General features: G+C 31.2%; 1 protein-coding gene, 2 long non-coding RNA genes and 2 other non-coding genes across 9 annotated transcripts; 3 read left to right on the top strand and 2 right to left on the bottom strand.

Moving 5' to 3' along the window:
- Positions 1 to 12231: 12231 nt before the first annotated feature.
- Smash (smallish) lies at positions 12232 to 90757 on the bottom strand. Of its 5 annotated transcripts, none has more exons than XM_083092771.1 (17): positions 90313 to 90757; positions 33393 to 33544; positions 32322 to 32510; positions 31609 to 31896; positions 28415 to 29905; positions 27157 to 27456; positions 20271 to 20558; positions 19916 to 20137; positions 18711 to 19075; positions 18148 to 18547; positions 17109 to 17165; positions 16283 to 16608; positions 14967 to 15207; positions 14448 to 14647; positions 13804 to 13979; positions 13562 to 13726; positions 12232 to 13279 (listed from the first exon to the last, which is right to left on the bottom strand). In XM_083092771.1, exons 2-17 carry the CDS (start codon positions 33441 to 33443, stop codon positions 13257 to 13259), a joined length of 4782 nt encoding a protein of 1593 aa, XP_082948897.1. In that variant the 5' UTR covers positions 33444 to 33544; positions 90313 to 90757; the 3' UTR covers positions 12232 to 13256. The 5 variants fall into 5 exon arrangements, with proteins under 5 accessions (XP_082948897.1, XP_082948895.1, XP_082948894.1 ...); XM_083092769.1 differs by having other exon boundaries at positions 18711 to 19072; positions 27157 to 28068; XM_083092768.1 differs by having other exon boundaries at positions 27157 to 28068.
- Positions 37885 to 41816, top strand: LOC145969134 (uncharacterized). Its single transcript, XR_014437952.1, has 3 exons — positions 37885 to 38000; positions 41285 to 41399; positions 41693 to 41816. It is a non-coding gene; the product is annotated as an uncharacterized LOC145969134 (long non-coding RNA).
- Positions 90758 to 91026: 269 nt separating the features above from the next.
- LOC145968814 (uncharacterized) lies at positions 91027 to 99282 on the top strand. The gene is made up of 4 exons (XR_014437870.1): positions 91027 to 91131; positions 92269 to 92396; positions 93672 to 93846; positions 98898 to 99282. It is a non-coding gene; the product is annotated as an uncharacterized LOC145968814 (long non-coding RNA).
- Positions 99283 to 99660: 378 nt separating this feature from the next.
- Positions 99661 to 99732, bottom strand: Trnam-cau (transfer RNA methionine (anticodon CAU)). The gene has a single exon. It is a non-coding gene; the product is annotated as a tRNA-Met (tRNA).
- Positions 99733 to 99963: 231 nt separating this feature from the next.
- On the top strand, positions 99964 to 100035 carry Trnam-cau (transfer RNA methionine (anticodon CAU)). The gene has a single exon. It is a non-coding gene; the product is annotated as a tRNA-Met (tRNA).
- Positions 100036 to 123551: the final 23516 nt, after the last annotated feature.

A 123551-nucleotide genomic window follows, 5' to 3' on the forward strand; every position in this document is an offset into this window, starting at 1 on the left:
ATGACAATCTATCTATCTGTTTAGTACCTGGATTTGGGACAAATTGAGATTTTTGATTCTCGATTATTTCTGGCTATTTCCAAAATTATGGTGATCCATATGCGACATGCGATAATAAATTCGTGAATATAATTCCATTTCATTTGTTACTCATTTAATTAAACAACTTTTGCGCGCTCAAAATCTAAAAATTATTAATAAATTTAAAAAATCGCGTATATATTAACTGAAAATAAAAAGAAAATATAAGAAAAGGAAAGAATAAGATAACATTTTTTAATAATAAATAATAAATTTTATTAATAAAAGAATATTAAAACAATTAAAATAAATCTAATTTAATAATATATAGTAAAATAGAGCCGCAAGTATACTATGTGTATATGTATATTTCCGAAACATACATAACAAGAATATATAAGCATTTACTTGCAGCTACCTTATTAAATTATTAGAAACTATATTAAATAAATTAATATATTTAATTATATAAGAAATAAAAATCTATAGATGTATTTATGAAATTAGGAAAATTTATCATTGTAATCTATTATTTTAAATAAATTACAAATGTAATTTAAGTATTATTTACGTGATCAGGATTAAAGTTAATGTAAAAATAAGTCCTGCTTCGTTGAAATTTCTTTTGGCTACAGTGGTAGTAGAAAAACGTATTTAACTTTTAATCAATTATGTCAGATAATTTGTACATGTTTTCTATCATTTAATTCTATCATTCTTAATTCTTTCTATTCTATCATTTAATATTCTATCATTCATAAATTTCTATCATTTTAATGTAATGTGTTTACTGTTTATTTATTTTACCGTAAACTTTTTAAATCTGTTTTACCATAAATTACATTAATTTTTTCTATTTTATTTTTTATTATAAAGTTTATTATTTACTATTAAAAAAAATTATTTACTTATTTTTAATTTTAATTTATTAATAACACTTTTACACTTTAAATCAAAACTGTTGAAATAAATGAATAGCACATAAAATGCAACTTTATTCACAAACTTATTGTTGCGTTAAATATTGGATCGTCTTGACTTCGATTGCTGAGTAATAAATCTCTCTTATCCTCGCTCTATTTAACAAAGCTTAAAATTTAGGATCTCGCTTATTTTCGAGCTTGTATTCTCGATAATAGCGCTCTCGAAGAATATCGAGAATCCAATTTTGCTGACGAAAACAAATGGAAATGAGAACAAATTTGTTTGTCTCTATAATTACTCCTAAACAAGTTTGAATAAAATTTTGCGAGAATTTTAACTATTTAGCTTTTTGTTTATTGTTGCATTAGTATTCATGTCTTCTCCAATTTGTTTCCCATTTCTCAAAGTCCCGCATCTATCTTCATCGTCCGCCGTTTTGTAAAACATTGTTTATATGTAACTCAAATTTGGTTTTTTTGCTTTTTAAGAGAAATGTTCAAGCTTTAATTTGAGCTTTGTTTCATCTCAATACGATGTTTTTTGTCAATTTATTGCTCTTGAAAGATGTTAAAAAATTGTGCTAAAATTTAGTCGCCCGTTTTTTTGCGTGTGAATGTAGATATGTGGCTAACATGTATATATCTAGTGGATATCTTTGGTGGATATGGACATATAGATGATATGTACACATCTAGTAAATATCCCCGCTAGTTATTCGAGAGGTATAGATATTTTGTTCATCTATTAGATATCTACTAGTTATCTATAGAAGATATGAATCTCAAATAGACATTTAGATATTTATTAGATATCTATTAAATAATTTTTTCTGTGCGGGAAGATACTTAAGTTCAAGTCCCGTTACAGCATGAAATTATTTCTATGATACAGCCATTCTACGATATTCCTTTCCCTTTCCTTCCTCCTTCTTTACTCACTTTCTTTGGCTTGTACTTCGTTGATGTGAAAAATTCTACTATATTAATTGTTATATTACTGGAATGCTTAGTACTGTGTAAAGAAAACGAGGCAAAACATAGATAAGTACCTTTTATTTCTTTTTCTGTCTAATCCTTTCAAAGATTTTTTATTTTTTTTTCTATAAGTACAATAGTAGAAAAAGAACACAGATGATACTTGTGACCCTTTCACTCAGCTCATTTTTTCCCATTTGACTAAGCGTTCCAGTATAATATAGAATTTACTGGATTCGACAAATAAATTTTACTTATATAGCAAAGAGGTCACCTTCAAGGACTCGCACCGCAAAATTTATTCTTCTTGGAACTTTTCGAGATTCTGCCAAATCCTCATAAAGTTCCTGATAAAGTTTGTAACCAACTATGTATCGAGTTTTTTCAAAAACATAAAAGTCACATTCGCAATATGTTGAATATGTTATGTGTCCGAATATGATGCAATTGATGATGAAAGACAAATAAAGTCAGCAAAAGTTGAATAACGACGAAATTGCTGTGTAAGCATTCTTTTTATTTGGTGAGTATAGAGTTCACTGATCGAATCCTCTATAGAGTTGATCTTGATTCCGTAAACGCACATGACGATAATGTCGTTCGTATATTAAAGAAATCTTTCATGTGGACATCGCTTTTATCTGCTGGCAATGTTAACAGAGATTTAGCACAATTCATGGTATATTTTATGGCTGTAATCCATTAGCACAATTCATATTTCGACATGAATGTAAACATGATTTTCATGTTGTCGGACGTAAAGCAGAAACTCAACAAATTTCTCATATTCCGCCACTTTTCTCCATGGAGGGCAAATAGATTCTGCGCAATTAAAAATTCATTAGAATCGATAAAACTGGGACAACAGGAAAATGATTTAAAAACAGCTTACAAAGACAGCTTTTAACAAAAACAGCTTTAATGAGCTTCAAGTCGCGAAGCAAAATGATAGAATTTGTCACAGCGCAAAATCCGGAATATTTTGCGTCCGGATTAAAATTATACAGATAGAATCGACAAATGATATCTGACAAAATATGACCAACATTATGATGCCAAATATTGGAACTGGCGATATATAAATGACATCTCGTCTTTAAAAAAAAGTTGTCATTTCTGAATAACGCCAACAGTTTCGTTATCGACAACATTATCCATTCCATAGTATTCCATATTCTCTCAAATATTGTTTGAAAAACTTGTCTTGTTTGAAATTTACTCACGAAAATGAAATTTATAAACAAACGTGAAAAGTACGTTATATCACATATGATATTTTCAACTTGAAACGCTACGAGTTACTGTTTTTGCATGAACTCTATACATATATACTGGAATGAGAGTATTGGTAAGAGGTACAATTTTGAGAAAAAAACAGTCATATCATAGGGAAATATCTATCCTTGTGATTTTTTGATTGGCTAATATAAAAAATTCGCTTCGATAAAACTCTTCGCAAACATTGTTCAAAAAATATTTCGAGATAGTATTTCAAGAAAAAGTCTATAAATGATTGAACAATAGCTTATCATAATTATATTCCTGGTAAATGTTTGCTTTAGGTTACACAGCTCGAAAAATTTTTATTTTCACATATGTTGTAGAGGATACATTTCTAAGTAATACACTGTTTGAATTTTGCGGCGGTCTCTTTTCGTTTCTGAGATATGCACTTTTGAAGTTTCATACTTTTACGTCATCCTCTCGTTAAATCCTATTTATGTGTTTACATTTTTTTGTTTACATTTGCTTGTCACAGTTTCATGTTATAAAGTGTATATAACTTCCTTCATTTTGCAAAGTACATATGTGGACACCGTGGGTTCCGTCCCTCCTCCCTCCCCCTACGGGAGGACTCCATTTTCGGAAAATATAACTTAATCCAACCCGTGTCTGAAGTGTGGAATATACCTGGCTTCGCATAGAAAGTTGCAAACTTATATAAACTTATGAATCATATGAACTATGTGAAGAGAAATATGTAAAAGTATTTTCTACACTTCAGACACAGGTTAGATTAGGTTATATTTTCCACAAGTGGAGTCCCCGAAGGGGGGGGGGGCGGAACCCATGGTGTCCACGCATGTACTTTGCAAGACGGAGCAAAGTTTACAAATACATATATTCTATTAAATATATTTCTTCTTAACATACATGATGTGGTAAAATTATATTCTATTCATAAAACTTTTTTTGTTAATAACTATTTAATAAATAATAAAACCTTCTGAAAGTTATTCAGAAAGATGATCTCGGTGAATGTAAACATATTTAGAATATAACGAAAAGATGATACAAGTAAGTATAAAATTTCAAAATCGCATAATCTCAGGAACGAAGAGAGATTCAAACGCAACATTCAAATGGTGTATTACTTAAGAATGTATCCTCTACAACATATGTGAAAATAAAAATTTTTCGAGCTGTGTAACCTAAAGTAAACATTTACCATATTCTTGTACATAATCACTGTTAATAATACTTATTGTGCTGCGCAACACCAACAACACTGAAATTAATTGAGGCCAATATTTTTAATAAACGATAATATACATATTTAAAACGAGACAAGTATAACATGACCCAATGCTATTTGTGTCTTCTTCTCCAATTTATCCCCCACCATTTCTAAACAAAAGAATGACATTCGAATATGTATACCGAATTTTTTTACAGATATAGAACCGGTTTCATAGTCTATTTTTAGTCTATATTTTTTAAAATTCTCTTAAGTAATGTCTTAAGATGCTAATACGATTCTGTGTAATTGATTTATAACATCTTAAGAAAATTGTATTCATGGTCTTAACCAAATATAAAAATCTTAAATATAAATATAAAAATGGAATATAAATACCGGCCTAGATTAAATTTATGCAGGAGTATAGTGTTATATCTGGAACATTTATAGAAATGTGTAAACATTAATTTTATGCAAAAATTTATGTATGATTATATGATTATATATAGTTTAAAATATAAAATATTACTTAATATTAACAAAAGGATAAATAATCAATAAAAAATAATAAAATTTCTTCCATTGTTTATATAGTTTCTCTATACAGGGTGTCCCATTTTAATGTCCCACCCCAAATAACTTTCTTATTTTTAATTTTAGAAAAAGATGTTTCAGACAAAAGTTGTATGATTTCAAGGGGGACATAAGGTGGTGTCATTAGTTTGACCTTGAACAGTTGCTTCAAGGTCACGTAAAGGTCACCTTCAATTTTTTAAATGAAACCCCTTACTTTCTATTGCATATTCTTGTAGCTTATCTCGAGAGCTTTCCAAAACACTATAATTAAGTACCTTTTCGTTAAGTACTTTTTGAGTTATGAGGCTTGAAATAATTTCTTAATTTTACATAAACCGTAAAATATCTTGTAAAATATTCATTTTTCGATTATCTTACCTTAATACTTTTATGTACAAAATAATGAGAGGAATCAATTGGTGTAAAGAAATCACATAGTTGTTTTTAAGAAAAAATATGGAATTGTTAATTGCAAATTACATATTTTTTCTTCGGAACAACTATGTGTTTTCTTTACACCAATTGATTCCTCTCATTATTTTGTACATAAAAGTATTAAGGTAAGATAATCAAAAAATGAATATTTTACAAGATATTTTATGGTTTATGTAAAATTAAGAAATGATTTCAAGCCTCATAACTCGAGATGTACCTAACGAAAAAATTCTTATAGTGTTTTGGAAAGCACTTGAAATAAGCTATAAGAATATGCAATAAAAAATAGGTAGTTCCATTTAAGAAATTAAAGGTGTCCTTGACCTCACCTTAACGATGCCATCCAAGGTCAAACCAATGACACCATCTTATGTTCCCCTCAAAACCATACAATTTTTGTCGAAAACGTTTTTCTCTAAAATGCTTAGTTTTTGAAAGAAAAGGGGTGTACGGATGGTCTAGGACACCCTGTATGTCTTGTGTATATTTACATGGACTTGGACTTGGACTTGGACATGGACTTCTGAAATGTTTATCTCTAATGTGCAAACGATTATTAATGTGTAATATGTATGATAATTACTAAAGGTGATAAGATCAAACTAGTTTATATCAATAAAAAAGGTTATACAGGGTGTCCCATTTTAATGTCCCATCCCAAATAACTTTCTTATTTTTAATTTTAGAAAAAGATGTTTCAGACAAAAGTTGTATGATTTCAAGGGGGACATAAGGTGGTGTCATTAGTTTGATCTTAAACAGTTGCTTCAAGGTCACGTAAAGGTCACCTTCAATTTTTTAAATGAAACCCCTTACTTTCTATTGCATATTCTTGTAGCTTATCTCGAGAGCTTTCCAAAACACTATAATTAAGTACCTTTTCGTTAAGTACTTTTTGAGTTATGAGGCTTGAAATAATTTCTTAATTTTACATAAACCGTAAAATATCTTGTAAAATATTCATTTTTCGATTATCTTACCTTAATACTTTTATGTACAAAATAATGAGAGGAATCAATTGGTGTAAAGAAAACACATAGTTGTTTTTAAGAAAAAATATGGAATTGTTAATTGCAAATTACATATTTTTTCTTCGGAACAACTATGTGTTTTTTTTACACCAATTGATTCCTCTCATTATTTTGTACATAAAAGTATTAAGGTAAGATAATCGAAAAATGAACATTTTACTAGATATTTTATGTTTTATGTAAAATTAAGAAATGATTTCAAGCCTCATAACTCGAGATGTACCTAACGAAAAAATTCTTAATTATAGTGTTTTGGAAAGCACTTGAAATAAGCTATAAGAATATGCAATAAAAAATGGGAAATTCCATTAAAAAAAATCAACTTGACCTTCATATGACCTTGAGTACTTCATCCAAGATCAAATTCTTATCATCATTAGGTACATTTTATTTAGTCCTACAACTTTGTTCCTTACATATTTTTCATTATAGTTGATCGTTTTCGAGATATTTTAACGTTCCAGAACTTTTTGAAGACCCTGTATATTTAATAAAATATATATATATATATATATATATATATATATTTATCATAAGATTTTTTTTAATATATGCATATATGCGCAAACACAGACATTCTTTCCAATACACATTACTTATTTATTAATATTAGTTTAATACTCCAAATTTACATATTATTTATATATTATAAGTTAGTTGATTTTTATTGGCTGATTGGTTTATAATTTGATTGAATCAGAGAGAGAGAGAGAGAGAGAGAGAGAGAGAGAGAGAGAGAGAGAGAGAGAGAGACAGAGAGAGAGAAATTTTTGAAATATATTTCTTAAGTAATGGTATCCATTTTCCATGTCTCATCATCTGACATACACAATATATTCGCATATTGTATAAATCCTTTTTTTAATTTTATAAAATTCATTTTGCAATTATATAAATATATTGAAATTAAACACATACAACCTTTATATTTTGTATTTAGTTATATTGTTTTTATTTATTTATATTATCCTGAAAGATCGAAATAACATTTATAACACTTATAACACTTATTTTGTGTAGAGCTGAGAAACTATATAAACAATAAAAGAAGCTATACAGGGTGTCCCATTTTAATGTCCCACCCCAAATAACTTTCTTATTTTTAATTTTAGAAAAAGATGTTTCAGACAAAAGTTGTATGATTTCAAGGGGGACATAAGGTGGTGTCATTAGTTTGACCTTAAACAGTTGCTTCAAGGTCACGTAAAGGTCACCTTCAATTTTTTAAATGAAACCCCTTACTTTTTATTGCATATTCTTGTAGCTTATCTCGAGAGCTTTCCAAAACACTATAATTAAGTACCTTTTCGTTAAGTACTTTTTGAGTTATGAGGCTTGAAATAATTTCTTAATTTTACATAAACCGTAAAATATCTTGTAAAATATTCATTTTTCGATTATCTCACCTTAATACTTTTATGTACAAAATAATGAGAGGAATCAATTGGTGTAAAGAAAACACATAGTTGTTTTTAAGAAAAAATATGGAATTGTTAATTGCAAATTACATTTTTTTTTTCGAAACAATTTTGTGTTTTCTTTACACCAATTGATTCCTCTCATTATTTTGTACATAAAAGTATTAAGGTAAGATAATCGAAAAATGAATATTTTACTAGATATTTTATGGTTTATGTAAAATTAAGAAATTATTTCAAGCCTTATAACTCGAAAAGTACTTGATGAAAAAATACTTTATTATAGTGTTTTGGAAAGCTCTCGACATAAGCTATAAGAATATGCAATAAAAAGTAGGTAGTTCCATTTAAGAAATTAAAGGTGTCCTTGACCTCACCTTAACGATGCCATCCAAGGTCAAACCAATGACACCATCTTATGTTCCCCTCAAAACCATACAATTTTTATCGAAAACGTTTTTCTCTAAAATGCTTAGTTTTTGAAAGAAAAGGAGTGTACGGATGGTCTAGGACACTCTGTATGTCTTGTGTATATTTACACAAGACATGGACTTCTGAAATGTTTATCTCTAATGTGCAAACGATTATTAATGTGTAATATGTACGATAATTACTAAAGGTGATAAGATCAAACTAGTTTATATCAATAAAAAAGGTTATATAAGATGATAGGAGGTAGAAGATGAATCGGATGAAATAGAAACAAAGTTGAAAGAAGTCAGATAAAATTGCCAATTATGTTGGAGGTGTAAAAGTTTTCTGCGCTGTTGCGTTAATCTAACTCTTATCATTGGTTCATTAATTTCCAATCTAACTAATATATAAATATTTTCTAAGTAGACTAAGTGCTTCAATATATGCATAAGAAGCCGTAGAGATTAGAAGGAAATAGTTTTATGCTAAAACGATCCTATTTTTGTAATTTAATTCTTATTATATTCTTAAGAAAGTTGCAAAAAAGGGAACATCATAGAATAAGATGATATACAGTATTAGCGACAACCAGAGTTGGGAAAGTTACTTTATAAAAGTAATTAGTTACAGTTACAGTTTTCTTAGTAAAAAATGTAATTAGTTACAGTTACAAGTTACCGATTCTGAAAAGTAACGCGTTACAGTTACAGTTATTTAAAAAGTAACTAGTCGTTACTTTGTAGTTACTTCCTTGGATTGGAAATAAAAATATTAAATCTGCACGCAGTAATAAAAATTTAATGACAATCTTATAAGATATTAATTTAATTCTTGCAAATTATAGGGGATTTTAGAATGGCATTCACTTTAAAGAGAGAAATATATATTTTATTTTAATTTAAAAACAGCTGAATAAAAACAAAAATTTTTATTTAATGTAAAAGAAAACTTATAAAAAATATAATTTTATTGCATCGCTCTTATAATTTCATTATTTCAAGATAGATAGTATATGTATATAATTAATCTTTACTTTTTTACTATATTTTTTATATATATGTATATATATACATCACGAATAATCCAAATTACAAATATTTATTACTATATTTTTTTAGTTAGTTTTTTTAATATTTATAACATACATGAAATACTCTACATATTATGATTAATACATATGTAACATATATCATGAAATACTAAGATATGTTAAATGATTCAATATGTTTAAAATTTTTATTAATAAAAAATGGGAGCATATGCATTGGATCATAAAGTATCGATAAAAGCGTTTATGCGCAAGTGCAAGGCGGTCCAATAGAATTTGCAAAGATTTAAAAAATATATATATATATATATATATATATATATATATATATATATATATATTTTAAATCTTTATATATTATATATTTTATATCTTTATAAATATATATATATATATATAAAGTAACTATTAAAGTAATTATTAAATTAGTTACTAGTTACCGAAAATATGTAACTGAGTTAAGTTACAGTTACAAATTGAAAAAAAGGAACGAGTTAAGTTAGAGTTATCGAAAAAAAGTAACTATAACTGTAACTTCGTTACAAGTAACGAGTTACTTCCCAACCCTGGCGACAACATACTTGACGATATCACAGAATGGAACACATGATAAAATATTTCGAGTCAATTAATTTTTGTATATGCATTAAGAGGTACTAATTGCTATCACATTTTTAAAATTAAATATGCCATATTGAACCGCATCACTTAAGCTAATATTACATTTGTCGTACGACAAATATTTTAAACATATTGGTTGGCTGCAGAATAGAAAGTTTCTAAAGACTCAAAAAATTACTATCCCGCTATACAGGGTGTCCCATTTTAATGTCCCACCCCAAATAACTTTCTTATTTTTAATTTTAGAAAAAGATGTTTCTGACAAAAGTTGTATGATTTCAAGGGGGACATAAGGTGGTGTCATTAGTTTGACCTTGAATAGTTACTTCAAGGTCACGTGAAGGTCACCGTCAATTTTTTAAATGGAACCTCCTATTTTTTATTGCATATTCTTGTAGCTTATCTCGAGGGCTTTCCAAAACACTATAATAAAATATTCTTCCCTCAAGTACTTTTTGAGTTATAAGGCTTGAAATCATTTCTTAATTTTACATAAACCGTAAAATATCTTGTAAAATATTCATTTTTCCATTATCTTACTTTAATACTTTTATGTACAACATAATGAGAGGAATCAATTGGTGTAAAGAAAACAGTTATTTTTAAGAAAAAATATGTAATTGTTAATTGCAAATTACATATTTTTTCTTCGAAACAGCTATAGAGCCGGCTATAGAGCCGGCGGCATTCGCGAACTAGTTTGTGGATAGTAGCACTTTTTGTAATCGTCGCGCAAATTATTTGACGGAAAAAATAAATCATATGATTCGAATCAGTTTTCTCGAAAACTCACGAACCGGAGTTTTTCTCGAGAACCGGAGTTTTCTCGAAAACATACTGTATTTATTCGTCTTCCATTTTTTGAATCAGTTTTGAGTATCATACAGCAATAGTCAGTTAACGAGAATATTAGAAACTTTAAAATAAAAAAGTTCGAATACGTCAAATTATTGTTATATATATGTTAATTTATATTACATAATATATATTAATTATGTTTTACTTAAAACAATTATTGTTTATGTAGAAATTATTAATATCTTGTTTTAAAGAAAAATCCCATTTCTTCCAAAAGCATGTTAAAGCGGCGTTGTTCAGGTAAGTCGTAAATCCGAACGCCAAAGACTGTCCACGCGCAATGTATACACTTTTGGCGCGGGGACTCGTTTAATGGCGGCACTACGGCGGAGCGAACCGCCGTAGTGAAAGGGTTAAGAATAAAAATATATACCGAACACGCACAGATTAATATTTATATGTTACTTGAAATATATATATATTTACCTAAATAAATATTAATAATTCAACAGATATTATATATAAATAAAATTTGTAAATTAAGTATTGAAATTTAAATGATAAATATGAAAATTATCATCTATAAAACAGTTAATTCTTACCCTAACAACACACATGTCCAAAAGATGTCCAAAGGTCATCGAGAGGACATCCAGAGGACATAAAATATCCTTTGGCTGTCCTCTAGATATTCTATGGACGTCTTTTGGATATGTGTGTTGTTAGAGTATTAATTTTGATATAAGAAAAAAGGATATAAAAATTTGAAACTCTTAACTCTCATATTTAAGATATAGCTTTTTTTAGAGAAATATTTAATTTTATATCAATGTTTGTGTTGATTGATATTATTACTGTAACAAAAAATACTTCAGAAATAGAATGCAAACGAAAAGAAAAACAAACGCTCAAGTGAATAGGCCGAAATATTTATATACTGGTTTTGACAAAAAACAATTTCACAACTTATCCTATTTATGATATTTTCAATATATTAATATAATACAATACAATATAAATAAAGACATACTAATACAATAAACAAAGATTTTGTATTATATTAAATTCTCTCGCAAGGCTTACGAAATTAAATATTTTGTTTTATTAAAAGAATGGACTATTATTTTTCGAAAAATCTAAAGATAAAAAAATATATCATATTTTTTCTTGTACGATTTGTTCTTTTACGATCGGTTTCTTTCGAAAACGGCTGAGCATTGGCCTCTAGTATTTTATCCGAGTACTCTTTAGGTAGAGTACTATATTGTATTAAAGTATGATTTAATTCGGCGTTCCAAAGGTCGCGCCCTCTCTTTGTTAGTTTTAGTTACAACTAGTTTTTATGCTTTTATGAAGAAAAAAAATTTATTTGTTTTGTATCAGTGTTATCGTGAATACCTCTTTAAACGTCGAATGCACTCATTGTAATACATTAGATGTCGCATATAATTGATGCATAAAAAAACCTTTAGATAAAACAGGTAAGAAACGTGTCGCTGACAGGGGGAAATATAATTTTACCTGTGCTTCATTTATTTTTTTCAATAATATAAAATTGCGTTAATACGAGATGCATATGTTACAATATTTCACAATGCAATGTTCGGCATGATTATGATAAACGATTGAGTTTGAGTTGCGTTGCTTTCATTTAAATACGCAATTTCGCATCGAAAATTGATCGTTCCGGAAGTATCTGTACGAATCGTGCTTTGGTTTCTAAACAGTGGCGGATTTTGCGGGAAACTTTAAAAAGATTTGTTTTATAAATATATAAAAAATATTTATTATGATATTATATATATTAGTGATATTTATGTAAGGAAAAAATATTTGTGTAAAAAACTACGTTATATAAAAAATTTGGTAAAAATGAATTATTATTTTCGATATTCGCAATAGTAAGCTTGAATTGTAATGTATTATAAATGGATCCGCATACGCCACTGTTTGCAATTATCGATATCTGTTAAATGCGTAGAATCAATTAGATTTTATTACCTCAGAAACTCAATTTCGTATCATTTGCTTCTGATTGAGATAATAATCGTGTACATTTTGTTATTCGAATATACGGTGTAAATTATCTGGTATAAATAGAGAATAGAAGAATTATATATTACAAAAATATACAGCGTCGCTAAATGAACGCCAATTACAGTGAATCGTCTTAATAACTACGATTTCTTACTTCTACACTAATTACATAAATACATCTTATATACATTCTTCACGTATGATTCATGTTAGTTGAAACGGTTGCATACATGTGTGAAAAGTCATTATCTTGAAACAAAAACACAAAAGATAATATATATATATATGTATCGCTCTAATCGGCAGACATAATGATATATTCTCCTATCTCAATTATCAAAAAATTACATTTATGCACATTTATTTATATATAGGTCGTTTGTATCCAGTGATGTTTTTAAATAGGGTAACTAAATGGTTGAAAAATTATACGGTTTAATCGAAAAGTATTATAATATCATTGAATTAATCAGCATAATTTCGTTAACCCCAAGGCTTCTATACACAACTGAACTTGACACCTGAAAATTTAACAGCGATATAAGTTGTGAAGTGAAGATATTCCTTCCGAGATGCTTTCACAATCGCGTTATAATAGCTTTTACATTTTTTTTTATCACAACCTTCATATTGATAAATATATATCTGGAATTATTAAAAATATAAGAATATCTTTAAAACGTGCTTTAATTATTTTTAAACCAAGAAAAAAGTATGCATTTCGTATCGTTCTCGGAATCAATATGCGCTCAATTGGATGATTACAAGTAATACAATGTATAAATAGAGTTAAATGTATGTACCGTCGTCACTGGAGTAGCAATTATGGCAGTGGAGTTTGTGATTTCGGACACGCACGTCTGTGCCCATCAATCCATCGCCGAGACGCACATGGCATACGCAACATTTGAAGCACTCCATATGATAAAACAGTCGTAGACTCTCGATTATCATTGCTGCACCACGACCTACGGATCATAAGGATATCAAGTTAATAAGTGTCTAATAATGACGAAGGAACGTTCAAGAGAATTCATTTGATTACCTAATTCTTCTCCACAATGAGAACACTTTTTCTTCCCGCTCACGCTCAGCATTTTTTCTTGATTCCCATTGTTGCTCGTGATTGAGGTATGTTGTGTCTTTTGAGACTGTAACGTATACTGTGGCGATTGATGTTGTACAGTCGTCAAATGTTCTTGAGTGTGAACTTGCTCTGATCTGAAATCATAAACAAATATTTTTTAAAGATTTTAACAGGAAAATATACAATACCAGTCAAAAGTACTGTATTATTTATAGAAACACAGAGGTCGTTATTTTAATGAACAAAGAAACATATTAATATTACTAAATTATATTTTATTGTTATTTTATGCTTTAATAATTTTATGAATTTGAGTAAAATTAGGAGAAAAAAGATAAAAAATTTTTATATTTACTTGTGTTTTCTGTATTTTTTGAAGGTGTTGCTTAATACTTAAAATACTTTTGATCAGTAATATAAATCATAAATAAGAGAATGCTATTCGTTATAATTAAAAAAATATTTAAATAACAAAGAATGACGTTTTTATATAAAACTAAATAAATTTTTCTAACTAAATTGAATCCTTTTGTAAATCGTTAAATATTAAATACAATAAATATACCCTTATAATTAGTAATACTTAATTATAATAAATATACCTTTTTCTTGTTGAAAGAGGTTTTTCTTGTGTTTTATTCTGCATTCTTTGTGTTAAAGTTTGTATGATAGAATCGGGTAGCGGTTTGCTATCTGTTCGAATTGGAGCGTTATACGGTACAGAGGTGCCAGTTACATGCGGTTGAGATTTCCGCGCCGGCGATCGTTGATTTCTCTCATTAATCCTCCTTTGTTCTGCCTCCTGTCGAGAGAAAGTATGCACACAGTTAGAATAGTAAATAACTAATCACTTATATTTATTTGTATCTCATTATATACTCTACACACTATTAGGTATGCATTTAATTTTCTCGGAAATTTAATGTAGAAAAAATTTGCTAATCAGATTTAGAAAAAAAATTGGAATTAAAAGAAAAAAAACAATTAGATCTTCAAAAAAATAAAATAAATTATTTCTTAATTTTCTTTGCGTTTGAAAATTAAGAATTATTGGAGTAACATAAAAAAAAATTGATGCTTATCTGCTTGCCAGTAAATTAATATAATTTTTTCATACGCACTTGAATGAGCCAATGTTGATAGTTTACATCGTGAGCGCCTCTCGGCACGTCACTTTTCCTCCGTTGAACCCATTGATCACCTTGGACAATTCGTGGTCGTGGTACTGCACTTAATGCCTGTAAGGTTTGTCTGGACATTTGCTGACCAGCATGACTCGCAAGCGTCGTTGCCAATGCATTTTCTCGAATAGAAGCATCTACTTGTTGGGGGATCGAGTCCGCGGACGGTATACGGCTGTTCCTGCATTCGCGAATAAAATGAAAAAAATTCAGTAATAAATTTCAATTATATTATTCCACTGCATTATGCGCACTGCAACAAGTGAGCGATTTGAGGGGAAATAATTCTTATTATATTAGATAAATGTTTAATTAATGTACTTTTATAGCTAATAATTGTTATTAAATATATAATTATTAGTTTTATAGCTAATATAATTGTTATTAAGTATATAATTATCTAGAGCTTCTATATTCTAATAAATGTATTTTAATATGCAGATTAATTTCTCCATTAATCGTAAATTAATAATCGTAAATAATATTCTATTCTACATAATCAACACATCTATAGACACCATTTTATTAAATCAATAACACTGTTGAAGTCTTGTTTAACACCTTAATGTAATTATTATAAATAATTTTTTGACTTCTAATATATAATTTTATCCATATACCATAATCATAAATATATATTGAATTTATAAAATGGAAAAGCTATCTGAAAGTACATTATAATTTGTAAAATAGTAAAAAATTTATTACTTAACATTACACATGCATATTTATTTTGCAAATTTTTTTGCATAATACATCAACTTTAATATGAGATAAGAAGAAATGTTATTCCACTACTATATATTTTACAATTATTATCCTTTATAATCTATTATTCTTATCTATTATTCTTATTTTTAAAGCTAGATTGCTTTTATTTGCCGATATTAAAGTTAAATTATATTTTCAGATATAATAATATCAATTTCGCAAAAAGTATTATTGAAATATAAGTAAACAAAAATTCTAATTCACGCAATAAAGTCTCGTGTGATTGATTTCTCAAAAAAGATACGTGTGGTATCTCTCAAAAAATTATTAATTATAATTTATTATAATATAAGAACTTAATTTAATTATTTAATCAAAGTAATCAGTTGTACTATTATTAAATAATAGTTAAAATTAAAATTAAATTAAATTAAAAATTTATCTAATAAAATAAGAATTATCTTTCTTCGGATCACTTACTTGTCACTATGGGATGTGATAAATCATAGAATAGTATGAAATATCTATACATTATTCATATTTACCTGATAGTAACATCTCTCTGTCTTTGATCTAATATACGTGGTTTAGTAAGCGGAATCGGTGGTGGTGGTGGTGGTCTCCTTCTTGGTAGGTCTTGAAACTGCAAATTCGGCATCGAAGATCTATAATTCACTGTAGGCGTATTATTATACTTGTATTGTGCATTCTTAATAGAATTCTGCGCAACATCTTGCAAGGATTTCCACTGTTCCTGTAATTGCTCCGCCAATCTAAGTTGCTTTTGCTCACGATAAGCGAGATTATTGCGTTGCCTCTTTAATTCTTCTTGCTCCAATTGCAGAAGTTCTCTTTCCACTCGTAGCACTTCCTAAAGGGTAATATATATTTTTCTATAAATTATACTTCCATCTTTACTTATCTATTTAATAGAATATTAGATATAAGAATTTTGAACTTTCACAATTTTAATTCTTTTTTTATTTTTTTTTTAATTGAAGCAACTGTTACTAAATATAACAAAAATTTAAGCAAATATAAGTATTTTTAAATTCGTAAATAAATACATGTTTTGTTTATTCTCACTTACTTTCGATTCTGTAGAAGTTTATAGAATACATATGTAACTCAATAAATATAATAGAAATAAAATATCTTGACATATATGATTAATCCATTTAACACAATATGTAATGCAAATAAGGAAATCGAATTAAGCTAGACTCAGATTAGTCAAGATGCTCGAGAGATACTTAGAAGAGATAGCGATAAGAGATAAATAGAATTTTGATACGGATATTTATATAAAAATTCAATGCGAACAAGAAAGGGAAAGAAAGAGCGATTAAAAAATTACAATTATTGCCTTACCCCGGAAGGGAATTCATCTTCGTTGTTGCGCAACCCAGCACCGACCAATGCTTTGTTCTGCGAATAATTAGCAACAATCCCTCCATCAATATTTACACTACGCTATATACTTAATTTGCACTGTCTACTATTCAACAATCGAATCTTTCGAGCAATGTTGAATAAGAAACTCTGTGCTGGATTTATTTCACAAGTAAAAGTGTTGATTAGAATAAAGATAACATTGTTCGAAGGATATGTGATAATAACATTTTTCAAGCTATCGGTTAAAAATGCGTGCCACATACTAAAGGAAATATAGGTGCAAAGTATCAAGTTTCTTGCAAACGAAAAAATTGACAGAAAAATGTCACAGAGAGAACATACAGTACCAGATCAAAAATATTGTACAATTTATAGAAATAGAGAAGTCGTTACTTTAATGAATAAGATATACATATTAATATTATCAAATTATATTTTCTTATATTGTGTTTTAATATTATAAAAATTAAAAATTATAACAAATAATAACAAAAATATTAAATTTCTGAGTCTTCAAAATAGCTTCCCTTTGCTTCCAATACTGCCACATATACTCTTGGCAATCTTGTTGACAATAGTTTTTTTTTAAGTTAACTGATATTTAATGCCAGTATGTTTGCACACAAATATATTTTATTTTTGATTAATAAATCTCATTTTTCAAAAACAAATCAAATTATTCCATTGGAGTTCTTCTATTGGATTAAGATCCTGTAATTGAGAAAAGCCAGAGAGGCTATTTTGAAAAGTTAAAAATTTAATATTTGTCAATTTTTAATTTTCTTATTATAAAGCATAAAATAACAATAATAAAATATAAGTTAATTATATTTCTATATATTTTTGTCCATTAAAGTAACGATTTCCATGTTTCTATAAATGATGCGATACTTTTGGCCAATACTCGGAGGAGTAGGGACCTCATTCTAAATTCACTATCTACTTTTTAACATCGTACTTTTTATTTTTTCGTTAACTCGTCGCTCGAAAAAAATCCCAAAGCGATTAACCTTACCTCTTGCTCGCGAATTTGACTTTCCATCGTTCGGATACGCAATTCTTCCTTGCGACACGCATCGGCGACCCTTCGTTCTTTCTCTTCAATCTCGTTCTGCATTCTCAGCTGTTCCGACTGCATCTTGAGCTCCCCGTCCTTTCGCTTGTCCCCGACGTACTTCGCTTCCTTTTCCTTCTCTTCCTCCTCCTTCGTTCGCGCTTGGGTCTCCTGCTGTTTCGCTGTCTCATCGTGTTGCTGTTGCTGTTGCTCATGCGAGGAAGCATCTTCCTGCTTGCGTGCATTGTCGTCCTTCTTGCGAAACGCGTCCTCGTTGCAACGCAGTATCGCCTCTCTCTCCAACTGCATCTTCTCTTCCTCGAGTTCGCGCAATTTGTGAGCCAGCCTTTCCCCTAAGTCACTGTAAGAATGTGATGATTTGCTGATATATTCCTTTTCAATTCGTATTAAGCGGTTTTTTTAACAAACGAAAGTCAGAAAATGAATTTGAAAAAATTCAATGTCCTTCTGATTAACATTTTCTTGACTCTCGAAGGATAAAAAAATCAATAAATTATTTGTACCTATTGTACTCGCGATTATCGCCATATCGCCACTGTTCCTCCTTCTCGAGAACCTCCATGATTTCCCGCTCTTTTTTCGTGATCTCGTCCTCTTCGGAGGAGGTCACACTGGCGCCGAAAGGCTCGCTGCTCTGTCTGCTGTGCTGCGACATATCGGGGCTGACAGGTTGCTTCGCCCAGTCCTCGACGTGGCCCAACTCGACTCCAGAGTCTCTCTCGTGACTCGAATCTTGCTCGTAGTTACTGTCAGTATCGTAAGAGCGACGATGAAGTTGCTCGATGCGCCTTTCCTCAGCGAGGATTGCTGCCATGTCAGGTGGCTTGGTCAACGTCAACTCAGATTCGAGATCATCGTCGTTGACCTGCTATTAACAAAACATACGATATATACAGGGTGTCCCAGACCACCCGTACACCCCTTTTAAAATGAAAATAAATGAAAATAAAAATGAAAATAAATGGCTTTTATCAAAAATCGCGAACAATTTTTAAGTAAATCGGGTACGCTCCATCAAATAGTGATATTTTCAACTTTTGATTCCGATCGGAAATACGCCATCCGGATCGGAAGTTGAATTTTTTTAGGGGAACATAGTACTTTTTATTACAGATTCGAATTGTACATAAAAAAAATAAGAAACTTGTATCAAATGTTTTTTCTGAAAGTGCCTCTGTCAATCTTAACATTTGAAGTTCATTATTTCATCACAGTTAATTTCAAGATCAATTTTAAGATTGACAGAGGCACTTTCAGAAAAAATGTTTCATACAAAAGTTTCTTATTTTTTCACCTACAATTTGAATCTGTAATAAAAAGTACCATGTTCCCCTAAAAAAATTCAACTTCCGATTCGGATGGCGTATTTCCGGTCGGAATCAAAGTTGAAAATATCACGATTTGATAGAGCGTACCTGATTTACTTAAAAATTGTTCGCGATTTTTGATAAAAGCCATTTATTTTCATTTTAAAAGGGGTGTACGGGTGGTCTAGGACACCCTGTATATCTTAAAATAACATATTCCTTCTATTAAAAGATACACATAAGATTTATGAAAATTTTAAAACAAATTTTAAAAACACGAAGATGAAAAAAAGAGAAAAAATATGATATTTTAGAAAAAAATAGAAAATTTTTAAAATCCTTATTGAAGAAATTAAAAATTTTCAAGATAAAAATAGCAAATTTTTTATTGTCGCACTTACCCCTTCAATACCGAGGAAATCCGAGCGTCTTGTTCGCAATTCTTTCTTTATTCTGCGAGTAGAGTTTAATCTTTTGAGCGGCTCCGGCGAAGGATTGTCATCGTCGTCCACCGGAGGTGGTGGTGGTTTTTCCTTTGGTGGCTCGACACTCGTCGGTGGATTCAGAAGGAAAGATTGATCGGCAATTATTTCCTCATCATTAGATAGAGTAAGTGGCAGAATCTACAAATTATATCAAAGATCAATTAAGAAGAATTCAAAAATTGACATCGACATATAATTTTCCTTTCTCGATTTCTCTCTTCTTTATCAAAAACATTCAATGATTAAGAAATTTGCTCAACGATCTACTAACTTGTTTGGAGATCGGCGAGGCCGGGATACGCAACGCGTCGACCAGACCAACTTCTTGTTTCACCAAACCCAGATTCGCCGGACGATCAGCTATCGACGTGATAGTTGTAGCAGTAGATAACGTATCGTGCACATCGCTATCGATGATGCGCTTTTTCGTGGTGTTGGCGGTGACGGGCATCTCGACATTCGTCTCCGTCGTTTCGTGCTGCTCGTGTTCGACTGCTAAAGCAACTAGGCGGTTCGCAGTTGCCTCCTCTTGGTCCGTTTTCTCGATAACGATCTGTTCCTGAGGAGAGGAAACGCAATGTACTCTGAGAAGAGCTGTACATAAGATGCGGACCGGGTCTCGCACGCAATTTTGCAACGCTACATTCTATGTAAATCGACGGATCGTTTAAAACAGTGTTTCTGGAAAAATCCACAAAAATTGTAGGCGAATAAATCTCGATCAAAAAACAGATTTTATCTGTCACAATGTATATTCTGATAATAAAAAAAGACTAATGTCTCAGGAATATATTTTACATTAAATTAAAATCATGATACGGAGAAGTGTGATATTCAAGTGACGAGTAAATTATGTCAGTGAAAAATATTGCATCTCAGTTTCACACAATTATCCTAATTATCTAAGAAATGTCAAAATATAAATTTTAAAAATACTTTAAAAAAAAGATATGAAAAAAATTCTTTAAAATTCTTGAAGATTATGCATCTATAATCTAAGTAATGAAAAAATCGTCATTATATAAATGACATAATATAATGCATCTACAATATTTAAACGTCACATCATTAATGTTCCAGGAATATATGTTACACAAATTAAAATCATGACACAGAATTTGAATGACGATTAAATTATGTCATCGAAAAATATTGCATCTTAGTTTCACACAATTATCCTAATTAATCCAAATATTTAAGAAATGCCAAAATATATGAAAAAAAATATTTTAAAAAATATTAAAATAAATATGTTAAATAAAAATATTAAAAAAATTTCTTTAAGATTCTTGAGGACACCCATAATCCGCGGATTTAATTAAATAATCGTTAAATGACATAATATAACGCATTTACTTGAATGTCACGACATATGTATTGTCGCAAGCGTCTTTTCTCAGAAGTAGAAGTTGCATGAAAAATGTTGGGAAAAGGTTTCGCGCGCACTAGATGTGCAATTCTTGCCGTGAGAATATGTGCATTTTACCAGGTCGATGCGCGTTGCGTAATGTTGCACGTCCGATGGATCTTGCAAATCCCTGCAATTATATGTGCTTTTCTCCGCGATTTGACACGCCTTTACAAAGGAGATATGCACACGATGCGATATTAAACATCGATAAATGCGGACTCGAGAAGCACTGATTTTCAATAATGATCCGAGCAACAATAGTTTACGATCCTTACATTTGTTGGAGTCATCATATTACGCAATTTTTCTACGTCACAGATTCTTTGAATTTTTGTCGAAAAAAGTCTTAGGCACATAATTTCTTAACTATTAAATGCAATTTAAATGCAATACATCGTTGCAAAATATGCGAACATCAGATATTGATAATTTTTTTTTGCAAAATATGTTAATATAAATACTACAAATTAATGTACACATGGTAATAGGTGATTAGTGAGATATTATTGGATAAAAGCCTTCTCAAAATTGTCTTGCATGCACTCTGTAATATTTTTTACAATAAAACTTATAAAGCATCAACAAGATTCTAAAATTATAAGCGACTGAAAGAAATGAATTTTTGCTAATAAAGCTTTAGAAATGCAAGTAAATACTAAAGAAATAAATTTAATTTTGTTATAAAAAAAAAACGTATCTAAAATAAATAATGGAATTATTTAATCAGCTGTTGAAATGCATTAAATATAATTAATAAATCAATTTAAAACTGATATATTGTATATTCTAAAGAGAACTTCTCAATTCTTTATAATTCTTGTCTCATTTCCACTCTATTTCTCAAGGCCTTTTCTTAAAAAAAAAAAAAGAAAAAATGCATTTCATGTAGAGATAATATATCATTAAGCTAGTAACTTACTTCGAATTTTTTTCTAAAGACAAATGCACGTAAGTAACGCCTGTCAAGAAAGGGCTACAGGTATCAATCAAAGCAACTAGATCACGTGATTCGCGTGACTTCAAATATTACAAATTAAAAAATCGCACTTCATTATAACACACCCCGTTCAGTTTAGTACCCCTTACCTCATACTCGCGACTCATACTCGCAAATTGCATGCAGGGACGAGAAATACACGCGGGGGAAGAGGAAACTACGTTTACTTTCTCAAGTTGCAAGCGATTTATCGTGCACACGCCTCGAAAATCGTACAGCCACTAGATCACCGTGATCTCAGGTGTTGTCGGACTGATTAAAAGGTTTTGCGAGCACATGACGCGATAAGGTCTTTCGACGATCGAGATAAGAGAGATACTTAGCCTACGCTATCGCGAGGCTCGAATTGTCCAATCAAGTGTGGGTGTGACGCGATACGTAATTTGTCAATCAAACATGGTAATTTAATTCTAAATGAGGTTGATAAAGAAGCAATTCGACCAGGGTCTATCTCACGTTTATAGCCACAAATTAAACGCGTGCTTAGAGCGATAAATGATACGAATATGATGAATATACAAATATGTAAAACAAGCACGTATCATCAGGGTGTCTACTCCGTGGAAAGAAATGGAAAACCTGGAATTTTTTATCTGAAAAACTCAGAATTCTCATGGAACTTTGAGAATTTAGAAAAATTCTCTCTTTGATAATTCTGTCTTCATATTGTAAATAGTTAGCAAACCATGTTAGGCTTGTTGTATTTAAAATACATTAAATATACAGGGTGTCCCAAACCACCCGTACAGCCCTTTTAAAATAAAAATAAATGGCTTTTATCAAAAATCGCGAACAATTTTTAAGTAAATCGGGTACGCTCCATCAAATGGTGATATTTTCAACTTTGATTCCGACCGGAAATACGCCATCCGAATCGGAAGTTGAATTTTTTTAGGGGAACATGGTACTTTTTATTACAGATTCAAATTGTACGTGAAAAAATAAGAAACTTTTGTATGAAACGTTTTTTCTGAAAGTGCCTCTGTCAATCTTAACATTTGAAATTCATTATTTCATCACAGTTACTTTCAAGGTCAATTTTAAGAAGACACCCTGTATATCTCTGTCTTTGTGTTTATATATTCAATGTCTCTCTTAACAAAATATTAAATATGCAGTCTTCATTGTAATTTTTAGTCATAAAAAAAATTAAATTTTTATGCAAGTGAAAAATGCTTATCTTACGAGGGTATTCAATTTTTTTCGATACATTTACAAGTCCAGCATAAAACTTAAGAGGTTCTGATTTTTTCTTCATATAAACATTTTTTTTCTTCAAATAAATCACATATAATAAAAAACTTATTTTATGTAAAGTTATACTAAAAATCTTTTCTTCATCTGTAATTTTGAATAAAAATATTTGTAAGATTAGGGAATTTTCAGAGAATCTTTTTACAAGATTAGGATAGACACCCTAAGTGATCCTGACACGTTATTTTGTATATCTTTATTTTAAATTATCAAACAAAATTATTTTTTATATATAATTTTAATAATGATATTTTTATTTATTAATAAAAAAGGAAGAATATATAAAATGCAGTATTTCTCCGAAGATAGGCCCTGAATTCGAAGAAGCTATCCGTACAGCCATGCGTGTCTCGTGAAATTTGTGCGATTCGTTTTGGGATCTACTAAAAAATAAAGCCGTTCGCCGACACGGTATCCTTCGGGGCTAACACACAGCTCAGGCAAATCGCTGCTTGCGCGATGCAATCAAAAATATATGACGTCTTACCTCTTCAATGTATCGAGAAGGACGAAAGATGTGGAAAGAAAGCGATCGCGAGGCTCGCGCGCCGACAAACGAATAATAATCGTTGATGGAAATGTCGTTGACGGTGACATGGATGCTTTTATCATCGGCACGTCAGCACGAACTCTTTATTAATAATTAAATGTCATTGTGATTGACCTCCGACTTGACTTACGCGCGTCACGAGAATGATGTATCCATCGTACTTTGAACGCGAATGTTATTAAAAGCGCATATTTGTGTGTCCTATTAACTTGAAGATAAACCGTCCTAAGCGTTTTTCGCACTGATAAATTCTAATCTCTGGACAAATGTCACGCTAATAATTCAATTCGCGATTCTGTATATTAGAAAATAAAAATTAAAATTAGCAGACGTACATCTTTGGCAAAGAATTAGATTTTCTCAAGTGATTAATATATCGAAAAAAAAAATACATTAATGTAAATCTTTTTAAAATAAAAATTATATAAATTGACGAAAAGCGAAAAAAATGAAATCTTCTAGAGTCAATTAAAATCCACATGAATGTGTGAGAAGAGAATACAACACGGCGAAATTCGTTGGCAAGTACTTTGTATCTCATGTATTTCATCGTTGTTCGTTTTCTTTCGCGGTACCGACCGCTACAATCCATGACAATTAATCATAATCGCGCGTCAAATGTCGGCGAGTTCTTTTAAAATCGCTACAAGACCGTTACAAGTAAAGCAAGTCTTACATTCATGTGTTTGCTCGAAGAAACCGTTTGTACCGCGATATCGCCTGTACAGTTTCTCGCGCGATTGATAATTCTAATCGCATGTACTCAACTAAATACGATTGATCGCATTCGGTAATTAAGATTGGAGGAGCGATTGAATGTTATCACAATGGCTTATTCCCTCGTACGATCGATTTCAGCAATCAATCTTTAATCTTAATTTAAAAGCAGAGTTAGACATTTATCTCTAAATTATAATAGTCCACGTGTAAACAATGTAAACTATGTTTAACGTATCATCTATGTCAATAATTACACAGGCCTGCGAGGTCAGTTACAAAAAGCAGAGTAGGTGAATCTGATAAATCTTTTAATGCTGAAAACGAATCTGACCGCAAAATTTCCCCAACACATCAGGTTTTTGAGTAATCTGTGGTTAAATAGTCCAAAAATGGCTATTTCGGCAAATTTCATGAATTTATTATGGGAGAAATTTATGTTAAGGAAAATTTACGTAGGCATTAATATGGCAGAGCCATGTCAGATCCGCCATCTTGAAATTTGAAAAGACTTACATCCTGTAAAAGTCCTGTAGAAATATATCCAATACAGTTGTTACACATTTTGAATTTTTTAAAATTTTATATCTTTTTATTGTGATTCTGTCCGCCAAATTGGATCCGCCATTTTTAATTAAAAAATAAACATAAAAAATGATAGGCGACGTTCAAAAATATATGTTTTTACCAAATTTTGATTCATGCTAAGACAGAGAAGAGGCACGGAATTGATTTGGAATTGCTTATTGGATCCCTATGCATGACCAGTTTTATTACTTATTTCTCAGCAAAAAAAATCATGCCGCGGTAATCGAAAGTGGATTTGAAAGGTGAAGACTAATACTATAGGATGCCATTGGCAGAAATATTTCAAAAAATTAGGTTCTCTCATAATAAATTCATGAAATTGCTCAAAATAGCCATTTTTAGATTATTTAACCGCAAATTACTCAAAAATCTGATAAGGAGAAATTCTGCGGATTCGTTTTGAACGTCAAAAAATCTATCAGATTCACCTACTTTGCTTTTTGTAACTAACAAAAACTAAATTTTCGCAGGCCTGTATTATTAATCTACGAAATTAAACCATATACATAAACGAAACATCTTTGATAACAATAATGACAAGAACAATCAACAAAGATTCAACGAGCTAAATTTTATATTGATAAAAAAAAATAGATATAATACATTATTATATATTCTATATAAATATTGTATATTACATATATATTAATATTAGCACTATTTTTATAATATAATTACTATTTTTTGTATTCATTTTTCATTTAATTTATGATAATTTACATAGTTTACACGTTTACATGCAAAAAAGTTTGCGTAAATATTGTGTAGACGATACATAAACAATTCATGTAAACATAATTTTGAAATCTACCGCAACTCTCTGTTCGAGAGTGCTCGTTTTTTCAATTGTATTTGAACTTTCTCAAATTATATGGTTTGCGCGCTGTAATCTGAGAAAGTTACAGTTAAACTACGATCGATCTACGTTGCCGAAATCGGTCGTCGATATCTTCTTTAAACGGCATATGCAATATCTGACAGCGCTTATAAACGCCTGCTGTTACGTCGCAGACATACCGCAAACATAAACTTGATTGCAAATCGTTATGCCGTTATAATGTATTATATAGAGTAACCGTTACAATGTACAAGCGCTTCTGTATATATAACCCGATTTAATTCTATAGATTATCTCGTACCCTCGGCACCTGCCTCGCGCCTATTTACACGACTAACTGACGGTATAGTTTAAGTTTAATTTTGCGATGCGTAATAAGACAGACGTGGTAATGACCTGTGCGTTATGCTATCCCTTAGTAATGATAATAATAATAGTAATAATCCACGAAAGATTCCAAGAACTAGCGGCAGAACTCGCGAGATCGGGTGACCTTTATAAAAATGTAAACGATTTGTTGATTCATTTCGGTAGACACGATTTAGCGAGTTACACCGGCTAAACCGTCCTCATTCGCTCAACATGTCGCATGTTGAAAACTTGAAGTTTCTCGCACTCCGAATCCGCATAGCATCCCCCTCCCTCTCCCCCAAAATGTAATCTATGTACAAGATCTAGCACGGCTTGTCTAGAGGCTGATCGAAAGCGGAGGACAGTACTGGTTTGCGAAACGAAAAAAAAGGATCCTCGCACTTTAAGATTTTTTCGAGGCGTTGCCGGCTTGCTGCTGATCGTTTCTAACCTCGGTCACAGAACCCTTGTCCGCGTTTGTCAGGCGGTTCACCGTGATGAACGGCGTCACTGGCGGCGTCGTAGGAGTCTTGCCCTGAGGTACCACCACCTTTTCGCACACTTCCACCACGGTTCGACGACGTTCCGCAGGTAGTAGCGTCTCTTCGTCTCGCGCGTTTCCTGAGGTGAGTCTCGATGAAGGAGAGGAGGGAAGTACAAATTGTTCCGCTGGGCTTGGAGAAGAGGAGGACTCGATGGTGGCGCAAGTAGGAAGAGCCGTTTCGGACGTTCTCCGAATCGGGCTGGAAGTCTGACAAGTTGAGGGCTTGTTACTGGACGCCTTCGAGGGCGAAGCTTTAAGAGCGGACGAGGTCAAGACAGAGTCGGAAGGTGAGGTCTTGGCAGTTTTACGAGAAAGGGGGGTGGGAATCTTGGATATCGTTCGGGAAGACGTAGGTTTGGAAAGCGAAGGATTGGCTTCGAGGGAGGGACCAATTGGAGCCGTCGTTGTTCTCACGGAGGGAAAGGATAATTGGTAAGTTTCCGCGCTAACAATGACATCCGAGGCTGGCGGAGAGGAAGGAGTATTAGTAGAGGAGTGTTCCTTGACGAGGTTCTGCCGCTTCGTTTGGCCAATGAATTTTGGTCTCGCTTGCTCGATGGAGAGTTTCAAGCTGGCCGATACTATAGATTCGTTGAGACTCGGTTCGGGATCTGTCTTGAGCTCGGCCGCGTCTTTGTCGAACGTTCGCGATTTCGAGAAGCTTTCGGAAGTTATTTCTTGCGGAGGTACCTTGGGACTCGGATGAGTGGCCGCGTGAGACACCGAGGTATACGAGCGAGGTGTATTAGAATTAGTAATAGTTTCTACGTGCGGCTGTGATTTGTTAGTCGATAGTTTTCCAGAGTTGTCAGCAGTACCCTACAGAATCAGAGAGTTACAACCCGATTTATAATCGTTCAACCCGTAACCAGAAAAAAAGAGATGTGAAAAGAAAGACAGATAATCGCAAAAAGGGCCATATGATAAAAGCAATGATTGAATTTAAGATGTGAATGTACACAGAAGATGTAAAAAGACTCAGTTAGTAATAGAATTGTATATATGCTCTTTTATTCGAGCCGATATAAAAAAAAAGTTATATTTTCCGTTTACTTTGATTTGAAAAGTCTAGCGATAAAAATCGCTATGAAATAATACATGATCATTTCTACAAAACTTTCGGGTTTATTTCCTGTATTTTCGTAAACACTAATATTTAACTCACCTTGTTCACTGCTACTGCCTCCCGAGGACTGGTAAACTGCGAGTGAGAGGCCGTCGTGGTATCGTTCGGTGTTGACACCTCCTCCTGAATGATGGAAGTAATAGATGGAAGTAGCTTGACTCTTTCTTCGGCGATGACTTCTCGTCTCGGCTCGATGATTGCGCCACCAGTATGATGCACGATCTCTTCATCGATCGGCTCGTCTGCCTGGCTGACCGAGCAGCTCACATCCGCGGTATGGATACCTGAATCCTCACGATCTGTATCGTTCAGGAGTTCCGCGGATGACGATGAGGCGGGATATCGTCGTCCGTAGTCGAGCTCCTCAAGGCTCTGCACGCGCTCGAAGGTATCGGGTCCACTGGAAGCGTCGGCGTCTAGGGAATCCAGGCTCCTGTGGAAGACAGCACGAGGTACACGGTATTCCGAATCGGGCGACGAGCTCCTTTCACTGGGCGTTGACGTGTCAACCCTGTTTTCCTGATCTCGAAAACAGAGCGGATGTTTGCCGACATGCGCGGGTCCACGCTTATCCGTCGCGTCCTTGTTCTTTCCGGCGTCGTTGAATGTGCTGAAGCGATCCTTGATCGTCCTGGCAGTTAGCTCGCCATTGCGCGAGCGAGACTCGTTCGTCGTGGTCGGTACCGAGGACTCATCGCTGCTACTGTATTTTTCTAGAGTAGATAGTCTTTCCCTAAGAGGCCTCACCGTCTCTAGATCTTCCGTGCTGAGCTTGCGGTGAACGGAACTCTTGTTCTCTCGCTCCGAAGCTTGCTTCTCCAAATGGGTGAGCCTCTCCCGGATCGAGCTCATGTCGCCGGATAATCGATTAAGCGTCTTGTTGCCGTTCTCGGCCTCGTACTTTTGCCTCTCGAGACTCGACAGCCTCTCTTTGATCGATTTTGTGCCGGTAAAGTCACCCGATAACCTATTGTTTGTCTTGTTATCGCTACTCTTCTGTGACGCCTTTTCAAACACCTCGCGTCTTTTAAGTATATCAACCTTTACCACAGATAGAGGCGACTTACTGCTGTCATCGTTCAAGCTCGTCTTAGAACCGTTCATCGACGACTTGGTTGCCTCTAGCTTGGAATCGATCCCGGTTAAAGACCTTCTCGGTATATTTTGCGACACCCTCGAGACGTAACCGCGAATGGCGCCCTCGTACGTGTATTCTTCCGGTTCAGGTGAACTCATTGTCGCAGTAGTAGCCGAATCGTACTCCTGATTATGATTGTGAAAACCACTACCGAATACTTTCCTCGTCGGGGTGGACGTTGTCACTGTCGTAATTGTTGACATCGCCGTGGTGGCTTCTACTGCCGTCATCGCTGTTGTTGTCGTCAATGCGATCGCTGCCATTCCTGATGCGGCCGCGACTGTTGTCGCTGTCGTCGGCAGCGTTGTGTTGATCGTCATCGTAGATGAAATCATGTCGGTGACGTTGTCCACGTCCGAATGACTCTTTTCGATCTCACTGTCCCTGTCGCTCTAAAATTTCACAAACGAAAATAATATCATTCAATAATAACTGCTAATAAATTAATAATCTTCCACTATCTTAATCTCGAACTCGCAATGTTATTCTTTTTTTCCGATAATCTATTTTTTATTATTCTATATCTTTCGTATATACAGGATGTATCTGAAATGATGCACTAAACTTTAGGAGCGTATTCTAGAGGTCAAAATAAGACTTTTTTTTTTCCTATGAACATGGGTCTGCAAATGAACCCCCCTCCGAGCTAGAGGCCCCTAAAGTTTGGGGAAAAAATTAAAAATTGGTTGTATTTCAGACAAAAAAAGGTTTTGACGTTACCTTTCACCCTCTCTTGAGAGATAAATAAATTTGCGTTGCGGGTGTTTGGTCAATTTCACACATTTTCGAATTTTAGCTCGGAGAGGGATTCATTTGCGGACCCATGTTCATAAGTATATCCCATATCTCTACGATAGGTAACGTCAAAACCTTTTTTTTTTTTCCTGAAATACAGCCAATTTTTAATTTTTTCCCCAAACTTTAGGGGCCTCTATAGCTCGGAGGGGGGTTCATTTGCGGACCCATGTTCATAAGAAAAAAAAGTCTTATTTTGACTTCTAGAATACACTCCTAAAGTTTAGTGCATCATTTCAGATACACCCTGTATATAAAGTACAAGAACAAGTATCCTTTGAGCAAGCGACAATTTAAAACTAAATAGGAACAATATAACATGTATGATATAAACAAACAAATAGCGGTCATAGGCATATAACGGATAAATAATGAAATTTTTAACGAAATTTTAGTGATAAATTTTGACAATTTTTTATAAACCTATACTTCTACGCAGACATATAAATTTGTCAAAAAAATGAAGTTTTTTTTATATAAATTCATAAATAATTTGCGAACGAAAAATTGGAAAATCTTATTTATAAAATCCATGTGTCGATAGATTAAGAGGTTGCAGGGTTAGCCGAAAATATCCAGTAAAAATAATGGTAAATTCTCGTTTTTATCCTTAACTTATTATCCTGAACTTATTTACTTTATTCAATGCAATAAATTGGCAACAATTATAAAAATAATTAATATGTAACAGTATAATTATGTATATAATAATTATGTAATAAAATTATATATATTTATGTAATATAATTTTATGCAAAAGATATTTTTGCTTCAATTAATTAAATCAATCTAATCATTATAATTTAAAAAAATAAAATTAATCTAATAAGAAGTCTGTTTTAATTCAAATTAATAAGTGAAATTTTTAAAACAAAATTTTTAGAGATGTAAATGTTACTAAATTTTATATTAATTTTTATATTAATTTAATAAGAAAAATATAATAAAATAACAAACTTTTAATATACATAGATCTGATTACCTTCGACATCCTCTAACGAAAAATTTATTTGCATCAATTCTTAATTCATTATTTTTTTCTTTTAATTTATTCTTTTTTCGAATTTTTTAGAATCTTAGATAAAGCTTAAATTAGAAAACACTCTCAATGAATGTCGATAAAAAGGTTTCATATTAATCTTAGTATTTTAGCATTTTACTAGAAAAAAAATCAAAGTTTTTACTGACTTTTTCTACTGGCATGGATTTTATCAAAAAAGGATAGAATTTTACCAAGCCTGAAAGGTTGCTCTTCGATAAAAATGAATCTAATGCAAAACATATTTGAATGGATACGTACCAAGACACTGTGCGTGTCATCATGCGTATCGCCGCTGACCGAGCTCTTGCCGCTGCTGGTACCGATTCCAAGGTCGCTAAGATCGTTCGCATCCTCATCGTTGTACATGGCCAAACTGATACTCAGCTTGCGACCTCTGTTACCGCGTTCCTCCATCATTTCCGAAAAAGTTTTATTTCGTCGACGCTGACGATCGTGTTCCTCCAACTCGAGTTTCTTCACCTCCACCACTCGCTCGATTATATGTTCCTGCCGCTTCCTCCGGCTACTCTTCCAGTTATCCAAATTCTGCGGACAAAATATTGATTTTGCTACTAAAAAAATGCTCATTAATTTTTAATCTAATCGTTTAAAAAATTCTTAATATGTAAGATATAATAATGTATATAATATTTAAAAAGCAAAAGTACTCGATAAAAGATTTCAAGTCTCTTTGTAAATTTTGTAGTTTTGCATGAGTATAATAGTTAATAAGTATTCCGATTTATTTTATGACACTTCTTATATTTCAATAAAAAAAATTTTTTAAATTGAAAAAATAAAGCAAAGTCAGGAAAAAAATTTTCAACAAAATGGATTTTTAATCCAGAATAAATATCAAGAACTTGTAATTAATTAATTATATGAGATTTAAATATATAAATTCAAAGTTATCGTATTGGAAAATATCTCTTCTTTTTATTAAAAAGATGTGTATCGAATTAAAATTTTACCGATTGCCAATCTTCGGGATCATCGCGAACTTCCTGTTTGATCTTCTTTACTTCTTGAACTTTTTGCAATTGCTCCTGTGCGGTTCGATATAAGGAGCATGGTCCGACCTTGACGAATTGCAAAGGATTGGTCGCTTGCTTGGGAGGCGTTTTCAAAGTAGTTTTCAATTTCGGTGGTTCGTGCGTCAGCTGTGAGAAAATGGTCGAGATCATGTCTCTATTTTTTTTATATATTTAATATACAATAAAATAAAACTTGAAATCGTAAGAGTATTTAGATAAAATCTATATGTAAAGTGAATATTTATTTAATTTCCATGAAAATAAATATTAAGAATATTATGTATTTGAATATTATTCAATTTAAATTTTTTTTAAATTTTCGTATTCCATAGAAAATTTATCTCGTTTCAAATAAATATTCATTTCAATTAATCGTGGATTATATATCGCATAATTGTTGGTTAAAAATACAACTAGAATTGCACGAGATACCAACACAAGTCTTGATATTATCTTGTCTGAAATTCGAGACAAGATCAAGACAAAATTTTTCATTAGTTGTGAAAACAATACCAAGACTAAGATTGTCAAGATTATTGATTTTTTTAAAAGAATTAAAATATATATATTTGTAAATTAGATGAAAAAAATCACGCTATATTATACACGAATTTTAAAAACTTTTACTTACTAAATAAAAACATTTATATTGACAAATTTAGAAATAATTAATATAATGAACAAAATAAACAATATAAAATTTGATACAATTATTTAGCTACATAAAACTTTGCATACAACACATGTACGCGGTTCATTGATTTTAAATTATATTATAAAGATTATGTTAAATATTATTTTGAAGAATTGTTCAGTATTATTAAAATAAAAATTATTATAAAAATTGTTAATAAAATCGAGACGAGACAATAAAAAACGAGCTTTTTGCTGCGAAAATTCATTCAAGACAAGATTTAAATTTTCGAAAATTTTCGATATCAATGCGATATTGTTATGAATGTTGTCTTATCTTGAGTCCAGGTACAATCTTAAATAAAGTATACTAACCATCCTTTCGTTTCGCCGCTCGGCTGCGGCGGCTTGTGACGAAGCAGGCATCCTTCACGCTCTCCTGCTTCTCTCGCTTTTTTGAGGCACTCCTCCCCTTCAATGTTGAACGACACCTCTTTGCACGACTCGGCCCATCCTATGTCTTGTTCCTGTCCAAAACAAGGTACTAAAGGTTAATAAAGAACATTTAATATATAATCAGGAAATTTAAATTATTGAATAATAAGGAAGTGATAGTGAAAATTGTCGAAAATCGTTTACATATTTATATATTTAATTAAATAATTAAATCATTTGAAATTTCGATTAAAATAAAAATTAATCGCCGATATATAATTTACCATTAATTTACCACAAGATTCTTTTACTATAATATATAATTCGACAACTAATTTATGACTTTTCCTCATACAATCAATAAAAAATTCAAAGATAAGATCGCTTTGCTGCAGATAGTCTATCTTATCACGTATGTATTTTATCCTAGCTATACCTTTCATCTGTAGCAAATGCTCGCCTTGAATCTACGAATGTTTATCTCGTGCCCAAATATTATCACACTCGCGATATGTGTTATTTCCGAAATGTGCGCATCACTTTCCTCTCCGATAGTAGATTGATAAGTTTGCGGTAAAAGAAATTAATTCTTACAAGTGTTTAAGATCTCCGAGATACTTAAAAATATTAAATATTTAAAAAAAATACATAAATAAATAAGATGCGTATATTTTTCCTCAGAATAAAGTATTTTAAGAGGACACCTTCTCAATTCTTAGATATCGCTCCGAAGACTCTTGGAGCGATTGAATCGCATTTTTCTCGACGACCTTGCCGTTGCTCACGGTAGAGCAAATCGCGGGACATGTTCGCTGATTATGGTCGTTCATTCTCCACGACGGGACACGTCGCGTAGACTTCGATACGTCCGATCGCATCGCGTCAGTCAGTCGGATAGAATTCCTACGATATTCCTATGACAAGCGTGGTCGCTTCAATGACATCGCGATATCGAGTGTGCAAACGCACGGAGATGAGCAGCTTGTCAATTCTCCCTCTCTCTCTTTCTATCTCGTCAAAGATCGAGCAAGCGAACCTTTCGGAGCAGCAGTTCTGGAGCGAAGAATGAATCTTCGGAGGAGAAAATCGACGCGAGGATCGCGATGAAGTCAAGGCTGGATATTTCTGTCGCTGGCTCGCGCACGTAACAGTCTGTTTTCCACCAGCGGTTTTATTTGGCTTATCTGAGAGATATATAAGTGCGCGGAATATAAGCTGCACAGAAAGTCCGATCCGATTATCACTGTCTGTTGAACTTGGATGTGGCTTTTCATCATGATTCTTGTGGAAACTTACTCTTGAGGAGGATGATCGGCATCATTTTTTTTTTAAGCTTACGACGCAAAAATATATAATTAAAGTGTCGTTAGATGTTTCATGGATACCGTGTGTTCATCGCGTTTTTTAATCGTTATAGGAACAAGAACTTTAGGAGACTAGATGTACTCGAGAAATCACATTAAAAAAAAGAGCAACTATCTCCGATGTACAGTGAATATTGTGGAAAAGAAGGATATTATCCAGTCATTCTAGAGGAACGTTGCACGAGCAAAACGATTAATCCAATTCAGATGAATATAAAGAAATATTTAGTACTCATTGTTGTGTCAAATGTATCTTGTATAATCACTATCTGCTCCTTGGAAAAACATGGAAAACCTCTCAGGGATTCTTTTGTACCAAGAAAAATCAGGGAAGTCTCATGGAATTTTATTAGGACTCGAGAATTTAAAAAAAAATCTTTCTTTCATAATTTTGATCTTATATTATAAACAGCAATAGAGCGAATTATGTATTTAAAATATTATAATTATTATAATATTATAAATGTTATAAATATTATAATATTATAAATATTATAAAAATATAAAATATTATAAATATTATAAATATCTATTTTTCTGTTTCAATACATTCAATGTTTTTTCAACGTCTAATAAAATATTGAATATATAGTACATATTTATTATTGGAATTTTTAGATAAAAAATGAAAATGTTTATCTCACGAAAGTGCTATAGTTTTTTTAATACATTTATAAATCCAACAATTGAAACTTAAGAGGCTCTGTGTTTTATCTTTGTATCTGATTGAAAAAATATTAAAAATATTAAAAAAAACACATGCAATAAAAAATTTATTTTAAAAAGTTCACCAAAAAATCTTTAAAATATTCTCTGTTTTGTCTTGAATTTTAAACAAATATATCTAGAAGATCAGAGAATTTTTTACAAGATTTGAATAATCACCCTGTACATTTAATTTATTTGTCTTTTATGATATACAAAAATATAAGAGATGTTTTAAAATATTCCTTTTACCTAAAATTTTAAACAGAAATACTTGAAAAATCAAGGAATTTTCAAGAAAAGTTTTTTCAAGATTTAAATATATGTATATAGACACTTTGACAATTGAAATTAATCGAAACAATCATCAAAAATTTAAATTAATGATTTGAATAAATAATAGTATTAAATAATATAGCTAAAATAAGAATTCTGATGCAAAGCTTCTTTCCTATTATTATCTAAATATATATTCATTATTAAAGTATTTTTCCTTATCATTTCGATACATTGATTATTAAAATACTTTTTATCATTTCGATATAATAATTATTAATTATTAAGGTATTTTTTCTTGTCATCTCGATATATTAAATATTAAAATATTTTTTTTTCTCATTTCGATATATTAATTATTAAAGTATTTTTTCTTATCATTTCGATATATTGATTATTAAAATATTTTTTTTATTATCGCCAATTAATTTGTCTTAACCGATCTCGATAAATTTCCACGAAGTTTAATCCATCGTTTCTACAACAGACGATGGAATTGTTGCATAATCGCAGCGAGATACAGTTATATTCGTATCGATATACAAATGTATCATTGCTCAGAATATTGCATTGATACGATAAACATTAAAGTGACACGTGCATAAATATTTTCATCTTAAGATCAAGGATGATGAAGTCACTGGCAACGAGCAAACTAACTTTTTTGCGAGACGCCGCTGTTCGCTCACATAAATACTTTTATTTTTTATTTTTGGTTGATAAGACGGAAGGAGTCGCCGTAACATTTTATGGTGCATAAAAAGATCACATATTTTATGCCGGGATCAGTGTCGGTCGGCTTCGGTCTTTTATTAAACTATGTCAGGGTGTTTTACGGTCATCGAGCACTCTGATCATCATAGACTATAAACGCCAACCCATGCGCTGCCGCTTTTATAGAACGTCCAATTCATCTATGGTTGATCTCTACCGGTATTATATAGAGCTATTTTCTACCTTTTATTAATACTTCGCTTATTAAAAATTTTTAACATTGACATGTATCATAAATAGAGTTGCCTGAGATACCAAGATTAGTCTTGATCTTGTTTTGAAATTTGAGACAAATCAAGGCAAGATTTTTAATTAGTTATCAAGATTAAGATTGTTAAGATTATTGATTTTAAAGAAAAAATTAAAATATGTGTATTTATAAATCAGAAGAGAAAAAAATGACATATTAAATATGAAATATTATACATGAAATATTATATACGAACTTGAAAGATTTCATTTAATAAATAAAAAAATATATTATCAGATTTAGAAACATTTTAATACAATAACACAAAATAGTAATAATTATCTTAAATTATATTAAAAAAATTATGTTAAAAATTATGTTAAATATTATTTTAAGTAATATTGTTCAGTATTAGAAGAAAATTGTTAATAAGATTAAAACAAAATATATATATACGATAAAAATTTTTTTACTAAAGACCAAGACGATATAAATTTTCGAAAATTTTCAATACTAATATAATACTTTTATAAATATTACTCAAGTCTTGTGAATCATAAACTACAAACACTACACATCATAAATAACATCATAAAAAATTATCATAGTCTGAGAAAAAAATTAAATGGGATACTGATACAAATCTTGTATACGCGTCAATTCACCTATTATACAATAGCATATGATTTAAACGTACGATGCTTACGAATATGTGTTGTTACTTGTCAAAATAATTGAAAAGCTAGATAAACCCATCGTCATCTTAGAAAATCAAGGGATTTCACAAAGAATGCGGAATTTCTGTCGCATCTTACAATCACATCTTCGATTTATCGAACAGCACGTAAAACAAAAAAACAAAAAAAAAGATCACTTGTGGCATGGGCATAAGCTGCAAGAATTATACTCGCTTGTATTCCCCCGCTTCTGATGTCACACACACGTGGCGAGACAGTAAGATGTAGAGGTACGCTTAATATGCGCCATTAGGATGAAAAAAGGAACAAGCCGGGGATTTATAACGCGCTTATGTAAGCGACGCTACTTAAGCCGAGACGTCTCCCGGTAAATCCACGACGAAATATCGCGGAGAGGAGGAATGTGCGAAAGTAGTTAGCTCTCCATAACGTAGAAGCTAGGCCGGTTTCGCTGTCGGTCCAGGGCCTGTAGGACGCATGGACACATTTTTCTCCGGGGCCCGATCGCGTGATCATAAGTGCTCCCTCCTCCCTCGCAAATGTATGTGTGTGTGTATTTTAGAAATACGATGCAGCGGGTAACATCAAAACGTATCTCTCGATTATTTCGTGGAAATTATTTCCAACATTTCACGTATTGCTTTGACTGATTTATAATGGGGGAAAAAATAGACAAAAATCTAGTGACAAGATGTTATAATTACTTTAATAATAACATTATTATTTTGATACTAATGAGCTGGTAAAATATCGAATTAAATATTGGAAAAATAAAGGGCTAATAATATATATTTATAAAAATAAAATATGTAATATGAAAATAATATAAAAATAAAATATATAAAAATATATAAAAAGAATATAAATAATATAAAATAATATAAAAGTAATATAAAAATAAAATATATAATATATATCTGCATAGAAGCTATATAATATACATTTATATAAAAGATAAAAAATGTGTAATTCACACAATGATACGAATAAAATTTACATTTATAGAACATCTGCTTGAAAGAGATCTGAGAACTATGTGTCACGTATATGATATTTCTTTTTCGTAAAAATGATAACTAATTAATTAATAAAAAGAAGAATCGAAATTTTTATGAGAATAATCGTATCATAATCATGATACACATTTGATCAAAACTGTTCACGAATTATTTCGTCGCCTTTTCAATAATAAACAGAGATGATGGAGCATACGCTAGCTGAGGCTCATCTTGTGGGTTGTGTATGTGTCGAGCGTACAAACTGGCCGCTCGGTCGTGGCAGGATGAATGTTGTGTGCGTATGTACGTGTACGTTTGTTCGAGGAGCGGTGGCTAGGTCACGGTCAGGGCGATGCCCTCTTCCTTTGGGAGAGAGAGAGAGAAAGAGAGGAGGCCGCTGTGCGATGCTCGAAGAGGCTTTGCCTCTCGCTGCCGGGCCACGCGACTGACGACTCTGAGCGAACGAGCCTTTCCCGATATCGGGTGCGTGCTTTACATCGCGATCGGCTCTCGTCTCGGGACTCGGGTCAATTGGAACGCGAGGGATAAATCTTGATCGCGAGGCATCGGAGAGGCCTCCTTGATTTTCCTTGAGCGCGAGAATTCGGACAATCGGCCCATCGATCGGTCGCACGTGATCGAAGAGAGAAAGCACGTGCTATTAAATGCATTTTCGCGAAGAAGCGAGATTTCGTTAGCATCACGCAGACAAGACAATTTTGCCAACTTCATTCAGGAATTGTTAATATTTATTCCGTTTTTTTTTCAAATTTTGCGAAAGACTTCTCTCATTATCCTTATTTCTATCTTTCCAGGATAACGTCTAATTGTAAAAAAATTCCCTAAGGATTTTTTGATATTCCAGATACTTTCGTTCAAAATTACAGATGAAGAGAATATTTTAAAGATTTTTTAATGCAACTTTTTCTAAAGTAAATTTTTTTTGCATGCGTCTTCTAATATTTTTCTCTCATAAAAACATAGTCTTTTAAGTTTCTAGCTAGATTTGTAAATATATTAAAAATAACTCTCTGAGTAGCTTTTGCAAGCTAAATAGATTCATAGATTTCATTTATTGATAAGAAATATTTAATATCTAATCATAATAAAATATATTTAATAGAGACAAAATTAACTATATAAATATATAAATTTAGCATATAAACAAAGATATATATATATATATATATATATATATATATATATTTAAAATATATTTTAAATTTATAATTCACTTGGCTTCCCGACTATTTATAATATAAGTAAAATTATCAAAGAAAGAATTTTTAAAAATATTCCCTACTAATAATTTTATGAGAATTCGCTCATTTTACCAGGTAGAAAAGAAATGACAATTTCAAAGTTTCCATGTTTTTCCAGAGAGCAGACATTCTATTTTCTCAAAATTAGATAATCTATAAGATCCTCAGGAGTACAATTTCACATAAATAAACTTGCATCGAAATATAATGATGAAAAATAATAAACAACGTAATTTTCATGAATACTAAAATTAATATTTATAATCAGCTCTTACTTTTTCGATAATCACTAACTATGAATTATTACTTCATTTTAAAGGTTTATTTCATCGTGTTGCTCTTACAAGCGTAAGGCAATCCTGTGCATGACTATATATTACGATACTATATCTTGTGTATGTACATATATGCAAACAACAAGAGAAAAGAAAAGATACATATCCGTATACGCATTGTACAATGACTTGTCAGTGCCGTTGCACGCGTGCCATATGCATAGCGGCAGAATCCGTTCGCTAATTATAAGTAAAAGAGGAGAAGAAACAGAGGAGGAAACACGGAGATATACCTAACGAAGGTATGGCCGTTTGCATCGTGTATACAATAATGCAATAAATTCGCCCAATGTAAATATGCGATTCGTCGCGTACGGGGAGGTCGTTTCCAAGTGTCGTCGAAATTCCTGGGCGTGCGATCCGCGTCTTCAGGGTGCACTTGAACCAGGAAATTGTGTCCGCATCCTTGGCGCGCGACGGCAATAAATAGACGTTCCCCGGCTGCTGGCACGCGCAAAGATTAATCGGACGTAGCATCGCGTTCGCGAGATCGCGAGATTCGCGAGCTATTCTGCAAATACGAGTCTCCCTCGTAAAAAAATACGCACAGTCTCTCTCTCCGCAAGAAGATGTAGACGCTCGCGATTCGAAGATAAACAAACTGTTTGCGGAATTTCATTTGCTCTCGACATAAAGTTAGAGAGATTAGAGAGAAATAAGAGATTTAACTAGCCAATCAGATTTTCAGCGCAATATTAAAAAATATTCTAAACATATTTTGCTAAAAAGTCAAAAATGTTTCGCATTACGTTGTATTTTTAATATATGTGCAATAATGTATTATCTGAAAAATGTTTCATTTAACATATTATTATATAATATTAATATGATATACATTATGTTATACATTATATAATAATATAATGTATAAATTATATTATAATTAATATAATATTACATTTTATTTTCAAGATTTAGTTAAATTTATTTTTATTTCTATTTTATTTGTAATAAATAGTTTTCTTTTCTTAAAGAATATTTATTATAAATAAAATAAAAATAATATTTATATATAAATTTAGAATCAATTTTTTCTTATCCAAAAATTATGTTACTTAGTATTATAATCACGTAAACGTAAAAATTCCACCTTTCAATTGTTTTTAAACTCTTAATTATTAATAATCACAATATTGATTTTTTTTAAATATATTTGATATTTTTAACTTCTAATGGCACTTTTCAGATACATGGAATTCTTTAAGCTTTATAATATTTTTATCTTTCTAGGATGCATCTAATATGGCATAAGAACGACAAAGGGAAGGACATGTTACGGTAAATCTCATACGGTCGGTTCCACTCTAGTTTCTCTGATGAAAACTCATTTCCACTTCTACTTACCGTAAGTTTTGCGATGTGTTATTATACGACAATGTCGTCAAACGCGACCGTACTCGCGGAAAATATTAACATGCTACAATTATATCACCATCTGATACTTGCTGTTTTATTGCGAAATAATATATAAAGTGCTCGTAGAGCGGAATCTCAATTTACACAAACTCAATATTCATAGCTCGATTATTTATTCCATCCGTCTATTTCTATCTAAAAAATAAGGACTTGACATATAAAATACTGTTACATATTCTGGAAAATTTCTCGTTTATAAAATGATATTTGTTTAAGAAACAGGATTGGCCGGAAAAATCAAGTGAGTGGAAAAAACATGGCAAATTCCGGTTCTTACTTTATCCAATGGAATAAACTGGCAAGAACTGTAAAAATAACTAATATGTAACACTAAAGTGCATTTATGTAACTTTACGCAAAAAGATTTTTGCTTTAATTATAAATCATAATAATTACAGTTCAAAGAATGAAATCAATTCAATAATGAAATCCTTTTATTAATTCAAATTAATATTTGAAATTCTTAAAACATAAGAAATATGAATATTATTAAATTTTATATTATTTTTTAATTTAATAAGAGAGAGAAATGTAATATATATCAATCGGATTCAAAATTTTACCAATATAGATCTAGTTCTCTTTTATCTTTCGACATCTTTTAACAAAAAATTGTTTTACTTGTTTACTTTATCCAATGAAGTTACTTCTTTATTTATTTTATCCAATGAAAACCAGGTAAAAACTAAAAATAACGAATGTATAACACTAAAATACATTTATATAACTTTATGCAAAAAGAATTTTGCTGTAATTAATAAATCATACTAATCACTATAATTTAAAGCATTAAAATCAATTTAATAATCTTATGTTAATTTTTAATAAAATCTATTATGGATTTTATTTCGGATTTATAAAGCTTAAATTAAAAAACCCTTTTCGAATATCGATAAAAAGAACTTCTATTTATTTTAATAAAAAAGGTTAATTTTTTCCAAAAAATACTAGTTTCATTAATGATACAAAAAATATGGGATTTTGCTAATCTTGGTAAAAAATCTAAATAGTATATATTTTCATATATTTTTTCCTGACAATTGCAATGAGATGCAACTTTTTTTACATTTATATTTATTTTTGCATCAAATCTTTAATTTTTCACACTTATTTGGGGAATCTCCAAAGATATTTATAATCAATAATGATAAGTATAAAATTATACAAAAGAAAATATTTGACGAGCTGTTGGTTTTTCGCGCTCGAAGACGATATCTCACAATGAGCGTAATTGTATTATACTGCAACCTTACAACGTTTCTGACACGTGATCTGCGTGGACGTGTGGTCGCGTGGATCGGATTGTAAAAAAAGAAAAAAAAGAAAAAAGATTTCGACAGCCTACATTCGACGTTACGCCATGCATCCGTTCCTCCTGCACAATAGTTGATGCTGAAATTGCATTGGTTAATTATAATTTACCCAGCTTACGAAGACGATTATATCGTCTCCGATCGGCTGGTACAACATAATTAGCATCTAGTGGCACGCTATAGAAATCGCTCGCCCACCCGATTGAACATTTTGTAACGAAAGTTCTTTCTTTCTTTCTCTCTCTCTCTCTGTACAAATAAAATCAAACCACAACGCGGTTTAAAATAGAGATAAATAAAGAACATATATATACTTAAAAAAAATGGAGCTTCAAAATTAATCAATAATCAAGGATCGTAAAATGCATTACATCGTAATTTTAATACAAAAAATACATGTATTATTTGATAACTATTTCATTTAATATATATATATATATATATATATATATATATATATATATATAATATGTAATTATTATATAATATTTATATATATTTATATAATTATATATTACATATAATTATTATATAATTTTTGTATTTGTTACCATGTAATCTTTTATTTCTAAAATTCAGTTGAATTGTGTTACTTTTATAATACGTAGTTTTTTCTTAAAAAAATATTTTAAAGATATTTAATTACTTTATTTTGAGAATGTAAAGAGACGTATATACAATATTTTAAGGTATAATACTTGTAGCAACTGACACTTGGCTGTTAAAGGTTAAATTACTTGCGAAATATGTAATCGTCGCTGTAAGAGAAAGTACATTGCGTGAAAACCGAGAGAATGCAGGTCTTATGAATTACGAAAGAGCGATTTTCTAAAACAAACGTACATACGTACATCCGACATAAAAATTGTCTCGTGCGTTCGCATATTTCAGTTGTTATCCTTGATGAAAATTACTTGGAAAGGTTGCTTTCGAATCAAAAGAAACGAAAGAACGACAAAATTGAGAGATTAGAAGCACAATAACGATTAATCGAATATATTAATTTATTTATGATTAATTTATTATAATTTATTAATTTATTATATTGTAATCCATTAATTTACTATGTTATAATTTTTCAATTCATTAATTTATTATATTATAATTTATTAATACATTTATTTACTAATTTTATATTTAATCTTTCATTTATTATTAATTTATATATATTTATATATTTTACATAAGAGATAATCACATTATATTAATTAAATTTTAAATACATACTTATATACATATATACTGAGTTCATTATACTATGATTAAATGTAATTTAACTATTGTTAATAATTGACTGCGAAAAATCGATATAAAAGTGACACTGGAATCATTGATTCTATTTGTTTTATATTATAACATCAAATTTTTCATAATCCATAACTTTCAAATTAATTTTTTACTTAAATGTCCTTTAAATAACCTTTTATTTAAATATCCTTTAAAGTTTTTTACTCGAATCATATATCTTTTCATTTTAACTTTCGCGTAGCTCAAAGCTCTAATTTTTTTCTTCTTACATACATATTTCGGAATCCCAGCAGTGTTCCTTGTTGAACAAAATCGTCATATTCTAGGTTTATATTTACCCTTACTAGCACAGGGCAACAGGAATATGAATGAAAGGGAGCGATAGGCAAGCTGCCAAAGCGTGATCTATTTTAATACGCGATACGAGGGCGGAGAAGCTGGAGCTGGCTTTGATCGCGAGACGCTCGAATTCTCGTTTAGGATTCCCGATCGATCGCGGGCATCAATCGTGCGTAATCTATACATCGTCGTAGAGACTACGCATTCGACAGTTCAAGGACACGTAGAAAAAAAGATTCTTAAAGCGCGCTTAGATGACATATGGCATGCACGTGTACCCTTTCTTCTCTCTCTTTCTCCCTTTACGATGTGTTTCTTCAGTCTACATTTATCCTAAGCCGAAATATGAGCAAGATCATGCCCCCCAGCTAGTAATATATATTTTTGGAGTTAATATTGCACCAGCTTCTCCTCATCAGGTAGCAAGGAGATCGTAAAGATCTCCGATATTCAACTCGCAACGTCGGATTCCAGACGAGAAAGCACGGGATTAACTCGGGGATGAATAGTGCATATCAGATAATCCGAAATTCATGTCTGTCATGTACTTTATTCAAGGATATTTTTATATCTGGTAGGCTAAGGATTGAGCGAACCGACAGCTAACAGAATCTCTCGATGTCGCTGTTATATATCGTTAATCAAACTTTTATTAATATATTTTTTACATTTATTAATATATTTTAAAATTTATTAATATATTTATTAATGTATTAATATTTTAATTTATTAATATAATAATATATTAATACATTTTTTAATTGACTTAAATTATTTTTTCATATATTTTTCATGTGTTTTTAGACAATTATGACAATTATATATAACATGTATTGCATAAATCTGTCAGTAACATTATTAATTTATTATTTCAGAACATTATGTTATTTCCCTGATAATTTATTCGAAATCAAAAGACGAACAGGAATGCATATGATCGCTCGGATACCACGTTTAATAACTTCGCAAGTCGACTGTAAATTTACCTCGTTTACCTTGATAACGTAATACGGATAAGATACGAGTTTCGACGGATAAAAGCAAACACGGCGCGCGGGTGGAGGTACAATGTCAAAAAGATGTTTGGTATCGCAAGGATATCGTTTTATTATGCATGCTTGGGAGAAGCTCGCGTGCAAGATACAACTGTTGAATCTGAACGATTGGAACGAAATGAATCTTATCTTTATTAATACTTAGATATTTTTTTTTACCACAGAGAAGTAAGTTATGTAATTTATGTTAGTTACAGTTTATATTGTATCGGTAAAAACACATTTATTCATGAAACAAATATTTTGTAAAAATATAAACGATTATTTATAAAAAAATATAAAAAGATGACTATTTATTTCAGAGCTCAGTCTATTCTAACGGTATAAAAAATTGATTTTTAAGAATTTTTTTGCAGAATATTAGAAATTAATCTTTTTGTCACTTTACATATATTTTTCTTGATGTTTAAATAATACGTTAGTATTTTTAAATCTTGGATAATTATTATAATTAATAGGTTTGTTTATTCATATTGTATATAGTTTCTATGCATAATGTGTTCAAAAATACACGGTTTGACGTCATGCTATTCCTCGTGTAAATGAAAAAATTCGTCTAATTTTATATTTTATGGAATATTTTTGAACTTGATTAGGGAAAGAGAGAGAGAGAGAGAGAGGAGGGGAAAGAGAAGAGAGGAAAAATTGAAAAAATTCATATTTAATATTTTTCTAATTTTCAAGAAATAAAAAAATTTCAAAATTAAAATATTTAATTTTAAAGTAATACTACTTTTCAATTTTATTTTTCAATCAATTTTTATTTTTCAAGAGACTTATATTGGGGGAGAAAAACCTGAATATTCAATATTTAAAAATACAAGTTCAACAAAAACATATCTCAAAAAATCGATTTTTAATATTCTTCAACGAAATATTCCTAAAAATCATCAATTTTTCATACCATCAGAGTAGACTGGGCTCTTCATCCTCTTCTATGATTCATTGTTTTTAAAAGCTACGAAAAAGGAAGGAAAAAAAAAGATAGTGCATCGCGAAAAGTACATTCACCTCAGCTTACCTATCAATGCGTTGCACCAAATAACCGAAGTCAGTTCCGCGCGAGTTCTCGACTTCCTCCTTCCTGATATCGAACTAGATTATCCACGCACGAGTGAAAGGAAAGATCCGAAAGCGTTCTCGAACGATCTCACAGACGATTCCCGGACGATTTTATTTACCCTCCTCAACGATCGCTGAGGCTCGACGAACGTTACCCGAAGAAGGACGAAGACGGAAAAAACAAGTCAACGACATCCATGAACGGCCTCGTGGCTGCAGTCCGGCTCGTAAAAGAGTTTAGTGCCGGTTGTGGGACGAGGTCGTTCCTCGGAGATGACGTACTAAAATTTACGGTGAACGTGCGCAACAGCCTTCTTTCGATGTATTTGTACGAGCTCCACCGGGACGCGTGTTTTCTGCTCTGTTTGGCACTGTTCGGACTGTGTTCTGAATAAATCTCGCCTTCGTGAAAAAAAAAAAAAAAAAAAAAACAGAGACGAGAACTCTTTATTGTATTCTATATTTGAGTCATTAAATTTAGACATCGTAGCGATATAAAGTAAGACGTGTAAAAAAGTGTATAAAAAAGTAAAATTTTTATGCATATGTATTAGTTTTGGCCACAATTAATTTAGAAAGTATTACTCGTGTATGATTATGATTTTTATTGTTTTTTTTGTACATTTTGTTGTTATTTTATTATTTTTGTATTTATATATTTATTATGTATTTTATTGTATTTATAATATTTTATTGCTTTTGTGTATTAATTTTTTTATTATATATGTATATGTATATTGTTTTTTAAATATTTTTTAAAAATAAAATCACGAGAAACTGGACTTACATTTTTTTAAAATAGATTAGATTAAGTGACAATTAAATATATAAAATTAAATTTTTTAAGATTAATTGACAAATATATAAAATTAAATTTTTTAAGATTAATTGACAAATATATAAAATTAAATTTTTTAAAATTAATTGACGATTAAACATACAAAATAGAATAATTGATAATTAATATATTTTGATGACAATTAAGTAAATTGAATTCTGATATCGCAATCTCTCTGTATATCCGTATGTATCCGTATAATTGAGCGATTGGAAATGAAAATAATGCAGTCTAGGAACATTCCAAGCAGAGACGTCGGCGCCACGAGTGAAGTGAATTAATGCAATTCGCATGATTAGCAATTTCGCAATTTGTCGTCGAGGCCAGTAACGGGTTTCTACCGCTCGTAGAATGTCACCGAACATTGTAATTTGTTGAAAGTGGCGCACACACAAATCCACCACGGCGCCGACAGTACAACATTACGAACAGACGTGGATTCTAATTAAACGAAGCACTCGTTAACTACTTATTTCATCGGGCTATCATAAATTCTCTTTCTCTTCCCTCTTCCTTGACCAACGGTTGAGTGGCAAAGATATCAAAATTAGTTTTTATACACGATACATACATAGTCACTTATAAATTCGATTAAAAATAAATGATATTAATATATCGAGAATTTTAATTTATGATCTTATTTTCATTTTTTTTTTAGCAATAAAATATTAAATTAATGCTAAATGTTGTGTATGTTGCGTATATGTATTATTAAATTGTAGCAAAAAAGAAGCCTAGGTATGACTAGAGAATTTTATTCCTTTCATTCTGTTTAATCAGATTTTTTGTACTTTTTTTCAGCGATTTTAAAACTAGATATTAATTTATAAAAATTATACATGCATGTGTAACGATAACTTTTTTTGTGACATAGATATTAAACAGGTGATCAAGTTTCCCATTTCTTTGGGTAAGCAAAAATAATAATCGGGTTTTTACCATCTACAAAATAAACTTTTGAAACAGTTTTACAGCGACGTAAAACCCGGATCGCGCAGTCTTTCAAAGATACAGTTTTTCGTGGAAATTCGAAAGTCAGCACAAAAAACAACAAATCTTGGTACTTTTAACTGAAGCCCAGTTAACGATCTCAAGGCAGGAATATATCACCATGAAATAAAGGGATCCAAAATAGCCTCTGTCTGTTTTCGTTCGATGACCCAGAGCTTTTATAAGAATGGGCGCCGTGCATATTCAAGCAAGCGCCTTTTGCAGAAATAAATCGTGGCACTAAGAGAAGTGCAACTCGTTTGTCTGGAAATTTGTTAAAATTTCCAGAATTTTTTTAGTTCGCGATACCGATATTCTAAAGTATCAACCAGTAAAAGTTAACGAAATTTGTATTTTACATTTTATATCATTCACATTTTTCTTAGACTTTCCTCGACTTCTTCGTCTGCTCTATAAAAAGAGACGATTATACGCGAAATATATTTTTTTATCATACTTTTTCTCCTAATAACATTTTAGCATATGTAGTTTTTGTGTAATAAAAACACACAATTATTTAAAAGAAAATTATACTTTAGCAAGAAACTCCCTCTCTTTCTCTCTCTCTTCCTTTTGTCAGAAGAGGAAAAGAATTTTATATAATTATATCATCGAATTTATCGCTTTTATCGATCGCAATAAAAACTCTACATTCTTTATCTTTGTATAGAGTCATACTAAAGACGTTCACTTCTATCTCCATTCGCTCGAGGGAATAATCTTGCGACCTTTCGTCTCGTTGTATTCCTTTTTCCCTCGCTCTCTTCTTAAAAATTTACAAAGTTGTGTCTTTCTCTTTTGCGAAATAATAGCACGTCATCTCCTTTCACAGTTATTTGTACATATTTTCTCGCCATGAAGTGGGCGAGACATTGTTGAAGATTAATGTTTTCGCTTGCTTCAACATTTATAAATGTTACATAGAATAAAAAATCGATAGCGCATTAATTTTTCGAAAATAAAAAAATAAAGTGGTAACTACATATACAGGGTGTCCCAGACTTAAGGAATCAGCCGTTAATGGTAGATTCTTGAGATCATTTGGAAACGAAAATCTTAATACCAAAATGTTGAGGAAGATGTAGTTGCGGCGCTACAAAAGATTAAAGATGACCAATCGGCGCGTTACGTTCTCCTGTGCTCAGGGAAATAGCGCAAGGGGCCCGCGTACAGCGCGATAATATCGATATCGATAAAGGGACCAATATAAAATAAAAAATAGGATTCTGCAGTGAGCGCGATTGTGTTTTCGATGCGACAGTAGTCAGTAGTTTGAACATTTTTATGAAGTCTTCCTCAACATTTTGATATTAGAATTTTTGTTTCCAAATGATCTCAGGAATCTGCTATTAACAGCTGATTCGTTAAGTCTGGAACACTCTGTATATAAATTTCGTTCCTCAAGAAAAGGAAAGATAATAAAATACCGACCGTAAGAGACAGTCGTTTACGAGGTCAACACTCCCTCAAGACCGAGTTACATAATCTCTCTTGTCATAATTCTAGATCCTACGCTACGTTAAACCGAATGAATCGACACTTCTCCTTTTTTATCTCCATTCGTAAACAGGAAGTGCGGAACATCCTGCGTTCTCTCATGTGCAAAGTTTCGCTTCGCGCATGTACCATCGTAATTTGCACTTTACATCACGCATTTACATATTAAGTATATCAATCGAATCGAGTCATGTTCGAGATCGAGGATTACCGTCAATCGCCCGGATATTTCGCGCTGGAATACTCGACTTCCGCCGATTTTAAATCCCCTTTCCTGATAAATTTTCATAGATCGTTCGAGTAACTCCTTATCGCGACAAAATTGCCTCGTAAAGGGTCACCGAGATCGAGATCGGCGTCGTTTATAAATCGCGTTGGAGAACCCATTAAGGAGATCGCGCACGCGCAAGATGCGATCTCATGTTTGCTGGGAGCAACACGTTATCCGCGTCAAAGATCTCAACATCGAGGTTGCTACTGCCCTTTCTATGGTTCTCTCTGTCTCTTTCTCTCTATCTTGCCTCGATACTCACGAGGGTTTACGCGGTATCGGACTATGAGATAGTCTCGTTTAGAGATAATTGATTATCCTTCGTGTATCGACAGTATTGTAAGTCGAAGTACTTTTTAAATGCAAAAAAAAATTATTTTTAAAATTTCCCTTTCTTTAACCCTTTTTTTAAAATTTTAAGGAGAAAAATTTTTAACAATTTAATGAAACTTTTTCTCGCAATCCGCCATTAATTTTGTATAATTATTTGCGCAGTTTTTCGGAGATATTCTTCTAATTAAGGGCTGAATCTATTGTAGATGGAAAAATTGATGATTTTTCAGAATTTTTTTGAATATATTAAATTTTTTAGCGTTTTATATATGTTTTTACTGATGTTTAAACGTTAATATTTTTACATACATTAATATTTTTAAAAATCTTGAAGATTTAGTTTTTTTTTGTTCAATACGAGCCCCATATAATTATCTGAAAAAAGAAAATTCGATCCAATTTTATTCCGTAGGATATTTATGGGATACTGAATCTACTTTCATTAGAAAGAATTGAAGAATAACAAAATAGTGTCATTTTAAAATTAGGTGAAGATCATTTAGTTTCATTTTAAAATTAGATATTTTGCCAAATGTTTTTTTATTTCTTGCTAATCAGAAAAATATTCCATATTAATTTTTTAAATTCTCTAATTAAGTTCAGTGTTTCACACACAAATATAAATATCCTTCAAAAATATAAATATCTTTCAGAATATATAAAATTAAAACGAGCTTTTTGATTTCACACTTTTAAGGGCAGCATGTTATACTGTCGGTTTTAAACACGTACAAAAAAACCAACTCCAAGATTTAAAAATACTATTTATAAACATATGTAAAACGCAAAAAAAATTAATTTCTAATATTCTTCAAAAAAAATTTCTAATAGTCGTTAATTTTTCATACTACTAGTGTAGAGAGACTGAACCCTTAGATAAGAAATTATCAGACGATTCTATCGTGTATACCGGATATCCGGATAAATGGTTGCATAGCGAGAAAAATAGCAGTTCAGAGATCTCGTCATCCAGATACCTTCATCTCCGAATATCGGTTCGAAAACTATTATTGCCTGTCATCCTCGCGGATGAAAGGCTCGGATGCGAATTTCACAAGAGGTGTTTCCTCCTGTCCCATCGCCGTTTCTGCGATAACATAATATGCATTCACAGAATGGCCAAATGTATCGAACGACAAGGGAGGAAACAGGAAGAGAATCTCTGCGAACGAGAGACGCGACTCGCGATCGCATCGGTTTTTCCTCAACCGGAATAGAAGACGGGTTCACTGGAAGGCACATCGACAGCGTACGTCTACGAATGTACGGCAAAGGTAGAAAGTGAACGTAAACGTGGAGCGTACGAGAGAGAGGAGTGGCGTGTTCCTCCATTCGAGAGGAAACGCAAGGACGTGGCACTGGCACGAGCGAATTCTTTCGTCCGCAGTAATGTATACACAACAACGTGCATATAATAACACACACACACATATATATATATATGCTGTAATTTTTTTATCTACATGTTAGCTGGTTACACCAGCTCTCTGCTCCGTGACGCTTATGCCAAGTTATTTTATATCCGAGTATCCAGCTCGCCTCGAACTCCTCCTACCATTTTACCTTTTACGATTTATACTTGCGTGTTGTATATATAATACACGTACGTATAATACTCGCGGGTATTAATTATACGCCGTGTATCTACATATCATAGGAGCGGTCGGGATTTCGAGTTTATCGCCAGTCGCGACAACGTCGATGAACTCTACTTGGAAAGATTTTTATCACACACATGTACACGGTTGTAAAATGTTTTTCCTTTCTGTCCTTTTATTTCTGTCGTTCGTTAAGTGATAAAATGAATCTGAAAATATAGGGAGAGAAGAGCTCTCGAGAGGAAGCGTTAGTATTCAAGAAGATAAATAGCAGCAATAGGGTGTCTATGTAAATCTTGTAAAAAATTTCCTGATCTTCCACAGATATTCTTGTTTAAAATTCCAAGAGAATATTTCAAAGATTTTTTCTGGTACAATATTTATATATATAAATAATTTAATAAACATATGATTTTAAATTATCTAAAGAAAAATAATTTTTGTTTGATAATTCAAAAAATAAAGATGAAAATTACAAGATTATTCAAAGTGTCTATTTAAATCTTGCAAAAATTCTTTGAAAATTTCCTGATTTTACAGATGTTTTTGTTCAAAATTCCAGATAAAATGAATATCTTAAAAATTTTTTGCATATGTGCACTTTCTAATGTTTTTCACTTATAGAAGAAAAGACAGAGTCTCTTAAGTTTCAAGTATTAGATTTGTAAATATGCCGGAAAAAATTGAATAATTTGACTTTCCTAAGCATTTTATACTTTTTCGTTATTAAAAATTATACTAAACAAAATATTTGTTTAGTATTTTAAAATATTTTAATTATTATAAAATTATAATTAAACAAATTACTGCATATTTAATATTTTATTAAGATATTAAATAAGTGTAGAATAAACAAAGATAGATAGGTATACCTATTTATATTTTAAATACATAATTCACTTAGCTGTTTGCAATATTAGAGAGCAAAATTATCAAAGAAAAAATTTTTAGAAAAATTCCACAAGTTCCAATACAATTTTCACGAGAATTCCTTGATTTTTTCAGAATTCTTTAATTTTTTTAAAGATTCTGATCAAGAAACGCAAAAATCATGATAGCGTTGAAACTATTCAGAGTGATTGAATCACAATATCTTTCTTCGCGATTATCGATACCATTATAAAATTATAATTAAACAAATTACTGCATATTTAACATTTTGTTAAGATATTAAATACATGTAGAATAAACAAAGATAGATAGGTATACATATTTATATTTTAAACACATAATTCACTTGGCCGTTTGCAATATTAGAGAGCAAAATTATCAAAGAAAAAATTTTTATCAAAGAAAAATTCCCCGAGTTCCAATATAATTTTCACGAGAATTCCTTGATTTTTTCAGAATTCCTTAATTTTTTTAAACATTCTGATCAAGAGACGCGAAACAAATGTTAGAGCATTAAATGTCAAGTAATTTTATTTTCTGTGTTTGCCTCTTATTATTCATAGAAAATATTTGCATCTTTCGATTGAAATCATGATAGCGTTGAAACTATTCAGAGTGATTGAATCGCAATATTTTTCCTCGCGATTATCGATACCATTGTATTTCCTCTTGAGACACGCCTTATCATGTAACATTCAGCGATACATACATCGCTGCGCTTCGACGTTTCAGAAAGCGTGGCGAAAATTCAAGATGGGTGGCCAAGGCATTCTTGTTTTCCTCCTCTTTTACAGAGCTGCCTATGCTTTATTATAGCCTTCCTTTCGCCGTTATAAGATCGGAGAACTCGCGATTTCCATCGAGCATTACACAACGACCTTGCGCCAGTAGCGATGTTATTTTTTGATTAAGAATAACAATGTTAATTATTAGTCAATTGCTAATGGCATTTGAAATCAATCCAGAATGAAAATAATCGTTGATTATGTTTGTTAAAAAAAATTATAATTAAAATTAAATTTGATTAAAATTAAAATTTGAATATGATTTAAGTACCATAAACATGACGTATTAATATCGAAAAAATTATCGTCAGTTATATCAAGAATTTTTAATAGTCGAGAAACATTATAATTTTTTTTACGTTGACATATTCATAATTAATTTTATTTATTGCGCAAAGAAATAAATCAATCGATATTTCTCTTTTTCAATGTAATGAATATCTTAATTATTGTTTGAAAATTTAAATTATTACGTTTCAATTTTATTATTACGATTTACTTTTTTTCTAATTTACAAAGTAAAATAATATTAATATTTTTACGCAAAATTCCTTGTGTTAATTAAATTATGAATTAATAATTAATTAATTAATAGTTAATTAAATTATTTAATAAATTATGAACGGATTTGTCGCGTTTTATATCCGCAGAAAATTTTTCCTCTTGCCGAGAAAAAACCACTTCTCTCCGAATCAAATCGCGCTTAAGACATTTTATTGTCGATGTAACTTTGATTGTATATCAGTATTCTTAATTAAAAATAATGACAACATTAAAAAGGCATGTGACACACGATTACATTCACCGATAAAGCAAGATAAAGCAATGCTAATTAATTAATTCATTTCTAAAATTCTGCGATTATATGAAAAAAATATCATGCAATTAACGTATATATATAATCGAGTGTATTACAAATGCCATTGCTCCATTCACTTGTGAATCTGGTGAGAACAAATAATACATCTACAAATATGCACATACATATCAAGCTTACATTAACATATTTGTGTTCTCTTATGTAAGTGTATAGGTTAACACAATAGCGATTTCACTCATCATCTAGAATATAAAATTCGATTCTCTAAACAAATATCTATAATAATATAATTATTTATATAATTACTTTATTATTAATTATATATATATATATATATATATATATATATATATATATATATATAATACAGTTAATTATTTATATAATTATTTTATGATTAATTATATTATTATTATGTAAGTGACAATATAGTTAAAAATTCTCTTTAATGACAATATTAAATAAATTATTGTAATATTAATAAAGTTAAATTCTAATTAAATTATAATATGATTAAATTCTTTTTAACGGCAATATAATTAAATTCAATTCTAATTAAATTCTTTCTCACTGATTAATTTCATCCAGCCGATATTTAGCAACGTCTAACAAAGGAAACCTTATTAGTGTTACATCCTATGCGTAAACATACGTAACTTGGCTACATGTGCGAACTCGTCTATCTGCCGAGATGCCAAGTCGTTTGCATAGTAGCCTTTCCTGCCTTTTTACTTCCACGCTTGTGGTTTACGATTAATTTCATAACGTTGTCTCGGAACGTTGCAGCTCTATGAAATATGTATGCACGCATAAGAGCATGCACGCAAAAACACGCTCGTACGTTTTCTCGGTGATTATCGGGTATAATTAATTCTACTTTAGTACCATGCCGATTTTACAATCGCGTAGATATCGCTGTGGGGTTCTTTCAACTCGTACATTTCGTTTTGAGTGCAGCCATTACAGTTATAATCATTACTTGTCAATCAATAAATAGATAGACTCCAAGTAACATGATCCGGGCATTAAACAACATATTATTAGCCATTGAAAACTTTCATTTAGGATAGCAAATGTTTGGAAATACAATGTTTAAAAAATCTAGTTTGTTATGAAAAAATTATAAAGGCAAAAATAAATAGTGTTACACTCAAACCTTGTAAATAAATTCCCTAAAGATTGCATCATTTTTCAGGTATTTTTACTCGAATTTTAGATAGAATTAAAATTTTTTAGATGCAATTTTAAAGTAAGTTTATTTATTGTGCATGATTTTTTAACATAAATAAAATATATATATATTTTAATGTATTTTAAACTTAACAAAATTTCATAAATATATTTTTATAAATATATTTATATTTAACTATTTATATATTCAATGAAAAATATAAACTCTAAAGTATTAATGTTTGATATCAGTTAAATATTCATAAAATTTTAACAACATATTATAAATAAAATATCATAAACTAAGAAACTCAGGAAATATTATGTTATTTAAATGTAAGAAAAATCTTACATATTATAATTAAAATATCATAAATTAAGAAACTCAAGAAACATTATTTAAATATAAGAAAACTTTTTTCAATATAAAATAATACAAAAGATAAAACTAATACAAGAGATTTGGTAAAGAATAAAAATAAAAAAATCAATAAAATTATATACATATATGATTTTTTAAAATTTAAACATTGCGAAAGAATAGATTTCTTAAGTTCTTAAGCTACTAAAAACAGTCTTTAGAGTTTCAAAAACTGTTTAGATAACATAAATGTTTGTAACATAAAGACAAAATTACTAAAATTGTCAATTTTTAATAAAAAAATTCTTGAAATCACAATAAAATCCCATCAAAATTCTTTAATTTTTCCAGGTGGAACAAAATCCTTCTCATTTAAGAAAATATATACATCCTGATAATAAATTCTTGTTTCTGTCTATTTATATTCTATTTGTTTGTAGAAGAGAATTCTTATGCAACTTTTATTTTAAGCAATTGGCCTTATATATATACACGGAAAACACAAATATACAAATTCATCTGAGATTTATTGACTTCACCGTGCGATACAGTGTATTTCTAAACTGTTTGCTCCAAAGTTAATGATGTGGAAACTTCAAACGGAGACCTAATAAAAATATAGCTAAACTTACAGATTGGCATTACTACAATGTCATTATGAGATAAACCGCGTTACCTCATATTACGCGGATGCACTTTTGCCCGTCTCGCGTCGGCCATTTAAATCGCCACGCAAGCCAAAAATACCGATTATCCTGAGAATGTCTGGATCGACGCCAGTTGAATCCGCAAAAGAATACCAGGCTAATAATGTAATATTTCCGACCTCTATGACATATTCAAAAGAATTTCATTCAAAAAGAGAAAATAATGGTCGAAGAAAAAATAAAAACGTAGAATTAAACTGCGCAGATTTTACGTAAGATTACGATCAGTTTTCCTCTATTTCTGATTAAAATCCGATCGATCGAGGCATATAATTATGGATTGTTTCCGACAGCGCGGCTGTTAAAAATAGAGTTCGAGTCATCAGGTTGACAGCTCGATCAGAGGGACGAGAAACAGAACCGGAGATGAAAAGAACATTTTTACCAGGGATCCTACTCTCTTTAATCCTCCCGCGTACATTTCTAAATATACACTTTTAGCTATTTAGTGACAGACGTATAGACGGTAGGAAAAAATCCACACACAGCGTATTCCTATAAACTGTTTGGACAAGCTCTGCGGACGAGTTTCGTTGAGCACACGGTCTATTTTTCCTCGACGAGGGAATTTGACCGACTATTCTCTCTTTCCACCCCCTCCGGGAAAATTACTCGAGTAACGTTTCGCACAAGCGGGCGATAGTAAATCTTCGCCGTTGGATATTTCTAAGAAATAATAACGATACGCGAGCGCAGATCGCGCGAAGCGAATCCGGCTACCCTGATTTCTGCTCGTGTCGGATTCTCCCATTCGGCGAATCATATGGAATCCATGCTTTACCGTATTTCGAGGCGACGCGACACAGGCGGAATGTTACCCTGGCCGGTGTCCAGTATCCAAGGTCCAGTTCTTCCTCGAGAGAGCGTCGGGTAGGCCTTTCCTCAAAGCGCTCTTCTCGGAAGATCTACCTGGAAACCGTTACGATAATACGAGTGGCGGTCGGGACGCGAATGCGAATCGTTTTGCGTCGAGAGAGGATCGTCCCGCGACCTGGTAAATTCTTCTCGGCGACTCGGACGATCTTCTGAGACCCGAGGGAAACGTCTCGCGGGAATTTTTCCCCGAGAAACGCCTCGACATGAAGGAGAAAATCGCATCGGATCGAGTACAATCAAAGCGCGCGTCGATGTAACAATTAACGAGGCAAGAGGAAAGTGTAGAATACAACACTGTTCGATCGTTATCAGAATTAAAAGCTTGGAAAGTTCAGCGAATGGAAAAGATCATGGTAAATTCCGGTTTTTACCGTCCTAGACTTTATCCAATGGAATAAACTACTGGCAAAAACTACAAAAGTAACAAATATGTAACAATAAAATACTTATATTTAATTTTATGCAAAATATAAAATATATAAAATAAAATAAGGAAATATAAAATATATAATAATTATATTATAAAATAAAAAATATAATATAAATATAATACAAATATTATAAAATAAAATATATAATATATAATTTTATAAAATATATATAAAATATGAAAAATATATAATTTTGCAAAAAGATATTTCTACTTTAATTAGTGAATTATACTAATCATTAAAAATGAAGTAAAAAAATGAAGTAAAAAAAATGAAATCGATCTAATAATAAAGTCTTTTTCTAATATATAAAAACAAAAATTAAAACAAAAATTTTGAAGCTATAAATGTTTTTAAATTTTATATTAATTTTTAAATTTAATTAGAAAAATATACTAACAGAATTAAAATTTTTTTCCGATATAGATCTGATTCGTATTTATTTTTTAATGTCTAACAAAAAATTAATGTATTTATTATATCGATTCTTAATCTATTATTATTTTGGATAAAAATTAAATTTAAAAATACTCTTTCAATTGAGGAATATCGATCGAAAGATTTATTTATTCTTTTTATTTTTAAAACAAGTATTTTCCGGTTTTTATCATTGGCATGAATTTTATCCAAAAATGTGGAATTTTGCCTAGTTGTTATCGAAGAATATAATCTTTTAAATTTTTTGCGAAAAAATATGAAGGGAAAATTTTTCAATATATCTCAAATAACCTCGAAATTCGTCGAATGCGCAAGTCACTACAGTCGGTCGTGTCTAAAAATTGATAAAACAGAGAACGAGAGACTCTTGAGACTGTTAGCGGTGCGGGCATTTACTGTGGGTTGCACGATGCAGCTGTTGTCTAAATCCGCAACTAATCGTCCTCTTCCGTAGAGGCTACTCGGCAAAGTGGAATGCCACTCGATCCTCTCGTATCATTTAAAAAAGAGGAAAAAATATTTTACACAAATTTTTCGACTTTCTTGTTTCTTTTTTCTTAAATTCCTTGTGCTAATTTTAATTTTTAATATATCGTACGCAATTTTTTATTTAAAACTACACATATGGCAGTGTAAAATAATGATCAAGTAACGAAAATCAAATACAAGGAATATTTACATCTCTCTCTCTTATCTATTTTTTATTAAAATCCTAATAAATTATCCTAAATAAAATAATATTTTCATTAAATTCTAATAATAAATAATTCTATCTAAAAGATCATGTATTTATTAAAATTTTAATAATAAATAATCCTATTAAAATAATTTTACTAAATTAAATCATGAAAAATTATATCTTGAAATCATAATAAATAAATGTTTATAAACTAAACAGAGATCTGATTTGCAGGTCAGCAGTGATTTAATGATAAATAAATTATTTTTAAATCACCAATAAATGAACCACCAATAATTTTATTTAAGTCACCAATAAATGGATGCAAATAAATTTCTAAAAGAAAACAAATCAAGAAAAAAAAGCCAAAATGAAAGTAAAGAGAAAGATAACAATTATAGGTAGTTTTGTTCGAGTACAGGGTTTAATTACTTTGCATAAGAGTCCGCAAAGACGGAAATCTACGCTAAAACTCGTTGTACATAGGATGTCCGGGATCCCGTTTCACGATTCTCGAGTGACGAAAGAATCGAGCAGGGAGTAATATCATATGCATGTGAGGATATCCACGAACGGAAACACTATACTGAACCGACTGCTTATACATGTATGTAGCACATGTATATGTTTTGTTTGCGTGGTTTATGATGCAGATGTGAAAATAAAAATCCCCTTCTCTTCCTCTTCTCTCTTGATACTTGTTTTAGGGATTTTGCATTCAAATATTTTATTACATTTCTCTTGTTACATTACTTGTACTTTCATTTTTTTTGTTAAGGTTCATTCAAATAATCGCGATCTATTCTATTCTTTTCATTATCCTAATTATATATTTGTTTTACAAATTTCTATTCTAATTAAAAAAAAATAGCAGTTATTTATTATTTAAAAATTACGATAATTTATTTAATAGTCATCACCACCATAATATAAAATTAAAAAATGTTACATTAATTCTCTAATAAAAATATTATATTAATTCTGTTATTGAAATATATTGCGGGATATAATTAACCCATTTTCGTTATCGTTCTAATCTTGCTCGATTGCGTGCAATGCAAGGCATTAAAATTCGAAAGAGATGCACGGAATATCTAAACTATGAATACTGTAGCTCTCTGAAACAATTATTCTAACGAGCGGAAGTGAGAATAAGCCGTTCACCGTAAGACAGTAAGCGCGTGTTATTCGCATTAATTAGCCCTCATTAATCTACTCCTCACTCGTGCGAAGATCAGGTCACGCATTTTACGCACTTGTATATAGGAAGGATTTGTTTCAACTTCCGCACCTAAGGAAAGTGGAGGAAACTTGATAATCCTCGAAATATGTTCGTGTCGTCGCCTTAATTGACGTTTCGCTCAACGGTAGACCGATTTAAAGATCGTCGCCCGACGACGACATGCCTTATAAAACTCACCGAGAGGTTAATTAGGTGAATTAACGTAGCGTTGTGGAGTGAGGATTAATACGGTCCCGACTCACACCGATTAGATCGTTGATCTTATTTTATAATAAGCGAAAGTCAACGCCTCTCTCTCGCCTGATCGAATTAATTACTCTCATTGCTATGAGAACCTATCTAACTTGCGATCTGATATGATTCACATTTAAAATTACAGATGATTCGGATTAATCAAACAACAATTAAAGATGTAAAAGAACCGTTCTTTTTTTCTAATAGAAAAAAATAAAAATTAAAAATAGAAACTTCAGAATTTTTTAATAACATTAATAAAAAATCATGAAGGAAAATAATATTATATTAAAAAGATAATGAAAAGAAATCAAATTTATTTTTATTTTTCATTCGAAAAAAAAAATAAATTTGATTTCTTTTCATTATCTTTTTAATATAATATTATTTTCCTTCATGATTTTTTATTAATGTTATTAAAAAATTCCGAAGTTTTTAATTTTTCTGAAGTTTTTATTTTTAATTTTTATTTTTTTTTTAAATTAAAGGTAATTTTTAATTAATTTGAATTAATGATACTTTTGCAGTAAATCACATCTAACTCGACATGATTCGGATAATTTTCAGTTAAAAATGCATAACAAAAATTTTTATCGTACATCTAATTGAAAATTATTCAAATTGTGTCATCTTTGATATCGCTTTAATCGCCAAAATCTCATTAATTCATGAAAGTAATTAAAAAAAAATAAAATAAAATATAAGAATTGTTCTTATTAAAATAGTAAAGCAATTATTAAAAGCAAATTTAAAAAAATTATAAACTACGTTTGTGCATCTAAAGATAATTCATTCAAGTACAATTTAAATTTGTTTTTGCTGAATTTATCGAATTAAAAATAGTAATTACATAATTATATAATCAGTTGAAATGCGATCTACATTTAAAATAATAGTGATTAAAATCTATCAAATCTATCTTAAAAATCCAAAATAATAAAAAATTGACTTGCAATAATCAAAATATAAAGATATTAAATATCTGAAAAAAAAATAAAAAATAAAAAAAACGAGATTTGTTTTCTTTTATATACACTTCTAATCAAAATTTGATTTAAAGTGATATTTTCCATTGATTATTATAATTTTTTTAGAATTAATACAAAGAGAGTTCGGTTCTTAGACATTTAAATCCATTCTATTTTCTTTACTCTGATAAGACTTAGCACATATTCTTGCAGAGTTTTACATATAATAATGTTGCAATATATAAATATACATTCGTGTGTGTTTAATTTATTGAGAGGGGATAATATATCTTTAATTTCAATTTAATAATATATTTTAATGGAGAAAAAAATTCGTAATGCATAAACAATAATTATTTTTGGAAATTTCTGATGTATTCTCTCCGCGAGAAGTATTAAAAAGTACATCAAAATTTTACTGTTCTCCAACATATCAAATGCGAAATATTAATTTTCTGAATGGATATTCTCACGATGCGCACGGAAAGGAAATCAAAACGAGGTGAAAACGACACGAAAGAAATTCAATTGGAATAATATGTAGCTAACGTAGCTTAATCCGAAAATTACCCGGAGGAGGAGAAAATTTCTAAGTGCAGGTGCGAAGTAGAAACGCGAAGTAGACATAGATATTGTAGGATATCGTTCGATGCCCGTCTTATGCATTGTAGCGTTAATATAATAACAGTTCTGTGTGAATCAAAACGTAAGACTGCATTATATTATACGTATGAATCTCTCTCTCGGTGTGTCGTAATCGATCGCGCGAACGCGAGGAAAAAAGAAGCACATACGTGCAGTTTCGTGCGGCTTCGATGCGGGTAAGAATCTCCTTCCGTGGAACGAGGAAACGTTATTCTCGAGGCGTGGCACATCGGCCGTAACGTAATCACCGCACTTTCTGGCTGCAGGTAAAACGCGCATATACCTGCCCGGAGTTATACAACTCGCGATACACAGATATATACAGCGTGTTTGGTTAAGTGTATTCCCTCAATTATTTTTTTCAAATAATGGTTAATGATTTTTTAAAATATAAGTTTCTATAATTATTCCTATAATTATTTTCTTATAATTATTCAATAATTTTCAATAATTATTATTATTTCAATAATTTTCTATTTTTGATTTAAGTGTATTCACTTAATTATTTTTTCAAATAATAGTAAATGATTTTTTTTAAATATAAGTCTATTTCTTATCATTTTTATTTATTATTAAATAATTTTTAAATAATTATTAAATAATTTTAAAAAATTTTTATAATCAATTAATTTTTTTAAATGAAAGTTTTTAAATATAAGTTTGTTTAAATAATAATAATAGTAAAAGTAATAATTGTTTTTTTTATTATTTTGTTTTTCCGCTCATACCTAAATTATATTTTATGAACGACTATTGAAAATCTCATTTTATTATATATATTATCGAATTTATCATAAAAATATCTTACGAAACTGTAATAAAATAAATATTTCATTAAAAAAATAAAACTGACAACATATAAAAAAATAATTAAAAATTTTCATTTATATTACACTTTGTCCTTTTAAATGAAATAATTTCTATTTGTAAAATTTTTCATAACTTTATTATTTAAAAAATAACTAAGTTGTTCACTTTAACCAAACACATTGCATATTTAATATAAATATGTAATTATGTTTAATATAAATATGTATCCATTATATACACGCGGTTTACCTATTACCTCGGATTATATTATATGAAATTACTTTACCTATCACCGCGTGATATAATAACTATCTATATCCGTAATACATTTCTTGCAGGAAAAACACTCGCGAATCCTCGCTTCGCCTCAAGTCGCGCACTATTATTTATATTGAGAGAAATTAAAACGTTAGAATTTTTTTCATATTACAAAAGAAATAAAGCATGATAACGTTTGTAAATCATACGCACTTGTTTTTCGATTTTGTGGTCTCGAAAGCGTGAAACGTCAAGAGAGCTCGTTGTCCATTGGCGATCGTTAAGGTGGGAAGTTCCTGAGACATGACAGAACAACCGGGTTTCCGAGTGTATACTTTGTGTTAAACGATGCGTGGACAATAGACGATTTATCGGCATTATCGTATATATTCTAACGTGCTAAACGCTTCGGTAGAACCGGAGCGGCGAAACCTAAGGCGTGCGCCGATATCGATCACTATGTATGTTAATTCGGTATTTAAGAAAGTGATTTAACGCGCGACCGGGTCTTCGATGCGCCCCGATAACCGCGTTATGTAAAATACGGCAGATAAAATTGATCAAACTTATCTTTATATACGTATATACATACATACACCAGAAGAACGAGAAATATGGAACGGTAGAAATGTAAATAGAAAAAAAAAGTTTTTTCATAAAATATGTTCTTAGAGAAAAACAGCTTCATGTATATCATTTTTTTCCCTCCAAAGATATTTAATATTTATTTTATATTATTGCTTTATTATTTTAATATCTTTATATTATTTTTATATTATTAGCTTTGGATTATTGCAAGTTGATTTTTCATTATATTTTTGATTTTCTAGAATTGAAAATTAATTATTATTATTTTTAATGTAAATCGCATGTCAATTAGCTATATACATAATTATATATAATTATTATTTTTAATTAAGTAAATTCTCCAAAAACAAATTAAAATTGAACTTGAATGATTTTATTATATATTTTATTATATTGTTTTTATTGTATAAATGCAAAAACACAATTTGTAATTTTTAAAAATATACTCTTTAGTCTCATTATTTTATTATAATAAAAAACTAAAGAGTTCTAATATTTTTAATATATTTTTAATATATTTTGTTTTCGAAAGTAATTTTTTTTTATTAAAATGATATCAAATACGACATAATTCGGATAATTGTTAATTAGATGCATAATAAAGATTTTTATTATATATAAAAAAAATTAAATGTATAATAAAAATTTTTATTACACATCTAACTAAAATTTATCCGAATCATATATCGTGTATGATTTGTCCATCGCCTTACCTTCAATATTATCAAATAATTATGATATAAAATAATTATTAACATGATTAATACTAATTTTCTCACTCTAATCTCGTCTCATGCGACATCAATCACGAATCAAAACTTAAAACGATCGTAAAAAAAAAGAAAAAACGCATATATAAACTAAAAGAAAATAAATAATATTAATAAATATTGCAGAAAATTGAGAGAGAATTATATATATAATTGTATTGATCCCTCTCTTTTAATTAGAATTTATTTTTGTGTATTGTAAATATTTCATTCTAATATATATAGAGAGATGTTAATTAAAATAACCGTGGAAGAAAAAACAAAATGACAATCGACAACGCGAAATAGGTTTCGACTGACACGTTCCTTGCAACAAAGTGAATTGATATCTAAGTGAATTGATATCTGCAGCCGTCCTTGCTGCTATTCACGCAGTGCAACAATGCAGGAACACGAGTGCAATAATGGTGCACGTGGCGCTCCTGAGCATCCGTAGAGCATCCTTGTATCTGTGTATGTACATACATGACACAGTGATACAAGGGGAGGACGATGCAGAGAAGATAGACGAAAGTTAAACATGGCACATCCCATTATCTCCCTTCTCTCTCTCTCCTCGACTTGTACTTACGAGGGACGAGATTAATTCTCCCTCTTATATCAACGCGTCACGGAGCGCGCGTCCGCCGTCTCAAGAAGGAGAGAAAGGAATCCGCTCTTTTTTTCACCAGCCTTCACCTTAGACGACGACGACGACGACGATCGTCGCAACCGAGGCGAGAACTCGTTAGGCCGCGGCATTAAATCTCGAATGATTTATGCGCGCGCGCGAAATAATCCTCGCGCACCTGTATGCAACGAGAATAATGCTCGCGTTGAAGAATGAAAAGGATCGTCCTTGGGGAGAGAAAGGCCGGGCAAGTTCGACGCAATTCGATCGCGTTTCTGGAAATATCGGCCTTCGACGTGTCTCGAGCGCCACTCGATGCTAATTAATTATCGAGCTAATCAAAGGGTACAGTAGTTTCTAATGGAGAAATAAAATTATTATTGATAAACAAGAGCTTAGGCTAATCTAGCGGTATAATATATAGGGTATATGAAAAGGAAATGGTCGAATATTTCATAAACTATTCATTTTAGACAAAAATATTTCAGACAAAAGTTGTAGGGCTCTAAAATATCTATTTACTAGTCTTATCAGCATGACCACAGGTAGTGTTGCCAAGATTACATGAAGGTCACCTTGAATTTTTTAAATGGAAACCCTTATTTCTTATTATATTCTTGTAGTTTGTCTCGAGAGCTTTCCAAAACACTATAATTAAGTTATTCATTAAATACTTTTCGAGTTATAAGACTCGATGTAATTTCTTAATTTTACATAAATTATAAAATATCTCGTAAAATATTCATTTTTCGATTATCTTACCTCAATACTTTTATGCTCAAAATAATAAGAGGAATCAATTGGTGTAAAAGAAAAACGCACAGTTGTTTTTAAGAAAAAAACATGTAATTTGCAATTTACTTATTTTTTCGTTAGAAAGTGATTTTTTTGGCGCTTTGCATGTATTTTTTTTCGATGTTTAAACAATATTTTTTAATTCTTAGATATTTAGCTTTTTTTGTTTAATATGAGCTTCTGCGCATTCAAAAATGATGGCATGACATACTCTTCGTATAATTATTTGAAATAAAAAAATTCTGTCCGGCTTTATTTCATAGGATATGATTCTTTGGGATATTGAACCTAATTTCATTAGAAAAAATTGGAAAATGACAAAGTAGTGTTATTTTAAAATTAGATGTTCCAATCCTGCTAAATTTTTTTAATTTCTTGGAGATCAGACAAATACTAAAAATATTGATTTTTTTAATTCTAATTAAATCTTCTAAATTCTTCTAAATTTATCTTTCAAATTCTAATTTCAGAATTCCAAAAATACCCTATAAAATAATATACCAGACCAAGTTTTCTTTATTTCAAACAATTATACGAGGAGTAGCATGTCGCACCCTCGTTTTTGAATACGTTACTCACAGAGTATAATAAAAACAAAGCCAAGAATTGAAGATTTAAAAAAAGATTTAAAAGATTTAAAATATTGATGTTTAAACATCGATAAAAAAATCTATGTAAAACATCAAAAAGACCAATTTCTAATATTTAAAAAAAAACTGAAATCACTCATTTTTCATACTGTTAGAGTAAATTGGGCTTAATCGATTAATAATTTCTGATTCCCCTAAATAATCATATCCTTGGTAATATTCCCATTATATAGCAACAATTAATTCACTGTTGATCTTTAAATTTCTAATTTTATACACAAAGCACAAAAAGAAATAATTCCGTTTCTTCATAAATTTATTATTAGTAATCTATTATTTATATATAAATTTATTATCAGTATTTATTATTATTATTTATATATGAATTTATTATTAGTAATCTACCGTTGCTACTTTTCTAATAATAGAAGAATTAATAGTAACACTCGAACAGTTAGTTGCGTGCTGGCACTCGATCGGGGTCGTTTAAAGCAGGAAGAATCGAAGGTACGGACAGCACTTGGCAGCGCATACGATTGATCGCATATCCCATCGGTCGTTCTCTCCGCTATAAATATAGATCGGGGATACCAGGTAGATCGCGTCATGAGCCCGCTTTTGGCGATATTCCACGTGGTCACACGTACCACTTGAAATTACTAATGGGGCGATTGGCCTCTCTTTCAAAATGGTTCCATGATGATTGCTCATCCCATTCCGCGTCGTTATATACTGAGAAATTTCGCACTCAGGTCTAAATTCGTAAAGAAAGATTTTTAAGGGAGAGGGGAATTTTTAATTAAATTGATCATCAAATTATCCTTTGATGGTCAATTTAATTAAAGGTTCTTGCATGTGTCAAAAATGAAAAATATATTTTTTTGCATGCAAAAACTTTTTATGAATTCACGGATACGTGGCTGAATTTTTCTAGTCGTGGAGTTAACGCTCTGAAAGAGAAGTAATCGATTTCACCGACGTTAATCGTGAACACTGAAAGGATTACTTGCTTTTTGCGAAGCTAGAACTAGTGAAGAAATGCAAAGAATAGATAAATAGATGAAAAAGAAGCAGCCGCTGGAGGTTGGAATCTCGCTTTCTCGGAGTCGCAAGTTTCAGATTCGACTTGGTTATCCATTTCTAACGCGCACATATGATCAAACGCATCTCAAGTTACGACTCTCACGACCTCACTCTCGTCGCGACGACCGAGTTCACCTGTGCGGATTCGCTTTTTCCCGTCGCTTTCCAAAGGGAACGCTCGCGCTCGGTAACGTACGAATACACCTTGCGGATATTGTGTGTAGGATGCACGTAGCTGGTTGCGCCGGCGTATTCTACGTGCCACTGTAGAGGCGTAAAAGCCGCCGACACGGATCGTGGGAATCGGGCCTTTCGGGAAAGTTTTTCCTAGACGCCCGTCGCCACCGACGTACATAATCGCGGCGAGCAGCAGTCGATCCATCGTCGATCGATTCCCCGATTAGCACCGCAAATTAATCGGAATGTCCAGTCTTGTAAAAAAAAAATTCCCTGAAAATTTCCTGATCTTCCAGGTATTTTTGCTCAAAATTCCAGGTGAAGAGAATATTTGAAAGATCTCTTGGCATTATTAAAATAAATTTTTTTATTGTATGCGTTTTTTAATGTTTTTTTATTCAAACAGAAAAAGAGCCTCTTAAATTTCAAATGTTAAATTTGTAAATATATTGGAAATAATTAATTTTTTTTCGTAAAATAAGCACCTTTCATTTGCATAAAATTATTGTAATTTTTTTATTACTTTAAAAATTACAATAAAAAATATGGACTGATTACTCAATATTTCATTAAGACATTGAATGTAAACAAAAATATATATTTACAAAGATATATTTTTATAATATATTTATTATATATATATATATATATATATATATATATATATATATATATATTTATATGTACATATTTTAAATACACACATACACATAATTCACTTGGTTTGTCAACTGTTTACAATATGAGAGCAAAATTATCAGAGAGAATTTTTTTTTTTAAATTCCTCGAATCTTAATAAAATTCAATGAAAATTTCTTGATTTTCCAGGTATTATTGTTCAAAATTCCAAGTAAAGAGAATATTTTAAAAATCTTTTGGGGCAACTAAAATACATTTTTTTATTGCATGCGTTTCTTAATGTTTTTTACTCAAACAGAAAAAAAGCTTCTTAAATTTCAAGTGCTAGATTTAAAAATTTTTAATTGAAAAAACTGAATAATATTTTTCGTAAGATAAGCATTTTTCACGTGCATAAAATTTTTGCTTTTTTATCACTAAAAATTACAAGAAAATATGTACTTCTTCGACATTTCTTAAAGAGACACTGAATATATAAACAAAAAAATATATATTAATAGAATATATATTATAATAAATGTTAAACACATAATTCACTTAGTTTACTATATGAGAGCAAAATTACCAAAAAAAAGGATATTTAACAAAATACCCTTCCCAATAAAATTCCAACATTTCCTGATTTTTCCAGGTAAAAAAAAATTCCAGGGAGTAGACTTCTCTGTAAAACGATAGGACGCGATCGCGAAAAAATATGAACCGGTGAAAAGATGCGATTACGGCTATGGTATGAATCATAGTATAATACGTACTTCTTCATCACGTTGCTTTCTTTCATTTAACCGAACAGCGGTAAATGACAGTCGGCGGGCGAGTAAAGGCGAAATGAACGACGACGATCGGGTCAGGATAATAAAGCTTATTCAAACACAGGAAATTGCGTATCGTCGAGAGGTAGTAACGGAGTATCATTATCCGCTTTCAAACGGCGATCTCGCTCGATTAAAATTCACACATACGCGGTCTAAAGATCGCAAGAGAAATTTTATTCTTCCGCGCGATCCACGAAACTTCCTTTTTGCCACAAGAGCTAAATTTGTATGTCTTACTTAGATATTTCATCGCGTGATAAATAATAAATTGTAACATTACATCGAATGCTTTAAAAGTTTAATATCGTAAATTATAAAACATTAGCATTCTAGTGAATATTAATAATCCAACACGATGCTCTTTATTATTAAAATTGTACATTATATAATTTTTATTGCACATTTGTGTATTTGCAGAGAAACTTCTTATTTTACACACAAAAATTTTATTATTTTTTTATTATCTTAAATAATAAATCTTAACTATAATTAAGAGAAAAAGATTCTCAAGAATAAAAACATACAATATATTATAAAAATATATAAATGTGTATTTACATTATATACATTTTTAATTATGTACAAATTAATTTGTATATATAATAAGAATATATTTTTTCGAGTCAAAGAAGTCTTATTGTTAGAAATGGTCAAAGAATTGAAAGCGTGCATTGTATGCTATATAACGTGAAATTCTACTAAAAATGAGAAGTTAAAGGGAAGTTTCGCATCAACAGTCAGAATTAGTACAAATCCGGTCGTCAAATCTAGTTTAACACAATTCACCGTTTCTTTTTAGATGATAATTTTACCTACAATATACGTAGACAGGAAAGGAAAATTAGCTTAAACCTGAATTCTCTAAGAAACGTTGACTCATCCGGTCCTAAAGGTCGAGAGGGACCAATCCTTCGCCCTCTTTTCCATTGTCAAGGATCCTTTCCGGCCAATTTTGCTGAATATAATGCCAAGGGGGACGAGATGACGGGCTCGATCCCTTACGTCCTTGAAAGGGCGAAGGTGCAGAACCGCTTTCTATGTCTTATAACGCGATTACATATGTATATACATACATGTAATGTATAACAATAATAAATATATTTATAATAATATTACGTATTTAATATTATTTGAAGAATTTTTCTGATATTTCTTTTAAAATTATTTCGATTAATAAAAAATTTAATTACAATATTTCAAATATCTCTTATATTTGTATATTTCACTCTCACGAATATATATCTGTATATTTGTATATATTTTTAAATATTTTTTTAACATTGTCCTTAATAATTTACACTTGAAATATGCCAATCACTAAATTACTAAATTAAATAAATTACCCTCTCTTTCTCTAGTATAATATAATTATATATTATATAATATATTATATATTATATATATTGTGTTTGATCGAGAAATATCGAATATGTGGAACGAAGTGCGCAGAAAAGGACGCGGAGAGGAGAAACGAAGATGAGGAAAGTGCGATGGTTTCTTCATGGGTACTCGAAGAATGATGGAATCGAGCTAAAGCCGTTTCACACACAATAAGGGGCAGGTGTCTATTTTACGTAAGCCATGCTTGCGTTCTCTTCATCGTCGTCCTGTCGCCTGCAAATTGCATCGATAAATCGTTCATCTCGCATTGTCGTGTTTTCCTTCTCTCTTCCTTTCTCTCCTTCTCTCGAAAATACCCACAAGATATTGTTTCATTATTCCAACTTTTCGCAGAAGATTGTGCCCAGATCTTATGCATCCTCGTAAAACATAGACGTTATTAAATTAAGCCGACAGTGTCTTAAGTGCGTCGTGTAAGCATTGAGGAGACGGGCGTAGCGTGGGAGAGGAAGTACAAAGCGTTTCATATACATACATGCATACACACATACATATATATTTATTTATTTAATTATTTATATGCACATATATATTTGATATAAAAGTGATAAATACAAATATATATATATATATATGAGATATTTAAAATATAATTAGACTTATTAATCGAAATAATTTTAAGAGGAAAATTTCAGAAATTTTCAATATTTAAATAATTTTGAAAATTTTCGAACTAACATTGCTCTTGTCAAATATTTTTTCTAATAGTAATATATATACCTTGATTTTTGATTCATGAAATTAACTAAATTTTTTAAATACCATTTTCATTTTTTAACATAATATATAAAAATTATTTCATTTTATGATTGTCATTTATTAAAATATGAAATAATAATAAATTTCTTTACCTTCTATTTTTTAATATTTTGCTTACCTATTCTTACTAATACATTAAACTGTTCTCAAAATGATAAAAATGATTAAAATTGGGAGGTTAATAAAATTATTGAGAAATGTACTAACACCCATTTAATTAAAAAAACATATGTTAATTTATTACTTCTTAAATTTTTTTTAATTTTTAAGACATGGCATAACTATATTAGATTTAGCACCCATTATCAATTTCCGATAAATCTAGTATCGCAGATGTTACGCATATTGCTCTTGTATCCGTTGTACTAGAATGAATTACGAATCGTATCATGCGCGTACGCATTTTTAGACATAATTTCTAATTTAACAATGGCGCATAGGAGCAACTAGATTCGAATCCAAACTCGATCGAGGCTGACATTAAAAAGCATCGCGTCGAGTCGTGCGCGTTTTAAACTGCGGAAATGCTCCGTTATTCCTTTATTACTACTGACTGTTACCGCAACTTTCCGTTACGCCCGCGCCGCCTCGACTTGAGCCAAAATAATAAGAGGAATCAATTGGTGTAAAGAAAAAACATAGTTGTTTCGAAGAAAAAATATGTAATTTGCAATTAACAATTACCTATTTTTTCTTAAAAATAACTATGTATTTTCTTTACACCAATTGATTGCTCTCATTATTTTGTACATAAAAGTATTAAAGTAAGATCGAAAAATAAATATTTTACAAGATATTTTACGGTTTATGTAAAATTAAGAAATGATTTCACGCCTCATAACTCGGAAAGTACTTAATGAAAACTAACTTAATTATAGTGTTTTGGGAAGCTCTCGAGATGAGTTACAAGAATATGCAAAAGCATATAGGGTGTCCCCTTTAAAAAGTTGGAGGTGACCTTCACGTGACCTTCAGGTGATTCTTCAAAGTCAAATTAATGGCACCATCTTATGTCCCCCTCGAAACCATACAACTTTTGTCTGAAACATTTTTGTCTTAAATTTATGGATTTTGAGATATTTCAGTGCGTAGATTAAAATGGCCTACTCTGTATGTATATATATATATATATATATATATATATATATATATATATATATATATATATATATATATATATATATATATAAATCTACATCAATTTGATTTTACGATATTAAATGTGTAGAACAGAAAAGGATTAAGATTACTGCAATGTTCTGTACCAATGAACGGGGAAAATTTCTATTTCACATAGATAAAAACTTAAAAGCGAATTGCTGTAAAAATCATGCCGTTACAATCATGTCGAACAATATGAGAAATCTTATGTAACACGCTTATCACTTCCGAAGGATCTAACTCGCCATTGTGTAACTATATAACTAACGTTACATCAGTATAAACTTTATCCGTTCAGCTCAAGTTTGTGCAATTGACGAACTTCGATTATAACATTATGTCAAAAAAAAAACAAGAAAAAAAAGACACTTGATCTCATATAATATGTATAGTGTTTCATCATGTGGTATATGGTAAACAATGGAAGAAAAAGAACAGGAATGGTTATCCAAATATAATCACTTGAGAGGGAATAAAAATATCACGTTGCAAATTTTTAAAATAGCTCTCATTATTTTTTTGCTCCGCTTTCGGTCGCGCCTGATGATTCAATGGCGCACTGGAAAATTGACAGCGGCCAATTGTGTTTGGTAATTGCCAAATATCCTCGCGAACGAAGCTCGAGGGGAATATTCGCCGAAAATCCTGCCGATCGCTGATTCACGAATTCACGATCCGTCAGCCGTCACGAATATCGACGTGTTCCCGTTAGCGTTCTTAACGGACCGCTGTATTTATCGGGCCCGCGCACGTCAGCTGCCGATGAAAGCGTCGAGACGAGCGATTAATCCGTTAATCGACCGCCGACTACATCCACTTAGGAAGTAACGCGTCTTGCGAACACAAAGTGCGAACGAACGATCTTGAGGAGTGACAGCTGTTCGCGGCAGAATTGGCAAAATTCCATATTTTACAAAAAACTGGCAAAAATTTGTCTTTTCTATTAAAAATGTTAAAACAAAGATCTTTTTATCGATATTTGTCAATTGAGAGAGTGTTTTCTACTTTAAGTTTTAGTCAAAATAAAATCAAAATAATAAATTAAAAATCGATGTAGTAAATAAATCAATTTTTTATTAGAATATATTGGAAGCAAAAATGCGAATCAGATTTATACTGATAAAAATTTTTAATTTTATTATTGCTACATTTTTCTAACTAAACTAAAAATCAATATAAAATTTAAAAACATTCATATCTCTCCAAAGTTTTTATTTTAAAAATTTCACATATTAATTCGAATTAAAAAACATTTTATTATTAGATTGATTTCATTCTTAAATGAATGATTTATCAATTAAAGTAAAAATATCTTTCTGCATAAAGTTATATAAATATATTTTAATTATTTTACATATTAGTTACATTTATTCCATTATAAAATCGAAAGTTACTCTGATATTTTTTCTATTCATTGGACTTTTACGGCTAATTCTAGTTTACGGAACGGGATCTACCAGGCGTTTTCTTACTTAACAACTCGAGCGGAAATGTGTCCTCGTAACGAGTATGCGGATTACGCGCATGGGAACCTTTAATCGCATATGGAGTGTACGAATAATTGCTCTCGTCATTTACCATCGCTTCGCTTGCCGTAAGAAATCAGCCATAAGAGTTTGCCGTAAAATACTTCCGCGTTTTCATCTTTAAAAAATGTTTCGACGCGAAGACCATTTACAAGAATTAATAACAGATTTATATTATTTTCATTTATTATAATATGTATCATATGTATAGTAGTACACACGTAATCAACATTAATATATATTATATAATGTACAGAGTATCTACACATTTAAATCTTGTAAAAAAATTCCCTGATCTTTCAGATATTTTTATCCAAAATTTCAGATAAAGAGAATATTTTAAAGATATTTTATGCAAATTTCTAAAATAAGTCTTTTTATTATATTCTATTGTGCACTTTTTAATATTTTTCAGACAAAACATAGAGCTACTTAAGTTTCAAATTAGATTTGCAAATGTATTGAAAAATGTGGAAAATAGCTGTCGTCAAAAATCAATACTTTTTACTTGCATAACATTTCCATTTTTTTATTTATATTAAAAATTACAATAATAAATATTGCATATTCAATATTTTATTAAAACATTGAATATGTATATAAACAGAAATAGATATATTTATAATAATGCATTTCAAATCTATATTTATTTTGGCTTGTTATAATACTTGTACAGGTTTGTGTCCACTCAGATCTTGTAAATTCCCTAATCTTTCAAATATTTTTGTTCAAAATTCCAGGCAAAGGAAATATTTTAAAGACTTGTTGGTGCAAATTTCTAAAATAAGTTTTTTATCATATTTTATTACAATAATTTTTGTTGCAATAAGAACGAAATTGTCAAAGAGAGAATTTTTTTTTAAATTTTCCGAGTCACGATAAAATTTCAGAAGAATAATTCTTTTTTTTCTAGATGTATAAAAGAAATCCCCGAAAATTCTAGGTTCCCTATATTTTTCCAGGATGTAGACACCCTGATATGTAACATTGCCATAATATTACAACATACATTCTCGGATTTCTCTATCTTCCCCAAAAAAAAAAAAGTTATTCTAATCGACACCTCGCAAACTGTCTAAACGCGAACTAATTTTAGAACGTAAAGTGTGTCGCAAGCGTAAAAGAGGGGGAGCGAGCAAGTGGTTAAACGTATATCAATATGTCCCATCATCGCGATCTCCAACATATGTTTCGCCCTATATCGTACCACAAGATCCAACGGGTTATGATTAAATCCGCGACTATCCTCCTCCTCCCTTCCCCCGCTCTCCCTCTCCCCCGCGTGCTATCTCTCGCGTTGTAAAATAATTTTACGAGATACCGTTATTCGCGCACGGCACCGACGTTTCGGGCGCCGAAAGCCGTAAAATCGCATAAATAAGCGGCCGCGAATGTCGACGCTAAGTGCTCGCCTATCTGAAGTCGTAGCTGGTACATTTTAGCGAATTATGTAGCTAGTTTGTTGCACACTGTTGCAAAGCGAGTCATATTTTTATGCAATGCAACGGTGGCATAGTATAGTGCGCGTCAACGATTTTGTCCTGGGCGGAGCAAGGGGAGCGTAGAACTGGCCAATCAGCTACTGTCGCGCTGCCGGCTGATTGGTCAGTTCTACGCTCCCCTTGCCCCGCCTAGAACAGGATCGTTGACGCGCACTGTACGCATGCGCACTTGCGAAAAATCAGCGATCCTACACGTGGCTGTATCTCTCCTCCCCCCCTCTCTCTCTCTCTGTCTCTTCTTCTCGTTCATGCGTGTGTAACGTGCGTGACCGTTATGCAATTGCACGCCAACCGAAAGCATGAAAATAAAACGCGACTGCTCCTCTCCCTCTGAGGTGAAGGACGCACTGGAATGTCGCGACACGACACGACACGATGCGTTTGTAATGCGCCGAGATCTCTTCGTCGTCTAGCCCTAGATGTGCCCTAAATCCATTACGAAATTCGAGATTCGAAAGTCTATTTTATTTTTCGCAGTGTTTGTCCACTAATGTTTTTGTTACAAGTTAACTTTTACATTTGATTGCAATATAAAGATGAAACCAAATATTTCGTCTTTTTAAAAAATCAAGGCTGTATAAAAATCTATGTAAATACAGTTTGAAATTGTTATAATTCAGTTTGCAGAAATGTTTTCCAATTTTCAAAAGTTAATTTTTAAATTAAAGAAGAAAAATATATACCTCGGTTAGAAACTCTTTTTTCTCTTCATATAATTTTCCTTCAAGAGATTATCACGTGAAGATTTAATACAAAAATTACACAAAATGAGTAAATATCTTTAAAAATATTTATAATAAATTAATTTGTATATTTGATTCTATAAAGATGAAACCAGATACTTTTCCTATTTCCTTATTTTAAAAACCGAGGACAAAAGTCTATATAAATACAGCTTGAAACTATTATAATTAAATTTGCAGAAGTGTTTTTCAATTTCCAAAAGTTAATTTTTAAAATTAAAAAAGAGAAAATATATACCTTGATTAGAATTTTTTCTTTCTCTTTATATAATTTATCCTCGAGATTATCACGTAAAGATTTAATACAAAAGTTACACAATGACTAAACATCTGTAAAAAATATTTATACAAAAATAACAAAAAAATATATATACAAAATATATGTATAATAAAAATATATATTCATTCAAAATCTCTAAAAATATTTATATAAATATTTATACTAAAAATGTTTGCAAAATTTTTACAAAAATGTTTACAAAATGACTAAACATCTCCATAAAAATATTTATTTAACAAATTAACTTGTATATTTATTCTGATAAAAATGAAACCAAATATTTTTTTCTATTTCTTTATTTAAAAAAAACCGAAAACGTATAACAACAATGTAATAATAATCTGTATAAGCTCTCTTAATTAAACTTACAGAGGTGTTTCTCAATTTTCAAAAGATAACTTTTAAATTAGAAAAAAGGAAAAATATACACCTCCGTTAGAAACTTTTCCTTTCTCTTCGTGTAATTTATCCTCGAGAGATTATCACGTAAAGACTTAATACACGAACAGTTACACAAAATTACGGAGCATCTCTAAAAATTAAATTATGAGAGAGTTCGCGTAGGAGCCGAGCTCTTCTTGCCTATTGTGACGCTCGCTCGCAACGATACGGCATCACTGGCCACGTAATTCACACCGGGTAGAAGAGTGGAGGATGAAAATGGCATCGTCACGATATCGGTGACTTCCGTCGAGTCCTCTCGCGTGGAACGAGCAGGCATTGCATTGCATTGCATTGCATTGCATTGCATTGCATTGCATCGCATTACATTGCATCGCATCAGGTGCATCAGGTGCATCTAAGTCGGTGAGTCGTGTGCCAACGGTATCTCGCGTGTGCGTTTTTGCGTCTTCTAAGGATTCTAGGGACGGGGTCAACGGCATCCTCGCCGTACGCTTGTCAGTGACAAGCCGGAGCGCTTTGTGCATCGCGAAAAACAATGGATAAGAATACATGATATCAATCGCTATTAATTCACAACGGAAAAAAATGCGAGATAGAAAATTCATGAGAAAAAAATTTATATACAATATTAATTTCTTTTTTCTTTTTTAAAAAAATATAAAAATGCCGAAAATCGAGTGTGCACGTGTAATTTCAATTTTATCAAATTGCACGCGAAACGTAAAAATAATACGGTCATCATCCGTAAAGTTGCGAATATGATTTTACGGTTTAAAAACATGATGGGTGTTTCTACCCATTTCAATTTGACGTGAACGCAACGTCGAAACGGAAGAAAGCGGAATCAGTCGAGAGAGCACGCTGCCTTTTTGCAGCGGCGCTTTTAGCCGCGAGCTTGTAAACAGCTGTATCGTCGATAATTGTTACGCGCGCGTAACTAACGCTTACGCGAAATGCAGGTACGCACCGTGTTCCGCATCGCTTGTTTCAGCTGTCCTCGTTTGCTGGGTTACTGGCTCATTTTCAACATTTCCGCGAATCATCAGGAGGATTTATCGATCCGCGGATAATATTAATTAAAAAAAAAAAAATAATGCATCTTTTTTGAAGCTAAACCACTTAGGATCGACTTAGGAAAAAATCATGGTTAAATTCCGGTTTTACTATCTCGGATTTTATTTATGTAATGAAATAAACTAGTAGAAAGTATAAAAATAACTAACGTGTAACTAACACTAAAATATATTTATATGTTTTAATATGTATTTAAGCAAAAAGATATTTTGTTTGCTTTAATTAATAAATTATACTAATCACTATTTAAAAAGTGAAATCAATATGTAATAATAATAAAATCTTTTTTAATTCAAATTAATATGTGAAATTTTTAAAACAAATACTTTGGATATAAATGTTACTAAATTTTATATTAACTTTTAGTTTAATAATAAGAAAAATATATATAATGTAATAATAACGAAATTAAAAATTTTTATCAATATAAATTTCGCGTTCGCTTTTCAACAAAAAAATTGATTAATTTGCTACGTCGATTCCTAATCTATTATGGATTTTATTTTGGCTAAAGCTTAAATTAGAAAACACTTTCTCAATTGACGAATATCGATAAAAAAGTTATTTATTTTTTTAAACATTTTTAATAAAAAAGAGTCCGTTTTTGTCGGTTTTTATTTATTATTAGCATGGATTTTATCCAAAATATGCTTGCCTTTGTCTCGCCCTAATACGACGTTTAATGATCCTAGCCTGATATAAAGTATGTTATTCATATTTGGCGCACATCTCTGAAAAAATTGGTTCTGCTTACTGCATTCTGTTTACAGTATTTTTGTTGCAACTAACAATTAAATAAGAAATGCACGCAATTATTTTTCGGAAAAGAAGAAAGAAAATAAGAAAATATAATTTTTGAAGGAAAAAAAGAGGACTATTTTTTCTTCTTTTTACATTTTAATTTGTTTATTTTAACATAATTTATAATAAACACATCGTAAATAAACTTTCTTAATTGATTTCTTTTGCCGGAGAATATTTATAGTGCAATTAATAAATTAATAAATTAATTCAAGCAACAGCGACTTATTGACAATCTATCAGAATTTATGTATGTAATTTGTATCATATATAAATGTAATTACCATTTGTAAACAAATAAATGAAACAAAGTACAGTTATGTATTTATACGTTTATTTCCAAGATGCACGGTATAAAATGTTGAGAACAGAATGACTACGCAATAAAGACTTGCGGTTTTCTTTCTGCATTCTTTACTTTACTCACTATTTTCAGACCGTGTGTTATTCTCATAAATGCATTTTGAATGGACGGAGTTCGCAGGCTCGAACGTCTTCGAACAAACGAAAATACGAGGCTCCGGAGGCTGCGAGAAACAGAGGACGACGACGACGTCGTGTTCGAAGAGCTAAAGCAGGTCGGTCGGAAATAAGCACAAAGCCCACTGTCAGCTGCCAAAAGATTTAATCTTCCTCGGATCGCATTGTGCGGCCCTGCCCAACTTGTAAAGACTCAAGAGTACCGTGAAACCCATATATAGAGCTCTTTTTCTCCGAAGCAACACAATATTTAACGACTTACGCCCCATTATCGAAAACTCCACAAAAAAAGTTGTGATCGCTAAAAAGAAAAATATCAGGAAATACTGCTTTTTTCCCACAATAATTTTAATTTTAATTTTAATTATTTTAATTTTAATAATTTTAATTTTAATTTTAATTATTTTGATTTTAATTTTAATCTGTAAAAATGGGTACACATTTTTTGCATTTGCAGTACAAACTCATAGATTTCTTGCAAATTTTTTTTACGAGAATATTTTCAATTAAAATAGAATTTATAAATAGACTTTATGTTATTGAAAAGCAATTTTACATGAATGTAACGCGTCCACAGTGTGAGTATAACACAATTTTTCTGCAAATACACATACATGTTGAAGTTTATTGGGTGGTCAGATAAACGTAATCTTATTTTAAGAAATTTTTGCACAAAATTAAAATTAAATAAAATTTTAAAATTAAATTAAATAAAATTTAATTTAAATAAAATTTTTAAATTAAATTAAATTAAATTGAAATTAAATAAAATGGTAATTAAAGCAAAAATATACAGACAGGATACATATAGGTACATACCTAGCGCATTCATAAAAGACGAAATTATCCGGATAATTTGTTTCGAATCGGCAAGCGTCGTTAAAAATACATCCCTCTGCCGGGGCGATTCAACGGTGCGGATTGTGCAGAAGGATTCGTATCTCGTATCTCGGTATTTTAATAAGAATCGACTATTCGGCACGGTAGAAACGCGATCCGCGTAGATTGCACGGTGGCAAAGCATTACGCGTTTAAATCGAGCGAGCAGTTGGCGAGTACCCAATCGTTGATCCGATCGCCTAATGAGACTTTAATCGCCGGTAGATTAAATTTAAATTACGACTTAGCCGTCCAAGTATTCCGCTGTCTTCTCTCTCTATCTCTCTCTCTTTTCCCTTACCTCCTATTTATTTTTCTGAGACAAAGGTTAGCTCGGGTCCACGTAAGTGCATCCGATGCAGGCCGGAATGTGGTTCAATCTACCAGTGTCACGCCAGGCGATATGCGGTTTGATTTATGCACGAAGATATTTAGTGGCGTAAGAGAAAGGGGGAGAGAGACGGAGAAAATAGAGGAGCGAAATAGGTTTCTCGTAAACCAAGCATGTCAAGCGCGATTCCGGGCGCATTATCGGAGCAGTTTGCGCACATTTCTCTGAAAAGTTATCTCCCGTCAGAAATAATACCCCCGGGAGATCCCCCCGTCCGATCAATTTCGAAAGCGGAATTCATAAATTTAATAAAATAACCACAGAAGAGACCCCGTATAATATTCCATCGTTGAAATATTCCCCCGTCTTATTTTGTTAGCTTTTAAGGCGCAATTTCTTAGATTCTTTTTATTAATTGCAGGGTTCCCTTCCAAGTAAATTACGCGCATAATTGTACACGTTTTCTGATGGCAATGTGCGGTTTAGAGAGTAAGCTTGTATTTTTAACGCGATTTATTCCGGTGTTCCTCTGGCTTCAACCGCTAAAATCTCACAAAGTTCTATGATTCTACGAGAATCGCGACTTGAGAGAGAACCGCTATTTTAAACTCTGACAAGACACAATGCGCACGCAGCGTACACCGTATAAATAGTTAGAATAGAAGACAATCATGTGATATATTAATGCTATTATATTTCTGTGAATTCATAATTAATGTTGTTGTGAGAAAAGCCAATTATTTTATTAACCGCCGAGCGGTTCCTTTCCTCCATACGTAAGAGATTACAGATTAATCTTTTAAGGAGAGATAGTTTTTCTTCATGTTACATTAGTAAATATCTCTATGCTTTTTTCTGGAAGCAGAAACCAGAAAAAATCGAGAGATAATTAAATTGTGATTGATCCAAATAAGGCAACCGCAAACTGGATAATTCTAATTTCGATGAAATTTGAAACACGTGCAGGGAGAATAAATAAATGAATTTAGAAATTTTCAGTTGCAGCAAAAATGATTCTAAGGGATGAAACCACCCTTCATATACTAGGTGTCCCAGACTTAACGAATCAGCCGTTAATGGTAGATTCCTGAGATCATTTGGAAACGAAAATCTTAATATCAAAATGTTGAGGAAGATGTAGTTGCGGCGCTACAAAAGATTAAAGATGACCAATCGGCGCGTTACATTCTCCTGTGCTCAGGGAAATAGCGCAAGGGGCCCGCGTACAGCGCGATAATATTGATATCGATAGAGAGATCAATATAAAATAAAAAATATGATTCTGCAGTGAACGCGATTGTGTCCTCGATGCGACAGTAGTCAGTAGTTTGAACATTTTTATGAAGTCTTCTTCAACATTTTGGTATTAGAATTTTCGTCTCCAAATGATCTCAGAAATCTGCTATTAACGGCTGATTCGTTAAGTCTGGGGCACCCTGTATAAAGCGGCTTTTTCAGATATATTAAAATTATACTTGAGAGATATCCAAATATATGTTTTATGATAAGAATACCTCTATTTGATCATATTAATAATAATTAAATATCTTTTTTACTTTTTGAAAGAATTTTTGTAAAATTATTTTCTCAGAATCTTATTAATGTGATTAAAAAGAGGTGTGCTTACTATAAAACTTTTTTGTATTTTCTGATATCTCGAATTTTGAGAAAAACAAAAAATCGCTCTACATATGAGGGGTGATTTCAATCCTTAAAATTGTTTTTGAGGCACAACTGAAAATTTCTAAATTCATCTATTTATCCCCCCTACAAGTGTATCAAGTTTCATCAAAATCAGAATTTTTCAATTCGCGAGATTTCTTTAAGTCAAAAAATCTCTTTAAAGATTTTTGAAAGTAAACATCAGGAAAATATCGCTTTAAAACATTGTCGATAAGACGGGCGAGACATACTAACAGCTGTTGAGCGGCTCCGTCTCTCTCTTTCTTTCTTTCTTTCTCTACATTCTCGAACCTACCCGGATTCCTACATGCGTAATAGACGACAGGCCGATGACTATAATTATCGTATCTACGCGTAACAGGTGTCGCACTTACTCGACATGTTTTTATCAACATGTTTTTATCGCACATGACCGGAATGTAAAGATACGAAACGAACTACATAATAACTGTCATGTTTTGCGTGGGTACACTTCGAATGCAAACTAATCAATGGCGCCGCGGATAATCGCTTGTTTAATCCGCCCATACGTCATCCGATGATACGTAATTTTCGATGACAGTTACACGTGCACTTTATTTTTCTATCGTTCAGTTCAAGTGAATTATTCTCATTGTCTTGAAAGTGCAATTTCTATATCTATCTACTTATGGGACAAGTCAAAGATGGGTATCCCGTTTGACCACGTTGCGATTGACCACAGCCAATTATATCGACCTATGCCTAGGGTAACCAGCAATGATTAACCAATCAGAGAGTCCTATTTTGAATTGGCCAATTGGCGACGTGGTCAATCGGGTACCCTCCGTCAAAGATTGCGACATCTTTGGATTCTGTTTTCTGTGTTGCCAGAAGATTTGCATAACACAAGGTAATTCTCACATTGTAAGGGGAAATAAAAACGTGATTCTTTCGTCGGATGAGTTGTTGGAAAATTAAATGATTGTATCATATTCTTTGATACCAAAAAGAGAGAATGAGAGAAAGAGAGGGAGAAAAGACACTAGGTTTTCCCAGATCTTATTTCGTAGCCAAACAAAGAGCCTCGCGTGACAGGGTAAGTTGAGAAGCCGTATATTTGAATAGGATCTGCTCGTCGTACCAATGTAACTTCTGAATGTTAGCTTGGTCTCTAACTCCGTTTTCTATACATGTAAATGCGCATTACACTAGTACAAACAACGGATTTGATCATGTCCACACGCGACGCACAGTCGATCTAAATGTCGAAGGGTTTCCTGTTTCCTGCGTTTAATGGACGTGTGTAAAAAAATTATCTCGTTAAACATCATGAAAATACGCAAACGAGAAGAGAGAGCTGAAAGTGAAAACTAATAGATAAATCTATTTATCTTCATTTTATTATTTTTTTTTAATTTTAATGTATAATAAGATTGTAAAAAATGAACAAAATATTGAAGGGAGGTGTGATTCGCAGAGAAATCATCATCGACTTTGCTATACATGCTTGAAGTCGAGTTCCCATGTTAGAGATATAGAGGTCAGAAAAAGAGAGAAGACGCTGCGAAGAGAGAGAGAGAGAGACAGACTGCGTGTGAACGTTTCTTTTTACCTCATTGAGAGGATTTCCTCGCGAGTAAATAGACGCCTGTGAGAAGGGGGTCATTTTCACAAAAACGAGGGGAAAGCTCGTTCAAAGCAACATCGCAGAGACGCATGATATCCACCTTGGTAAAAATTCTCAAGCTTATCTTGGCTGATTATTCGTACGCGATATCTCAAAAATGACTTTGATGCGCGACCTCGTGCGAAATATTTTAATTGCGATCATTGTGCACGACTCAAGTTGACCTTCAAAAATCATTGACTTACATAGATAAACGAATATGGTTTCTTAATGAAGATGGACATGCGACATAAAGGTGATTTCACTCTTTCATTCCAAGTTAAGATTCATAATTTATCAATATGATGATTACACTTGCGTGACCTACGAAAGAAACTCACGTGTAATGATACGTTATGGAGACATATATATATATATTGCAAGAAAGAGTGAAATTCTGTATAAATTACGTTATTAGAGATTATTTTCATTCAATTCTCGTATATTGCAAGATATAAGGATTTAAGAATAATTTATGTCTAACATTAAGAGTAAATAAGATTGATAAAATTTCATATTTTTTAAATAAAATCCAGTAACAAAAATCGATATTTTACGAAAAAATTGGCAAAAAATTAATCTTTTCTATTAAAATAAATAGAAAATATTTTTCTCAAAATTTGTTAATTAAGAGTGTTTTTTGATTTCGCTTTATCCGAAAATCTGTAATAGACTAACAATAAAAATCAACGTAACAAATATATTAATTTTTTTAGATATTGAAAAATAAATGGGAATCAGATTTATTGTTAAAAATTTTTAATTTCCACATTAATTGTTAAACTAATAATTTAATAATATTTATATTTTCAAAGCTTTATTTTGAAAATTTCACATATTAATCTTAATTAAAAAAGACTTTATTATTAGATTGATTTATTTTTTTTCACTATAGCGACTAGTACGATTTATTAATTAAAGCAAATATTTTTCTGTATAAAGTTCTATAAGTATATTTTAATGTTACATACTAATTATTTTTATAATTCCTGCCCGTCTTATTCCATTGGAATAGAAGTCCGGGACAGAATAAAAACTGGAATTCATCAGGTTTTTTCCACTGGACCCTTCCTAGGCCAATCCTGATTACGGGAGATATTAAAAGAATTCTCGAGGAGAAAAAAATGCTTCGCAATTTCTTTAGAGTAGACGTCGCGAGATGTCTGGGATTCGCGGGTCATTATCCGAGAATTAATACAATACAACGGGCAGGTGTACTAGATGGAAATCAACTTGACGGAGAAAGTTGGAGTCGCGATGCTAACTTTTTCATCATCTTTCGTAGCGCATGTCGCCTGTCGTCGGTGACAGCCCGAATCGGGCTTACACAGCTGTAACACAGTTGAAAGTAGACGAGCGCGAACTCGCGCTTACCGCATGGTTTGTACGTCGTACGTGGCGTTACTTCGGCGATGATGAACCGGTTTTCTAAACCGGGAGAAAATGGCGAATGCAGATGCGAGCGAGTATAATTATGACGACGGTATAATTTAATATGTCGGTCGACGTCGATTTAATCTATACGCGCTCCAACAAACTATATTTAGACATTCCGCGATATTTTCGATATCTTGCTCGTGAATCTTTCCCGGCTCGCTAATAATCAGGATTGGCCGGAAAAGTCCAGGGAATGAAAAAAGAGCCGTGGTCAATTCCGGTTTTTCTGCCCCAGATTTTATCCAATGAAATAAACTGGCAAAAGTTATAGATATAACTAGTATGTAAACTAAAATATATTTATGTAACTGGGTGCAAAAGGATATCTTGTTGCTTTAATTAATAAATCAAACTAATCATAGTTTGCAAAAATAAAAAATCACAATAATAAGGTCTTTCTTCATTCAAATTAAGATGTAAAATTTTCAAAACAAAAACTTTAGAGATATAAATTTATATTGATAATTTTTATTGATATAAATTTATATTATAAATATATAAATATTATCAAATTTTATGTAATTTTTAGTTTAACAAGAAAAATGTAATAAAATTAAATGTAACAAAATTAAACATTTTTACCGATATAGATCTGGTTCGCGTTTACCTTTCAACATCTTCTAACAATTTATTTACTAAGTTGATTGCTGATTTATTGTAGATTTTATTCTGAATAAAACTTAAATTAAAAAAACATTTTCTTAATTGACGAACATCGATAAACAAATTCTATTTATTTTAATAGAAAATATGAGTTTTTATCACACATGGAATTTAAGTCTCAAAAAATTTCGTATCTTTATATTTTCAAAAGACGTGTCATATATTCAAAAGATTTTATATTGTTAAAAATTTCATATATTTTGGATAAAACTTATGCCAGTAGTAAAGATCGATACCGCTATAATTGGAATTAATTTGTCAATTATATTCGTGATTAAATTCTCTGTATTTCATTAATTTCAAATTCGTATTATTTTATATTTTTGTATTTTGCAAAAATTTCATATTTTTGTCGATATTAAATTTCTCATTATTTTTCATTATTTTATTAATTTTTGGATAAAATTCAGTCGTAAAAATCAATAATAATACCATCGTGACTTACATTAATTCGTCAATTATGTTCATAACTAAGTGCCCTTTATCTCATTAATTTCAAATTTTTAATTAAAAAAAAAAAATTAAATTATTCGATACTTGAAGTCAACCGACTGGCGTTTACAATGGAACCATAATCGTGCGGATGCACGGCTACTAAGATCGCTAAGAGATCGCGGTAAGAAGAAATAATTGCCAAGTGCATTAAGTCTATTAGCGCTTTTGCTGGCCAGGAACCGACAAGTCACTGTCCCATCCGTTTTAATTAATTGCCTTTTTAATATTTCACGAACATCCCCCTTGGCGGTCATCCTCGTGCATCGACCTCTCTCTTTTCTCCGTCGATCTATTTAAATAAAATTTATAGATGAAGGTATCGAAGACACCTTTGAAGGATTATCGAGTCTTGAGGAAAGTATAATAATCGTGAAAGCGCGACAGCCGACTTCCTCCGTTACTATTAAAGCGGACAAATAAGCGGCTAAAACGAATCATCGATTTCTACCCGACCAAGCCATCCTCTCGTCTGCCTGTTCGCGCATTACGATTGTTAGCGTTTCCGCTATATCGAGTTATAAAGAACGGGAAGCGACACGTTTCCTCCACCTGTGTTCCGCATGTAGAGCAAAATCACGACGATTACGTCGTTCGATAAAAACGCATGATTCGTTTTTAACGATGCAGTTGCGGCATCGTCCTCAAACAGCGTCAAGGAGACTTCGAAATTTTTATGAGCCAACTTTATAGATCATAAAATTACGTACACTCTAATAGCACAAAAAATCAACTATATATATATATATATATATATATATATATATATATATATATATATTGAGATAGCTATATAAAATTTTAAAATATAAGTAAATAAATAAATAAACACATATATGTATTTTTTTTAAATTTTATATAAAGCTATGTTATTTTATATTACTTTTTTTCAATGTGTAACATTGTGTTTTAATAATTAATTGAATATTAATATTAATAATATTTAAAAAATAATAATTATTAATATTTAAATTTTAAAATTTTATTATAAATATTTTTAATAATAATATTTAAAACAATAATATAATAATATTGAAAAAATATAACATAATAAGAAAAAAATGATGCATATATATAAAAACTCTAATACTTAGCTTCTTATTAAAATACAATATTAAAAATCGAGAAAAGTGAATAAGAATCGAAATTCGAAATTCGAATGTGTAAAAGTGCGGACACGATTCGTGCATCGAGATGAAGATGGCACGCGGCTTTCTAAATTTGTATCAAATAACCAAGAGACGTCACTTTCACCGGCTAATCGATAAATTCCGCGTCACAACGTGCAGTTAAACTCTGCATGAAAGAGTATACTTGCTACCCAAAAATTGCTCACAAAACGCGAATAAATTGCAAAGGAGATAATTTCAGAATAATGCCAGAAAGCAAACGAATTATGAAGAATTTATCAAATATAATAATAAAAATTTTCAACTTTTTTTTAAGCAAAATTACGGAGAAATACCACGTGATATTGATCATCGCAAGTGTTAACCCGACGATAGACATCGTCAACATCGTAGGCTGTTTCTTTCTATCACGGCAAGAGAAAATGATGAATGACACAGAATTAGCATTTAAATTCTCATATTAAAAAAATAAAGCTTCTGAATCAAATATATTTCAGACATGAATAATTATTGAAGAAAAAGTAATTTTGTTTAAAATAATTTCTTATATTTAATTATTTAAATTATATATTACATAATAATTAATTTAACTTAATTTTTTAATTTAATTAATTTACTATATATTTCATAATTCTAGAAAGATTTGAAAAAATAATTTTATTTCTAATAATTTTATAATAATTTTATTTTTAATAATTTAAAATAATTATAAATTATTTTAATTATTTCGTGCATATGCAAAAAATAATAATAATTTATACTTATTTTCGGACAAAATTTTAACCTCAATCAAATCAAAATATTAGCGGTTTCGATCAAACGAAACAAAAATCTAAAAAACGTTGAAAATATTTCCGAGAAATTAAAAAGTTATCTTAAGACGTTTTTAAATATCCATCGCGTGAAATTTATGCGATGAATATTACATTTTCGAAAATATGCGTATATAATTTTATAGAGATTTGATTAACATATTCCGTATGAAATTTTTCGTGATAAGGGAAATGTAAAAAAACGAGTTGTCTTATGTATTGCAGCTTTCGGAATTAATTATTTCACAAATTATTTCGCGGCTTATAAATCACGCTTTATAAATCAACTCCGATTTAATGGCGTCTATTATGTAACACGCCAAAATAACACGCGAGACAGCGTTGGTTGTGTTAATGGAAACATGTTCGCACGAAAGCCCCGTGGAAAAGGGACCATCCGCTCAATTTGCATCGCTAATTATTAACTGCGTAATAACATGTACGCAGATTTAAGACTAATCTTTAAGACTAATAATCCGACAAAGACATTTCTAGGCATCAGGATCAGACGTCTACGAGCTGTTTACATACCTTGTTTACGTCAACGTTATTCCATTAAGAGAGCACATATTCTCTCTCTGTCTACGAAATCTTCTGTACAATAATAATTTCAACAAGAATTGCGAATCGGTAAGCGAGACTTGCTCAACTTAATCAGAATCGAGTTGACGCAACCAACAATGAGATTGAATGATGATTTCATTAAATCGAAAGGCTCAAAATCGAGCATCCCGTTTCTCAAGTCCTGCTCGCATGTGTTTGTACGTAACTCGTCGAAAAACACACCAAAAGAAGAAACAATTGCTCCTTCGAATTAATCATTATCTACATCGCATTATTTTCTCCTCGAATATTTTCTGGAAATTATGGTTCGCTTACTAATAAAAGGTATCGCGATATATCAATTACGCAATCGGTTTGTTGTAAAATAATAATACCTGTGCTCTTCATGAGAGATATTGGCAATTAAATTTATTCACTCTATCATATGACATTTGACGCAGTCGTTCTTGTGAACCCATACGGCACAGAATATTGCAGCAATATTGTTAATATTGTTGTAACATTGCAGCAACACATTGCAATATTGCCGCAATATTATTATTATTGCTGTAACATTGCAGCAACATTGCAATATTGCTGCAATATTATTAATATTGCTGTAACATTGCAGCAACATTGCAATATTGCTGCAATATTATTAATATTGCTGTAACATTGCAGCAACATTGCAGCAACATTGCAATATTGCCGCAATATTATTAATATTGCTGTAACATTGCAGCAACATTGCAATATTGCTGCAATATTATTAATGTTGCTGTAACATTGCAGCAACATTGCAATATTGCTGCAATATTATTAATATTGCTGTAACATTGCAGCAACATTGCAATATTGCCGCAATATTATTAATATTGCTGTAACATTGCAGCAACATTGCAATATTGCTGCAATATTATTGCAATGTTCTGTGCCGCATGAGAAGAAAAAATATCTCGCAGGATCGTGTGTTACTTGACGGGCCTCGGGGGCATCTTGAGAGCGGAATTTCCGCGACGTGTCGCGAATTAAAAGTGGATTTGGGTCAGACGGAGAGGTAGCGGTAGCTAAGTCAAGGATTCTCAACGCGATCTCTCGCGTTTTACGATCTCTTTCCCGGGAACAGAAACGCTCGTTATCGTCGCCTTTCTAAATTCTCGCGTGCGATTTCCACCTTGTCTCGTCTTACCTTGCGAGAGAGGCTCTCCTGCGGCTTCCTCGACGTAATATCCACAGACGGGAGGACACCGGATCCACACCTCCGCGCCGAGACAGACAGACAGAGAGAGAGAGAGAGAGAGAGAGAGATGCTGGGCGAGATGGAGAGCTATGGCGGGTGGGCTGCTGGCTCACCCGAGGCTTGTCCGTGGCGCTTGTCAAAACCAACTTATCGATCGCACTTGAATCGCGGTGCACGAGGCGTGAGATCTCGTCACTCGAGGAGGAGGAGGATATTTCACTGCTATCGCTCCAACGTTGGCGTTAGTCATGAAATCCGAGGCGTGCTCGCGCGCGCGCGCGCACGCGAAAGAGGGATAGAGATAGAGAGAGGAGAGAGAGAAAGAGAGAGAGGAACGCGGAGAGACGATCGACGACAACCGACCGAGCCGGTTTACCGAGAGGAACTGACCGGGCGGGCAGGGTTGTTCGTTGTTTGGTACGCGACCGCGCGCTCGGCCGTTTCCGCCGCGACTCGGCGACGTTCGGGCTCGCTCGTGAATCGGGCCGAGTCGGGCGTCCTCGGCTCGGCTCGGCTCCGACGCGACAACCTCGACGGAACCTTTGCTCGCGCGCGGGTCGAGGCCGAACGCGAAAAGAGAGGAGAGAGATGTTTCTTTTGTACAGAAAAGTGTTCCTCGGGAGAGGGATGGTAAATATTTTTCGGAGGTTGCGGCGTCGATTACGCTGACACGGGTAAAAAAGTTTCAGGTAAACCCGAGTGTCCGATTGTCAATGGACGCGGAGATGCAGCCGTTTGAAATTGGCGCGTACAAAGCCATTGTGAGAGGTATTAGAGAACGATAAATGATTTATTATTTGTATTTATTGACGATATTGAATGATACGAAAAAATACAAATAATTGAAAAGGGATTTATAATTCACATGAATTATATTTGAGAATACCATCGTCAATTTTATTTATCAATTATTGTCAAATGATTATCATATCAAATATTTTTTTTCATAAAATAGTATTTTTGAAAAAAACAAACCTAATTTTTTTCAGAATTTTTTAAAAATTATTGTTAATATATCTTTTAAAAATTATCGTTAATATATTTATATTTTGATTATTGCAAGTTGATTTTTCATTATTTTTTATTTTTTAGGTGATAAATTTGAACTAATCACTATTTTAAATATAGATCGCATTCCAATTGGATTCTATATGAAATTACTATGTTAATTACATAATTAATTATATATAAGTTTCATGAAACAAATTAAAATTGAGCTTGAGTGAATTGTCTTTATTATAGATACAAAAATACAGCTTATAATTTTTAAAAATACACTTTAATCACTTAATTTAATATATAAAATACATAATATAATAAAAAAACTAAGTTTCTTGTATTTTGAATTTACATTTCTTCAAAAATAATTTTAATAGGTTAATGAGACTTTTGAGATTAAAATAATATCAAACACGATATAATTCGATAGAGAGATAATTTTCAATTAGATGCGTAATAAAAATTTTTGTTATCCATCTAACTGAAAATTATCTGAATCATGTTATATTTGATATAATTTGCTGCAAAAGTCTCATTAAAATTACTTTTGAAAAAAGATAAGACTTTTAAAGGGTTTTTTTATTAACAAAAAATATAAAAAAAGTAATATTATATTTTAAAAATAATGCAAAAAAATGGAATGTTCTTTATTTAAAAAAAAAATATGTTTATTTTCAACGTTTGTTTTCAACTAGAATAAAAGAAAACATTTTTTTATAGACACATATGTATTTATATAAACTTTTCTACTCAAAATAGTCGATATTATGACATTTACAATCTCCCAAAATATTTACTACGTCTCCTGAAACACCCTATATACGTCTGTTACATACCTTCGTAATCGTCGACCTTACTCGTTAACGCTGCAACAATTCGTCACTCTCTGTTCTTCGTTAAATGAAGCTGTGGATGAACGGTAGACGGCGTCATTATTGATGAGCGAAGAAAAGCAGAAGCGAATCGCAATGTTCGTGGAGAGAGAATCTCGAGCCTTTGTCGAAGACCCGGTAGCCAGCGCGCAAAAATATACGGTACGATACCTTCATTTATGTATACACAGATACGCGGAGATGGAACAAGGGATAGAAAGCGAACGGAGAGAATAATCTCGTGTTACGCTCTCTCGAATCCGATATAAGATATTAATCGACTGATAAATGCGCATCCATTCATTCAGCCATCGTCGCGATGATGCTGTGTATTAAAAACACTGGCTACCCCCCATATATGTTAGTATTAAATAAAAATTTTAATTCCACAGAGCAAGTTTTTGCAATATTTTTCAACGACTACGAGAACTCATGATGCATTTGATTGAATGAAATATTTTTCATATATCGAAGGATTACTTTTCAATTGAATTTGACGTACAGCCAATATGCACGGACAAATTTTAATAATAATATTTAAAAATATTTAATGTACAAATGTAACTGTTTACATATGTGTATACATGTGCTGTTTTATATACATATTAGCCGCTTACGTTATTATTTTTACTTTATCGATATTTATAAAACTAATGTTTTTATTTGTATTAAACATGGGTTTTATATCAAATATGTACATCCAAATTCAATTGAAAAATAATCAGTATGATTCAGCTCATTTCAAAGGAAAACAAATATTTCACAAGCTTAAGTTAAATGCATTTCATAATTGTTTAAAAATATTACTACAGTTACAAATACATAATTTTCGAGGAATATGAATCATAACAAAATAATCAACTGGGGCAACATCAAATTCTTATTCGTGTACGCCCGTTAAAGGAGTGGGCTTTAAGAAGGAACATGACGGATCAGTTACGTCAAAAGTTAATAATACATTTCGAGATTCATGAATTTAACATTGCGCAAGGCACTTTCAATCTTTTAAAATATCAAGTTAATAATTAAATTGTGATTGTTAAAGTAAAAAAAATTTGCCCTTTAAAATTTAATTTAATCTGAAAATTATCGAATCTTACATCGAATTAATTTATTTGCATCACGTTTTAAATGTACGACATGAAAAATTCATGAAAATAAAAATTTTAATTCTACGGGACAAATCTTTAACTCACAAATTCATTATTAATTTTCTATTTTGAAGAGAAATACTAAGAATATTTATACAATGTCAAATTTATTAATTTTGAAATATATTAGATTTTATAAACTTTTGATGCAATCGATCCGTTCAGTTTCTTCTTAAATTATGATTAGGAAGATGTTGTGAGATTGCCGCATTTTTCTCTTTCTCTCTTTCTTTCCTCCTTTCTTATTCTTTCTCTTTCTTCGCATCATCCGGATCTTTTGTTTCAGATCCCGACTTTTGCCCTTTCCTAAATGTGTGGTACGCACATTTTTTCCTCCCCACCAGGCTGGAAATGAGGAACGCCGAGAGTAAGGCCCGTTTTGTCACCTTCGAACGAACGAAAAACATAACAGCTTCGCAGAGAATTGACAAAGCACATTTGCGAGAGTCAGCAATTAAAAGGTGTGTTTGTATGTTTCTTTAAAATGGAATAATATTCGAGCGTTGCTTCAAAATCTAAATGATGCGACGATTTTCTTCTACTAGAGAAAGAATAAATAATAGCAATAATACAAGTTATCTCTCGGATAAAATATTTATTATCTTATAAACGCTGATAAAGTTAATTTTTTTATTACTCAATTGTTCGTGTTCAGAATTATAGTCACGAATAAAGAATGTTATTTATCATTGTTATGCATCATATTTATCAAAAAAAAAATTCCCGACAGAGAGAAAAATTTTGAGCAGCGAATCGGTTAGGTAACGTTAATCGGCGAGATAAAATCTGGACAAGCATTATTTCTTTTATAATAGAGGACTTAAATTGCATAGAACAATTTATGATAACAGTCACAGATATCGACGAGAGTTTTAAAGTCTATTGTTAGACTGATTAAATTAGCGATATGTGATATGATAAGCGTTTAATGCATATTTCGGCTATTGCTCACTGGAATGGTAGAGAATGATGTAGCGTTTATATTTAACGTCCCACGACGAGGAAACATTTTATTTTAATCTGCTGAATCATATCCCGGTAATTTTTCGTCTCTACGTTTCTCTTCATTGAATTACGCTTATCCGACCGACTACCGGACCTATCGCAGGTCTCGTTCGCGGTTCGATATGTATCGAATATATTTGACATTCCGAGCACTTCCGCTCGTTGCACCTCGCATTTTGATTTCGGATAAAAAAAAAGAGACTATTACGAGCTCCGGACGCGCTTTACGCCGTTCGCATAGCAATTCGCGTGGCCGTCCATCGCGTTTTCGAAACTCAACTTTCTACCGATTCGCGTTTAGGGAACGACAATCCGCGTGTTCGCCGGACCGCGAAAAATTTCGATCGGAAAGAAGAAAGTCAACGAAAGTGATCTTCGACAGGTTCGACTTCCGCGCGATCGGTTTATTCCTATTCTCGTCGCGTTGTTCAACGAAAGTGACACGTACTGTAAATACACGTTCTCGGTCCTCGGCAAGCGTCGCGAAATCTGCTTATTCACGGAATAGTTGTGGTAGAAAGGATCATCTTATTATATCTCTTCTCGTTAGAAAAGTGAAATAATCCGCGATGTAGAAAGTATCGAAAAATATACCTCGACGCATGTGTTGCGATTAGTTTGATCTTTATTCCCGAAACGTTTATTGCGTTGCTTATCGCGTATCGATTAATATGTATAATTGTACTTTGTACGTGTTATCTCGACTCGAAACAGTTTCTCAAGAAATTACACGTGTGATTTATGTGTAAAGATTTTTTTATTTACTTTTTTATAATTTAATATAAAAATATTAAGTGTGTTTTATACGCTTTATAGAGGAATATTAAATAAAGATAAATAGTCCTGATGAAAAAAAAGAGAAAACAAAGAATGTTAAATGATATGGAAACGTCACAATTTTTAATGTGATACATTTTTTAAAGAAATTTACAGATAACTTTCAATCAACGTAGCAAAATAATATAAATTAATTGTAGAAGAAGTAAATTAAGGACTCAATCTACTCTAGCAGTATTAAAAATTGATGATTTCTTGGAATTTTTTTGAGGAATATTAGAAGTTAATCTTTTTGGCGTTTTATGTTGATGTTTAAACACTATATCAATATTTTTAAATTTTGAATATTTAGTTTTCTTTTTGTTCGGTACAAGCCTTTGTAACATGTTCAAAGACGAAATTGTAACAGTGTGTGACATAAGATATTTTTGAGATATCGAACCTAATTAAAATTTAAAAAATTAATATTTATTATTTTTCTGATCTTCAAGAAATAAAAGTATTTCAACAAAATTGAAATATCTAATTTTATATAAAAATATTTTATATAAAATGTCCATATATTTTATATAAAATATCTAATTTTATATAAAAATATTTTATATAAAATGTCCATATATTTTATATAAAATATCTAATTTTATATAAAAATATTTTATATAAAATGACTATATTTTATGATTTCTTTTCCAATGAAATTCGAATCATGCATTTTTTAATACGCTACAAAAAAAACACAAAAATAGAAATTTAAAAATTTTGACGTATTATTTGAAATAAAAACATATGTGTGTCAATAAACACATATATAAAATACTAAAAAAAATAAATTTCTAAAAAAATATTCTTAAAAAAAATATCATCAAGTTTTTATATTATTAAAGTAGATTAGGCTTTGATCCTCTGAATCTTGATTGCTAATAGAAAAACTTATTTCCCTTTCTTCAAAGTCCTCAAATCTCGATTGGACACGTACGCACATTGTATACATTCATAGCTGAAGGTTCGAATCGTGTAGAAACGACAGTGGGATCATTATAAAGTAATAATCGTACATGGAATTTATACGAGCACGACGCGCCGTGTAATAACGCGCCTCAACTTCTCCCTCGCCTACTAATCTAAATCTCGAAACGCGACATTCTCGGATGAGTTCCACCTGCGTTGATGTATGCGCGCGGTGGATTAGTCATGCGGCCTCCGAGAGTGCGTCGAAATAGAACGCTTAGTCAGACGTCACCAGGAACTGCATCGAGGGAGTCACCGGCCCGTAGCAGCCTCCACCCCATAGCCATCTTACTTTGTTACGCTTTGCGTGCTCTTGTTCTCGACATTTCACAAAGATCTATAGAATTCAGAGACGGAGATTGTGTCGAGTAGTCAAAATCGAAGTTTCAATTTTACAGGATATATTCATAATGTATCTTTCAATGACATAGATCGCTTTAAAGTGGCGCGATTCTGTAAAATTATGCTTTAGATTCTGCAAAATATTTGGAATTTTTTTTAAATTATAATAGAAATTTCGCAATTTTCTTAAATTGACAAATTTTAAAAACGAAATAAAAAATGGAACAAAGTATGATTTTGATTTACAAATTTGTCAGTCCTACGTGCTTTTATTAGTTGCATCTTTAAATGAGATATATAAGCAAAAGGATATTTTTTTATCAGTAATTGACTATATTTTATCGAAAGAAATTATAAATCTTTTTTAATTTGTAATTTCTATAATTTTTATTTTGATTTATCTTTTCACGCGGAACGATTAAAAATTCGTAGATAATGTTATGCTTTATGGATAATGTTAACGGTAGCGGTAATCGCGTGGCTGGCATGTATATAGGAGAGCTAGTTCAAGATCTCCGATCTTAAAAGGAAAGCGCACACCTGGATCGCGCGAGATGTTTATTTGTATCTGCAAAGTGGCTTCGATCGGTGGGCAATCTGTTGCTGTAGAGACTCTCAATAGTAAATTGCGAATTATTCGAAATATTTTCGAAGTACAAAGAAATAAATCTAAGATATCAATTCGACAATATGAAAAATCAGCGCACTTAAAATATTGGACAAACATTTAATTACAATTTTTCTTTTTACTTATTTTTAAATTATATTATTATAATATTCTGTTACAACGTATTCTGTCATTAGTAGTAGCATCAAATTCTAATAACTATGATAGCGAATAGTAATAATAAATGCTAACAGTTAGAGATAAAAAATCATTCTTTTCTAATAGAAAACAAACATATCTTTTTCATTATTTCTTTTAATATTACTTTTTCATAATTTTTGTTAATATAATTTTAAAAAACTAAGTTTTTATATTTTTAATTTATCTTTTTTCAAAAATAATTTTAGTGAATTAGTGAGAAAATTATTCGAATTATATCGTGTTTGACATCATTTTAATTTAAAAAATCTCATTAATCTATTAAAGTTATTTAAAAAAATATCTAAATTAAAAATATAAAAACTTTAGTTTTTTTATTATATTAATGTAGTAACTAAAATATATTTTTTAAAATTACAAATTGTGATTTTGTATCTATACTAAAGATAATTCATTCAAATACAATTTTGATTTATTTTTAGAGAATTTATCTCATTAAAAATAGTAATTAAAATTATACTCAATTGAATGTGATCTATACTTAAAACAGTGATAATTAGTTCATATCCATCATCTATCAAAAATCTATTAAAAATCAACAGTAAAATCAACTTGCAATAATTAAAATATAAAAGATATTAAATATTTGAAAGAACAAAATTAAAAAAAAAATAAAGTGTTATTTTTTTTCGCAAAAAACCGTATTTGATGAAAGAAAACATTTTGTTTTTTTCTATATGTGTATGTATGTGTATTTATATCTTTATTAATAGTATATATTATTCAGATAGTATTTCCATTATTATGATTCGCATCGAACGAACGTCTCTATCCAGCAATTGAATGTACCATCTCTCAATTTAATATTCGAATCAGACATATAATCGACCGAGGAGTCCTTGAATAACGCGTGGGTGGATAGTTTTATCGACAAAGGAGTTCTTCGCGCGAACCTTCTTGCCACAAACACATGTAATAGTAGTGAACTCGCATATGTAGAAGCAAATGCTGTCGTGTACGCGTTCGATCGCGTTGATATTCCACTTTGGCAACTAGATGCGAATGGGTGCCGTGAATTCATGCGCCTTATAAGCCAGGCACCATTGTGTTACAATGATGGTTGCACGCGCGACGTCGACCATTCGCTTTCTATTTTGCCTCTTTTCGTTTCTATTTACGTATGATTTATGCGACATCGTGCGCTGTTGTACACAACATCGTGTCATTCGCATACCAAAAAATACCTTTGCATATGCATACAAGAACATTGAAAACGTTACGCGCGATCAGCTGTGATAAAATTTGAGCAACCTCGTGAATAAAATGCACGAAAATGCCATCTAAATCGGTCGTTTACCGTATATTCGACCGGTTAATCGATAATTAACGGGAAGAGAAAGAGAGAAAGTATAATTAAGATAGTCATTTATATAAAAGTAATCTAAGAATAAGATAAAAGCAGAGAAATGTCAATTACGTAAGCAGCTGACATCAATTTCATCAATGTTGGATAACTTTAATTATAACTTTGATTCCTCTTCTATACCGCTAATTTTAGTCTTAGGAAGAGGCGAGGATTCGAATGAATTAAAGTTAGAAATAAATCTGTCTTAGATTGATGATTTAAGCAAGAAAAGATGGTGTGTATCGATCAGGCATGCGATGGACTTTACGACACCGAATTTATGTCCATGAACTCGGATGAACCTCTGAACTCGCGTCGTCTCGACTCCCTCACAGTGAACGACAACGATGAAGGAATATGCTGGGCATTCGTGCGTGTTCCATGCACGGCATCATGCGACCGCTATCGAGATTACGGGACTTCAGTACATTAGGTATCGTGTCATTTCTTTTCCACAAATTACCGAAACTTCACGACAGCAGTGAAGTTACGATGCAAAATATTTCGACGTCACATAAAAATATTTTAGTGAAAATATTTTAATAAAAATATTTTAATGAATATTATAAAATTATTTTAATGAAAATAAATATTTTAAATACATGCTAAAATATTTCGAATATTTTAATTAAAAAAAATACTCTCTCTAAATATATTTCGAGATCTTTTGTGTGTGAATATTTTAATAAAAATAAATTTTCCCTCTAAATATGTTTCAAAATCTTTTGAATATTCTAATGAAGAAAATATTCTCTAAATATATTTCAAAATTTTTTGAATATTCTAACGAAAAAACATTCTAAATATATATTTCAAAGTATTTGTTGAATATATATATAGCAATAATTTTATAAGTATTTTTCTGAATTTAACCACATTAGTTTTATTAGACTATTATTTAATTTTACGATTTTCTATATATTTCAAAATTTATTTTCTTAATTATCTTTATTCAAGAAGCAAAAAATAATCTAGCAGAACGTGGTTTCGATCCACGGACCTCTGGGTTATGGGCCCAGCACGCTTCCACTGCGCCACTCTGCTGTTGAATTGCACCCCTGTATGGGGTGAATAAGAGTAAGTTCTTTTTTTTTCATCTACAATTCACTATTTTACCTCGAAGGGAGTGACGATTTTTCTAATTAATGAAATTGCTGTTGAATACAATAATGCTATATCCAATCAGAACCTTGGAGACAAATTATTTTTTTTAACCACTACGAGGTTCTTTACCGAGCACCTTAAGACATAGTTATAGGGGAACGGAGTTTAACAAGCAGAGTGGCGCAGTGGAAGCGTGCTGGGCCCATAACCCAGAGGTCCGTGGATCGAAACCACGCTCTGCTAGATCAGTTTTTTTTTGTCCTTATAAACATGCATTTACATATTGACAAAATATAAAACAACAAAATATAAAAAAAATATTTAGTTATATGTTCTCATTTAAATTCCATAAGTATTATCTGCAATACATTAAGTATTATTTTATTATTAAAGAAATCATTTTATGTCAAAATTAATTACATCTTTTTATCGCATTTATTTTATTGAAAATTTATTAGTTTTTATTAAAATTATTGTTTATGTGCACATATTGATTTATACGAATTCTCAATAATAATATTGCAACACTATAAGATTGAGCGGCTTTTAAATTAATTGTTAATATGAATTATAATTTCTGAATTAATGAACATTAAAATTTCTAAAATAATTTAATACTTGCTAATATTATACGTATAAGAGCAAAGTTGATCAAAGTTGTATTTATAAAATTTATTTATGTATAAAGCAATTCCAAATAATATTTAAAAAAATATTAATATTCAAAAAATACTAGTATTAAAAGAAATTATTACGCACAAAATTAATTTCACTCATTTATAATTTATTTAATATATAATTGTTATTTTTAAAATTTATATAAATTAGAAGATCTTTTTTAATCTTTTTTAAGTATCTTTAAAGGACAAATCAAAAATTAACTTTTTAAAAAAAAAATTCGTATAACTTCTGATAAAGAAATATCTTCTAATTTAAAAGCTTGTTAATTTTGCAAATATGTATAAAAACTATATATTAAATAAATTGCTCAGCTCTAGTTGTTTGGCTATCCCCTTCTCGGACCTTCTTCATTAGTTCATACTTGATTGTTTCTTCAGTCACTCTCAAAAATATGATTAATTGCACTAATCAATATAGAATACGACGATTGTGCAATCCTTTTAATAATCGCATACGATGCGGATTTTATTGTATGGCAATGGAAGAACAAATACGAAAATTATTCGAATGCGATTCGCTTGACATTCAAAAATTATGCGAGTTTATTTGATACACATTTGATAGATATTACAATGTACAGGATGTGAATAACTTTATTTACTAATTGAATGCGTCGTATATCAACACTGCAACCGACATTTCATTCATAATCAGAAAATAAAATAATTATATTAGTTTGTTACGTAACATTACGCGAGTCATCATAATAGATATATCAAAAGAATGACCGCAAAAATCGCCCGTTTCGTGGACCTCGAGTTTTGATACGATTTTGGTGGTAAATGATTGTATATCATCAAACATTCATCCCCTAAAAATTTCGAATTGAGCATACCTTTTATTGCTGAGATATGAAGGGTTGAAGTTGGTATTATTCACGAATGAAGCCTATATTTGAATACCTATATTTGAAATATTGTTATAAGGTTATCGGATTTATAAAATCTAAAATTTATATAATAATTTATATAATAAATATAAAATTTATTAAGGCAAGATAAAACCGTGTTGACATAAGATAATCCTAATAAAATACTCCCGTATATACATGTACTCGTTCAGAGACCGCAGAGATAGGTATCCGACATCAGTTAAAAAACATTTGACTGAAAATCGCAAGTTGACCTAAATGACCTTCACAATTTTGACTTAAACGTCGATTTGAGGTCACGATAAATTAGTCTTCTAACAGATAAACAAATCTTATCTGAAATATTTTTTGATATGAGAAATAACCTCGAGGTATTTTGTGTTGAACGGATAAAATGGCATACCCTTCATTGATGTATAGTGACCAATTTAACCCCTCATATCTCAGTAATAAAAGATATACTCAATTTGAAATTTTCAGAGGATTGATGTTCCATGATGTACAATTATTTACCGCCAAAATCGACTCAAACTTCGATGTCCACGAAACGGGCGATTTTAGGCCTGTTTTTGCGGTCATTCTTTAATAATTTCAAGCAATAGTTTTTAACGTGATTCCCACACAAATTTATTTATTATTAATAGAAGAATATAATCGATATGTATCATACTTTTTCGTTATCAGGATTAAATAATCATCGCCCCAATACATATTGTTACATACATATCGTAGCAATTGCCTCGGGCTTATAATAGTGATAGGGAATGATCGCATTTCGAAAAGCACGCTACCTGCTTGCTTGTTTGAATGTCGTTGCCCGAATCATTTCAAGGTTGCACCATCTAAACATTTGAGGACGAACGCCGCATATCGTACAACTAATTTGATTATGGAATAAAAATTTTCAATGTAGCAAACACATGATAAATTTGGCGCATAAATCCCGTGATTATTTATTATTAATAATCGATATATTAACAATAAATTTACAATGCAATATTTTTTTTTTTTGTTATTTTGATTAAATAACTACCAACGCGGGACGCTTATCGTTTATCGCAGATGTTAATCAATTTTATAATAAATATATGTTAATTACAATAATTATACAAAATAATCGCATTTTAGAGAATAATATAAAGCAAGCTAGTTATTCGCTCGAGTCTCATCACATGAATGACAGAAAGTCTATGACATGTAAACAATAAGATGCTATGCCACAAGGATGTCTTATACCGAGTGACAACTAAATCATTATTATCGCAAAATATTTAACACGCTACAAATAAAATTTGTGGGATATTTTATTCCTTGAATTTTAAATTAATTATTAACAATTTATTATTTAATTTATAATTTTATTTCATTAATTTTTAAGACTTAATTAATAATTGTACTTGGCTGATAATCTTCAACGATTCATAGAAAATAATCGAGTTTGGCGTTCCATAGCATATTATTTAGCTTGATTTACGTCATTTCGATCAACGACATCAAGATAAAGTCGATGTCATTTTCGAGTACTAAGTGGATCATAATTTTTTTTAATTCTCCTGTCATAATATAATAAAGTGCACGTCATACACACAAACACACACACACTTTAATATCGAGAGTACCCCGTGCAAAACGTCATATATAAGAATTTTACGAGGTGAGTGTAATGGATATACACAAATGATATATTTTCTTTGATTAATCCTGTTAGGCGTGTGTGTTAATGATAAAATTATCTAGAGTTCTCATGGTACAAGATTTGGATTATTTTTTTTATGATAAATACACAGGAACATTTTCTAATATTAGAGAAACATGCGCGTACACAAATCGGCGATGTCGAGACTGACCTTGTTGAATCGTACGTATTTATGCGTCCGATTTCGCGCTTTGAAGTCATTCTGGTTGCAAAGCGACCGAAGATACTTGTGTTTTTTTTATCGTCGTGACATTTGAGATGAAACAAGAGCAATTTGGCGGATGGTTGGATTCTATCTCACAATCTTATGGCTCTTAAGTTAGATTTTCTCTTATTAATACACCGGCTTATATTGCTATCACCTTGAATGCGAAACCTATACGCTTTGATGTTTAATGTTTCTAAAATGTGTCAATAATATCCCGACATTCAAATTATACTGTGCTATTTACGAGAATTGCTAAAAATACTTGTAACTTAAACATCAGAAAAGATAACTAAAAACGTTTAAAATATGTCTGAAAGATATTCAAAAGAATAAAATTCTTTCCAGACGTTTATTCTGCGAAAACTCGCTGCTTCAAATTTCATTTCTTTCCATCCAATACAAAACAAATCTTTTAAATGACAAGTTTCAAAGAATTTTTATCTCTTTTTGATTCTCTAGAAATTTGTTTATTTTTACTTTCTTGTTTAACAACAATTAAATGCATCAAATTTATGTTCAATAGAGAATATATTCAGAAAGAAATAATATAAAATTCTAATTTTTATATAAATTTTCTCATGTAAAAACTAATTTTCTATTTATGTAAAACATTTCTATTTATATAAAACATTTTATCTCAATTTTTTATATTAATCGTACAAAAGTTTTACTAAGAAATTAGGTCGTTATGGTTTATGAATAATAATTATGGAAGAAACATGAAATCGCGCGACTAGATGCATACAAAACATTTATCAAGCTGTCTACGAATTTGCGGTTATACTAACATAAATACGACAAAAATTACACATTTTCTTCCTTGTTTACACTAGTTAGTTGCACTAATTAAAGTAATACGAGAATCTGATCTATTTCTACGTGAAGCTATAATATTCTGCACTCATATATTTTTCGCGAATTAAACTTTAACAATAAAAGTACATAGTAAAATTTTATTTAATCTTAAACAAAAGTTTTCGATAGAAATTTAATCTCTGAAACATTTGAAAATTTGAAAAATTTAAAAAGTTTAAAAATTTTAAAACTAAAAAATTTTAAAAATTTAAAATTTAAAAATTCAAAATTTAAAAAATTATTAAAAAGATGGCATTTAATTGAATTCTTACCAGAAAGAGTGGTTTGCTCACATCTTTTAGAAAATTTGCAAGAAGGAATATATATTTTTGATGTTTATACTCTATCTGTTTTGTGTATAATCATTTACTATTTACTTGGTTACGTACTGAAAGTTTGGTTCCACCCGCACGTGTTTCGTCGTAAGTAACGGCGATTTACGATACACCCGGAATGTGCGGTCGAGGACATTGTATTGTCAAGGAGGTTACTCGTGGTCTTATTAACATTCCACACGGGACTGACATATCGACGATTTTGTCGTCGCGCGATCTTTCCGCCCGTTCTTCTACTCGAGTTTTGTCAATTAACTTGTCAATATAATCCTCTTATAAATTTTTATAAAAAGAAAAGTAAGATTCTCTCTGATTTGAAAAGTGAAAAATTTTTTGTCGTCAAGGTATTGTTCAAAAATTATTATTTTCCCATCTATCAGATTTTTTTAGACGTTTAAATAATTAATTTCAACTTTTCTTCTTTTGCAAGATCAATATTTAAACAATTTTTCGGTAGAATCTGAGGGAAGTATAATATATGATATATCTATAATTGCGATAACGAATTTAACAAATCCTTTGTCAAAGAAAATAGTTGTCTGTCTTCGCATTTAGAGCTAAATATGACCATTTGATTCTGAATTCAATACAGTATGCGATTTTTAAATGAGATAATACTTCGAGATCAGAAGCCCATGTTTAACTGCGACATATAAATTCGCAAGATGTTTATCCATCTTGTTGTTATACTTATCAATGCATAAAGTGCAAAATGCTGCTTCTGTATCGATAAGATAACAAGCAGCTGACGTAAGAAATGAAAATCGACTGTACTCAGTTGCAAGAGATTATCTTACATGGAGACTAAAACTAATTTCCTGTCACGGTATCGTGACTCGTGTCGTCAACTTGTGGTGTGACCGTTATGCAAACTTTTCTCAGAGTTACATAAGAACATACGTTGCAATTTTTTTTCTCAAACTCGCCGTATAATTATGATCGATAGAGCCAAACCCGCGGCATTTCAATTTTGGTCGACCAGGTAGACGCGTGTCTAGGCAAATGATTACGTAAAGGTGGCAAGTAAAACTGTTTCTCGTGATATTTGCCTTAAGATCGTCTCGTCTTGATTTACTCATTAAACTATCACCGGCTACTGCAACACCTCTTAAAGACATGCGTGATGTAATTATTAATTATTAATTAATGTTAATTCTTTTTTTCTTCATTATTCTAGTCACCGTTTTAGAAAGTAGTTTAACCCTAGTCATAATTAAAATGATAGAATGTCAACTGATCGCTTCTTCTATGGGTGAGGTTGTTAATTAATATGCTCGACAAGATACTCACAAGAATAAAGGAACATTGAAATCGATCACGGTAATCGAGAAGATGCACCGCAATAACCAGTGCTGCCCGTCCGCGATAAACTATTTGCTCTGAACTGTCAGTCGATCGGAATTTATTTCATAGGCGGAAGAACGGTTCCTAATTACGATACCGTACCGTTATGCATGCAACTTAATCGCGGTTGGCACGGGTGGTTCTGAAGCGAAAAGTATTTTTATTTTCTTAGATTCTTCACGAGATCACTAATATTCCAGTCAATGATAAGAGAAAGGTACAAAGTCTTGGCAGAATATTGAGGTAAAAATTCAGTATTATTAGCAATAACAATACGAGGGTGGTTTGAAAAGTCCGTGCAAAGTCAAAGAGATGGCACCACTGATGTGTATCGAGGTTATTTTCAGTTAATAGCATCTCTTGGAAGAACACACACCAAGTTTCAGCCAGATCGGTCTATTTCTCTGTGTTTGGCGTTCGTTTGAATCGAGGAAGTCGAGTGATTTCCAGAAAATGGATGAAAGAGAATTTGGCCGCAAAATTGATGGAGTTAAGGTTCCAACTCGTTCCGCATCCCCCCTATTCTCCAGATTTGGCTCCCTCGGACTATTACTTGTTCCCCAATATGAAGAAATGGCTGACGGGAAGGAGATTTTATTCAAACGAAGAGGTGATTGCGGAAACGAATGCCTATTTTGCAGAGTTGGACCAATCCTATTATTCGAAAGGGATCAACAAACTGGAGCAGCGTTGGACGAAATGTATATAAGCCTAAAAGGAGACTACGTTGAAAAATAAAAAAGGTTTATCCCGAAAAATTAAGTAGTTTTCATTTTTGCATGGACTTTTCAAACCACCCTCGTATAATCTCAAGTGGATGTTGGAGAGAGTGATACGTCAACGGTAATCGCAAGTTTCTCTCGGCTCGCTCGCTGAAACGGACGTGCAAAAGCTCGACGAATTAGTCGATAGAGTGGGCGGCGAGCGTAATGATCGCCGGCACATAAATTTAGCAAGGAGACGAGGCGAGAGACGAAATGCCGGGCGAATAATCCAAACGTGATGAATGCTGGTCAGCTTTACTTTGGAACGGATCCACGCGCGAGCTCGGCCGCTCTCGAGGAGACTCTCTCGGGAGAGTCCGACACGCAACGTCAAGCTCGCGGACGAAATTCTCTAACGCTTTTTGACGTTTGACATATTCGCCCACATCGCACCTGCCGACTCTCCCTCAAATCTCTAAACCGCGCGTCTCGTTTCCGCTTCGTTGCCCGGCATCCGTCCCTTCTATTTTTCACGATTCATCGCCTCTCCCGTTGACGAGTGCATTTTCCTCTGCCTTCGTTTGAAATATTTCCACCTCGGTCATCGATTAATCGATCGAGATTGATTTAGCGGAATATATTTATTTCATCATGTCGGTTAATTGCATTTCGATGTTGACAGATTGCGACACGTCTTCATTCGTTACATCTTGATCGTCGTGTGACACGATTGTTTGATAAGAACTCGGAGATAAGAGATTTCGATCGGCACTAATCTTTTCTGACACGTGGAGGTAGGTATAAGTATATTTATCTTCTTCGATACGCGCGCGCTGGGCGTCTCGCTAATAAAATTATAACTTTGTACAACGTAAGACCCCCCTGCACAAAGGGGCTTTGAACGCCATCAACCGATCGTCTGTGCGCAAATGCACCTTTAAGTATTTATAGCACGTGACGTGTGTATCTGACCGCGACTGAAGGATTTATCGCGCTGCCGAAAGCTGCGTCAACTATTTCGTGGGATAAACAGACTCGTTGTTCCCACCTGATATTTTCCTGCGATGATAAAGAGGGACGAGAGAGCCTGCCAGAATTATTAGCTCGTCAAAAAATGTTAACGTTACTCCCGAGAAATCGCCAGAAGTGCTGCTGCTTTCACTTACGCGCTACATATTCAGCATGGCAAAACTGCGGAATGTCGGGGGATGAATAATTCCTGTGATTTTCCGCGAGTTCATTGTGATGCCAAGAGTAGGTGTTACACACGCAGCGAACCGACACTTGCCGTATTCTTTCATTTTCGCGATACCAGGGGAAGCGCGCGTTTCTCTCTATCAGAATGTTCGTGTCAATCGTAGTCATAGATGCCATTTTCTATCGTGAATATAAATCACTGATCGTTAATTCTTTCGTTGGAAAAATTTATTCTCGTGTTCACAAATTTATCCCTTTTATTGCGTTCATACATGCGCAGAAATGTAAAAAAAAAACAGTTACTTTTCATTGAGAAAAATGTGGTTTTTTTCATTATTTTTAAAATATAATATTTTTTTCATATTTTTGTTAATATAATAAAAAAATTGGAGAAAGTTCTTATATCTTGAATTTATCTTTTTCCGAAAATAATAAAAAATAATAATAAAAATTTTTATTATGAATCTGATTGAAAATTATTCAAATTATGTTATACTTGGTATCATTTTAATCGGAGAATCTAATTTAATCCATTAAAATTACTTTTGATAAAACATAAATTTAAAATATAAAGTTTTTGCTTTTTTTTTCATTATATATTAAAATATAGTGACTAAAATATATGTAAGTACATTTTTAAAAGTAAATTTATAAACTGTATTTTTGCATCTATAATAAGGACAATTCATTCAAGTTCAATTTTAACTCGTTTTTGAAGAATTTATCTAACTAAAAATAATAACTATGTAACCAAAATAGTGATGATTAATTCAAATTTATCATCTAGAAAATTGAAAATAATTCGAAAATCAATTTGCAATAATCAAAAGTTGTTAAATATCTAAAAAATAACAAAATTTCTAAAGAAAAACGATGCTTCATTGTTTTCTTTCACAAAAGAACCATATTGTATGAAAAAAAAAATTTACTATTTTTATTTACATCTCTATGCATGCGTCATTTCCATAAATATTAGTTAAAGTTAACAGACTTTAACTGACGCTCTTTTTAACGACGGGATTGGAAAGTCAGTTTAGCTCCAGTTGGCTTAGTTAACGAATGTTTATGGGAACGGCTCTACGGGAGGGATGATGGTTGTATGGACTAGGCCCTCCGGAGATCGCGCGATAAATTCTCGTTCGCGGACATGACCAAGAGATAGAGAGAGAAAGAGAGACAGAGAAAGAGTCGGCATCACGCTAACTTACACTTCGCAAGCCGCATTTTCCGCGACATCGGATGGCGTGCCGGGCAGAAACCGGCCGTAAAATCTCCACCACTTGGGTGATTAAGGCGCGCCGGAGCGATTCTCCGGGCATCCCCGGGGATATTAGCTTGTAACCATCGCTGGATCATACCCGACGAGGTACAAACCACCGCGCCTTAGCCTTAACGGTTGTAGCATCGCGACCATATTTCTTTCTCTCAACGAGCGCGAACGCGCAGCCCATGCTATTTAGAGTCGCTATTCGGAGGCGCCCAATATGTCGTACCAACACGAGAATTGGTCGCCATTCGGTCGGTTATTTGGGGACAGAGAGAGGCACTATCACGAATATAAACATCCAACGACCGCGATCCTTATGGTGGTACGGAGTTAGCAGGCAACTCCGCCCGGTTGCCAAGAATCTCACGTCCCTACAGCATCCGCCTTGCCTCAGTGCCAAGAGAACGCATTCTGTTTCTTCCTCTTGCTCGCTCTCGTTCATCTCTCTCTTTCTTGCTCTTTCTTTCTTCCTCGCTATCTCTCCATCTTGCTCGATCCTCCTGCTAAGCGTTTCGCTCACCTCCTCTCACCTTCTCTCTCTGGGAGAAGTTCCATCTTAACCTGGACTAGGGCGTGCTAGTAATCATTTTTCTTCGAATCACCCGTTGCTCCGCTCGATTGGTGATGATCCTCAGGCCAGAAAACATGGAACGAGAGATTAGTACAGCACGCAGTTGATACATCCTCTCTGTCTATTCTCCTCTTTGCCACGTCGCTTGCTCTCGCGCGGAAAATACGCGAGGCAGGGCAGGAGAGAGGTAACGACGGCTAGCGACAACGCCGTCGACGGCGTGTCCATTTTCAATGATGGAATGACGCGATGCATCAACATGATATTCGAAATTGTCGCAATTCGTTTTGCCTAATGACGCTCACCCCTGCTGGTTATTTTCGTCAACGCTTGACTGATGAATCGATGTCTACCAACATTGTAGCCGCAACCGTAGTAAATTCTCCGCACGCATACCTGAGTGAAGATATTTAGGTAAAAATAACATAATTCTCAGTAAGTCACAGGTCACGCTTTTACTTAGGGTTGCATAAGACGATGTTTCTAAAAATATTATATATTGATATTTCGAAAATCTTCGAAAACTCAAATCTTGTCTTGGTCTCGAATGAACAAAAGTCTCTTTTGTATTGTTTTGTCTCGATTTTATTAACAATTTTTATATAATATTGAATTACTTAAAATGATATATTTAACATGATCTTTATAATATAATTTAAAATAATTATTATTATTTATATCATTCATTTCAACAAAACACTATGTATATATTTTGTTCATTGTCTTTAGGAAAAGATAGTTGCATTATAATAATATCAGAATGCAGATTTTAAAGTTTTATGTTAAATAAATGTATAAAATTTTATATTATTTATTTTAATTATTATATTAATTGTTTCTATAATTTGTCGATGTATTTTTATTTAATAAATAGAATTCTTTAAGTTCATATGATATAGTGATATTTTTCTCTAATTTACAAATGTACATATTTCAATTTTTTTTTTAAATCAATAATCTTCTGATAAAACTAATAATCTTGACAATCTTAATCTTGGTATTGTCTTGTGATAATAATAATTTAATAATTAAAAATTTCTTCTTTGTTGATCTTTTGTCTCGAATTTCGAAACGAGACAAGATACCAAGATCCAAATTAGTCTTGGTATCTCAACCCTACTTTTGTTTCGTCGAAAAGCAAGAGAAGAAAATCTTTTTTTAGTAAATTGGAGTAACTCGGATAAACTATACGTTGTTTCAAATAATCTAAGAGCTTTATACATATAAATAGAAACGGAGCAATCGAACATCTCGCTTTGACTCGATCGACTTCGTCATATTGTTCGGCGAGTACAAAGGCATTATATATTCGTGCAATTTTGCCGCAAGGTCCGCAATATCTCCTTGCAAATCTAGTTTAAGTATCTACTTTACATAATTAGAGTGGTTTGAATGCCGGCGATTTTCCTTTTACAATGCACGCGCGCGACTTCGTCGCGGATATTATGGGCGGCGATTGAAGCCACTTCGAACGGTTTTGGTTTACGTGAGTAAAACACTAACTATTAAATTTATTATTGTTCGCCACGAATGCACATGTGGCGGAAAAGATCGAGGTCTACTTATCGCAAATGTTCGCAAAATATTTAGGTGTAGTTGACAAAATTCAAACAATAAAGGAAATAATCTATCATTGATTCAGATTTAATATAATAATTCTATCTTCATAAACTTTTGTAATTTACATTGTAGTAATACGTAATTGTATCATTAAATAAAAAATAAAGTAATAATTATTTTATAACTATTTTTATTTTATTATTATTTTGTAATATATATCTTTAATTAATATTTTTATATTTTATAATATAATTATTAGCTTTATAGACGCTCTTTAAATTTATAATATAATGATAATTTTATAAGATTTAATAATAATTAAATAATGCATTGAATAAATATTTCAATAGTAATATGTTATAACTGTATAATGTACTGTTTATGAAACACATGCAAGTCCCCAAGTTACGCTTTAGATCGCTCGATAGAGCTATTATATTAGTTTTTGTATTGTATTATTAAATAAAAAATAGTTTTGTAGTATTGTATTAAATAAAAAATAAAGTAATAATTATTTTATAACTATTTTTATTTTATTATTATTTTATAATATATGTTATTACTTTATAATATATATCTCTTTAATTAATATTTTTATAATATTCTTTATGACAAGTAGAATTAGCTTTATAGACACTCTTTAAATTTATAATATAATGATAATTTTATAAGATTTAATAATAATTAAATAATGCATTGAATAAATATTTCAATAGTAATATGTTATAACTGTATAATGTACTGTTTATGAAACACATGCAAGTCCCCAAGTTACGCTTTAGATCGCTCGATAGAGCTATTATATTAGTTTTTGTATTGTATTATTAAATAAAAAATAGTTTTGTAGTATTGTATTAAATAAAAAATAAAGTAATAATTATTTTATAACTATTTTTATTTTATTATTATTTTATAATATATGTTATTACTTTATAATATATATCTCTTTAATTAATATTTTTATAATATTCTTTATGACAAGTAGAATTAGCTTTATAGACACTCTTTAAATTTATAATATAATGATAATTTTATGAGATTTAATAATAATTAAATAATGCATTGAATAAATATTTCAATAGTAATATGCTATAACTGTATAATGTACTGTTTATGAAACACATGCAAGTCCCCAAGTTACGCTTTAGATCGCTCGATAGAGCTATTATATTAGTTTTTGTATTGTATTATTAAATAAAAAATAGTTTTGTAGTATTGTATTAAATAAAAAATAAAGTAATAATTATTTTATAACTATTTTTATTTTATTATTATTTTATAATATATGTTATTACTTTATAATATATATCTCTTTAATTAATATTTTTATAATATTCTTTATGACAAGTAGAATTAGCTTTATAGACACTCTTTAAATTTATAATATAATGATAATTTTATGAGATTTAATAATAATTAAATAATGCAGTGAATAAATATTTCAATAGTAATATGCTATAACTGTATAATGTACTGTTTATGAAACACATGCAAGTCTCCAAGTTACGCTTTAGATCGCTCGATAGAGCTATTATACTAGTTTTTGCTTCCTCTCTACAATGATTTTGATTAATAGTCAATAATTCACAACGTGGATGGCGATTCGCGCTGATTATGCATTCCTCGTAAGGGCATACGAGGCCACGAATATGCGCTGTTGCAGCTAACGCAATCGCGTCGTAATTGAACCATTACAACAGTGTTGGGGAAAATGTGAGACTTGGGTCGCGGCGTCTCCGTGAATTGCTGATCGATGTTTTACGACCCAAATGATCTACGATCTAATGTGCCACGCTCAGTCCTATTTTGGCTGAAAGATTGCGCGATCACCGTAATCAGCGATCGTGCGTTTTTACAGCGCGATAATACGGAGTTTTTATCTATATTTTTACATATGCAAAATAATACAATCAATTCTTATAACTGTATTTGCACTTTGCATAGGCGCGTCTGAAAATAATTTTATATCCCCCAAAAGAGGAAGAAGGTATTCTTTCGAAGTCTTAGGATCTCATTTTTACAAGTCTGGGGAAAGAGTGTCGAAGACGCATCGATTTGATGTAACGGTGAAAATTTGATTGCGTTATGCATGGATTATTTATCTCGATATCATTCTGAGAGTAATAAATTTAGCACGGTGATCGTCGAGAAAATTTCGCGCGGTATCGCGAACGTTTTATGGTGTCGTCGTTAAAAAGTTTCGTTTGAGCTAAAACCATAATTTTATGTATCGTTTGGCTCGTCGCGAAAATTATCATAGTAATCGGAGAAAAATTCCGCATGATCTTTTTTGGTTTTTCTTTAGATACGATTTAACAGAACGCGACCGCGATATGGCGTGTGAAGTAAAAGTACTTGTAGGCTGGAGCTTCTTGTGTGAATGGAATCTGGAGCGAAGTCGTTCGTCCGAGACGAACGATCGAACGCCCGGTGTTTATCATATTGTTTTATTCATACGTCAATTATCATGTTCGTCGTTTTACAAGCATCAGGTAATAAACATTGCTCGCTTAAGAGGCTTAAACTGTGGAAGGAAAAGAAGGCTGCGGTTTTTGCAAATGAGGTAATTCGTGTGTAACTCGGTGAAACTGTCGAGGAAATTACCGAGCACGTCATTAAGAAAAGATACCCAATAATTAATTAATCATCAAAATTAAATAAATATTTTTTTAGGAAACTCAACTTTTCATTAATCAATTTGACGATAGGGATAAATTAGTATTAAATAAAAAACTGCATTGATTGTGTATAACAGAAATTTCCATATTTTTTTGAACTAATATGAGTGTAAAATAATAAAATACGATAGATATTAAATTGTAATAAAATTAATTGTACACAATATTTTCTGTGGTATTTTCTTGAAGTGTAAATTGTCATTTCAATGCAACGTTTAAACAATATAAATGATCATTTAATCGACAAATGATAGTGTTATTAGCAGTGTGCCAACTGGACTTGAGATCTCATCTGTCGATGATGACTACCATTCCTTCTTCTCAATCCTTTCCCAATCATTGGCCAATGTTTCGAGTAGAATAGATTATGCCAATATAAAGTAGTATTTTGTAATCGAATATATATAATGAAAATTTTACACGTGCGTGAGAAATACAATCGCACGCGTATGTTAATGTTACCCGTGTCCGAAATGCCGCTAAACAATCGCCATCCTACACGCCATTCTTCGAGATCTTCTGGATAGAAGCAGGAACTAGTTCTGCGGATCAGTCAAGGCCTAGATCACTGCCGTCGATGTCACGGCGATTCGTGCTTGTAGATTATCAATGATACCCATGTTGACGTGAATGACCTCGGCTGTCGATTCTTGCGAAATCTACACATGAAAAAAATAATAACAATATTTTGCATAGGTGTGCTTGATGATAAATAACGTGTAATAATTGCAATTTTTCGGTATTTTTTGGTTAATGAAGCAGGAAATTTTTAATTATGATAAATTAGAAGCACCTTCTACTCTTTGTGTGAGAAAATAATATATTTTCAGTTTATCACTGCTGTATTATTGAAAAATTTCAGTCATCAATCTTCAACTTGGAAATATTTCAGTAAAATGTTAGAGTTAAAAATTTGGAATTTGATCGGATTTTCGAACTGAAATCAATTTTGCAGACAATTTTAATAGAGTTGGATCAGAAGAGAACTAGCTTCTCGTACCGTACTCTCTGCCGCGTTCTCTGAATCTGATTAATATAATATCCATACAGCCGGCCATTGATCTTCGCGCGTATCTGATACACGCTTCATGACGTTTAAGATGTAACTGGAATCGAGCACCGGTTTCTTCCCTAGCGGATATATATTTCTTTAACCATAACAAAAGCCCCTATCAGAGATATAAATTCTTGATGATTAATGATGGATGCAAAATTGGAACAACGCCGATTGTGCTCGGTTATTCCTGTAATTGTTTTACTAATGCCAGTTATAATTTATGTCTATGCTATACATCTGTTGCATGCAATTCAACATAACGAACGACGCATCTATTTAATTATCGCATATATTAATAAATAATATTAATGATAAATTGAAAAAATAAGTTAAAATTTTATATCTTACTAGTAAATATGTAGATTATAATAATATTTATTATATAAATTAATAATGTGTTTATTAAATTTATATTATATAAGTTATTATATAAGAATGGAATAAAAAGAAAATAGAATCTCTATAATAATTAAAATGAAAAAAAACATCAATTATAGCTAAAAGAATATGTAATAATTTATTAATATATTAATTATCATATTAATAAATTAATGTATTAAATATATTAATATTTATTATTATTATTTATTATTATTTATATCAATGTTAAATTACATCTGTTTTATGAAACAACAAGCAATCAGATTTAATATACAGGCATCTAAATGATAAACCTCAAATTTTATAGTAAGTTTATTTGAATGAGGAGGCTTTTGCAAAACTGCAAGATACTTGCAATGTTATTTATACTAAACGAGACAGAAAAGTTTATTCCGCATATACATAGTCGTATACAAAAATACACTTATCTCCCGCAAACTAACGGCTATATCGAGTATATCGATAGTCTTGGCTGGTCACCTACATTCGATATCTTAATCTCCGTTCGCGGGACACGATTAAGCTAACCACCGAAGTGTTTTTGTTTCCTGCAATGAGACACCACGCCAGCTGATTCTACTTAATGGCTTCTTCGTGTCGTTTCCTTTTAAGATAGTGTCAACAATATTTCTGTTGACACTATTTTAAAAGGAATATTTCATGTGTTTCTTTGTTCTTTTCCTATGTCAATGAAAATAATATATTGGTCTTATTTTATCACTATAATTATATATATTCCGTAACTGAAACACATAACTACATAGAATGTGGAAATGCACTGAAAAAGTTATCTCGAATCTGTTACACGATTCACACGTTTATGTGTAAATATATGTGTGCATTTAGAACGCATAATCGCATAAATTAATTCTAAATATATTCTAAGTGTAATATATTATCTATTCTATATAAATTTATGCCGAATTTTCAAGGATTTTGCATCTGGGAAAAAATCAAAGAATTCTCGTGGAAATCGTTTATTGGGATTCAAAAAAAATTTTTAAATATTCTCTCTTTGATAATTTTATTCTCATATTATAAATAGTTGATAACCGCAATAAATTATGTGTTTAAAATGTATGATAAATATATCGGTTTTTATGTATATATTCAATGTCTAATAAAATATAGACAATACATTTATTGTTAACAGTACATTCTATTTAACAATACATTTTCTATTTTTTAGTGATAAAAAATAAAAATTTTATGCAAGTGAAAAATAATAGAAAAATATTAGAAAACGTATTCAGTAAAAAATTTATTTTAGAAAGTTACACTTAAAAATCTCCAAAATATTCTCTTTACCTGGAATTTTAAATAGAAATCAGGGTTTTTATCAGATTTAAGAAGACACTCTATTTTAATATAGTTTGGATCAAATTTTTGTTAAAAATTGCATAAAAATCCAAAGAATAGAATATATCGAATATATATCTTATCATGTTAATCATATAAAATATTTTAAATAAAAACATTCCTTAGACATTACGAAATTATATTTATAAAAAAAAAGAAATTTCTAATCTCTCTTAAAAATTATCAACGGTTTGCATCATAATAATTTTAATTCTTTACTGTAAAACGATGCATTTGCAATCACATTTGCATGCACATGATTTCTCATCAAATAAAATGAAATGATAGCTAATTAAACATTACAAATCTCGAGATTTGCAAAAAGAAGAATAAAATGCTTATCTTACGAAAAGTATAGTTATTTTCTTCAGTATATTTATAAATCTTTAAGCATCTCTCTTAATTTAGCACTTTAAATATAAGAGGTTGTGTATTTTCCTTTATATGAATGAAAAACAGTAAAAAATGCATGCAATAAAAAATTTATTTGAGAAAGTTTATCCGAAAATCTATAAAATATTTTCTTCGTCTAAAATTTTAAACGAAAATACCTGGAAAATTAGGGAATTTTTAGGGTATTTTTTTACAAGATTTGAATGTATGTATGTGTAAATACTCTATATATTACATATTCTAGACACTTTTCTAAAATAAAAAATTAACGTAAGAAGCAGGATTTTGTGAATATAATTAATATTAATTAATATTAATAGCTTTTACATATTTTGTCATATCATTGGCACAAAAAATCAGTTACAATCCAAGAGATAACAATAAGAAATTTATATATGGACTTTCCAAAATACTTTGGTACATAAAATTAAAATTACTAATATTCTTCAAATTAATGTCCTTCTGCATTTGTCAAATATACGAGTTTTTCTGCATATTTATTTTTTACTTTTTCCAAAGAAACTTTTCTTAAATACACCTATTTGCAAGAGCGCTTGAAATCTCTCATGGTTCAGGGGTTAAGGAGAGCAAAGATAGCACCGGATGTGGGAGATGACATGTAGCACCATAACGTGTGCTCATTTAGATAGATCATTGCTATCATGAGATATCTAAATGGCGGTCCGTGAAAAAGCGACGCGCATCGCGCGCCGTGTAACATCGCTCGTAAATTTACGCGGACGAGCGAAACGCCGTTAACGCAAGGTTTACCGTCAACGGCGTGAAATATTCTCGGTAAGTTGCGGTATAATTTACGCCGGTAATTGCGGGATAAGGCGAGGCGAGCCACGGCCGTACCTTAGGTACGAGGGACACGTAAAGCGCCGGCCTTTTCCGTCTCGATGAAAACTTTACAGCGGTAGTTGTTGCGAATGTTGTGTCATTGCGTTCTGCAAGTTTTCCGCGAAGACGAGAGCAATTACGGCAGTATGTAGAGTTAAGCTTGTTCGTCTTTCGGATCCTCGGTGCTTGATTTAAGAGCGCACTAGTTCAAGATATATCAACTAAAAGAAACTTCTCTACCCGAGAAATCCCAAGAGAACTGTCTCGAGATTTCTCGGGGCGTTGTTCAATGATAAAACTTGTATACAGTTGAATGGGAGCGGGCGCAACTTTGTGCGAGAAGTAAAAATTTTTAATTCAATTTAATTTTCAGATCTATTCGAGTAGGAATTCCTCTCCTCTTCCTTTTTCGACATCAATGATTTAATTTGCATTTTTGTAACAAAATTGAATATTTTATAATATATTCAAGAAAGAAAAAATCTTTTTTTTCCAAATTACTGCGCCTTGATTTTTATTTACTATTTTTGTCACTTAATTTAACATTTACTTTGATGTTTTGAGTAACCGGATCTCTCACTTTATTTTGAAACTATTTAACTTATAGTTTTGCGAAAACTTTTCTTTTAAATCTCTAAATAAAAAATTGTTTATTTTCTGTCTTTAAAATACAAAAGCAGCTTAAGTACAATTTCTTTATAAATAAAACCTATCAAAATCCTCAGAATAATAAATGCGAAAAAATGGAGGTTGAAAATTGAAACAAAATTTCGATTCTGCTGATCTCAATAAAATACGATCTTTTATTTTTTTCTACAATTAATTTAGTTTATATTAATTTTCCATATTTTCCCTATGTCTATCAATCAAGTAGATCAGAGTTTAATTATCGTTTTAAAATCACAAACAGTTACTAATCAGCGTTACGAATGTACTTGAACGTTTTAATTTCCGCTTGTCTCTTATCCAACGGTATTGTTACGTCGATTGGAACAATGATTACATTAGCTTTCACTCCTTCTGAAGTAGTTACATGAACGAGCAGACCACTAACCTTTATAATGTCACGAAGTTCAACTAGCGTGCAGTGAATGATTACGCGAAAATTCACACCTTTTATTTTTATATAGCACAATCATATGAATTTTCCTAAAAAATAATATTTCTTACTTTAATCTGGAAAAACTCGCTATTTAAAATAAAATCTCAATAATTCTTTACAAGATCATATTTTAGATGTATAATTATTATATAATTATATATAAAATTATTATATATTATATTATATTATATTATATTATATTATATTATATTATATTATATTATATTATATTATATTATATTATATTATATTATATTATATTATATTATATTATATTATATTATATTATATTATATATATTATATTATAATATTAAAAAATCTTCCTCTCTTAAAATTATAAAAAATTCCTTTTAATCGTAAAATCGTTTAAGTAATTTTTCCACGCTACATAAAATTTTTTTTTCTCATATAATAGAGTATTATTTAAAATGAAAGCGAACACTGCGCAGTCTATTTCGTTACCGGACTGCAACGACAATATAATCGATCGAGTCGACAATGGAGAAAGTTGCACAGATAAAAGAACCGAGTGTAGACCAAGCATTGCCTACAATGAGAGAATTCGTTCGCGCTGCTAGTTTTTGTAAAAACCTTCTTAAAATGTACTTATGGCAAAGTATGTTACTGTAATAGTCGGTTTCACCGACATCCCGTTTTAACATTAATTTAAATCTGAACTCAAGTAATTTCTTCTCTCCTTCCGGAACTAGAAATTTGGCCATTTGCTGACACACCGTCGACATGCTTAATTGCTTTATTTTTTAACAAATCTTTCTCAAAGTGTCATTTCTATACTAATATATGACGTTGTCTGTTAAATGAATAATCTAATAACTCAATTATATATGTATGTGCATATATATAATACTTTTATATAATATGTAATAATTAGAGAAAAAAATTTAATGCGGAAATTTCTATTGCGACTTTAATTACGACTTTAATTACGATGGTACCGGAAAGAGACCGGATTATAATTTATAATTCGGGCGAATAAAAGTAAAGCAGCGAATTAAAATCCGAAGGAAATTGAACTCGGCAATCGGTGGAAGGTCGTCGACCGTCCGCGATATCGCATGATCACATTCTAACCAGAAACGTAATATATAGATATATTGCATGCGTACAAATCGACAGAGCGGCATAAAACACAAATCATAACGTTGCCAGCGTCACGTAATAATTATATATGTATGTGAAAATTATTAGCTACGTGAGTGCATTTTATTATGAAAATTAAAACATGAGAAAAATATATCAATTTATGAAAAGAAGTTTATATAATTTCCGTTAAATAGATAGAAATGTCAAGTTGTCTCTTTCAAATTTGTTTGAAGAGTTTCAACAAATTCATACAAGTCTCTAATCTATTTCCGTATTCTAGTGGTAAGAGAATGAAATAACATCCCGCAGAGATACATGAGAAAGTTACACGACAATGCTACATGTAACAATATTTCTTTTGAGTTTTGTTGATTTATTTGACAATTACATCACTTGTTGTATTCTCCACGTAATATGCAAACGCGATATAACCGCATGTTGATCTTCCAATTAGGAGAAAGTTGAGGAAGCTAATTGGCTATTTAGTCAATATAAAATTGCCTCTATACATATTCGTTGAAATTAAAATGACAGACATATAGCGTTTCTTCCTCTCGCGGTTCATGAACTCATAATTATCTCTGACTATGTAACTGGAAATGATGACCAAACACAACAGTTATTATTCGCTAATTGTCGCCTTATTCTTCGTCGTTTAATTTATTCGTAATTCGTATTCTTAAAAAAATATATAAAATCCATAAAAAAGAGAAGATTGATATATATAAGATATATTCCAGTTTTCTCTTTACATCGTTAATAGAAATTAAAATAAAAATATTTTGGACACACATTTATATCGAGATTGAAGGACGTAACTAGAAATGATGATCAAACACAACAGTCATTACATTAGTCGTTAATAATTGTCGCCTTATTTTTAGTCATTTAATTAATTTCTTAATTCGTATTCTTAAAAAAAGATATAGAATTCATAAAAAATTAATTAAAAATTGACGAGCAAGAGTCAAGGCGCGGATATTTGGAGCACAAGGAAAAAGAAAAAACATCTTCTTCTTTCCTTTAGTTATTAGTATTTTGAAATATAGTAATAACTAAAAGAAAGAAGGTGTTTTTTCCCTTCTTCCTTGCGCTCCAATTACTTTTTACTTACTAATTTTTAATTAATTTTTTAGTTATTATTATTTGAGCCAATTTTATATTTTAATTAAAAATTTATAAAAAAGAAATTGAGATATAAGATACATCCTAGTTTTCTCTCTATATCGTTAATAAAAATTTAAAATAAAATATCTTAGACACATTTACATTGAGATTGGGGATGACCAAGCACAATTACTCGCTAATATAATAGTTGTCGCGTCATTTAATTAATTCTTAATTCGTATTTTTAAAAAAATATATACAATTTATAAAAAGAGATAATTGATATATATGAAATATATCGTAGTTTTCTCTTTGCGTCGTTAAAAGAAATTAAAAAAAAAGAATCTCTCGGACGCATTTACATCGAGGTTGAGGATCGCGTGCAGTTAGTCCCGGTAACGATAAATCGCGAATCCGAGCGCATTGCGAATTTGTCACTCGGATATTACATTAAAACGTCAACCGGAGTAAGCAGACTGGAGCTGGTTAGTCGCGAGATCGATTTTGGATAACGTCCTAAGATGCGCGTAGCGCGAGATGCAACTACCAGACGTCTGACATCCGGACGTTAATGGATTAACTTGGCAGAAGCGATCGCGCCACGATAGAATCACCGCGGGACATTACCAGCCGCATTCAATGTTACATCTATCGCTATTCTGTTAGTGCCCGACACGCGGGCACCACTCTCTTGGGGATTGATAAATGCGTAACGCGCGCGTAAGATCATAAAGCGTCGATTTATGGTTTCGCGCCGTCGCCATCCGCCGTCGCGACGATTCTATTTATAATTGCACGGAAACCGAAGAAACCCTCTCCCCCTCCTCCACCCCTCTCTCCCTTTCTCTTGAGTGGACCGTGCGCTGCTAAGGTGGACTATCGTTTTTCGATCCGCAGAGGAGCCACGAGTTTCTTGTGTGTCATGTGTGGCCTGTCAAGTAAACGGACGAAATACAATATAGTATAAATTACTAATACCGGAGTTAATTTTATTTTATTAATAAAATAAGAATAAAATAAGAATAAAATAATAATTAATAATTAATAATTAATAAAATAATAATTAAATAAGAATAAAAATAATTATTGTAAATAATATAAATGTGTAAAAAAACAATTATATTTTAAATAAAAATAAATACAAAAATAAAAATTAATTTTAATATAAAAAAGGCGAGAAAATAAAATTAATTAATTCCTTGGTTAATTAATTAGTTCTTATTAATTTGTATTATTATGTTATATTATATTATTGAGAGTCCTATTTTTATTTATTGTTAAACTGACAAATGTCCAGAGATTATTTACGCATAAATAAATAATGAGGGTAATTGTGATGTTGGAATATTTTTTGAATACATGAATCTAATGGATTCGTATATTACAATGGAATGTTTTTTAAATATATAAATCTAATGTATTTTTATATATTAAAAAATAATCCAAAAATATCAATATATTATTTAATTCAAAAATACAAGAATGAAATCTAATAACTAGTTAAGCTTGATTTATATGTTTAATGTCTCGTAATCAATGGAATAACTAGAATTTTTAGACCATCCTTTTTTTATGTTTGTTTTTACTATTAAAGAAGGAAAATAAAATGAGATATAATATCAATTTTTGATTATTGCTAATATTAAAAATGAAAGAGAAAAACGCATACTTTCCAATTTCAATTTGTTCTAAACTAAAAAGAAAGAGAAATCAATTATTTTTTTATAACCATAAATGTGTTATACTTTTTAATATCCACAATATAACTACATCATCGATATCTTGATAATAAATATAAAAAAAATAAATATAAAAATAGATATACGTTATAACAGAGAGGAGAAATAAATTCTGTTTTCCCTGCAAGTAAAGTCAGAGATACTTCGCGATTTACCGTCTAGATTACCATAATGATAGAGATAATAGAGCGAAATCGTTAAGTCCAATGCACTCTTGATGGCCTCAAGCGGGCATCCGGCTTCGCAGTAAAATTTAGAAGCTGTCCGTAACAGCGAATCGTAAATTTATAGTGGCACACCTTTTAGCTTTTCGCTCAGGAGCCATTTGTAGCGCCTGACTGCGTCTCGGTTGTTACGATGTTCGTCGCAAAAAGAAAAGTCCCATTGCAAACCTTTCCATTCTTACGCGCAGACCATTCTCGCGATTTCCAAATGCGATTGATATTACGTTCAGCGAGAGACACTGGGAACGGCGAAAGACAATGCGCTGTAAAGCATCCGATATTACACTGTAAAAGGGACACGTTCGTTCTCTTGCTCGTGTGATTATTCCTGTATTTATGTCATGTTTGGTTACATTTTAACCGCAAATATCTCATTAATTTATTGAAATTATTTTCGAAAAAAAAACATTAAAAATGTAAAACTTTAGAAAGTTTTTTTATTATATTAACAACAAAAGATGAAGAAAATGTCGCGTCGTTA

This window comes from Camponotus vicinus, unplaced genomic scaffold, assembly GCF_025532165.1.
Source record: "Camponotus vicinus isolate PSW18456_S1 unplaced genomic scaffold, iyCamVici1.0 SCAF_3, whole genome shotgun sequence".
NCBI lineage: Eukaryota > Metazoa > Arthropoda > Insecta > Hymenoptera > Formicidae > Camponotus > Camponotus vicinus.

What these genes read in the sequence shown, in the direction of transcription:
- Smash (XM_083092768.1), bottom strand. Translation starts at nt 33,443, where the DNA reads ATGCCTGCTTCGTCACAAGCCGCCGCAGCCGAGCGGCGAAACGAAAGG. An exon ending in AGGCAGTAGCAGTGAACAAG is followed by an intron (nt 28,069 to 28,414) that starts GTGAGTTAAATA and finishes CTGATTCTGTAG; the next exon opens with GGTACTGCTGACAACTCTGG. An exon ending in ATTTCCTCGGTATTGAAGGG is followed by an intron (nt 19,076 to 19,915) that starts GTAAGTGCGACA and finishes TTTTGTTAATAG; the next exon opens with CAGGTCAACGACGATGATCT.